The 139,873-nt window shown below is 43.0% G+C and overlaps 7 protein-coding genes and 1 pseudogene across 17 annotated transcripts; 4 read left to right on the top strand and 4 right to left on the bottom strand.

Annotated features, from left to right (window-relative positions):
- Positions 1 to 16,105: 16,105 nt before the first annotated feature.
- On the top strand, positions 16,106 to 29,195 carry LOC135552714 (F-box only protein 46-like). Of its 5 annotated transcripts, none has more exons than XM_064984510.1 (4): positions 16,106 to 16,530; positions 22,019 to 22,262; positions 22,391 to 22,650; positions 25,846 to 29,195. In XM_064984510.1, the coding sequence occupies exon 4, from the start codon at positions 25,962 to 25,964 to the stop codon at positions 27,957 to 27,959; it is 1,998 nt and encodes a 665-aa protein (XP_064840582.1). In that variant the 5' UTR covers positions 16,106 to 16,530; positions 22,019 to 22,262; positions 22,391 to 22,650; positions 25,846 to 25,961; the 3' UTR covers positions 27,960 to 29,195. The 5 variants fall into 5 exon arrangements, 4 of the variants coding, with proteins under 4 accessions (XP_064840582.1, XP_064840584.1, XP_064840583.1 ...); XM_064984512.1 differs by having other exon boundaries at positions 22,391 to 22,602; XM_064984511.1 differs by lacking the exon at positions 22,019 to 22,262.
- Positions 29,196 to 29,608: 413 nt separating this feature from the next.
- Positions 29,609 to 37,912, bottom strand: LOC135552716 (sodium/glucose cotransporter 2-like). 6 transcript variants are annotated; one of them, XM_064984513.1, is made up of 15 exons: positions 37,802 to 37,912; positions 37,514 to 37,585; positions 37,022 to 37,126; positions 36,818 to 36,877; positions 36,618 to 36,722; positions 36,128 to 36,233; positions 34,460 to 34,540; positions 32,346 to 32,575; positions 31,946 to 32,081; positions 31,629 to 31,736; positions 31,369 to 31,519; positions 31,051 to 31,219; positions 30,514 to 30,729; positions 30,193 to 30,328; positions 29,609 to 29,993 (listed from the first exon to the last, which is right to left on the bottom strand). In XM_064984513.1, the coding sequence occupies exons 1-15, from the start codon at positions 37,910 to 37,912 to the stop codon at positions 29,776 to 29,778; spliced, it is 2,004 nt and encodes a 667-aa protein (XP_064840585.1). In that variant the 3' UTR covers positions 29,609 to 29,775. The 6 variants fall into 6 exon arrangements, with proteins under 6 accessions (XP_064840585.1, XP_064840591.1, XP_064840590.1 ...); XM_064984519.1 differs by lacking the exon at positions 37,802 to 37,912 and having other exon boundaries at positions 29,609 to 30,003; positions 30,254 to 30,328; XM_064984518.1 differs by lacking the exon at positions 37,802 to 37,912 and having other exon boundaries at positions 30,241 to 30,328.
- Positions 37,913 to 38,590: 678 nt separating this feature from the next.
- Positions 38,591 to 42,868, bottom strand: LOC135552717 (kelch-like protein 12). Its single transcript, XM_064984520.1, has 5 exons — positions 42,411 to 42,868; positions 41,994 to 42,147; positions 41,811 to 41,889; positions 41,389 to 41,616; positions 38,591 to 41,214 (listed from the first exon to the last, which is right to left on the bottom strand). The coding sequence occupies exons 2-5, from the start codon at positions 42,145 to 42,147 to the stop codon at positions 39,738 to 39,740; spliced, it is 1,938 nt and encodes a 645-aa protein (XP_064840592.1). The 5' UTR covers positions 42,411 to 42,868; the 3' UTR covers positions 38,591 to 39,737.
- Positions 42,869 to 43,117: 249 nt separating this feature from the next.
- On the top strand, positions 43,118 to 47,665 carry LOC135551508 (serine--tRNA ligase, mitochondrial-like; annotated as a pseudogene).
- Positions 47,666 to 52,011: 4,346 nt separating this feature from the next.
- LOC135552718 (golgin subfamily A member 6-like protein 22) lies at positions 52,012 to 65,978 on the top strand. The gene is made up of 6 exons (XM_064984521.1): positions 52,012 to 52,652; positions 61,464 to 61,504; positions 61,695 to 61,770; positions 62,103 to 62,162; positions 62,586 to 63,589; positions 63,752 to 65,978. Exons 1-6 carry the CDS (start codon positions 52,607 to 52,609, stop codon positions 63,821 to 63,823), a joined length of 1,299 nt encoding a protein of 432 aa, XP_064840593.1. The 5' UTR covers positions 52,012 to 52,606; the 3' UTR covers positions 63,824 to 65,978.
- A 1,650-nt stretch (positions 65,979 to 67,628) lies between these two features.
- LOC135552719 (inositol-tetrakisphosphate 1-kinase-like) lies at positions 67,629 to 71,688 on the bottom strand. Of its 2 annotated transcripts, XM_064984522.1 has the most exons (10): positions 71,539 to 71,688; positions 71,355 to 71,379; positions 69,940 to 70,062; positions 69,736 to 69,853; positions 69,543 to 69,641; positions 69,179 to 69,219; positions 68,788 to 68,953; positions 68,578 to 68,645; positions 68,082 to 68,244; positions 67,629 to 67,893 (listed from the first exon to the last, which is right to left on the bottom strand). In XM_064984522.1, exons 1-10 carry the CDS (start codon positions 71,619 to 71,621, stop codon positions 67,763 to 67,765), a joined length of 1,017 nt encoding a protein of 338 aa, XP_064840594.1. In that variant the 5' UTR covers positions 71,622 to 71,688; the 3' UTR covers positions 67,629 to 67,762. The 2 variants fall into 2 exon arrangements, with proteins under 2 accessions (XP_064840594.1, XP_064840595.1); XM_064984523.1 differs by lacking the exon at positions 68,082 to 68,244.
- A 1,661-nt stretch (positions 71,689 to 73,349) lies between these two features.
- On the top strand, positions 73,350 to 77,485 carry LOC135552720 (proteasome subunit alpha type-6-like). The gene is made up of 7 exons (XM_064984524.1): positions 73,350 to 73,672; positions 74,095 to 74,189; positions 74,500 to 74,581; positions 75,134 to 75,289; positions 76,418 to 76,596; positions 76,704 to 76,798; positions 76,993 to 77,485. The coding sequence occupies exons 1-7, from the start codon at positions 73,597 to 73,599 to the stop codon at positions 77,048 to 77,050; spliced, it is 741 nt and encodes a 246-aa protein (XP_064840596.1). The 5' UTR covers positions 73,350 to 73,596; the 3' UTR covers positions 77,051 to 77,485.
- A 40,093-nt stretch (positions 77,486 to 117,578) lies between these two features.
- Positions 117,579 to 119,818, bottom strand: LOC135551509 (homeobox protein otx5-like). The gene is made up of 3 exons (XM_064982716.1): positions 119,722 to 119,818; positions 118,374 to 118,525; positions 117,579 to 118,208 (listed from the first exon to the last, which is right to left on the bottom strand). Exons 1-3 carry the CDS (start codon positions 119,816 to 119,818, stop codon positions 117,579 to 117,581), a joined length of 879 nt encoding a protein of 292 aa, XP_064838788.1.
- Positions 119,819 to 139,873: the final 20,055 nt, after the last annotated feature.

Genomic DNA, 139,873 nt, shown 5'->3' on the forward strand with positions numbered 1-139,873 from the left:
GCTTTGACTGCCTGCTACAAGCCTGGCATGCCCCACCCGCTATGCTCCTCTGATGCTTACATTGGGCCATGTTTGTGCAATGAAAACACAAAACCACCGATACTTTTGTTTAGAATATGTATGCAAACTCTGTACACGGTGGTGTGGTGACCATAAAGCCATTTGAAAACCGAAAAGTATTTAAAGATGCACTATGCAGAAATCACTCCACCATTTCCTGGTTACTAAAATTCTAATAGTTTGCTTAATTTCCATTTGTGACAAAACAAGCAAGTGTAGAGAATCATTGTACCATCTAAACTGCTGTGAAATATATTTATAACCCAAAATATATGAACTAGTGTACAAAACCAAAAGTAAAATAAGCAAGAACAAAATAACGAGAAGCATAGCGCACATAGAACAGATCTACCGCTTCTAAGACTTGCTTTCAATGAGTGACAGATCTATAACACACATTTCTGAGAATTTGGTCAGGTCGCCCCAAAAAGTTACATATTGCAGCTTTAATGAGAATAATTTATTTTGCAACTGTAACTACATGTGGAAGGTCTGGGAGCATGTATTTTTAATGTACACATGACACAGTAAGATGGTAATTACACAATAATAGCTAGCCATAAGAATACATTTACTACAAATAAGATAAATAAATAGTTTAAAGTTCAGTTAATGTGCCTGATTCCCAAGTGTGTGTGTGAGATTATGCATGGGGCCCAACACTCAGCAGTTCCATCTGGTCATCTGCTGGACTGTATCAGCTGCTCTTTTATTTATTTTACCTTTATTTAACTAGGCAAGTCAGTTAAGAAACAAATTCTTTTTTTCAATGACGGCCTAGGAACAGTGGGTTAACTGCCTGTTCAGGGGTAGAACGACAGATTTGTACCTTGTCAGCTTGGGGATTTGAACTTGCAACCTTTCGGTTACTAGTCCAACGCTCTAACCACTAGGCTACCCTGCCGCTCTGAGCTCCTTATACACACAAACATGTGCTACCATTTGCATGCATGGCCATCATGCATTTGAAGAGGCAGTATAAAGTGGCAGTATAAAATCTTGGCACACAAGTTTCTTACAATTTTTATTATAAATCACTTAAAAGCATTAGTATTTTGTCAAATCTCAAGCAATGATAAAATCCCCAAATACATTTACAGGACTTATAACAATCGTCTACTCTTTGTACACAGTACGTCAACTTGCCCACTTTATTGCAAAATACAAATGTCATCCGTCAATGGATTCCGTTTTGTTGAGAGAATGTTCACACATTGTTTAGACCAGTGGAAAACAAAGTTGCATTGTTGATGGTTTCTTTCAAACTGTAAATACAGTGGGAGGAAAGTTGTTCGCCAGTCATAAATCATATACGATGCAAAGCGAGACCTGCACTTTAAGGACTGTTTGGAGTTCAATGGGCTTTCTAAAAAGCTCAGAGATGCAGAAAATGTTGGGCTACTGATATACATTGGACACATTGAGGGTTCCTTTCTTTTTACTTCATTTGTAGATGTAGTAATAATACTGTGTGCGAGAGCGAGACACTATTCTGAGCCTGACTACACTGATGCGGGAGGTAACCACCACATATTTGGATACTTCTCCTTGTAGAGTTGCCTTATAATAAATAATAGAAACCGTCCTGACCAAATACTGAACAGAAATTTGAAGGAGTTCTCTGTCAGGCCTTAGGCCTGTACATGCTTAATGGTAGAATCAGAGGGGACTCTTTAGGCCAGTTTACTTACTGTCCCACTTGTCTTGGGACAAGTGTAGTCGATTATGCCATCACTGACATCGACCCCTCCATTAGTGCATTCACTGTCAGACCACAGACACCATTGCCAGATCAACGTGTTTCTAAAGAAATTAACCAGCAATACTCATACATTTTTGTTTGTTTTTTAAAACAGACCAAAAAAACTCTACAACATGAACCAATCGTACAGCTGGGCTCCAAACAGTGCAGAGAGATTCATTGAACCGTTGAACTCAAATTAAATTAACATCTATACAGCTCTTCAATAACTCACAATACCAAAACAATAGAGAAGGTGTCAATTCGGCTACTCAATACACCAATTGCATAGTCCACAATGCAGCTGCAAAAGCAAATGAGAAAACCAAAGAAATGCAACATCAGAAAACAAAATGTTTCTGAAAAATGGTTTGATAACAAATGTAAAAACAATTAGAAAACACCAAAGACAAATGTCAAATGAAAAACAAGTATCAAAACAATCCAGAGCTATGCCATGAATACTTCTAAAATTCTGAAAACCAAATAAAAACACTGAAACGCAAGAAGATGAATTATACCAATAAGACACTTGATGAAATTTAAAACAAATTGACCAAAATCAGTTCTGGGACATTTAGAACAATTTAAGCACAACAAAGCTTAAACTTTTCAACATAGTACAAACTTCTGGCTGCTTTCCTGAAGTCTGGAGCCAGGGGCTCATCTCCCCTATTCACAAAAGTGGAGACAAATCAGACCCCAATAATTACAGGGGAATTTGTGTACAGCAACTTGGGAAAGGTTCTGTAGCATTTTGAATTCAAGAATTTCTTCTAGAAACAAAATATAATAAGTAAATGTCAAATTGGCTTTCTCCCCAACCATCACACTACTGACCATACACTAATAAACACATCCAGCCCCCCCCCCAAAAAAAAAATATGGTAAGGTGTATGACTTAATGAAATGTATGTACACAGAAGTGTTCAATAAAAATAATTAATAAATATTTTCATAACCCAGAGGTGTGAGACAAGGCTGCAGTTTGAGTCTTTTCAACATTTGAGCCTTTTCAACATTTATATAAGTGAATTAGACCATTCTCCAGCCCCAGGACACACTATACTATTTGACAGAGGTAAAATACCTGCTATGTGCTAAGGATTTTGTTCTTCAATCGCCAACCAAAGAAGGTCTTCAACAGAACCTTAACATTCTAGAGCAATATTGCCATAATTGGGCCCTCGTAGTAAATAAAATGTAAAAAACAAAAATGATTTTCCAGAAAGAAAAATAATGTCAGACACAAATATAAATTCACCCTGAACACCATCATGATTGAACGCACACAAAAAACATACTCACACCTTGGTCTGACCATATCTGCATCAGGAAACTTTAATATGGCAGTGAATGCACTCAAAGAAAAAGACTGCAGAGCATTGTATGCAATAAAAGTGAAATTTTTCTAAATCAACATCCCAATTAGAATTTGGACTAAAATATTTGACAGCGTAATCTTATCAATAGGCTCTTTGTGGAAGCAAGGTTGGGACCACTCAATAAACTGGACTTTAAAATGTGGGACAAACATCCAATTTATGCCCTACATGCAGAATTCTGTCAGAAAAATTCTACAATTCAAAAGAAATACCAACCAATGCATGTAGGTGTCATGAAAACTCAGGGAGGAAAATGTGTAGATTCACGGCAGGTGATTATTTAGTCTTCGCAGGAATCATGGTCGCATGCAGTGGTCATACACATGTAGGCAAACAGGCAGGTAAATCAAAACTAGGACTGGAGGCTATAACTGGATCTCACAAACAATCTAGGACAAGGCTTAGTAGAATCAAAACAAACAATACCTCACAAAGGCACAAACTGAATGAACTGGACTAAATAAGGAGCTGATGAGACCAGGTGAGTAACCTACACAGGCGATATCAATAAATAGAATGAAAGACAGGGCTACGTTCAAGAACACACAGAAACAGGGCTACGTTCAAGAACACAAAGAAACTACAGAACCTTACAGTAGGGCAAATTTGGCAGCTTTCCAGTGGTAATGAAAATACACAAAAGATCATAAATATTTTGGCTACATCTAATTTCAAGTCCAAATTCAAGTCTCCAATCTAAAGCACTTCAAACCCAAGAGCTGAGCCCAGAAACGAGCCCTTTGTCAGCTGGTGTTGGACCTCACCAACCAAGCTGACACCAGTACTGCTCCAAAGAATGAATTCCAATAAACTAAATCATGAACCAATCAAGGACTCACTTTACAACATTGGAAAACAAAACAAAATCCCAAAGCCGTATAAATTGCTATTTAGCCCTAAACAGAGAATATGAATTGTCTGATTATCTCTACACTGTCAGAAATACGAAGCAGAGACAGATCCTTACCAAGTACAGGCTGAGTGACCACCAATTGGCAATAGAAACCGGCAGACATACAAAGACATGGCTACCCAAAGAAGAGTGTGTATGTAGTCCCTGCACATCAGGGGAGGTAGAAACAAAGATGTACTTTCTCCTTTACTGTGATAAATATTCCTCACCAAGAGTTTCACTATTTACAGAAATTACTAAATTTATTCCAAATTTTAACTTACTAAATCCAGAGAAAAAACAAAAATAGAATAATAACACCTGCATAGTAAACAATAACTTAAGTATTGTTATTACTATTATTCCAAATAGTAGTAGTATGGGTAAGTAACGGATGTGAAACGGCTAGCTTAGTTAGCGGTGCGCACTAAATAGCGTTTCAATCGGTGACGTCACTTGCTCTGAGACCTTGAAGTAGTAGTTCCCCTTGCTCTGCAAGGGCCGCGGCTTTTGTGGAGCGATGGGTAACGATGCTTCGAGGGTGACTGTTGTTGATGTGTGTAGAGGGTCCCTGGTTTGCGCCCGGATATGGGCGAGGGAACAGTTTAAAGTTATACTGTTACAGGTAGTAGGGGTGATGGTAGTGATAGCAGTTTAGTGACGGTAGTAGTAGTAGTACTGATGTAACGGTGAGGATGACAGTTAGGCATAGTTTCATTTTCCATGTTTGGCCATTTATATATTTCTACTATAGACTATTAACACTTTATTGTTGTTATTTTGTCTTATTATTACTACCATTCTGTCACGATCGTCGAGGAGACCAAGGCGCAGCATGGTAAGCATACATACTTCTTTAATTAAAGAAACACTGAACAAACAAAATGAACCGTGACGCTAATATGGCTAGTGCAGACAGGCAACTAAACATAGACTATGAACCCACAAACTATCCAAGGAATATGGCTACCTAAATATGGTTCCCAATCAGAGACAACAATAAACAGCTACCTCTGATCGAGAACCAATCTAGGTAACCACAGACATATAAACACCTAGACTTACAAAGTCCCCATGACATACAAAAACCCCTAGACAATGAAAAAACTAAACAAACCACCCTCATCACACCCTGTATTTTATTACAATGTATATTGTATACATTGTTGCTTTGGCAATATTGACGCAATGTTTTTCAGGCCAATAAAGCAGTTTGAATTTGAATTTGAGAGAGGAAAACAGGCTATGTTCACACTGGCCACAAAATGAGGTGGAAAGTGAACTGCACTTCCTAACCTCCTGCCCAATGTATGACCATATTAGAGACACATTTCCCTCATTGCACAGACCCACAAAGAATTCCAAAACAAATCCAATTTTGTTAAACTCCCATATCTATTGGGTGACATACGGCTATACTCGGCCTTGTCTCAGGATGGTAAGTTGGTGGTCGAAGATGTCCCTCTAGTGGTGTGGGGGCTGCGCTTTGGCAAAGTGGGTGGGGTTATATCCTGCCTGTTTGGCCCTGTCCGGGGGTATCATCGGATGGGGCCACAGTGTCTCCTGACCCCTCCTGTCTCAGCCTCCAGTATTTATGCTGCAGTAGTTTATGTGTCGGGGGGCTAGGGTCAGTCTGTTATATCTGGAGTACTTCTCCTGTCTTATCCGGTGTCCTGTGTGAATTTAAGTATGCTCTCTCTAATTCTCTCTTTCTCTCTTACTTTCTTTCTCTCGGAGGACCTGAGCCCTAGGACCATGCCTCAGGACTACCTGGCATGATGACTCCTTGCTGTCCCCAGTCCACCTGGCCGTGCTGCTGCTCCAGTTTCAACTGTCCTGCCTGCGGCTATGGAACCCTGACCTGTTCACCGGACAGCGATGTCTTTGAAAACATCCATACGGTTAGCATCTCAACCATTAAGGAGCTACGGTACCAGTATGTACAGGTAAAACATATATCTATGTAACTACTTTACAGCAACATTTTATAGTGATACATAGTACAGTAAGCATAAACTGCACACTTTTCCATTGCTGTGGAAGGAACATGCAATATATGTACATTTTATGTCTCACAACTTTGTATACGTAGATGAGGCTGGCTTCAACCTGACCAAATGCAGAAGGCGGGGTCGGAATATCATCGGTCACAGAGCTACTGTGGATTTGCCAGGCCAACGGGGAGGAAATATCACCATGTGTGCTGCTATTTCGGAGCATGGTGTCCTAACCCATATCCCCCTTATAGGACCATACAACACCCAGCATCTACTCAACTTTTTAGAGACCCTCTACAGGGCTCTCATCCATAATGATGAGAGGGGTCTGTTTAGAGAGGATTTGCCAAAGTATGTGGTCATTTGTGATAATGTGAGTTTCCATCGATCAAACATCATAAGGCAATGGTTTGTGACCCACCCTAGGATGCTCATAGAATTCCTCCCACCTTATTCACCATTCCTTAACCCAATTGAGGAGTTATTTTCAGCATGGAGGTGGAAGGTGTATGATCGTCAGCCACACACACAGATGACCCTGCTGGCTGCAATGGATGCAGCATGTGAGGACATCACAGTAGACGCCTGCAGACGATGGATAAGGCATTCCAAAAGATTCTTTCCACGTTGCATTGGAAGGGAAAATATCCGGTGTGATGTGGATGAGAATATGTGGGCCGACAGACAGGAACGTCTAGATGTGTAGAGACAGCACAACAGTGCTGCGGGCAAAGTTGTGCTTTAGGGGTGGTTTCCTGTGTTTCTTTCTAATTTAGTTTTTTTTCCTTTGTGCCCCTTGGGTTGTCCAGTCTCTTTCAATCAATAACCTACATACAGTAATATGTAAATAGTACTGGTGAAATATGCCATAAAAGTGCAGCCTTGTGCATTTTCAATACAGTAACTGTCATCCAAACTGTAGCCTAAGTTTACATAAGGTAATACTGTCAAAGTACACAGTTACATTGACAACATGCCTAAACATTTTGACGACCTTGTTCGTGAACAATGACTTATCATTCTGATGACACTGACATGATCATTGGCATGAATATTTACTTTTGAGAGATATACTAAGGATTTTTAGTGACTGACTAGCTTTAGAAACATATATATTGTATATTGCAGTTTGTACAAATTGTTCTGAGAAATGCACTTATTATTTTGCACATGTTAGGGATGATGTGAAAAATGCACCAACGCGACTGAGAAAAACTGTAATAAATGGAAAGCACAATGTTCAGGGCCATACAAATTGTCCATTGTACAGTATACAGCCTACAATGCACTGTACTCCAGTATCCGTTCTCAGACTTTCTCCTTCCCTCCTTCAACAACCTGTTTGCTCTCTGAACTGGCTTATATTGGTTGTGTCGCATCATTTGAAACAGGTTAAATCAATTTTGAGTGGTTGTGTTCAATCAATGACATATGTTCTCTATTTGTATTTGATTGTTGCCACTTCTGTTTACCAGTATGGATGACATGTGCATTAGAGTGCAGAATGTGTTTTGAGAATGAGAATGTGTTTAGAGTTTTGCTGAAAAGTCTCAGTGAGATCTGCAAATTGTGTTTTACCATGTGAAATGGTTTAAGGTATTGACAACAGACTGTGTTTTACCATGTGAAATGGTTTAAGGTATTGACAACAGACTGTGTTTTACCATGTGAAGTGGTTTAAGGTATTGACAACAGACTGCATAATAAGCAAAATGAGTCCAGGCAACTGGGAACTTTGTTCAGCCAATGGGTTTTAGTGTTTTAGCAATTGAGAAAAAACTGTAATACGATATTTGAAACGTGTCTATTCCTTTGAAGCTTGTGCGTATAATGTTTACTGTTCATTTTTTATTGTTTATTTTACTTTTGTTTATTATCTATTTCACTTGCTTTGGCAATGTAAACATACAGTATGTTCCCCATGCACAGAGAGAGAGAGAGAGAGAGAGAGTGTCTGCTATACAAATTGAAAGAAAGTGGTGTTGGTGGAAAAACATACGACATTCTTCCCACAGGGCCGTGGGGATGAGACAGGGATGCAACTTAAGCCCCACCATCTTCAACATATATATCAACGAATTGGCGAGGGCACTAGAAAAGTCTGCAGCACCCGGTCTCACCCTACTAGAATCTGAAGTCAAATGTCTACTGTTTGCTGATGATCTGGTGTTTCAGTCACCAACCAAGGAGGGCCTACAGCAGCACCTAGATCTTCTGCACAGATTCTGCCAGACCTGGACCCTGACAGTAAATCTCAGTAAGACCAAAAAAATTGTGTTCCAAAAAAGGTCCAGTCGCCAGGACCACAAATACAAGTTCCATCTAGACACCGTTGCACTAGAGCACACAAACACTACACATACCTTGGCCTAAATATCAGCTCCACAGGTACAGTGGGGCAAAAAAGTATTTAGTCAGCCACCAATTGTGCAAGTTCTCCCACTTAAAAAGATGAGAGAGGCCTGTACTTTTTATCATAGGTACACTTCAACTATGACAGACAAAATGAGAGAAAAAAATCCAGAAAATCACATTGTAGGATTTTTAATGAATTTATTTGCAAACACCTGTCCACAACCTCAAACAGTCACACTCCAAACTCCACTATGGCCAAGACCAAAGAGCTGTCAAAGGACACCAGAAACAACATTGTAGACCTGCACCAGGCTGGGAAGACTGAATCTGCAATAGGTAAGCAGCTTGGTTTGAAGAAATCAACTGTGGGAGCAATTATTAGGAAATGGAAGACATACAAGACCACTGATAATCTCCCTTGATCTGGGGCTCCACGCAAGATCTCACCCCGTGGGGTCAAAATGATCCCAAGAACGGTGAGCAAAAATCCCAGAACCACACGGGGGGGGGGGCTGGGACCAAAGTTACAAAGCCTACCATCAGTAACACACTACGCCGCCAGGGGCTCAAATCCTGCAGTGTCAGACATGTCACCCTGCTTAAGCCAGTACATGTCCAGGCCCGTATGAAGTTTGCTAGAGAGCATATGGTCAGATGTCATATGGTCAGATGAAACCAAAATATAACTTTTTGGTGAAAACTCAACTCGCCGTGTTTGGAGGACAAAGAATGCTGAGTTGCATCCAAAGAACACCATATCTACTGTGAAGCATGGGGATGGAAACATGATGCTTGGGGCTGTTTTTCTGCAAAGGGACCAGGACGACGGATCCGTGTAAAGGAAACAATGAATGGGCCATGTATCGTGAGATTTTGAGTGAAAACCTCCTTCTATCAGGGCATTGAAGATGAAACATGGCTGGGTCTTTCAGCATGACAATGATCCCAAACACACCACCCGGGCAACGAAGGAGTGGCTTCGTAAGAAGCATTTCAAGGTCCTGGAGTGGCCTCGCCAGTCTCCAGATCTCAAGCCCATAGAAAATCTTTGGAGGGAGTTGAAAGTCTGTGTTGCCCAATTACAGCCCCAAAACATCACTGCTCTAGAGGAGATCTGCATGGAGGAATGGGCCAAAATACCAGCAACAGTGTGTGAAAACCTTGTGAAGACTTGACCTCTGTCATTGCCAACAAAGGGTATATAACAAAGTATTGAGATAAACTTTTGTTATTGATCAAAAACTTATTTTCCACCATAATTTGCAAATAAATTCATAAAAAAATCCTACAATGTGATTTCTGGATTTAATTTCTTCTCATTTTGTCTGTCATAGTTGAAGTGTACCTATGGTGAAAGTTACAGGCCTCTCTCATATTTTTACGTGGGAGAACTTGCACAATTGGTGGCTGACTAAATACTTTTTTGCCCCACTGTAACTTCCACAAACCTGTGAACGATCTGAGAGACAAGGCAAGAAGGGCATTCTATGTCATCAAAAGGAACATAAAATTCAACATACCAATTTGGATCTGTCTAAAAATACTTGAATCAGTTATAGAATCCATTGCCCTTTATGGTTGTGAGGTCTGGGGTCCGTTCACTAACCAAGAATTCACAAAATGGGACAATCACCAAATTGAGACTGCATGCAGAATTCTGCAAAAACATCCTCCGTGTACAACGTAGAACACCAAATAATGCAGAGAAGAATTAGGCCGATAACCGCGAATTATCAAAATCCAGAAAAGACCCGTTAGATTCTACAACCACCTAAATTTTTTTTTTTTTACTGGGCAAGTCAGTTAAGAATACATTCTTATTTTCAATGACAGCCCAGGAAAAGTGAGTTAACTGCCTGTTCAGGGGTAGAACAACAGATTCATACATTTTCAGCTCAGGGGTTTGAGCTTGCAACCTTCTGGTTACTAGTCCAACACTCTAACCACTAGGCTACCATGCTGCCCCCATAAAAGGCAAACTAGAATGCTATTTGGCCCTAAACAGAGAGTACACAGTGGCAGAATACCTGACAACTGTGACTGATCCAAACTTAAGGAAAGCTTTGTCATTGTACAGACTCAGTGAGCAAAGCCCTGCTATTGAGAAGGCTGCCGTAGGCAGACCTGGCCCTCAAGAGAAGACAGGCTATGTGCACACTGCCCACAAAATGAGATGAAAACTGAGCTGCACTTCCTAACCTCCTGCCCAATGTATGACCATATTAGAGACACATATTTCCCTCAGATTACACAGATCCACAAAGAATTTGAAAACAAATCCGATTTTGATAAACTCCCATATCTACATTTACATTACATTTAAGTCATTTAGCAGACGCTCTTATCCAGAGCGACTTACAAATTGGTGAATTCACCTTCTGACATCAGTGGAACAGCCACTTTACAATAGTGCATCTAAATCATTTAAGGGGGGGGGTGAGAAGGATTGCTTTATCCTATCCTAGGTATTCCTTGAAGAGGTGGGGTTTCAGGTGTCTCCGGAAGGTGGTGATTGACTCCGCTGTCCTGGCGTCGTGAGGGAGTTTGTTCCACCATTGGGGGGCCAGAGCAGCGAACAGTTTTGACTGGGCTGAGCGGGAACTGTACTTCCTCAGTGGTAGGGAGGCGAGCAGGCCAGAGGTGGATGAACGCAGTGCCCTTGTTTGGGTGTAGGGCCTGATCAGAGCCTGGAGGTACTGCGGTGCTGTTCCCCTCACAGCTCCGTAGGCAAGCACCATGGTCTTGTAGCGGATGCGAGCTTCAACTGGAAGCCAGTGGAGAGAGCGGAGGAGCGGGGTGACGTGAGAGAACTTGGGAAGGTTGAACACCAGACGGGCTGCGGCGTTCTGGATGAGTTGTAGGGTTTAATGGCACAGGCAGGGAGCCCAGCCAACAGCGAGTTGCAGTAATCCAGACGGGAGATGACAAGTGCCTGGATTAGGACCTGCGCCGCTTCCTGTGTGAGGCAGGGTCGTACTCTGCGGATGTTGTAGAGCATGAACCTACAGGAACGGGCCACCGCCTTGATGTTAGTTGAGAACGACAGGGTGTTGTCCAGGATCACGCCAAGGTTCTTAGCGCTCTGGGAGGAGGACACAATGGAGTTGTCAACCGTGATGGCGAGATCATGGAACGGGCAGTCCTTCTCCGGGAGGAAGAGCAGCTCCGTCTTGCCGAGGTTCAGCTTGAGGTGGTGATCCGTCATCCACACTGATATGTCTGCCAGACATGCAGAGATCCGGGGTGAAATACCACAGTGTGCCATCACAGCAGCAAGATTTGTGACCGGTTGCCACAATAAATGGCCAACAAGTGAAGAACAAACACCATCATTTCACTTCATTACAGTACAACGGTTTGATTTGTTTGATCGTAGCTAGCCAGCTACATAGCCGTCTTTGTATCTAAGACAATTGTGTAGTCTAGAGCGATTTTCTAGGTTAGCTGGCCAGCTATTGTCGTTCTTTTAACGTAGCTAGCCAGCTAGCCCCCGAATAGCAGCACTGTAGTAACTATTACAGTACAACGGTTTGTTTTGTTTGATCGTAGCTAGCTAGCTACATAGCCGTCTTTGCATCTAAGACAATTGTGTAGCCTAGAGCGATTTTCTAGGTTAGCTGGCCAGCTATTGTCGTTCTTTTAACGTAGCTAGCCAGCTAGCCCCCGAATAGCAGCACTGTAGTAACTATTACAGTACAACGGTTTGTTTTGTTTGATCGTAGCTAGCTAGCTACATAGTTGTCTTTGTATCTAAGACAATCGTGTAGCCTAGAGCGATTTTCTAGGTTAGCTAGCCAGCTATTGTCGTTCTTTTAAGGTAACGTAACGCAATCAACCTGCTAGCTAGCCAGCTAGCCCCCGAATAGCAGCACTGTAGAAACTATTACACTCGACGGAACGACTTGATTAGTGTAGTGTCAACATCGCAGCCACTACCAGCTAGCCTACTCCAGCAGTACTGTATCATTTCAATCATTTTTAGTCAATAAGATTCTTGCTACGTAAGCTTAACTTTCTGAACATTCGAGACGTGTAGTCCACTTGTCATTCCAATCTCCTTTGCATTAGCGTAGCCTCTTCTGTACCCTGTCAACTATGTGTCTATCTATCCCTGTTCTCTCCTCTCTGCACAGACCATACAAACGCTCCACACCGCGTGGCCGCGGCCACCCTAATCTGGTGGTCCCAGCGCGCACGACCCACGTGGAGTTCCTGGTCTCCGGTAGCCTCTGGAACTGCCGATCTGCGGCCAACAAGGCAGAGTTCATCTCAGCCTATGCCTCCCTCCAGTCCCTCGACTTCCTGGCACTGACAGAAACATGGATCACCACAGATAACACTGCTACTCCTTCTGCTCTCTCTTCGTCCGCCCACGTGTTCTCGCACACCCCGAGAGCTTCTGGTCAGCGGGGTGGTGGCACCGGGATCCTCATCTCTCCCAAGTGGTCATTCTCTCTCTCTCCCCTCACCCATCTATCTATCGCCTCCTTTGAATTCCATGCTGTCACAGTTACCAGCCCTTTCAAGCTTAACATCCTTATCATTTATCGCCCTCCAGGTTCCTCGGAGAGTTCATCAATGAGCTTGATGCCTTGATAAGCTCCTTTCCTGAGGACGGCTCACCTCTCACAGTCCTGGGCGACTTTAACCTCCCCACGTCTACCTTTGACTCATTCCTCTCTGCCTCCTTCTTTCCACTCCTCTCCTCTTTTGACCTCACCCTCTCACCTTCCCCCTACTCACAAGGCAGGCAATACGCTCGACCTCATCTTTACTAGATGCTGTTCTTCCACTAACCTCATTGCAACTCCCCTCCAAGTCTCCGACCACTATCTTGTATCCTTTTCCCTCTCGCTCTCATCCAACACTTCCCACACTGCCCCTACTCGGATGGTATCGCGCCGTCCCAACCTTCGCTCTCTCTCCCCTGCTACTCTCTCCTCTTCCATCCTATCATCTCTTCCCTCTGCTCATACCTTCTCCAACCTTTCTCCTGATTCTGCCTCCTCAACCCTCCTCTCTTCCCTTTCTGCATCCTTTGACTCTCTATGTCCCCTATCCTCCAGGCCGGCTCGGTCCTCCCCTCCCGCTCCGTGGCTCGATGACTCATTGCGAGCTCACAGAACAGAGCTCCGGGCAGCCGAGCGGAAATGGAGGAAAACTCGCCTCCCTGCGGACCTGGCATCCTTTCACTCCCTCCTCTCTACATTTTCCTCCTCTGTCTCTGCTGCTAAAGCCACTTTCTACCACTCTAAATTCCAAGCATCTGCCTCTAACCCTAGGAAGCTCTTTGCCACCTTCTCCTCCCTCCTGAATCCTCCTCCCCCTCCCCCCCTCCTCCCTCTCTGCAGATGACTTCGTCAACCATTTTGAAAAGAAGGTCGACGACATCCGATCCTCGTTTGCTAAGTCAAACGACACCGCTGGTTCTGCTCACACTGCCCTACCCTGTGCTCTGACCTCTTTCTCCCCTCTCTCTCCAGATGAAATCTCGCTTCTTGTGACGGCCGGCCGCCCAACAACCTGCCCGCTTGACCCTATCCCCTCCTCTCTTCTCCAGACCATTTCCGGGGACCTTCTCCCTTACCTCACCTCGCTCATCAACTCATCCCTGACCGCTGGCTACGTCCCTTCCGTCTTCAAGAGAGCGAGAGTTGCACCCCTTCTGAAAAAACCTACACTCGATCCCTCCGATGTCAACAACTACAGACCAGTATCCCTTCTTTCTTTTCTCTCCAAAACTCTTGAACGTGCCGTCCTTGGCCAGCTCTCCCGCTATCTCTCTCAGAATGACCTTCTTGATCCAAATCAGTCAGGTTTCAAGACTAGTCATTCAACTGAGACTGCTCTTCTCTGTATCACGGAGGCGCTCCGCACTGCTAAAGCTAACTCTCTCTCCTCTGCTCTCATCCTTCTAGACCTATCGGCTGCCTTCGATACTGTGAACCATCAGATCCTCCTCTCCACCCTCTCCGAGTTGGGCATCTCCGGCGCGGCCCACGCTTGGATTGCGTCCTACCTGACAGGTCGCTCCTACCAGGTGGCGTGGCGAGAATCTGTCTCCTCGCCACGCGCTCTCACCACTGGTGTCCCCCAGGGCTCTGTTCTAGGCCCTCTCCTATTCTCGCTATACACCAAGTCACTTGGCTCTGTCATAACCTCACATGGTCTCTCCTATCATTGCTATGCAGACGACACACAATTAATCTTCTCCTTTCCCCTTCTGATGACCAGGTGGCGAATCGCATCTCTGCATGTCTGGCAGACATATCAGTGTGGATGACAGATCACCACCTCAAGCTGAACCTCGGCAAGACGGAGCTGCTCTTCCTCCCGGGGAAGGACTGCCTGTTCCATGATCTCGCCATCACGGTTGACAACTCCATTGTGTCCTCCTCCCAGAGCGCTAAGAACCTTGGCGTGATCCTGGACAACACCCTGTCGTTCTCAACCAACATCATGGCGGTGGCCCGTTCCTGTAGGTTCATGCTCTACAACATCCGCAGAGTACGACCCTGCCTCACACAGGAAGCGGCGCAGGTCCTAATCCAGGCACTTGTCATCTCCCGTCTGGATTACTGCAACTCGCTGTTGGCTGGGCTCCCTGCCTGTGCCATTAAACCCCTACAACTCATCCAGAACGCCGCAGCCCGTCTGGTGTTCAACCTTCCCAAGTTCTCTCACGTCACCCCGCTCCTCCGCTCTCTCCACTGGCTTCCAGTTGAAGCTCGCATCCGCTACAAGACCATGGTGCTTGCCTACGGAGCTGTGAGGGGAACGGCACCGCAGTACCTCCAGGCTCTGATCAGGCCCTACACCCAAGCAAGGGCACTGCGTTCATCCACCTCTGGCCTGCTCGCCTCCCTACCATTGAGGAAGTACAGTTCCCGCTCAGCCCAGTCAAAACTGTTCGCTGCTCTGGCCCCCCAATGGTGGAACAAACTCCCTCACGACGCCAGGACAGCGGAGTCAATCACCACCTTCCGGAGACACCTGAAACCCCACCTCTTCAAGGAATACCTAGGATAGGATAAGTAATCCTTCTCACCACCCCCCCCTTAATGATTTAGATGCACTATTGTAAAGTGGCTGTTCCACTGGATGTCAGAAGGTGAATTCACCAATTTGTAAGTCGCTCTGGATAAGAGCGTCTGCTAAATGACTTAAATGTAAATGTAAAATTGTAAATACAACCCATATTTATGCTTATTTATTTTCCCTTTTGTACTTTAATCATTTGTACATCGTTGTAACACTGTACATAATATGACATTTGTAATGTTTTATTGTCTTTTTGAACTTCTGTGAGTGTAATGTTTACTGTTCATTTTATTGTTTATTTCACTTTTGTATATTATGTACTTCACTTGCTTTGGCAATGTTCACATATTGTAATGACCCTTGGTATATAAGTGCAGATATCGATTCTGCCGCTTGAGCATGCTTTTGGGGCACAGTCGATAGCACGCTGGACTTCGGGCTAGAAGGTCGAGGGTTCGAGGCCTGCTCCCTGCCTGCTTCATTACAATATGTTTCCCATGCCAATAAAGCCCCTTGAATTGAACTGAATTGAGAGAGATGCGGAGGAGTGAGACCTAAGAAGGGGGGTGAGTGGGGGCATATATGCCATATATGGGCACACCATCGACTCTGCCTTGCTATTGGCTGTGGGCCTTGTGCAGCTGCCTGTCAACAAGATGGCCTTCCTCTCCACCGATGTTCCGACTCCGATTATTTTGGTTGTTCAGAGAACATACCGTAAAGGTCAGCCTGTGTCAGCTCTGAAAAGGTAGCCAGATGAACGAGGAAGAGTGTGAAACAGGATCAGTATAGATAGGTAGTGTACAATTGAAAAACGGACAGTAGGCTTCGATATTAACATTAGGTTGATTTGGAAAGTACTCTGCAGCCAGATAGCTAGCTAATTTACGTGGACAAGTAAAAGATAACCCGAGTCACCTGCACCCCTATTCTTGCTCAATCTGATTCATCGGTCGATTGTTGAGAGGAAAACAGGCCTACGACCGTCGGGGGGGGGGGCTTGCTAGTAACGTTACTGTCATCAGCACTGTTGCAGGTCAAGTGCTTGCGGATCTACAGGTAAGATGACGGAAACATGAATTACTTCACTTTAGCGAAGCTTAGCTGTATTTACATTCGGGTCAAAGCTAGTCAACGTCGTTAGCCAGCAACACACAATATGGGTTCCATTGCAATTTTGTTTGGCTAGTCAGCACACAACGTTACACCCCTTAATGCAGTTGTCTAACTCGTTTTATTTTCGTCAAAGACGATCTGTTGGTGCCTATCAGTTAGCCGCGCCTCGGCGAGTGTTCGTAACATCAATGTAACAACGAGATTGTTGTTGGCCTTTTGGGCTATAACGCGCTAGCTAATTTAGCCGAGTTAGATAGCCAGCCAACGTTAACTTTTTAACGTTAAGCTAAACTAGCAGCTAAGAAATGAAGTTGGTTAGCTAACATGAGTGTTTAACGTTACCTCTTTGGCCTGCACATCATATAGTTGCTAGTTAGCATAAGTGATTATCAGATAACTAACCTAACGTAAGCACACATTACTTAGCTAGTAAACCAACTTGGTTTATTAATATGGACCTCGGGGGTGAACTTAGTTAACGTTACTGTAGTTGTAAGAATAGTTCAACCACACAGGCTGGATTTCTGTTTCGTCCTGTTCCGAGCTAGATTGCGCAATTCTTGTAAAATTATGACATTTTTGCACATTTCAACTGACCATTTGATCAGCGTTAGACAACTGAATGAACACCAATGAGCATGTGAATAATTAGTCCTTGGCTAATCATGGTTACCCATGCTGACCACCTGTAAGTTACAACCTAATGGAAATGTGCCTTTCAATTCTGAAGGCGCTTTGTTTATAGCTAGAGTCACCTGTACTTCCTCAGTGCAGTAACGTTTCTATGTCTATTTTGTTTTTTTCAGCTTCTTGATTTAGCATTGGCTAGGTGACCACGTTTTCCAAACACTGTTAAATATCTACTCTGAATTAAGATTCAATGAAACAATGAGGTGTCAGCTATGACACCTTGATATATTTTGGTTATTGAAAAATATATTTTGGTTATTAAACTACAGTATGTGAAGTTGATTTAGAATTGCGGTAACAGAATTTCATCATAGGTCCCTGATCTGTACTACACTTAAATGCATGGATCATTATGGATATTAAGGTGTTGTATCCTAAATAGGCACACAAATGTAGAAATATGCATATTTGGGTATTATTCTACACACTGGCTATTTTAATGAGACCAAATTTGGTTGGACTGGGCCAAATCTGAACCAGTCACTGATGTCTGTTTCCACATTTGCCCTCAGAACAGCCTCAATTCGTCAGGGCATGGACTCGACAAGGTGTCAAGTGTTCCACATGGATGCTGGCCAATGTTTCCCACAGTTGGCTGGATGATCTTTGAGTGGTGGACAATTCTTGATGCACGCAGGGAACTGTTGAGTTTGAAAAACCCAGCAGCGTTGCAGTTCTTGACACAAACCTGTGCGCCTGGCACATACTTCCATAGCCCGTTCAAAGGCATTTAAATATTATAGTAGTTCAGCACAGTACATTAGTGTACTCTAGTGTGGTTTACTGTGTACTGAACTGAACTCTATTCTACTCTGCTGTACTGAAGTATACTGTACTCAACTTTTTGTGTTGTGCTCTGAAAAACTTGTGAAACCTAGTCTGGACCAAATCTGAACCAATCATGGATGTCTATTTGTGCAAATAAAAAAAAGGCCGGTCTGGACTGGACCAAAAATGATTAATCTGTGGGCGTTAATCTTTTATCAAAGACGAAATAAGTAATCAAACTACAGCATGAGCACCTTTGTTGTTGGTGAGCTGGTATATGTTATTCAACTGAGAACTAGGCCTATACATCTTTATTTTGGTACTTTAGAATCAGAAGTATGGGAATAGTGGGGCATTGAAATGGAAAGCCTTTGGCATGAAGACGCCAAAAATATTCAATAGTTAAGTTCCAGGGAACATCCATTGATGATCCTGCTTGGTTCAGCCTAAAATCCTCTCAGAATAGCCTGTGTATCAGTTTTGTACTGACAGGGTTTGTATTCCAATGTTTATAGATAAACAACAATTCACAATTTTGGCAACCACTGTCCTGGCCCTTACAACCAACACTATTTGAGTAAGGGGGTGGATGATGAACTCTTTTGGTTGAAGCCAAATGGTGGAAAGAAAAAACAGATGAGCTATAGTTTAAAAGGAGTGCATCGATATCCATTGCAGTTCAATGCAGTTCTGTTCACTACCAGAGAAGCACAGCTGACAGACAGACAAAACACTTCTATAGCCAGCTTGTCTGCCTGACCTTCTCTTGACGAAGGCACTCTGGGTTCATTTTATCGGGGATGGGTGGAGTCCATTGTTCTTGTAGACGAGCATCATCAGCCTCACCTGCTGCCCGGGCTACTGCTGTATTGTCCCTGCAGGCGCAGCCAAGGCGAGCGCCATTTATCACCTCCCTGCATTGTCCACCATTCCCAAAGCCTCTGAGAGGGAGTATAGAGGTGAATGAGGGGCCTGTCTGAATTATCTGAGGACAGCCTGGAATTGGAAGAAGAGAAATTTGTTTTTTTTGTTTGAAAGGTCCTTCCCTGTTTACTGTGTCTAAGTTGTCTTTTCAATATGACATTTTCTCTGTAATAGGAATGGTGTAGTGCTGAACATTCCTTCAATGCCTGAGACTATTCTAACAGTGGTATTTTAGTGGGCACAATGTTTTCAAATGCTCCAGATAGAAACTCAAGTTTTAGAATTTACATTTTATTCTGTGGCTGTCATGTGACCAATTGACAACTGTTTTGTTTCTATACATTCCCTGGTTAATCTGGAGCATTGTGTTATGATGTTGAGCCTGCTGAATATCCTCTGGATTGTTTGAGCGAGGTCATGATGGAGGAATGAATCCTCCTGCATTGGTGTGTGTAGTTCAGAGGTCAGACAACTTGGGGAGCCAGTGAGAGACGAGCCTCTGGCGCGGCACTCAGCGATTTCTGTACTGCTGCTGGGCATGGACAGGATTTGGTGGATTATGCAAAAAGATTAAAACCAGCCTTAATTTGCAGGAATTGTTTAAAATGAGAAACGAAAACGGCATTATCATTGCAGAGGTTTTATCATCTGTCGGAATGAATTCTTCATGGATACAGTTTGTCGGCAACATCTGGGCCATGTTTTGGCCCGTGGATATCATTCGAATACAATGAAGGGACTTCTCGTCTCATGTCCTCATATTTTATGTGGACTTTCTCATAAATTCAGGCTACTCATTACCTGACATTAAGCCAGTATAGATGTCTTTAAACATCTTGTATATGATGGGTCTCCTTGCAGAGTTCAGCTTTGTTTAACACCTGGTATGGAGACAAGTGCAAAATAGCTAGCCTATAGGCTACTGGGCCAGTCATTAGTACTGCATACTGCATGCCGTCTATTACCATCGTAGCATTTTACTATCACCTGTTCATCGGCCACCTTATTTCCTAATTAAATTACAGGGTAAGCCGTCGAATAGCCTATTAATTGACAACGAAGACTACAGCATGGATTAAAGCTACTGACTCCAGCCTCTGGAAGACTGGTAGTGGACTCTTCCCCCGCCCTCTTCCATCTTTCCATCTTCTGAAGCACTGTTGGCTGGCTGGCTCTGAATAATAGATACTGGTCAATGGAGGGAATCTGACTAGAGCCATTCAATCATGCACTGGCTGTCACTCACTGCCTCTCTCTCACTGCTTCAGGAAGTGCCTGTTTTAGTCACAAAGATGGACTGACGCTCACTGTCCCTGTTACGCCATCCAATCTTTTTATCGGTGGGTGGTGGCCCAGGGATGTACTTCATACAGGGAGTAATCTGCAGGCTCTTAGCTGGAGCTGTGTGATTATAAAGCCCTTAACCAGCCCAGGAGTAGTTCTGGCCTCTGATACACACACACAAACAGCCTGGGTAGCAGACTAGTCAGACATTCCTATTCAGCTGAAGGTACACATTTCATATTATCATGCTTACAACTGGCGACAAGTATAGATAGGCTAGATATCAGCCTACGTTTTCCTGGTATGAGTCGCCAAACTATAGTGTTATACTAGTGCTGTCTGTCTCAACTTGTTTGGGATCACAGGATGGAAAGAGTGGGGCTTGTTCAGTCTTTTTACTATGTTTTTTTTATATACAGTTGAAGTTGGAAGTTTACATACACCTTAGCCAAATACATTTAAACTGTTTTTTTTTTGGTGTTTTTTTTACAATTTCTGTCATTTAATCCTAGTAAAAATTCCCTTTCTTGGGTCAGTTAGGATCACCACTTTATTTTAATAATGTGAAATGTCAGAATAATAGTGGAGAATTATTTCAGCTTTGATTTCTTTCATCACATTCCCTGTGGATCAGAAGTTTACATACACTCAATTAGTATTTGGTAGCATTGATTTTAAATGGTTTAACTTGGGTCAAACATTTCGAGTAGCCTTCCACAAGCTTCCCACAATAAGTTGGGTGAATATTGGACATCCTGACTGATGTCTTGTTGTTGCTTCAATATATCCACATAATTGTCCCTCCTCATGATGCCATCTATTTTGTGAAGTGCACCAGTCCCTCCTGCAGCAAAGCACCCCCACAACATGATGCTGCCACCCCCATGCTTCACGATTGGGATGGTGTTCTTTGGCTTGCGAGCCTCACTCTTTTTCTTCCAAACACAACAGTGGTCATTATGGCCAAACAGTTCTGTTTTTGTTTCATCAGATCAGAGGACATTTCTCCAAAAAGTACGATCTTTGTCCCCATGTGCAGTTGCAAACTGTAGTCTGGCTTTTTTATGGCGATTTTGGCTTCTTCCTTGCTGAGCAGCCTTTCAGGTTATGTTGATATAGGACTCGTCTTACTGTGGATATAGATACTTTTGTACCTGGTGCCTCCAGCATCTTCACAAGGTCCTTTTGCTTTTGTTCTGGGATTGATTTGCATTTTTCGCAGAAGTACGTTCATCTCTAGGAGACACAACGCGTCTCCTTCCTGAGCAGTATGACGGCTCATTGAACAAGCATGGGAAGTAGTGTTTAAACCCTTTACAATGAAGATATGTGACGTTATTTGGATTTTTACGAATTATCTTTGAAAGACAGGGTCCTGAAAAAGGGAAGTTTCTTTTGTGCGCCTATGCAAACTCAGCAAAAGAGGCCCATTATCATCAACCATCATTCCTGTGTTCCAATGGCACATTGTGTTAACTAATCCAAGTTTTTATAATTTTTAAAAAGGCAAATTGAACATTAGAAAACCATTTTGCAATTATGTTAGCACAGCTGAAAACTGTTGTTCTGTTTAAAGAAGCAATAAAACTGGCCTTTAGACTAGCATTTGTGGGTTCAATTACAGGCTCATAATGGCCAGAAACAAAGACCTTTCTTCTGAAACTCGTCAGTCTATTCTTGTTCTGAGAAATGAAGGCTATTCCATGTGAGAAATTGCCAAGAAACTGAAAATCTCTTACAACGTTGTGTACTACTCCCTTCACAGAACAACGCAAACTGCCTTCATTGTCTAATTGCTGCAAAGAAATCACTACTAAAGGACACCATTTAAGAAGAAGAGACTTGCTTGGGCCAAGAAACAGGAGCAATGGACATTAGACTGGTGGAAATTTGTCTTTTGGTCTGGAGTCCAAATTGAAGATTTCTGGTTCCAAACGCTGTGTCTTTGTGAGATGCGGTGAGGGTGAATGGATGATCTCTACATGTGATGGAGTGGCGGTGCTTTACTGGTGAAACTGTTGGTGGTTTATTTCAAATTCAAGGCACACTTAACCAGCATGGCTACCACAGCATTCTGCAGCGATACGCCATCCCATCTGGTTTGCACTTAGTCCCACTATCATTTGTTTTTCAACAGGACAATGACCCAACATACCTCCAGACTGTGTAAGGGCTATTTTACAAAGGAGAGTGATGGAGTGCAGCATCAGATGACCTGGCCTCCACAATTCCTCGACCTCCACAATTCCTCGACCTCAACTAAATTGAGATGGTTTAGGATGAGTGAAGAAAAGCAGCCAAGTGCTCAGCATATGTGGGAACTCCAAGACTGTTGGGAAAGCATTCCAGGTGAAGCTGGTTGAGAGAATGCCAAGAGTGTGCAAAGCTGTTATCAAGGCAAGGGGTGGCTATTTGAAGAATCTCAAATGTATATAATATTTTTGATTTGTTTAACACTTTCTTTAGTCACTACATGATTCCATATGTGTTATTCCATAGTTTTGATGTCTTTGCTATTATTCTACAATGATGAAAATAGTAAAAATAAAGAAATCTTGTGAGTAGGTGTTCTAAAACCTTTGAACGGTAGTCTGGAAATAAACAGTACCAGTCAATTTTTATGCGCTTCAGCACTCGGCGGTCCCGTTCTGTGAGCTTGTGTGGCCTACCACTTCGCGGCTGAGCCGTTGTTGCTCCTAGACGTTTCCATTTCCCAATAACAGCTCTCGCAAGGCAGATATTTTTTTGAAAAGGTGGCATCCTATGACGGTGCCACGTTGAAAGTCACTGAGCTCTTCATGAAGGCCCTGTGTACAGTGCCTTGCGAAAGTATTCGGCCCCCTTGAACTTTGCGACCTTTTGCCACATTTCAGGCTTCAAACATAAAGATATAAAACTGTATTTTTTTGTGAAGAATCAACAACAATTGGGACACAATCATGAAGTGGAACGACATTTATTGGATATTTCAAACTTTTTTTAACAAATCAAAAACTGGAAAATTGGGCGTGCAAAATTATTCAGCCCCCTTAAGTTAATACTTTGTAGCGCCACCTTTTGCTGCAATTACAGCTGTAAGTCACTTGGGGTATTCTCTATCAGTTTTGCACATCGAGAGACTGAAATTTTTTCCCATTCCTCCTTGCAAAACAGCTCGAGCTCAGTGAGGTTGGATGGAGAGCATTTGTGAACAGCAGTTTTCAGTTCTTTCCACAGATTCTCGATTGGATTCAGGTCTGGACTTTGACTTGGCCATTCTAACACCTGGATATGTTTATTTTTGAACCATTCCATTGTAGATTTTGCTTTATGTTTTGGATCATTGTCTTGTTGGAAGACAAATCTCCGTCCCAGTCTCAGGTCTTTTGCAGACTCCATTAGGTTTTCTTCCAGAATGGTCCTGTTTTTGGCTCCATCCATCTTCCCATCAATTTTAACCATCTTCCCTGTCCCTGCTGAAGAAAAGCAGGCCCAAACCATGATGCTGCCACCACCATGTTTGACAGTGGAGATGGTGTGTTCAGGGTGATGAGCTGTGTTGCTTTTACGCCAAACATAACGTTTTGCATTGTTGCCAAAAAGTTCAATTTTGGTTTCATCTGACCAGAGCACCTTCTTCCACATGTTTGGTGTGTCTCCCAGGTGGCTTGTGGCAAACTTTAAACAACACTTTTATGGATATCTTTAAGAAATGGCTTTCTTCTTGCCACTCTTCCATAAAGGCCAGATTTGTGCAATATACGACTGATTGTTGTCCTATGGACAGGGTCTCCCACCTCAGCTGTAGATTTCTGCAGTTCATCCAGAGTGATCATGGGCCTCTTGGCTGCATCTCTGATCAGTCTTCTCCTTGTATGAGCTGAAAGTTTAGAGGGACGGCCAGGTCTTGGTAGATTTGCAGTGGTCTGATACTCCTTCCATTTCAATATTATCGCTTGCACAGTGCTCCTTGGCATGTTTAAAGCTTGGGAAATTTTTTTGTATCCAAATCCGGCTTTAAACTTCTTCACAACAGTATCTCGGACCTGCCTGGTGTGTTCCTTGTTCTTCATGATGCTCTCTGCGCTTTTAACGGACCTCTGAGACTATCACAGTGCAGGTGCATTTATACGGAGACTTGATTACACACAGGTGGATTGTATTTATCATCATTAGTCATTTAGGTCAACATTGGATCATTCAGAGATCCTCACTGAACCTCTGGAGAGAGTTTGCTGCACTGAAAGTAAAGGGGCTGAATAATTTTGCACGCCCAATTTTTCAGTTGTTGATTTGTTAAAAAAGTTTGAAATATCCAATAAATGTCGTTCCACTTCATGATTGTGTCCCACTTGTTGTTGATTCTTCAGAAAAAAATACAGTTTTATATCTTTATGTTTGAAGCCTGAAATGTGGCAAAAGGTCGCAAAGTTCAAGGGGGCCGAATACTTTCGCAAGGCACTATGTGTAGACACCTCTACACATAGTGGATTTGGCCATTTCAGCCACACCCGTTGCTGATATAGACAAATATGTCACGTGCACTGTGACTTGGTTTCTGAACCGCCTAGAAGCTGATTTGCCTATCATTTGCTGTGCTCTAGCTGTAATGAATGGCTAGAAGGTGAAATTTGATCCAATGAGAGTCTCACACCCTTCCATAGCGGTTGCTTCTGAATCAGCATGTCTCACAAATATTTTTTCCATTTTTTTATACGTTTTTTTTTGACAGGGACGTCATACGGAGACTAGGGTGTATTTTACAGATGAGCCCTACATGCATCAGACACCATAAAATATACGAAATTACAAAACCATATTAACAACAGACACCATCAGGGGTCTAAATGTCTTGAAACAGTCTTGCGCCACTTGTTCCTCTTAAGCCCCCAGTGCCACATTTTTGGCATGGTAACATGTAATGGCACGGGAACCCTGCGTAAACGCTTTTCCTGCAGGCCGAGGCCAAGGTCCTTTACTCTCTCAACATCAACTCCGCTACTCTCCCCTTCTAAAAATAGGTTAGGCATATGCCTTCCTTGCTTCCTATTAGGCAGGTCCTCTTTGAAGCGTCAGGATGGGGATCCATTTTCCTCCCCTCATCCCCTCCTTTATATCTCCTTTCATCTGCCCCAGACAACACAAGGCCCTGAAATGGAAGCCTTTAATTAGATTGAAAACATTCAATGCGAGAGAATTTATATTACAGTGAGTGTATGTAATGACTAATTGAGTTTAGCTGTTGAGGCTGTCTGAAAGCATGAGTCTTCCTGACTTGTGCACTGTGACCTTTTGTTTCTGACCCGCCAAGAGGCTAGGAGCTGATTTGCCTGTCATTTGCTGTGCTCTTGCTGTATTGAATGGCTAGGAGTTGAAATAACCTTCCATAGTGGTGGCTTCTGAATCAGCATGTCACAATTAGATGAGGTCATTTTAGGGACTTAATACTAATGCAACATGTAGAATGCATGGGAAGAAATTCTCCCTCAAATTACATTTTTAGAAGATGTGTAATTAATAACATTTGATGAAATTTAGCCCCCGGCTAGATGACCTATGATGGTGAATATTGTAATACTGCTCCTGTAATAAAACTGCTCTCTCTCCCTTCAGATTGTATGCCCTCTTCCCGTGACGGTGCCTGCTGTCTCGCACAGAGAGAATGAGTAACGTGGTGCACAGCAGAGGCCCAGCCTAGACGCCGCCGAAATGCTTCCCTCCGGCCCGTGATGGACCGAGACACCTTCTCCCACATCCGACTGTGGTGCCCACGCCCCTTTGGCACCTACTCCCAGAACAAGCCCAGAGGTACAGGGGGCAGTGGGGCAGCCCCCTTCCTCTGCAAGGCTGACACTGCGGGGTGCACGTCGCTGGAGGTCGGGGGAAGCGTGGATGGCCAGGAGGAGGATGCCGGCTCCGAGAACAGTCCCCCAGACGCCGACCCGGCCTCGGCAATGCAGGCTCCCTCCACCCCTCCCGGCTCCACTCAGATGGAGGACGGGAGGGTGCTGCTGGACACCTGGTACGTCATCAAGCCGGGCAACACCAAGGAGAAGATTGCCTTCTTCGTGGCCCACCAGTTCAGTGGGGTGGGCCTGCCTCGACCCAGCGCCATAAAGGTGAAAGGGAACTGGGCCACGGACTGCACTAAGGCCAAGCGCAGGCGGCGCTGCTCCTCCTATGACCCCCCCGCCCGGACCCAAACCAATATTATTCCCGCCACCCCAGAAGCCTCCACCCCAGAGGCCATCCCGGGAGTGAGCGAGACTGACCTGCTGTCCGTTGCTGAGATGGTGGCCCTGGTAGAGCAGCGTACAGCCATGGCCTTGCAGGGCATGGTGACCCAGGGAAAGACTGCCACAGAACACCCTGAACACACGTTCCTGCAGGGCACAGTCTCCGACCCCAGCCCCATGGTGTTCCTGTCAGAGAGCCCTGACCCCCCACGCGGTGTCCTGGAGGAGGAGCAGCAGGAGTCGCGGCGTGTGGCTAAGGCCATAGCCCACTTTGAGTCCCAACATCAGCTCCTGGAGAACACACTGAGGCCCGTGTCGGGCCTGGACTCCCCCAGGGAGAGGGAGCGGAGCGGGGACTCTGGGCCCACCCACGGCCGAGGTGAAGTGAGGATTGCTTTCCGGGTATCCAGCCTAGATCCTGGCTCGCAGTCAGAGCCCGCAGGCCGGCCCCGCTGCATGTTCATGAGCTGTGGGGGAGGAGGGGGCCAGGCGGGGGCCCGGGCCAACGAGAAGATCACCTGTGATCTCTACCAGCTGGTCAGCCCCACGTCACGGGACCCCAGCCTCCTGCTGTCCGGCTCTCCAAAAGCTGACCCCCATGGGGAGAGCCATACAGACCGACCAGCCTCCAGCAGCCTGGACCCCAGCCAGGAGCTCGGCTCTGGGGAGAAGAAGTCTGTGGCCCGGGAGAGGGTGACTGGTTTCCACGTGGAGGTGGTTGTCACGGGTGCTGTAGACCAATGTGTGTTCTATGGCAAGGACAGCACAGAAAATGTGCAAGAGGAGACTGTGTGTTTCGCCATGCCCAGTGGGACCGACGGCTCAGAGGACCCCCCTCCAGGCCAGCTGTTCTTCCTGCAGCCCCAGAGAGGGTCTGACGAGGACAGTGGCACCGGCAGCAGCAATGGAATGTGCTCTTTGGACTGCACCAATAACAACAATCCTGCTGGGGATGCTGCTGACCGGCCGGACTCCCCCCTGGCCGGCGTGGAGGACTGCTCGGACCCCTCCCTGTGCCGTCTCTACCGCCACGTCTCTCACGACTTCCTGGAGATCCGCTTCCAGATCCAGCGGCTGCTGGAGCCTCGTCAGTACATGCTGCTACTGCCCGACCACATCATGGTCAACATCTTCAGCTACCTGCCCACCCGCTCGCTGGCCGCCCTCAAGTGCACCTGCTACGACTTCAAGGTTCTGATTGAGACGTACGGTGTACCCGCCACCGACTCGCGCTGGAACCAGGACCCGCTGTACCGCGACGACCCCTGCAAGCAGTGCAAGCGGCAGTACGAACGGGGCGACGTGTCTCTCTGCCGCTGGCACCCCAAACCTTACCACCACGACCTGCCTTATGGACGCTCCTATTGGATGTGCTGCCGGCGCACGGACAAGGACACACCAGGCTGCCGTGTGGGGCTGCATGACAACAACTGGGTACTGCAGCCCTGCGAGCTGGTGCAGACCCGCGCTAAGAGGGAGGACGGGAGGTAAAGGGGCCCTCCCCAGCACCCCTCTTACTCCCTCTAGACCCCTGGTGCTAAACTGAAGACCAGGGTTGGGGTTCTCTCCTGTGTTGTCAGCTCTCTCACTGCTCGTTATCACCTTGTTCTGAGTTCTTAGCAGTTGACTAGCTCCCTACTCGGATGTTAGTACATGTGAAAACTGGACTCATGATGAGTGGGCCCATACTGGTGATATGGTGCTGCATGGGGCCTGATGCTCAACGTTTCTGCCTATTGGTCAACTGACAGTCGTGTCCTAGCCATGCTGTCAAAGCTAGAGCTGACCCCAACTTTACTGACCAGAGGGCCAGCCACTGAAAGTTTAAAGGTCCAATGCAGCTGTTTTTATCTCAATATCAAATCATTTCTAGGTAACAATTAAGTACCTTATTGTAATTGTGTTCAATTAAACTGGTCAAAATGAAACAAATATAATCTTGGTAAAGAGCAATTTCTCAAGCAACAATTTGTGATAGGATTGTATGGGACTGGTCTGCTCGGGAGGGGAAAATTAGCTGTTATTGGCAGAGGTTTGGAACTCTTTCTTATTGGTCTATTAACAAATTTACTACCCGTTGTCACCGGGCAGGCCAAAATCCAACCCACCAAAATGGGCTGAAATTTCCGACTGTTTTTAAACCGCTCTTGCACTAAAAGGGCATTTTCACAATTGCACAATATAATTGCAACCGCATAGTGTGAAAATGTATGTAAAACACAGTCAAATCACATTTTTGACTGCACTGGGCCTTTAATGAATGAGACTAACAGTGTGGGGCAAGATAAGGCAATTTGATGTCACTTTATGAGTTTTGACTGCTTGTTATCAATTATTTTAGTTTTTTGGTGTGTGAGCGAACGTTTGCTGTTATTTCCTGTTTTTTTTAGGACTGTTCTCCCTCCACCTCTTATTTTTGAGCCCTTCCCCACTAACCCCCAGTCCCAACCTGCTAGTCGGCAGAGGGCAGTCTTTGCCAAAGCCGTCGTTTGCGTCAATGCGGGTGAAAAGAAACACGGACCATAGAGCTCTCTACACCAGCTTCCAGCCTTAACCACACTGGTCCTGCTCACAATCCCTAAATCTGCAAAACCTTGACAAATACAGTATAGAGAACTTTGTTCACTTGACCCCTCTGACTGGGCAGGGAAGACCACTGTAGGTTTCAGTTGTACAATGCTAATGGGAATGTGCTTCTCAAATAAACAGAAATGATTAAAACTGGAATTTGACCCTTGACATTTCCTTCTGCATGATGACCTGTGTTGGTAACATGTTTATTTTGATAGAGAAGTTGCTACAGGGTGTAAAACAGTCCTCAGGGGCCAGATTGTTGTTCCTCTTTTTCTGAATCTCTAGCAAACAGCTGATTTAATCAAATTGCATTCTAAACTGAATATCATGATTAGGTGATTATTGGAGTCAGGTGTGCTAGCTGGGGCAAAACTTACACCAAACAGGCCCCGGGGGACTGAAATTGCCCACCCCTGGTGTAGGGGTTATTGAACATGTATTGATTTACTTTTGCAAACCATTTGTCCTCCACATGACTCTAGTTGACGCTTGATATATGCAATGGCCACTAGAGGGGAGAGATGTGCTAATGTCCAGGTTTAGCACAGGAGTGTGGATTATTTGTTATACCCAATTTCATAATGATGATATTACAAGAAAGGGGCTACACAGAACTACTTTATTTTTCATGAATACATGTGTATGTGTGTCCATCTAATGACATACTAGATTCTGAATTAAACAAAGTGTGAGAATGACCTAAAGTGCACTTCATCAATGGTCACTAGCCCCCTCATGCATAGTAACCCCACAGGAAGACTGCCACGGCCATCATAACCAGGGCATTAGCATCAACAACATGCTTCCACAAGGGTTCCTCACTGATGTCAGGCAGCTCTTTGGATGCCTCAGTAACCTCCTCCTCTGTGAGCTCTGGGACCTGAGCGCCACTGACGCCACAGAACCAGCCAATGAGACGACAGATACCTGATTTGGGTTCTTCAGCATCCACTAACAAAGGAAATAAAACAAGATGATGGGCTTGTTAGACATTGCAGGTGCTTCAAGACAATCTACAAATCCCCTCGCATAACAAATAAACTAATCATAGATCAGTAAGTCCCAATTTACCCACAACGCATCATGGATTTGATCTGCACAACTGTAGTGGGGGGAGTTGACACCGAAGTGGAAGTATGTTCTCTCATACCTGGGCTGTCTTCAGACTTGTCTCTGCTTTTCTCCTCTGCCTCCCTGCGTGCTATCCTCCCCTTCACTTCCTGCTTCCAGTCAAGGTCATCCCTCTCTTCCTTGGAGTGGCGGAGGCTGAACACAAGACGGTGGAGCTAGGAGAAGAGCAGTTCTATCAGAAATCACTCACAGAGCATTACATGGGTAGATGCATACTACCATAGGTTTATTCATCTCTGAGTTTATAGTAAATTCCCCTTGCATTAATATCTAATGGATGCAGGCATTTGATAAAACAGAATGTTGAGGCACACTGTCTATTCTGCCTACGAGCACTCACATGTATGTCGTCTATGGCCGGTGTACAGTAGCTGACAAGCAGCACCAGGATGGAGGTGCAGAAGAAGAGCAGCACAGCGAAGTAGAGGTAATGGACCCCACACACCAGAGTGGGGCAGGCTGAGGGGAACAGGCAGCTGCCTGAGCCAAACCAAAACTCTGGCCCCATACGGCACAGCCCCATAGCTAGGCCCCCCATCAGGCCCCAAAAAGCCCCCTGAAAGAAATAAAAATGTAGTACCAAAGTAAACAGAAGGAAAAGTTCATCCAGTGGTATATGTCTGTATTCACAAAGAGTCTCAGTGTAAGAGTGCTGATGTAGAATCAGTTTGGCATTTCAGATCATAATGAATAAGGTTATATGAACGGGGGGGGGGGCCTGATCCTAGATTGGCAGTCCTACCTTGAGATGCCTTGTGAATACGGGCCCAGATGTCTCTCTCACATTCATAGGTTACATTGCCAATGCTTTCCCTATGTCTCAACTATGTCCTCTCACAACAATGTAACTAGAACACAACACACCCTCTGACCTCACCTGCTCATTGACCCTCTTCACAAACACAGCCAGGAAGAAGACTGAGGCGATAGGCGGGGCCAGGTAGCTGGTCACTGATTGGATGTAGTCAAACAGCTGACCGCTCTGGGCTGCCTGGACCACAGGGATCCAGCAGATACTGACGGCTACGATGACGAGGACCCACACTCTGAGAGGGAGAGATGGAGTCAGTGAGAGGCAGACATTTTATTGGAACATACGTTATATTGACCTACTCCAGCTAATGGTCTGGGACAGCTGAACTTGTCTACCTAAACCGATTTTTTCTATGGAAACCAAGTGAAAAAAGGCCCAGACCTGCCAACGACCATGAGCTCACTCTCTCTGGCCTGCGGTCTGAAGCGGGTCCAGATGTCCATGGTGAACAGGGTGCTGCTGCTGTTGAAGATGGAAGCCAGGGAGCTCATCAGGGCCGCCAGCATGACTGCCAGCATCAGGCCCCTCAGACCTGGGGGAGAGAGACAAATTGTGTGTGTAAAAAAAAAAAGAAATGTAATACGGTAAGAGTGTCACTCAGATCTGAGCGACTAGTTCAACAGAGGAAAGAGACTTCTCACCATTGGGCATGACAGAGACCACCAGTTTAGGGTAGGCGATGTTGGAGCAGCCCACCTCCGTCCCACACACCTGCTTACACACCTCTGGCACCACACAACCCACCTCATCTGTCAACAGAGAGAAGACAGGCTGTTACCATGGCGCCCATAATGACAGGAGGAAAAGAGAGGGAACACCACACATACATATTCAGGGTAAAAGAGGTGTAACAAACTGTCTTTTGCAGAGTCCTTTGCTGCGTGCTAGTTTCCCTGTTCATGAAACTCTCCACTCAACTCTGTGTCAATCCTATGATGGCATATTTTTGGGAACTCACTTGGGAAGAGCACGCGGCTGATCATTCCGGGGAACACCATAAGGAACATGGGGAGCAGTTTCAGGTATCCACACATGATGCAGCCCGCCTTAACATGAGTCAGACTGCGTGCCGCCAGGCAGCGCTGCACGATCACCTATACACACAGACATGGGGGAAGATACCAGATCAACTCAACCAACGATTTAATCTTCCCATCTGATTCCATGTTGTTTCACATCCATCAAATTTCAAGTATATCTCACCATAGCAACAGAATGAGCAGAGGGGACATCAGCATTATGTCAAATTAGATCCAGTCAGCAATGTGCAGTTTTGAATGGGTCATCTACACTAAATGCACTATAAAAATAAACCCACATATGAATTCCATTCACTGTGTTCCTATGAGCTTATTTACCTGGTCGGTGCACCAATACCAGCCACCTACGATGGCGATGCCAAAGAGGACCCCCGGCCAGGGTAGGTCCCCGGTCACGGGGTCCCTGAGCAGCTGGAAGGCGTCGTCTCGGGGGGTGAAGCACTGGGGGGAGATGTTGTAGCGCTGGGGCTCCAGGGACTGGTTCGCGGAGGGCAGCGCTAACTTGTACTTCTCCAGCAGAGCATTGTAGCCCCCCACCTCAAAAAAAGCTGAGGAAAAGGATGAGAAAGGAAGAGGGACACACACACACAATGTCACATAGGGAGCAGAGGTCAAGAGGAGTGGACTGGGAGGTCTATAGTGAGGCTGGGTCAAGGAAGTGGTTTACTAAAGGTGGGGATGGATGAGAGAGGGGGGATGGATGAGAGAGGGTGGTTGGATGAGAGAGGGGGGATGGATGAGAGAGGGGGGGTGGATGAGAGAGGGGGGGTGGATGAAGGAGTGACTGAGTGGTGCACTAACAGATTCACTAGACACGGCAGCTAATTGAACATAACCAGTTGAGTCATGAGTTAGAAACATTTATTAAAGTGTCACTTCACAATGATACAATAGATGACAATACAAAATACACATTTTAAAAGTCACATTGTGGACCACTGAAATAGTGTTTTGAGACACTAAATGCAGTCATAATCAAAACATGGCACAGTATTTCATTTGTAGGTACAGTACCCATAATACATGACATCATCTGTACATCATTAGTATCAGTTAGTACACGGTGCTTTCAGAAAGTATTCAGAACCTTTCCCCTTTTCCACATTTTGTAAAGTTACAGCCTTATTCTGAAATTAATTAAATTAAATATTTTCCTCATCAATCTGCACACAATACCCCATAATGACAAATCGAAAACATTTTTGCAAATGTATTAAATAAAACACAGAAATACCTTATTTACATAAGTATTCCGACCCTTTGCTACGAGACTCGAAATTAAGCTCAGGTGCATCCTGTTTCCATTGATCATCCTTGAGATGTGTCTACAACTTGACGAGTCCACCTGTGGTAAATTCAATTGATTGGACATAATTTGGAAAGGCACACACCGGTCTATATAATGTCTCACAGTTGACAGTCCATAAACCAAGCCATGTCGATGGAATTGTCCGTAGAGTTCCGAGACAGGATTGTGTCGAGGCACAGATCTGGGGAACTGTACTAAAACATTTTTGCAGCATTGAAGGTCCCCAAGAACCTGAGCCAATCCTCAGTAAAAGGCACATGACAGCTCGCTGTTTGCCAAAAGGCACCTAAAGGACTCTCAGACCATGAGAAACAAGATTCTCTGGTCTGATAAAGCCAAGGTTGAACTCTTTGGCCGGAATGCCAAGCATCATGTCTGGAGTAAACCTGGCACCATCCCTATGGTGAAGCATGGTGGTAACAGCATTATGCTGTGGGGATGTTTTTCAGCAGCAGGGACTGGGAGACTAGTCAGGATCGAGTGAAAGATGAACGAACAAAGTACAAACGGATCCTTGATGAAAACCTGTTCCAGAGCACTCAGGACCTCAGACTGGGGTGGAGGTTCAACTTCCAACAAGACAACAACCCTAAGCACACAGCCAAGACAACGCAAGAGTGGCTTTGGGACAGGTCTCGGACTGTCCAGCCAGAGCCCGGACTTGAACCTGATCGAACATCTCTGGAGAGACCTGAAAATAACTGTGCAGCGACGCTCCCCATCTAACCTCTTGGCTCGAGAGGATCTGCAGAGAAGAATGGGAGAAACTCCCCAAATACAGGTGTGCCAAGCTTGTAGCGTCATACCCAAGAAGACTGGAGGCTGTAATCACTGTCAAATGTGCTTCAACTGAGGAAAGGGTCTGAATACTTATGTAAATGGGGGGGGGGACTATTTAATCAATTTTAGAACAAGGCTGTAACATTACAAAAGGCTGTAAAGTCAAGGGTTCTGATACGTTCAGAATGCTCTGTATATTACACATGAATTCATAAACAAAAAGGACATTTAAGCACTGATAAAGAAACTTCTCCATTCCTTGTTACTCCGTCATGTGTTGAGTAACAAGTGGAGTCAACAAGATGGAATGTATGGCACTCTGGACACAGGACTCTGAACTTACCGAAACCTGTGAGGCTGAAGGCGCCAGCGATGATGACAAATGTCTGGACGGTGTCTGTGTACATCAGAGCAGCTAGGCCCCCTAGCGACACAGATTAATACGTTTGAAAGTTTCAATGTCTAGTACAGGGAAATGCCTTTCTTGACAACTCAAAACACAACAATGCAATGATCAATAACAATGTATTACTAGAAAGAAAAAACACAAGAAAGTAGAATAAGAAATATGAAATGAACAATAAAGTAAATAAGTAAGCATATGTTCCAATAACATCTTTACATGTACAGGGATACTGGAGTGATAGAGGTAGATGTGTATAGAGGTAAGGTGACTAGACAACAATAACCCAGTTAATGAACAAACCACTGAGGTCATCTAGGACAGTGTTTCCCAAACTCGGAGTTGGGAAACACTCCTCTAGGATACACACACACAATACAATGATTATATATTCACCTCTAGGTGACCCTACACCCTGTTTGGGTTGAGGGTAACAGACAAAATGCCTGAGGCCCTGTTTTTTTCCTATGGGTCATCTTTTCCAAACATGCCCTCTCTTTAATCGCCGACAGCCTTTTCTTCTCCTTTCATTCTCCACAAGTCCAATTCTCCCTTGGGCGTCCATTCATGTCTATCCTGTATCAATTCACTGTCAAGTGTCTAATCTACTTTAAGAGTTATCTGTGCTGCTTTGTATGTTCTTAAATGTAGATATATTTATCTATTTAAACAGTGACCCTTTTCTCTCCTTTCTTATTTCACAGACACTAGGTCAATGCTACTATTTTGGTGTCACCCCTATCTTGCTTATTTCCTGGCCCCCTTCTCCTCTCTGCTCTCAAACCTTCAAGGTCTCAGCAGTGCGGGGAGGGCTCCTCTGTCTGCCCTTTTTCCTATCTTTTTCCTATCTGTCTGTAGCTCTTTATTAACAAAGTGTCTCACTGTTTGGCCTTATCTTAACTCATGGATTTTTGGAAAAAAACATGTCTATGGTGGCAATTTCTAAAGTCCTTACATCGGTTGATTAAGGTTATCTTGATCCTATCAATGATCCTGAATCACCACAGATGTCATATATCCCTGTCCACTTTATACTATTTAAATAAAAATATTCTAGTATTCAAATGAAGCCAAAACGAATGCTAACCATATCATATGCTTTCTGTACTAATGAAATCTCTCCCTTCTAGAGTCCACTGTATTTTATCTAACAATAACATGGGTTAACCTTAAAACCAGTCACATCAATCATTTAATATATGTTGCATAGTGTGGAATACATTATTTACAGTAATTTACCATCCCTAAGAACTGCAACTTATTTCTTTTCACTAATCATTTTAATGCTTATATAATCACTATTTATCTGGGGCGGCAGGGTAGCCTAGTGATTAGAGCGTTGGACTAGTAACTGAAAGGTTACTAGTCCAAATCCCGAGCTGACGAGGTACAAATCTGTCATTCTGCCCCTGAACAGGCAGTTAACCCACTGTTCCTAGGCCATCATTGAAAATAAGAATTTGTTCTTAACTGACTTGCCTAGTTAAATAAAGGTTCTATCTCAATGTATTTTCCTGCCCTATTTGCTAAAATATGTCCTGTCCAAACCTCAATGTAATTTAATGTAATGAAAGCATTTTGTGCATAATTTGATCAAACAGATGTTACCTGTGACTGTGTACAGAGCTGTGATGGAGAGGAGGGCTATCACAGCCACATAGATGTTCCAGCCTAGAGCCTGCTGTATGAACACAGCCCCAGAGAACATGTCTACCTGGAGAGAGAGATGAGGAGACAGTCAGACTGGTCCACGGGTATGTTTATACCTCAATAAAACATACAGAACTCAGGAGTCTTAGCAATACCACAGATACAATCAATATTGAAGAAAATGTCATGATAAAGGACTGTGGGGGACGTTCATAGCATGTTACAAACTGTGCCCCATAGTGCTGTCCTAGACCAGGGCTCTCCAACCTTGTTCCTGGAGAGCCACCCTCCTTTGGGTTTTCGCTCCAACCCCAGTTGTAACTAACTTGATTCAGTTTATCAACCAGCTAATCATTAGAATCAGTTGTGCTAGATTAGGGTTGGAGCAAAAACATACAGGACGGTAGCTCTCCACGAACAGGGTTGGGGAGCCCTGTCCTAGACTCACAGAGATTTTGGTGAAGATGTAGAGGAACAGAGAAATGACGGAGAGGTACAGACTGATCCTGGTTCCCCCAAACCTCTTCTTCAGGTACTGAGGCATTGTAATAACCTAAGCAACGGGAAATGCAGACAATTCAGACAAATGGACACAAATCTCTGCAGTATGCCATGTTAGCTGGCATATAATGGTCTTGTGTAACTTACCCCCGCTGTGAGGTAAACGGGGACAAACAGCCAGCCCAATAGGAGCACGATAAACAAGGCCTGGGTAGAGAAAGAGGGCTCCAATTTCAGAAGAATCTCAATTTCCTGATCAGCACATATTACAAAGTATTGTCACTGTGTATTGTACTCAAAACTATGTAATAACATGTCATAACTTATTTTAAGGGGGCAAATTATACTTACATTCCACTCAAAACCCCCCACAGCAATTCCACTGGCTGCTCCGGTACCAGCAAGGCCCACAAAGTGACCACTACCAATATTACTGGCAAACAGTGATGCTCCAACCTAGAGAGAGAGAGAGAGAGAGAGAGAGAGAGAGAGAGAGAGAGAGAGAGAGAGAGAGAGAGAGAGAGACGGGGGAGAACTGTTCAAGGAGAAACACATCCTCATGATGTGGCATGTGACACTTTGCTTCTGGAAAATCTTATATCTTGAAAACTTGACATGCAACACATATTGGGACTGTGTCAACAGTGGACTAATTAAACAAATACCAAAATACAGTTTTTGAGTAGAATTGTCCTTGAACACACATACAGGCTGTAATGTATACAATGGGACTGGGCAAGACAGGAAAGGTGACTGGAAGCTAAAACTAGCTGAAGAAGAGACCCAAAGGGTTAGTTAAAATACAAGAGTTGTCAAAGGGGTTAAAGGTCAAGTTGAACTTACTGGCCACCATGTCATGGTCCGTCCTGCCAAAAAGTAGCCTCCCACAGTTCCACGGTTGGTCCGGAACATAGACTGGAAGACAGGACATTCACTGGATGTAAGCCCTAGGCAGTGGTTTACCTCATGACATACTCTACTGTATTGTACATGTCAATAAGTGGAATATGACCTATACAAATACCCAGTTTGACATAACATCATTATGATAAATTATACATGGAAAGAATCATGTATAACTTACAACTATGTAGGCTACAGACAGATATCCAGATAGGTGTAACTACTAACCCAGACGCCTACGCCAATGACCAGAATGAAGTAGCCGATTATGACCAAGATATCAGCTAGATTATTAATGGTCCTCGTCGCCGGTGTGGTCTCAGACGTGTGGTTCTCCATTTCTCAACAAAAATGAAGAACGGCGTCAACGGGCCTAATAATGTCAAACCAAAGGGTATCAGTCCAAGACTTGGAGGAAAGGATAATGATGATACGAGTGTCTATTAAATACTCCCTAACGTTCCATAAGAGAAATGCCAGGAAGGAGAGGAGAGAATGGTCAGAGTGGATGGTCAGTAAGACCTTTGGTCAACAGGAAAAGAGACTGACTCAAGGAGTTTATTAATGACAGTAATAATTAACGCAGGCCTCTTCACTTATACACATGGTTTAGTTCTAGTCCAACCTTCTATCGTAAACATGTCGAACAAACTTGATTTTCTCTTCCATGTGAAAATTGTTATATTGGTAACTTAATTCAATTGTTACAGGTGTTAACATTTCATTTACCGTGACCCAAAATGTGCCTAAAGCAAGAACAAAGACTACATCCGCTGTCATATTGGTCTCTGACCAAAGGCTACACCACTACAAAGACCCTGCTGTAAATGTGTTGAGCGAGACTACGAGATGTCTGCATGAGTGACTACGAGACCGTCCATTCTAAATGTGACTCGGGTTAATGATTTCTTCTCTTTTTAGTAACATACACAAAATGACAGAATGAAAAACGGACTGATGGACCTGTTGTCGTAGCCCAGAGAGGAACATTATAAAACAGAAGAATAATCCCAAAAATCTTAAGCAAATATGTCCTTTAATCATTTGATAGAATAACTGTCATCAAATTATCAATTTGTCTTTCAGTTCAAAAACATAAATCAGATTACATGTACGAGGTGATGTTTTTCTGAAGGGGTATGAGAAATTGGGGGGGGGGGGTCCCTTGTTGTTACATTGTTGTTACATACCATAATCCAACGTTCACTCCCCAACACATTTGCACTCTTCACACAGCTCTATGGAGCAAAGGGACGTGCTCAACTAAAATCCAAAATAAACTTGCCCGTCTAAAAACCAAAAGGTGTCAGGTATTCTGCAGGATCTGCCTGCTCGTGGTAAGTAAGTAACCCATATATCTGGAAATTAAATCTAATTATGTGGTCTGTAATCTGAACCAAAAAAAAAACAGAATTTTCAGAAATGAATTGTATTAAGACCTTAATATTTAAAAATCTAGCATGGATTACACAGTTGTTTGAGCGTGGAGACTTGGGTGCAAGTGATTACGAAACCACGCTATCCCGTCTGATGATAACACGATCTGATTGGAGGAGTGTTAGGGTGAATAGCGATGAAGAGAAACTGACCAAAAATAACAAGTGACTAAAATCTAGGTCACGTTTATTAGAGAAAAAAAAAGAAAAAAATTACAAAACATGTTGCAACGCAAACCAAAAATGAATGTATAGGTCATTGGACAAGTCCAGGTAGGTCAGCTAATTTTCTTCTGTTTGGTGCCTAATGAACATGGGGCCCTGGAATCAATGGATAGTGAAAGACTAAAGTTACACGAAAGTGGGATCCTTTGGTGAATTTCAGAAAGTTTGGGATAGAAAAGAAATAAAAAATGAAAACACCTCATCAAATTTCAATAAACAAATGTAAACCCTGCCAAACATTCACAACATAGGAATTTAACAGCTGCATAGGCCTATAAATTGGCAAAGGCTGAGGATGTGTGTTCAACAGGCAAACAATTTTCAAACCATTTAAATGCATTCAAATCATTTTTGAGGACTTGAGCATTTTTGTGGCATACGGTGGTTACATTCAGACGCGAGTCGCCCCCCTGTCTCAAGTGTTAAAAATTAATAACATTTCATTTCATTATTGAAACCCCATGAATGCTGGTCTTAGCCACAGCTCATTAGTCCTGCTGTGGCTAGTCATCATCAGGATTGCGGTCCTCCCGAGCCAGTCTCAGTCGGGACAGGATGTGTTTCTTGGGGAACTTGAGGGTGGTACAGCCGAACTGGCTGACTCCCCCCGTGTCTCCGGGTAGTTTCTCCCGTCTCTGGACCCAGCTGCGCCAGCCAGGCTTCCAACAGTACACACTGTCATAGAAACGGGAGCCATTCTCCCCGCCCAGCACGTATATCCTGCGTTTCCACCTGGCCACGCCCCCGGCAGCGATCCGCCTTGGCAGTCCCGGGAAAACCACCGGACTAGGTGCTCGGTCGCTCCCCCCGCTCCTCTCTGCCACCACCGCCCCCGTCACCTCCCGCTCCACCCCTGAGCCCCGGCCCTCCCTGAAGAACAGCACCCGCCCCGTGGCGTCCAGAGGTTCCAGATGGGTGTAGTTTCCATCTATAAACTTTGTGGCGTCCCTCATGTAGCCTCCGATGGCACAGACCCCTCCCCGCACCGCCACCCCTCCTGCCAGGCAGGTGGCGCCAGAGTCCAGTCCCACACGGGTCCATGAGTCAGTCAGGGTGTGATAGATTAGCACGCCAGCGTGCACCACAGCCCGGTTCTGCTCCAGCGTGGTGCCGCCCAGAAGGTAAATGCGGCCGCGCAGGGCAGCACAGGCAAAGGAGCGCAGCGGCAGGGGCAGACGGGGCCCGGGGCCCCACTGAAGAGTGGCCAGGTCCAGGATCTCACAGGAGTCCAGCATGGCTCCTCTGTTGCAGCCCCCCAGGGCGTAGAGTGACTCCCCACAGCCCAGCAGACCCAGCATGGCCCGGGGCTGCACCATGGGTGACCGCTCCTGCCAGCGATCCAACACAGAGTCATACTCATGGACCTCCGTGGACACCGTGCCCCCCCGCAGGATGCCCCCCGCTACGAACAGCCGCCCCCCGATGGCCGTGCAACCTGGGCACAGCAGAGAGCCCAGGGCAGCCAACTTCTCCCATTTCCCTGTACGTGGGTCGAAGCAGTCCACAGTGAAGTCCCTCTCGTTCAGCGACTCGTCCTCCCGCGGCTTCAGATCCACACACACAATCTTCTTCTCGAACATGCCTTCCCGGGGCCTCAGTGGGCCCCCCAGGCCCTCCCCGGCTGCCGCAGAGCCCAGCTCCTGGCTCAGCCGCCGGCTCTCCTCCAGGGACAGCAGCCCAGGGCGGAGGTGGTGGAGCAGGGCCGGCATGTGGCTGTAACGGTCCAGGGGCCGGTGCTCGGCCCAGCGGCGTGCCGCGTCGTACACCTCTGCCTCAGAGTCTACGCCCAGGCGGTCAGATCCCAGCAGGCTGCCCAGGGTACCTGGGTCCAACAGGAGGAAGTCCTTTTGGCGGGCCACGCGGGGGAAGTGCTGGGCCACCAGCCTCAGAGAGGCCCTCAGGAGCAGCTGGTCGTGGTGGGAGCGGGCCAGAGAGTACATGCCCAGGCAGTTGTCCACAGACAGGTGTTCAAACAGGAACCTACGGACACACACAGATGTTTGAGGATGGAAAACCAGACAATAAAAGATGGCTTTTAAAAATGCTATCAAAACTCTGTCAGTTACTGAACTGCACAGACTTAAGAGTATCAGCAGCATTCTGGACCGGGGAAAAGACAACGTATCTGTGTCAGGCAGCACTGACTATAGTTACCTAGAGCACAGGTCCTGCAGGGGCATTACTTGAAGCCGATTGGCCGCCACAAACAGGTCTTCGGCCGTGTCCAAGCAGAGTCCCGCCTCCCCAGTGTAGACGAACTGGATGACAGTCTCCATGACTGACGGCGTCACCTCCTCCAATCGGATCTCAGTGAGACGGGACTCCACCAACGGGCTAGTGAACATGGCACGGAAATACGGGCTGACGGCTGCCAAGAGGACTCTGAAGAGAGGCAGAAGCACGATTTCATTCACATAAGGTGAGATAGGGTGTAACTACAATGAACTGCAGGACACTGGAGTACTGAAACGGCAGCAGGCATCTGAATATGTGTCACATATTCCTTTGTGTGTAGCAACATGCACTGTCTGGATGTTTATAGTACACTAGAATTGAGAGAAGATCATTGACCCTACCTGTGACACATAAACCTCTTCCCCTCCACTAACAGAGTGACGTCACACAGCTGCTGAGCATCCAGTAGCTGCTTCAACCCTGACGGAGAGAAGAAGTAAAGAGTGAGGAGATAGAAAGAGACTTATATGATATAGGCAGCACATGAGTGATGCATTCATTTGGATGTTCCCATTCCACCGGACCATGTGTGACGTAGTCTCCTAAAGGAGTGGTGCTGTCGTCGGGAAAGTCCTCTTCTTCGGAGTCGCTGTCCGAGAGGGGCTCCCCGCCCCCACTGTCCCCATCCTGCCAGGGCTGTGGCCGCCAGGTGATCGTTCCTCCACGGACTGCACTCATCTGAAGATAGTCAAGCGTTGACATAATATACATGGGAATATCAGGACACTTTAACAACAAAAAACATTATTACTGTCTCAAGGAGCCAGATACACAAGATGGTGGCCAGTTATAATTATGATTTGATGTAGGTAGATCTTAATCTATTTATGAGTAATTAGCTCTCAAAGGCAACATTCCCAAGTCCTCTCTCTTATTGAGAAAATCAACAGGGTACATTCAGGAATAGTGACACAAAATGACAACAATGTTGTTGACTTTACCTTGATTAAAGGGAGACTACCCTACTTGGTGGTCCTGTCCTGGGCTCCGATTGTGTGTATGTCACCAGGGGCCTGACAGTTAGTAGCTTCACCTTTAAGCCCGATTGTCTGTAGTCAGTCAAGAAGGGAAGCTGACAGTTGCCATCCGTGTGTCCCACCCTCCGATCCGCCTGTCCTGGTCTGAATGAGTACGGCCTCCAGTGTGGGGTGCAGCACGGCTCATGGTTCTCAGAACCAGCTGCGGCTAGCTAACGTTAGTTAGCAACTGCTGAATGCAGCCAAAGCACCCCTTTCTGTCTTATCCGGGGAATCAGTAAATCATGGCAAGAAATACAAACAACTCAAACGCATTACAGTTGTTAAAAATATGAAAAACTGGTTGTATTGTCCCAGGACCTGCCTGACTATTGTCGGCCGCACAATTCACTTTCCCCCCTGTCCCAACTGCATTACCGCAATGCAATAGTTCAGCTAGTCTCATTGGCTAGCCTTTGAACCGGTGCACGGATGTGACGTTTTGTTTTGGACTCATTCGTGCACCTTATTTGATAACTAAAGCAAATTTAAGCGATATTTTGTTTTCTACTTTCTAAACAATACATTTGTTACAGATTTTGCTCATTTCATTTTCAGGTCCCGTCATTTCATTGGTTGTCTCATTTAGTTCCGCCTCTATTTACCAATCTACTTCCGCATTGAAACATGGCGACTTGCATTGGCATGGTTACCCGGCTTCGCACATAGAACGTCTTAAAACCGGTTTCAAGACGCTTTACAAGGCAGGGAACGAAAGTATGTACCTCCAGCCGCTCCACACATGAGATGCGAAGTAGTCTGTACGAACATGTCCGCGAGGAGAGTGACAAAGTCATTGCCAATGTGGAGACTCGGAAAGGGGATCTACGGGGAGAAGATGTCAGGGAGATTGTAAGCGTTTCTGTATATCCCATCTCACCACACCATGTTGAATACTGTAGATGCAGCCTAGTTACATGCGCTTTGCATGCTCTCTTGACCATCAAGTCATTGAAGTGTCTTTGATGTGCAAGAGAGATTGCCTCTGTGCCTTCATATGCTCTGTCTGTCATTTGCCTTGAAGTACATTCATATGAATACAGCCTCCCTGGATGTGGCAGTGTAGGCTACTGCATTTGTATCAAGCACATTGCCTGGTCTCTATAGGCCTACGTCAGTGGTGTGTTTCTGATGCAAGTGTGTGTTTGGCAGCAACTTAAGGTGGTGCTTGAGGAAATCTCACAGCTGGAGGAGCAGAAGAAAGTGAGTTCGGGCTCTTGTGGTCAGTTGATATATTGACAATGATGCCAATAACTGTGCCTCGAAACATTGTTTTCATGTTATGATGAGATATTATTTTGTGAGATTATTGTGATCAACATTTTCCTTCTCTTCACAGGATCAGAATAACAAGAAAGTCCTAGCTAATGTACTGTATGTTCTGTCTTGCCTGCTGTGACCTTATGGTATTTTCACTTAACATCAAGGCTGAATAGAAAGAATACCCTTGTGGAGTAAGTAAACCATTATCTTCTTCAGATTCCTGAGTTCAAGGAGGCTACGAAGGACGGTCGGGAGATCCGCCACCGGCTGAGCCAGCTTTACCCCCGAGAACACTATGACTGAGCCCTGAGGCTGCCCAACACCACACACCCCAATGTGGTGAGAATACACACATACACACACACACACACACACACACACACACACACACACACACGTGTGAGGAAAATATATGATTAGAGAATCATTCTGAGAGAGACCTTTGCGTGTAGACCTTTAACTATAGGGAGACATTTTTGAATACCAACATGCAGGACTATGTGAAATAAAATCATTAAAATGGTCATAAAAAAACAACAAATTGAAACAGCACTATATACATCATAACAACTGTAGCAGTGATGAATACATGTCTCCCTACTTTGAAAGCAAATCTGTTTTTTTTCCTTCTCTCTCATGGGTTTATACCAATGGTTGTGCCAGACATGCTGAAGGGGGCTGTATTTGTGAGTATCTGACTCTATCCTTCATTTACACTACAGTATGCACGGCAGACATGCATGCATAACAATATTCAAACTGGAAAAAGAGAGTGAAGCATTCAGAGATGTGTGTACCTAGTTTTGAGCCAGTTTTCACAAGTAACATTTCTCCAAACTGAGATGTTCTCTCTTTCTTTTTCTCTTTCCTTCTCTGGCTCTCTCTCAATCTTCCTCACTCATACATATAGGAGGGTTGTGAAATCCAGCCTCATGCCCACAGGTCTCAGGTGTACTCTCTGGACCCCACCTGCTTCCCCGACCTCAACCTGGCTGGCACGGGGGGGATGGGCGTAGCAGGTGAGGCCATGAGTTAGGCTGCGATGGGGAGGTTGTGGGGTAAGGCCACCTGTGTGGGTGGGAATGGACATGCCATGGAAAAACCAGAATGACAAGCAGCGATATACTAGTGTGCAGTTGTCGCTGTATCAACAAAGTTTCCTTTTCTCTTCTAGGTTATTTTATGGACCAACTGGAAGGACCTTCCTGTCATGTGAGGCACTTTTTGTGTATTAGGTTTGATTTGCTGACAACCCAGTGTAACATACAAGTGTATATGTGTTTTTATTAGAGATGAGTGGTCCGATTTTTCCATTGTAGGCCTGTGTGCAGTAGCCCATGTTACAGGGCTGAGACGGACACAGGCAGAGAGGCTTGGGGCCTTTACAGAGTACATCACTTCAACAAGGTAACGGGAAACAAAGCCAAATCTTTTAGAATCAACCAAGGACCAAGTCGTCCGCCGTATTTGATGCGTGGTGTTAAAGTAACCTTGTGTCCTCATCCTCTGCTTGTGTCTGTCCAGGTGGAGATGTTTGGTGTGACTGCAGATGAGACTGGGGAGGAGAGCTCTCAGATGCCGGAGGAGTTCCTGTCCCTGCAGAAGGAGATCTCCTCCCTGGATCTCCACTATAGGTCAGTGCTCCTCTCTGGCTCTCTGCATACACTCAATGTTGCTGGATAGATTCATAGCTTATGCTTTGAGTTGCACTGTACAGTGTATTTTGACATTTGTACACACCATAGCCATATATTTACATATACACTACCATTCAAAAGTTTGGGGTCACTTAGAAATGTTCTTGTTTTTGAATGAAAAGTCATTAAAAAAAATGCATCAAATTGATCAGAAATACAGTGTAGACATTGTTAATGTTGTAAATGACTGTTGTAGCTGGAAACGGCAGATTTTTCACATGTCCATTTTCAGAAAGGGACAGTGTGTGTGCCTTGTGCCTCGCAGCCCTGCCCGGGGATGGAGGTGATTTGAAAAGCCAAAGTACACTCCTTTTGAAATACATCGGACCGAACCAGCCCAATCGCATGCCACGCCCTGTCCCAAAGCCCAGATGACATCATGCACCAACACACTTACATCAACAGAACAACTGAAGCCTTTCCATCTACAGTTGAAGTCGGAGGTTTACATACACCTTAGCCAAATACATTTAAACTCAGTTTTTCACAGTTCCTGAAATTTAATCTTAGTAAAAATTGCCTGTTTTAGGTAAGTTAGGATCACCACTTTATTTTAAGAATGTGAAATGTCAGAATAATAGCAGAGAGAATGATTTATTTCAGCTTTTATTTCTTTCATCACATTCCCAGTGGGTCAGAAGTTGACATACTCTATTAGTATTTGGTAGCATTGCCTTTAAATTGTTTAACTTGGGTCAAACGTTTCAGGTAGCCTTCCACAAGCTTCCCACAATAAGTTGGGTGAATTTTGGCCCATTTCCTCCTAACAGAGCTGGTGTAACTGAGTCAGGTTTGTAGGCCTCCTTGCTCGCACACGCATTTTCAGTTCTGCCCACAAATGTTCTATAGGATTGAGGTCAGGGCTTTGTGATGGCCACTCCAATACCTTGACTTTGTCCTTAAACTCTTTTGCCACAACATTGGCAGAATGTTTAGGGTCATTGTCCATTTGGAAGACCCATTTGCGACCAAAGCTTTAACTTCCTGACTGATGTCTTGAGATGTTGCTTCAATATAGCCACATAATTTTCTTTCCTCATGGTGCCATCTATTTTGTGAAGGGCACCAGTCCCTCCTGCAGCAAAACACCCCCACAATATGATGCTGCCACCCCGTGCTTCACAGTTGGGATGGTGTTCTTCGGCTTGCTAGTGTGAGGATTTGTGTTTATGCTCTATAACCCGCTACCATATTACGTAAGATTGATTGTTTGAACAGCAGCTGCTTTGTCTGTGTGTGTCAAGAACTGAGCAACACAGTGTGACTGCTGTACGTTGCAAAACTGTAGATAACAGCTCAACAGCTGCTTTGTCTTTGTGTGTGTGTGTGTGTGTGTGTGTGTGTGTGTGTGTGTGTGTGACAAGAACTGAGCAACGTGGTGTGACTGCTGTATGTTGCAAAACTATAGATATGCGGGTACAGGGAGGGGAGGCTCATCACGAGGTTTAACTGACGTGGAGAAATCCTGAGTAACACAATGACAAGATAACAGGAACAAAGTAGTTGCAGCAACTAGAATGTGATACCAGAACAGTAAGAATCTATACATCGATGGAGGGAGGACTCCAAGAAGCACCAAGAGGTGGGGACCAGCCTAAAGGCCTACGATAGGCTGAGCAGGTCTAAACCACGCTCAGCCTCTGTGATAGACGTAGTTCCAACTCGTCTGTTGGCCTATCACAGTATAAGAACAGCTGTATACTTACTTCTAGTTAGTTCTCTGTTAACCCTGCGTGGTGACACATTGAACCCGTATATACGAAAATTGCATTTACCATTTATTGCTTACAGTTTTTTCCAACTGCTTACACACGTTTTCAAAACTGTCTCCTTTTTTTCAAATCTCTACACCCAATTTCCAAAACTGCACACACAAAATGCCTCACATCTCCTTCAAAATGTAACACTGCATTCAAAATGACAAGAATGAAGCATTTGCATCAAATGGCAAACACTGCTTTCATAATAGTACATTTTTGGATATACCATGTAAACACTGTTCTAAATCTAAAGCTCTTTGGTCTTTCATAGGCTTATATCTACATTTCAATACAATATTCTACAGCAAAAGTAATCTGCTGAGAGGGGTAACAAGTACACTGTAAACACCAATGCAATGTGGAAACAGAACATTTTTATTAGGCCAAACACTACTGTTGTATACAGTAGCATACAACAAAAGCATATGTAAACCAAAAGTATATTCTTTAGAATACAGTAAAGAACACAATTGTGTGTGTGGGGTCCCAGGGGGGCAGTCCAGGAATTGGTAGGGTGGCAGTCACCAGTGCTAAGCTACGCTTCATCTCTTCTCCGGCCTGGGTCTGGCCACAATACTTCGTCCACATCACAAGATACTTTGCTTGATGTTTGGCAAGAGAAAACGTATCTCCTAGCATGGCATATCCAACCTTGGACAGAGGCAACCTCTATGTCCCCACATGCGTCCTCCATTGCCTGGAGAAGCGGCATGCGGGCATAGGGTTGGTGATCATACACTTTCCAGCGCCAGGCTGAGAAGAATTCCTCTATGGGATTTAGAAAAGGTGAATATGGTGGTAGGTACAAAACTATGCAAAATTGTGGATGGATGGCAAACCAGTTTTGGACCAGAACAGCCCGGTGAAAACTAATATTGGCCCATAAAACCACAAATCTAGCAGGCTCCTGATCTGGATCAGGGACAAGCATTGTGTAAATTGCATCCAAAAAAGTGAGCATATTGTACGGACCCAGTGTGGCATTGTGATGGAGGACCCCGTTTTGAGTGATGGTAGCACATAGTTATATTACCCCCATGCTGTCCAGGGACATTGGTAATTGCCCTCTGTCCTATTACATTTCTTCCGCGGCACCTGGTTTTGGTGAGGTTGAAGCCAACCTCATCCGCATAAATAAATTCATGACGAATTACATGGGCATCCAGCTCCAATACTCTCTGTAAAAGACAAAAGGATATACAGATGAGTAAATATGGTATGTCTGAAGTACTGGAAGTAGTGTTGCATACAAACCTCTACGAAGTCATGTCGCATATTCTTGATTCTGTCAGAGTTTCTCTCAAATGGCACCTTGTGAAGTTGTTTCATCGTCACTCGGTGCCGTTGGAGGATGCGTTGTATGGTCGACATGCTGACAGCATTGATGTTGTTAAATATGGTGTCATTATTCAAGATATGCTCTCTTATCTCGCAAATCTCAATTACATTGTTGGCCAAAACCATATTTATAATTGCAGTCTCTTGTACATCTGTAAACAAGTGTCCTCGTCCTCCATGATGTCTTTGCCTTTCCACTCTACAGAATTCAAACACAGTATGTGTTCACCATAGGAACTGTAAGCAATGTACAACAAAATGTAGTACAGCATGATAACCAACCTCATTCATTCAATGCAGTGCAGTAAATGGATGGCTTAGAGTTACAAATGTTTATGCAATACTATGCAGTCATACGTATTTTACAGTACATTACTGTAATGCTAAAATAGTCATTAGATAGTTGCATACCTGTTCTCATTTCTGAAGGTTTGAATTATGGACGCCACTTTAAATCGACTCAAGTTGGGCTGGACTCTCAGTCCAGCCGCTCTCATGGTCAAACCGTGTTTGATCACATGATCAACAAGTGTTGTCCTAATCTCATCAGAGATGGCTCTCCTTCCTTCTCTGCCCTCGTCCTCTTCTTCCTCTTCCTGTCCCTCCTACTCCTCTTGTTCTCTGTCCATTGTTGGCATCCATTGTTCAAAACAGGTAATCTGACCTTTGACCTATTTATAGGCCTATACTACAGTAAAGCAGTGATTGGTTAGTGATCAGTTAAGCTATTAGTGTTTGCACATGTGAGGAGTGTGTGTGTGACCTGGTGAATAAGTGTAGCATTTTGATTGGTTGTGTTTGGAAAAGGAAAGCAAGTCACTCCCTGTTAGATTTTTGTGTTTTATGTAGAGAATTGTGTGTACTGTTTTGAAAAAAGTGTTTTATGCAATTGACAACTGAGTCAAAGGCTGAGAAATAGCTTATGGTTTTGGATATTTGTTGTGTAGTTTTGCACTTTGAGTGAGAGGTTTCAAAAATCGTGTGACATGAAAATATTTTGTGTGTAAGCAGTTGGAAAAAACTGTAATAAAAAGCAGACATAGAATAAAATCTGTAACTTAGTCTTCTACTTGTCCTGATACCAGACTCAATTGATGCAACACTAACACTAGCCTCCCCCTTTTTCCTCCAAACATAACAATGGTCATTATGGCCAAACAGTTCTATTTTCGTTTCAACAGACCAGAGGACATTTCTTTAAAAAGTACGATCTTTGTCCACATGTGCAGCTGCAAACTGTTGTCTGGCTTTTTTTATGGCAGTTTTGGAGCAGTGGCTTCTTCCTTGCTTAGCGGCCTTTCAGGTTATGTTGATATAGGACCTGTTTTACTGTGGATATAGATATTTTTGTACCTGTTTCCTCCAGCATCTTCACAAGGTCCTTTGCTGTTGTTTTGGAATTGATTTGCACTTTTCGCACCAAAGTACGTTCATCTCTAGGAGACAGAACACGTCTCCTTCCTGAGCGGTATGACAGCTGCATGGTGTTTATACTTGCGTACTATTGTTTGTACAGATGAACGTGGTAACTTCAGGCATTTGGAAATTGCTCCCAAGGATGAACCAGACTTGTGGAGGTCTACAATTTTTTATTTTCTGAAGTCTTGGCTGATTTCTTTTGATTTTCCCATGATGTCAAGCAAAGAGGCACTGAGTTTGACGGTAGGCCTTGAAATACATCCACGGGTCCACCTCCAATTGACTCAGGCTAATTGACATCATTCATCAGAAGCTTCTAAAGCCATGACATCATTTTCTGGAATTTTCCAAGCTGTTTAAAGGCACAGTCAACTTAGTGTATGTAAACTTCTGACCCACTGGAATTGTGATACAGTGAATGATAAGTGAAATAATCTGTCTGTAAACAATTGTTGGAAAAATTACTTGTGTCATGTACAAAGTAGATGTCCTAACCGACTTGCCAAAAATATAGTTTGTTAACAAGACATTTGTGGAGTGGTTGAAAAACGAGTTTTAATGACTCCAACCTAAGTGTATGTGAACTTCCGACTTCAACTGTACATCAAGAGAAGAACTGAAACCTTTGCATCTACAAGTTGACTTATTCTGTGTAGCTCTGCCTCTGCCATGTAAATATATTAACTCCATACTGTTTGTGAATGTGTGTCACGATGACACTATCATAAACTGTCCTGTTTTGGTCTGCAAAAGATTTAGACCTGGAACTACTTCTTTAAGAGGCTCCTCTGTCCTCCACTCGTTACCTGTATTAATGGCACCTGTTTGAACTTGTTATCAGTATAAAAGACACCTGTCCACAACCTCAAACAGTCACACTCCAAACTCCACTATGGCCAAGACCAAATAGCTGTCAAAGGACACCAGAAACAAAATTGTAGACCTGCACCAGGCTGGGAAGACTGAATCTGCAATAGGTAAGCAGCTTGGTTTGAAGAAATCAACTGTGGGAGCAATTATTAGGAAATGGAATACATACAAGACCACTGATAATCTCCCTCGATCTGGGTCTCCACGCAAGATCTCACCCCGTGGGGTCAAAATGATCACAAGAACGGTGAGCAAAAATCCCAGAACCACACGTTGGGACCTAGTGAATGACCCGCAGAGAGCTGGGACCGAAGTAACAAAGCCTACCATCAGTAACACACTACGCCGCCAGGGACTCAAATCCTGCAGTGCCAGACGTGTCCCCCTGCTTAAGCCAGTACATGTCCAGGCCCGTCTGAAGTTTGCTCGAGAGCATTTGGATGATCCAGAAGAAGATTGGGAGAATGTCATATGGTCAGATGAAACCAAAATATAACTTTTTGGTAAAAACTCAACACGTTGTGTTTGGAGGACAAAGAATGCTGAGTTGCATCCAAAGAACACCATACCTACTGTGAAGCATGGGGGTGGAAACATCATGCTTTGGGGCTGTTTTTCTGCAAAGGGACCAGGACGACTGATCCGTGTAAAGGAAAGAATGAATGGGGCCATGTATCGTGAGATTTTGAGTGAAAACCTCCTTCCATCAGCAAGGGCATTGAAGATGAAACGTGGCTGGGTCTTTCAGCATGTCAATGATCCCAAACACACCGTCGGACAACGAAGGAGTGGCTTCGTAAGAAGCATTTCAAGGTCCTGGAGTGGCCTAGCCAGTCTCCAGATCTCAAGCCCATAGAAAATCTTTGGAGGGAGTTGAACGTCTGTGTTGCCCAGCAACAGCCCCAAAACATCACTGCTCTAGAGGAGATCTGCATGGAGGAATGGGCCAAAATACCAGCAACAGTGTGTGAAAAACTTACAGAAAACGTTTGACCTCTGCCATTGCCAACAAAGGGTATATAACAAAGTATTGAGATAAACTTTTGTTATTGACCAAATACTTATTTTCCACCATAATTTGCAAATAAATTCATTAAAAATCCTACAATGTGATTTTCTGGAATTTTTTTCTCATTTTGTCTGTCATAGTTGAAGTGTACCTATGATGAAAATTACAGGCCTCTCATCTTTTTAAGTGGGAGAACTTGCACAATTGGTGGCTGACGAAATACTTTTTTGCCCCACTGTATAACGTGCCCCTCCAATAGCCAGAAAACACCGGCAAAGATGTGGACAAAATGCTGTGCCCATTAGACTGGGCATTACTTGTCATCAGCTCTAAATGTGTAATTAATTGTGCTAGACACTCCTATAACACATAATGGAAATGTACACTACTTGTCAAATGACATGTTTCAATCTCCGTTCCCCCTCTTTACATAAAGCATGCATGCCTACAGCATAGCGGGTGATGTGTTTTAATACAAACCTGCTGCTGAGGCATGAGAGCAGGGAATTGGCGTTACCTCCGGTCAGATGTGGTCAACTCAGCTTGGAGCGAGCAATCCTCTCGTTATCACCGCGTTAGTTGTTACGCGTTGACGGGGCATCACTCTCCCGACCTGTCCTCCTGCATTTACCTGGCCCTTTGAGCCAAGCATACGCGCCTATCAGCTCTTTAGCGGGTCCTTGCTCGCTCGACTTGAGAATCAGGTCGCGGTATTATTCTTTCAAGGTTATTTCCTTCTCTTTAAGGCCTTTGTATTCAGATCCTATGGGAGTTTTTATTTTCACGGCGTTGTTTTGGACCTTAAGTGGAGGTAAGGAAAATCAGGGTTTAATTTGTGAGGCTGCTGATCAATCAATGTATGAGCGTATCCAGTGTTAGATAACGCTCACGTTAGCCGAATCCATAGCCTGCCTGTTCTAACAGCCTTTTTAGTTATAGCTTTGCTTGGGACATTAGCCAGAACGTGTGATTGTGGGCTATTGATTGCAGTTAAGCGGAATGTTTATGTTATTTAGAGGATGTTTCCATGTTTTATAATATAGCTTATCAATAAAACGGAGGGGATAATGGATTGTGAGACAATTAAACCAAGAGGAGAAAAGTACAAAAAGGTCAATTGGTAGAATATATCTTAGCTTTTAAGATTTAGGATCAAGATAGACTTGTTACATAATTTGTTTAGAGCGCACCTTATCCAGTCCGTCACTAAATCTGTCCGTTAGCTATACATTTTCCCCGGGCAATGTGACTACATATTGATTGTTATTGAATACATGTGTATTGGAAATAGCCTTATGTAAGAATTACATCATAAATTAAGGGTATTTCTACATTAGCCAACCTAAAAGGAAATGATGTTGTCGTGCAAGACGCGATGAAAGCAGGGCACGTACGCTCCTGTAACTGTTAAACCTATTAATAATGCGCGCGGTGTTACAACCATGTCCTGTTTGAATATGCAAACATTGACCCCATCACCATAGTTTGATGTGACCAGTTTTGCATCGGTGTCGGGGCCTTTCGGGGAGTGTTTTGGGAGTAAAGATGTAATGTTGTGAGAAGGGGGGGGGGGCTGTACATGTATTATATAACAGTGTTGTATCAAAATATAACTGAGTTTAAGGGTAACGGTCTGTGTATAGTGAAATGTTTAGAGGCGTTAAGATCACCAATGTGCATGTGAACATAGACAGACCCCAGTCTCCTTGCCAATTGCCTTGTGAATAAAGGGGGTGAAGGGAGGTCTGCCAAGCCAATCAACATGGGATTGCAGCTTGAAAGGACCTGTGTCCCAGTTTAGGAGGAAGCATAACACGCGCTTTCTCCCACGCAACGTACAGCCCCTGTTGTTCGCACGTACCTTTGAATTAAGGCCTACCATTGACCTCCATTATCAATAACCTTAATGAGATCTGTAAGGGGATATGACTCAGTCGTTTAGCACTTGTGTAACATTCATTGGATGCCATGTGAGTCTGTTAACTAATAACATGGACATTTCCACTTCCTTGTTGAGGGAGGATTATTAAATCCTGTCCTGTTAGCTGCTTGGCATGTGACTGTCTTGGCCTTAAAAATAGACCCTGCTACTTTTAGGCAGAACAATTCAATTACTTTCCTTTTCTTTCCTGGCAGTGCTCAATCACCTCACTATGTGTGTGTTTTTGATTTGATTTATTAGGATCCCCATTAGCCGACGCCAATGGCGACAGTTAATCATACTGGGGTCCGACACTTAACGAAAAATACATCACAAACTTACAATACTTTACAATTTACATACATTTAAAAACATAAGCATGTAGTGTGTGTGTGTGCATCTATTAGTTACACGTACATGTCAGTACACACACACACACACACACACAAGTAGGTCACATGGGGGAGAGGCGTTTTGCCGGGAGGTGTTGCTTTAATTGTTTGTTGAAAGCAGGTTTGCTGTCCACTTGCGCTATAAGAGATGGAAGGGAGCTCCATGCACTCATGGCTCTGTATAATAAAAATCTAATCAAATCAAATGTTTTTTTGTCACATGCGCCGAATACAACAGGTAGACCTTACCGTGAAATGCTTACTTACAAGCCCTTAACCAACAATGCAGTTAAGAAAAGTAAGAGTTAAGTAAAATTATTTACTAAATAAACTAAAATTAAAAAATAAGAGACACAATAAAATAACTATAACGAGGCTATATACAATGGGTACCGGTATCAAGTCAATGTGCGGGGGTACAGGTTAGTCGAGGTAATTGAGGTAATATGTACATGTAGGTAGGGGTAGAGTGACTATGCATAGATAATAGATAACTGTTTCCTTGAATTTGTTCTGGACCTGGGGACAGTGAAAAGACCCCTGGTGGCATGTCTGGTAGGGTAAGTGTGTGTGTCAGTGCTGTTTGTAAGCTGACTATGCAAACAATTTGGAATTTCCAACACATGAATGTTTCTTATAAAAAAACAAGTGATGCAGTCGGTCTTTCCTCAACTCTTAGACAAGTGAGACTGGCATGCATGTTATTAATATTAGCCCTCTGATTACAATGAAGAGCAAGAAGTGATGCAGTCGGTCTTTCCTCAACTCTTAGACAAGTGAGACTGGCATGCATGTTATTAATATTAGCCCTCTGATTACAATGAAGAGCAAGAAGTGATGCAGTCGGTCTTTCCTCAACTCTTAGACAAGGGAGACTGGCATGCATGTTATTAATATTAGCCCTCTGATCACAATGAAGAGCAAGAAGTGATGCAGTCGGTCTTTCCTCAACTCTTAGCCAAGCGAGACTGGCATGCATGTTATTAATATTAGCCCTCTGATCACAATGAAGAGCAAGAAGTGATGCAGTCGGTCTTTCCTCAACTCTTAGACAAGTGAGACTGGCATGCATGTTATTAATATTAGCCCTCTGATTACAATGAAGAGCAAGAAGTGATGCAGTCGGTCTTTCCTCAACTCTTAGACAAGGGAGACTGGCATGCATGTTATTAATATTAGCCCTCTGATCACAATGAAGAGCAAGAAGTGATGCAGTCGGTCTTTCCTCAACTCTTAGCCAAGCGAGACTGGCATGCATGTTATTAATATTAGCCCTCTGATCACAATGAAGAGCAAGAAGTGCCGCTCTGTTCTGGACCAGCTTAACTAGGTTTTTCTTTGCAGCACTCGACCATATGACTGGACAATAATAAAGATAAGATAAAACTAGAGGCTGCAGGACTTGCTTTGTGGGTGTGGTGTCAAAAAAGCAGCACATTTCTTTATTATGGACAGATCTCTCCTCATCTTTACAACTTTTTAAACTATATGTTTTTACCATGATCATTTACAATCTAAGGTAATGCCAAGTAATGTAGTCTCCTCAACTTGTTCAAAAGCCACACCATTTATTACCAGATTCAGCTGAGGTCTTGTAATGGGTGTGTGTTGGTGGGAGGGAAGTCAGGCGCAGGAGAACGAACTTGGTATAAACGGAGTCCTTTAATAAGTGCTCACAAAACTCTGAAAACCAAAATAATAAAAGTGGGTACAAAACCCGTCGCACACCAAAATATAACTTGCCCATAACATACAATCTCCTACAAGGACATGAAGGGAAAAGGGTGGTTAAATACACAACATGTAATTGATGGGATTGGAACCAGGTGTGAAGCAAGACAAGACAAAACCAATGGAAAATGAAAATGGATCAGTGATGGCTCGAAGGTCGGTGACGTCGACCGCCGATCACCGCCCGAACAAGGAGAGGGACCGACTTCGGTGGAAATCGTGACGAGTCTAGAATTTAGGGAACGATTTTTACCAAATACAATGCTCTTTGTTTGAGAGATGTTCAGGACCAATTTATTACGGGCCACCAGGGGTCAAAGAAGATTACATTTCTTACGGTACGGGACACCAACGTGCGCGCATGTATTTTTTTTATACTACCAAAATGACAGGGCAGTCTACTCTGACACTGACAAACATATCAATGAAAACGATGTTGTCTGATCCATATAATCGCCCTACAAAAAGCGGAGTCACAAATACAATATGACGTTCATGTAACCTAGAGGAGGAAATTGTTCTCCAAAAACAAACAAAAGTGGCACTAAAAACACAGATTGGAGTCTTTTCATTCTCATCTCTTTACAGCGGTAGCCATTTGCTTTCCAAACAGTTTTTCAGCGATTATATTTTTCAATATTGCGATATATCTGGCTGGCCCTCTCTGCTTTTCACTGATAGTCGCAACTCAACAATCATCTATTTGATATTTGCAGGGCGCACTGCCCATATTGCAGGACTGTGGGCTATGTGATTTAAAACAATCCACAGCTTTCTTTTAAAGGAGCGAATGATCCTCTGTGGCCAAATCATGTTTTCTGGTGTAGTAGCCCTTGTTGAATGATTTTGATTTAATTCTGCATTGCTGATAAGGATATATAATTTTGGCTATGTAATTCTATTTACTCTAGGGGAAGCTTCCCCTAGCCTTATGGACGCATCGCCTATGCGTTTTAATGTGGCATAAAATCGACCAGTCATGATATTTAACAAAGGCACTCCTATCACTCCTGTAGGCTACCCACGCACATTCAGTATCCAAACCCCAACAGTGCACTGTGCACCTCCAATTTGATGAATGGAAAGAGACTGTTACAAAACACCTATATATTGTGTAATGAAATTCTGTGATTGTCCTTAGGCCTACACTTGTAGCCTGAATTGATGCATCCACTGTTGTCCACATGCATCTCTGTCTCGGCCACTCATCTCCGCCTTGAAAAATGTGCGTTCTCCTTAAACCCCAACACAATTTGGAGCGAATGCCACCCGGTTTCCAGTCAATTCACAAAGTTTATCATGCGGCTGACATGTAGTAATGTTAAATAATGGTGTAATAGCCTATATTTTGGGGGGGCATGTTGTATTAATTGTGATAGGCTCACGTTTTACCAGTAGGCATACCCCCACTACCATAACGGACCGCACCGCCTTACTTTTACCCCTGCTGGCCACCCATTCCAAATCTGACTTAAAGCCTCTGTTAATGGTTTCAGTGACTTCATTAGCTGTGGTTGCTGACATGTATATGGTTGAATCATCAGCCTACATGGACACACATGCTTTTTTAAATACCAGTGGCAGGTCATTGGTAAAAATAGAGAAGAGTTGAGGGCCTACAGTGTTGCCCTGCAGTACACCACACTTTACATGTTTGACATTAGAGAAGCGTCCATTAAAGAAAACCCTTTGAGTTCTATTATATAGATAGCTCTGAATCCACAGTATGGCAGAGGAGGGAAAGCCATAACACATACATTTTTTCAACAACAGGTTATCGTCAATAATACACTATATATGCAAAAGTATGTGGACACCCCTTCAAATTAGTGGATTCGGCTATTTCAGCCACACCTGTTGCTGACAGGTGTTTAAAATCGAGCACACAGCCATGCAATCTCCATAGACTAATTTTGTCAGTAGAATGGCCTTACTGAAGATGTCAGTGATGTTCGATCTGGCACCGTCATAGGATGCCACCTTTCCAACAATTCAATTAGTCAGATTTATGCCCTGCTAGAGCTACCCCGGTCACCTGTAAGTGCTGTTATTGTGAAGTGGGAATTTCTAGGAGCCACAATGGCTCAGGTCGTGAAGTGGTAAGCCACACAAGCTTACAGAATGGGACTACAGAGTGCTGAAGAGCGCAGCCCGTAAATATTGTCTGTCCTCGATTGCAACACTCACTACTGTGTTCCAAAGTGTCCCAATGCATAGTGCCAACTGTAAAGTTTGGTGGATGAGGAATAATGGAATATTTCATGGTTCAAGCTCGGCCCCTTAGTTCCAGTGAAGGGAAATCTTAACACTACAGCATACAATGACATTCTAGACGATTCTGAAATTCCAACTTTGTGGCAACAGTTTTGGGAAAGCCCTTTCCTGTTTCAGCATGACAATGCCCCTGTGCACAAAGCAAGGTCCATACAGAAATGCTTTGTCGAGATCGGTGTGGAAGAACTTGGTTGGCCTGCACAGAGCCCTGATCTCAACGCCATCGAACAACTTTGGGATGAATTGGAACACCGACTGCGAGCCAGGTCTAATTGCCCAACATCAGTGCCCAATCTCACTAATGCTCTTGTGGCTGAATGGAAGCAAGTGCTTGCAGCAATGTTCCAACATCTGGTGGAAAGCCTTCCTAGAAGAGTGGAGGTGGTTATAGCAGCAAAGGGGGTACCAACTCCATATTAATGCCCATGATTTTGTATTGAGTTGTTCGGCGAGCAGGTGTCCTCATACTCAAAGGCTTCACTGAAATCTAACATTACGCCTCCCACAAGCTTGGTATTATCAGTTTCTTTCAACCAATCATCAGTCATTTGTGTTAGTGCAGTACATGTTTGGTGCCCTTTCTAAGAATTCTGAAAGTCTGTCGTTAATTTCTTTACAGAGAAATAGCATTCTGTTTGGCCAAACACAATTTCTTCCAACAGTTTGCTAAGAGCTGGCAGCACAACCTGGTCTCAGAGCATTTCATATTATTCTGTATGTAAATCAGTGACACTCCATTTAGTATGATAAGTTACATTCGTATGCTATGTATTCATTTGTGTATGTCCATCTCCCATTTCATATGATATGTTATGAATTACAATTTGTATTATATGTTACGAATTCGCAAAATGTACAATATGTTATGAATTATCAAAACTTACAATATGTTATGACTTTGCAAAACATATGATATGTTACAAATTCTAGCTAGGTGGCTAATGTTATCTAGCTGGCTAATGTTAGCTAGGTTAGGGTTCAGGTTAGGGTTAAGTTTAAGAGTTAGGGTAAGGGTTGGGGAAAGGATTAGCTAAAAGGGTTAAGATTGGGGTTAGGGGAAGGGTTAGCTAAAATGCTAAATAGTTGCAAAGTAGCTAAAAAGTAGTAGGGTATTTGCTAATTAGCTAAATTGTTAAAGTTGTAGATGATGAGATTTGAACTCAAAACCAGCCACCCTACTTAAGGGTTAGCTTAAGGGTAACTATCTGTTTTATGTAACATCACGTATTATACTAATCTGAGTGTCCCAGATTTACGTTTACTATGTTACGTCGAGTCTATGAGACCAGGCTGGGCAGCACGCTGATAGGTCTGCTGTTTGAACCAGTAAAGTCGTTTTACCACTCTTGGGTAGTGGAATGAATTTGGCATCCCTCCAGGCCTGAGGACAAACACTTTCCTCAAGGCTCAGATTAAAGATATGACAGATAGGAGTGGCTATAGAGTCAGCTACCATCTTTAGTAGTTTTCCATCTATATAAGTGTTAAATGCCAGGAGGGTTGTCATAATTGAATCATAACAATAATTTTTCCTCCTCTCCCACATTAACTTTACAAAATACAAACTTGCAATGATTTTCTTTCATTATTTGTATTTTTATGAATGAATACGATGGCTCACAGTTCGCTGTAAGCATTTCCTGCATAAGTTGGCCCACTCTTCCAATTAACTAATCATTAAAATATTATAATTGGCAACATCAAATGGTTTCAGCCAGTCAGATGTGAAGCCAGACTTATTAGCCACTCCTTTTGCCCCAACTCTTTCAACCATACAGTTTTACAATTCCTCATCAATCCATGGAGCCTTAACAGTTCTAACAGTCAGTTTCTTAACAGGTTCATCAGTAATTGGAAGAAGAAATGTCATAAATTCATCAAGTGCAGCACCTGGATGCTCCTTATTAATCACATCAGACCAACAAATATGTTTAACATCATCCACATAAGAGTCACAGCAAAATCATTTGTATGATCTCATAAACAATATTTTAGGCCCAGCTTTTGGAACTTTGGCTTTCCTGGATATAGCCACTATACTGTGATCATTGCATCCAATGGGTACAGATACAGCTTTAGAACAAAGTTCTACAGTATTAGTAAAAATATGATCGATACATGTGGATGATCTTGTTCATGTAGTGTTTGTAAACACCCTGGTAGGTTGATTAATAACCTGAACCAGATTGCACACACTGGTTACAGTGAGAAGCTTCCTCTTGCTCTTGAGAGGACAGATTAATGAAAACCAGTCAATATTCAGGTCCCCAAGAAAGTAGACCTCTCTGTTTACATCACATACACTATCAAGCATTTCACACACATTATTTAGATACTGACTGTTAGCACTTGGTGGCCTATAGCAACACCCCAAAATAATAAGCTTTAGATGAAGGTGAACCTGTAACCACAACACTTAAATAACATTTGACATGAGATATTCTCTAAGCATTGCAGGGATATGGATCTGAATATATATATATACAGCAACACCTCCCCCATAAGCATTCCTGTCTCTTCTATAGATGTTATATCTTTATCTTGCTACTGCTGTTTCATCAAAGGAATTATTTGATTGAATCTCAGAAATGGCTAATGTATGATGTTATCTGATGTTAGCAAGTTATTGAATTCATGAACCTTATTTATTTTTAATGATGAATTTTTTGGAACTTTTTACCCCATTTTCTCCCCAACTGGTAGTTATAGTCTTGTCCTATCGCTGCAACTCCCGTATTGACACGGGAGAGGCGAAGGTCGAGAGCCATGCGTCCCCCGAAACACAACCCTGCCAAGACTCACTGCTTCTTGACACACTGTTCACTTAACACGGAAGCCAGCCACACCAATGTGTCAGAGGAAACACCGTACAACTGGCAACTGTGTCAGTAGGCATGCGCACGGCCCGCCACAGGAGTCGCTAGAGCGCGATGAGACAAGGACATCCCTGCCGGCCAAACCCTCCCCTAACCCAGACAACGCTGGTCCAATTGTGCGCCGCTTCATGGGTTTCTCAGTCGCGGCTAGCTGAGACACAGAATTGAACCCGGATCTGTAGTGACGCCTCAAGCACTGCGATGCAGTGCCTTAGACCGCTGCACCTCTTGGGAGGCCTCATGAACCTTATTTCTGAGGCTACATATGTTATCAGAGATAGACACAATGTGTAAAAGAGCAAACAAAGCAAGAGAAAAAAAACTAACATTCAGCAGAAACAATATACAATTATTTGGAAAGACTACATTTGTATCTCCCTCTCTACTCTCTCTCTAATCTCACTCTCTCTCTCTCTCTCTCTCTCTAGTGGGATGCCTGCCTCTATCCTCCTCTCTACAGGTTGGAAAGGTCAGAGACAAAGCATTTGTGTTATCTCTATGATGTTTATTTTGAGTGTATTATAACACTGCTAACATATTGTGTGTAATTGATATTGACACGGTAACTGATAATTGTGTGTGTGTGTGTGTGTGTGTGTGTGTGTGTGTGTGTGTGTGTGTGTGTGTGTGTGTGTGTGTGTGTGTGCTCGTGCCCTCAGGTTGCTGACTGTATTCAGGACTCCCTGAATAGTAATGGCGGTGTGCCACATCCTGGCTGTGACAAACTGAAAACTGGTGACAACTCCTATCTATTTCTCTTATCTGACATAACCTCCTTCAGCTGCACATATGCACTAGACCACACAGTGCACTTATTCAACTATATTCACTATAATTGTAATGCGTCAAAATTGAGATTTAGTTTATCATGGCAATGGAATCATGACACTGATTACTGTACGTGAGGAATACCCTTTATTTCATTATTTAATCAATATTTAATCAATCTTCCATTACAAATAGTCATGGCAACACCTGTCACTGAGGCGGATAGGTATGATTATGTCTCGTCTGAGAAGATGGACATGGTCAGTGTTGAGCAACCAGTGTTGTGTTCTGTTGTGCAGATGATGCTGTCCACAGGCACCAGGGTCTCCTGAGGGAGCTGCAGGAGCTGGCCCAGGAGGGTAAGTCTGACTACAGTTATTAGCTAATACTTTACCACTGAAGTACCCAGGGACAGACTGGGATCAGAAATTAGTCTGAGTATTTCTAACACACCTGTCATTTTTTTCTTTGAATTATAATTTGGCGCAAAACCCCCAAATTAGAAAGGCCCATTGACCTTCAAATGGACCAGTCCATCTCTGGAAGTAGCCCTGACAATGTTGTCATCATCACAGTAATATGGAATATCATAACATACTGACTTATTGAGAGAAACAGTCTAATTGTTGCAATATCTTTGCTATGCTATGTTGGTTTCAGAGTCAGGTAATTATACATGGAAATCAAGATAAAAATCTTCCTAAACATGTTTTGTTGAACTTGCTGTAATATGCTTTAAATTGTACAGTAACTAACCACCTCAATTTATTTTATTCTTACAGAGAGGGAAAGAGAGAGAGACTATGGGAGGGCGAAAAAGCTAAATGAGGAGAACCAGGCTGAGGGAGAGAGGGACAGAGAGAGGAGGGAGGAGGAGGAGCAGAATGATGACCAGAGGGAGACTGAGAAAGACGAACTGAGAGAGAAAGAGATGAAGGCAGAAGGGGTAGAGGAGGAGAAGGTGGAGATGAAGGACAGAACGAATGAGGAGATGAGAGAAGAGCCCAGACTGGAGGAGAAAAGGGGGGATGAGGAAGAGAATGCGAAGGAGCTGGAGGAGCTCTTCTCAAAGGAGCTAAGGAAGATAGGAGAGGAGGAAAAAGAGGACAGGGAGCTTGAGGAGCTGCTCAAGGAGCTGAAGAAGAAAAGGTATGAGTCGGTGAAGGAGAAAGAGCTCCATAGTGGGTCAGAAGCAGAGGAGGAGAGGAACAAGGATGAGGGGGAGGAGCAGAAAAAGGGAGAGAAAGAGCAGCTAGATATTCTTGAGATTGAAGAGAGGAAACGCAGCAAGGAGAGGAACAACAACGAGGTGGAGCTGATGGTGGAGAAAGAGAAGGTGGAGCGGGAGCTCAAGGAGCTGCTGGAGGAACAGGACAGCAAGAAGAACGTGGAGAAGGAGAAAGAGAGGGAGGAAAAACAGGAGGAACTAGCAGAGCTCCTCAAAAAGATGAAACGTGTGCAAGAGGAGGAGGAGGAGAGAAAAGAGGAGGGGAAGAGAGAAACTGCCGGGGATGAGGCGAAAGTGGACAATGAGCGAGAGAAGGAGGGAGAGATTCGCAAGGAATTGGAGAAGGTGAAAACGGGAGAGAGTGAGGAAGTTAAGGATCCTCAGCAGAAGAGAGTGATGGAGAAAGCAAGTGATGAGTCGACCCGTCAGTTTGAAAAGGAGAGGAACAGGAACGATGACGAAGAAGCAAATGAGGCAGATGAGGTTGAAAACAATGATTGGGAAGAGGAAGAGGAGGATGAGGATAAAAAGGAGGATGTTGAGCAGGATGAAGGAGAAGTAAGTGGGCGAGAGTCAACACGGCTGAGCTTGTAAAGCTGATACTGTAATTGCTAATTGACTATGTCTCCGTGTGTGTGTGTGTGTGTGTGTTAGTGTGTGTATGTGTGTGTGTGTGCACCTAACACACTTTCTGATCTGATCTGTTCTGTGTGCCTACAGGAGCTTCTGGAGATTGAGGCAGAGCTGCAAAAAGTGGCTGCAGAGCTTCGGGAGCTTCACAGGGGTCGTTAAATTCTAAATTACACACACACACACACACACACACACACACACACACACACACACACACACACACACACACACACACACACACACACACACACACACACACACACACACACACACACACAACACAAGACAGACAGATAACGACCCAGTGCAGCACTCTCTCTCATGCTATCACACACAGAAACAGACACAACTAACATACTTAGTAAAATAGTATAATCATAATGCTTTTGATGGGATGTAGTTCTGTAGGTAGTTGCATTTGAGTAAAAACAAACAAGTACACTTCTCCCCATCCCTGCATTCAGAGATTACAAGCTCTTTAGATGTGTCTTTCTGTGTGCTGCCATTATCAAAGATTGTTTAGTAGGCAAGATGTACAACCTTGCACATGTAAAGCTATCGTTAGTCTACATCTCATGATACAAGATCGTTAAGTGGGAAAGACATCTCCTTTACGGTATGTCTCGTGTATATATTTTGTGCAATAATTAAAAATCTATGTGTGAGATTTGTTATGGTCATTGAGACTGTTAATGTAAGCAATTAACTTACACTGTTATTACACTGTTATTACTGTTATTACAATTAACTTACACTGTTATTTATAATATTGACATATTGATTTCTGTGATTGATTTCCATGTGTATATGAACAAAAAGTGAGGATTGTGCTATCTGGCTAATGCACTGTTAATATCAGACTGTTAATTAAGAACTGGGGTGACACTCAGGGACAATCTCCATTGCATACTCCTCACGTATTCTCTCCTCACCTCCTTCTCAAAACCCATTGGAGGAGAAGGTCAGAGAGGAGAGCATCTGTCTTTCTCATCCAATGGGTTTTGAGATGGAGATGAGGACGTGAGGAGTATGCAATTGAGATCTTCCCTCAGAAAGAGACGGCGTGTGACCACGGAAACCTCTTCAGTATTGATGTACAGTGTGTCATGACATAATGTTCTATAATAAGAAGAGCATGATTGTTCCTGAAGTTTATTTTTTTTATTTTTGCAGTTCGGGTCACCAAGGTGGTCAAGAGTCATAGAAATAGAATGAATGGAAATGTCCGTTCTAGTAATTATATTTCTATGGCCAGGGTGGCACCCCAGCTCTTCTCCCAACTTTGCACTCCTATCTTAACCAGCCAAGGAAGTCTAGCGAGGGGAGTGACATCATTAAGACATCTCTGGTATGTGGTCCTAATAAACAATGACAGTTCTAAAACGTTTTTTTTTTTAAGTTGGCAAGATATTGATGTTCACCGACATCCTTTTTCATAGTTTGGGATCTCCACTGTTACGCAGCCATGTTTGAATAAAAAATATCAGGAAACAGTGCCCCCACATGTTAAATCAATATAAGTTGCATGGTTAATAACATGTGGAGGAATAACAATAACTGCAATACAAGAAGAAGAAGAGGAATATTAAGACAACTTATTCAAACCAATAAAGTTATAAAAATGTACATATTAAAGCAAAATATATGATGATGATTCTCTGTAAATGTACTTTATTATGTAATTTAAATGCATCATGAATTGACTTTTAAATGTAAACACTCCTTTTCTATCGAACATTGATTTACAATTATAAACTGGGTGGTTTGAGCCCTGAATGCTGATTGGCTGACAGCCATGGTATATCAGACCATATACAACAGGTATGACAAAATCTTTATTTTTACTGCTCAAATTACGTTGGTAACGTTTATAATAGCAATAAGGCACCTTGTGGTGTATGGCCAATATACTACGGGCTGTATCCAGGCGCTTTGGGTTGTGTCGTGCATAAGAATAGCCCTTAGCCATTGTATAATGGCCATATACCACACCGCTCAGGCCTTATTGCTTAATTATGTAACACTGGTAACTGTTGGGACGCATATAAAACACATCAACACCATGTAAGGAATCAAACAGGCTACTCACTACATGTTGTGAGATTTACTCAAGAATGTATACCATTTCAACATTTAGAAATATATTTACCAAATGTATTTCATCAGAAAAGGGTTGTGGATTGTAAGTGGGATGTAAAGGACCAATTAGTGGAGGTCAACATTTGTAATTGTACTGGCCCAATCAGAGTCCTGCATCTGTGCCTGCTGTGTCTTAAATGCTAAATGTCAATCAATAAAATCACAGTGTATGATATTTTTCAATCATTGTTACTTCTATAAGAGTAGTGGTTGGTTGTCTTCATTGACTGATCACAGTCTCTTATCTATTCATACAAAATTCTGACACCTACGGTGCCAGTCAAAAGTTTAGACACACCTACTCATTCAAGGGTTTTTCTTTATTCTTACTATTTTCTACATTGTATAATAATAGTGAAGACATCAAAACTATGAAATAACACATATGGAATCATGTAGTAACCAAAAAAGTGTTACATTTTAGATTCTTCAAAGTAGCCACCCTTTGCCTTGATGACAGCTTTGCACACTCTTGGCATTCTCTCAACCAGCTTCACCTGGAATGCTTTTCCAACAGTCTTGAAGGAGTTCCCACATATAATTAGCAATTGTTGGCTGCTTTTCCTTCACTCATCCCAAACCATCTCAAATGGGTTAAGGTTGAATGATTGTGGACGCCAGGTCATCTGATGCAACACTCCATCACTCTCCTTCTTGGTCAAATAGCCCTTATACAGCCTGGAGGTGTGTGCTGGGTCAAAACAAATTATAGTCCCACTAAGTGCAAACCAGATGTGGTGGTGTATCGCTGCAGAATGGTGTGGTAGTCATGCCGGTTAAGTGTGCCTTGAATTCTAAATAAATCACTGACAGTGTCACCAGCAAAGCACCATCACACCTCCTCCTCCATGCTTCACGGCGGGAACCACACATGCGGAGATCATCCGTTCACCTACTCTGCATCTCACAAAGACACAGTGTTGGAACCAAAAATCTCAAATTTGGACTCATCAGACCAACAGACAGATTTACAGCAGTCTTATGTCCATTGCTCGTGTTTCTTGGCCCAAGCAAGTCTCTTCTTATTATTGGTGTCCTTTAGTATTGGTTTCTTTGCAGCAATTCGACCACGAAGGCCTGATTCACGCAGTCTTCTCTGAACAGTTGATGTTGAGATGTGCCTGTTACTTGAACTCTGTGAAGTATTTATTTGGGCTGCAATTTCTGAGGCTGGTAACTCTAATGAACTTATCCTCTGCAGCAGAGGTTACTCTGGGTCTTACTTTTCTGTGGCGGTCCTGGTGAGAGCCAGTCTCATCATAGCGCTTGATGCCTATTGCGACTGCACTTGAAGAAACTTTCAAAGTTCTTGAAAATGTCCGTATTGACTGACCTTCATGTCTTAAAGTAATGATGGACTGTCATTTTCTCTTTGCTTATTTGTGCTGTTCTTGCCATAATATGGACTTGGTCTTTTATCAAATAGGGGTATCTTCTGTATACCACCCCTACCTTGTCACAACACAACTGATTGGCTCAAACGCATTAAGAAGGAAAGAAATTCCACAAATGTACTTTTGACAAGGCACACCTGTTAATTGAAATGCATTCCAGGTGACTACCTCATGAAGCTGGTTGAGAGAATGCCAAGAGTGTGCAAAGCTGTCATCAAGGCAAAGGGTGGCTACTTTAAAGAATTCAAATATAAAATATATTTTGATTTGTTACACACTTTTTTGATTACTACATGATTCCATATGTGTTATTTCATATTTTTGATGTCTTCACTAAAAAAGATAGAAAGAAAGAAAAACCCTTGAATGAGTAGTTGTGTCCAAACTTTTGACTGATACTGTATGTGTCTGCAAGGAGAGGTGACTCAGACCCATATTATGAGATTTATTTAAAGGCAACAGTTGTCGATTAGGTCTCCTACTTCCAGGAGCTTTCTGTACAGTATGTATCATAGAAGATGAGCCAGGTCAGGGTCAAGGGTCAATGGTGAACCCAGGTCAGAGTTCAGAGGTCAGCCTGGGGAGTCGAGGGAGCAGGAGGACATGTTGCCTGGGGTTCTTCCAGTTCTTGGTTGTCCAATACTGACTCAATGTGACTGAGGAGGGAGGAGAAGAACTGAGGCACTCCCTCATAGCCTGGAAGAGAGGGATGGAAAGATATGGTTGATGAGGGAGGGAGCTAGAAAGAGAACATGAAATTGAGTAAGAGTGAAAGAGTAACATGGAAGCAAATATAGCAGAATGAAGTGACTTTGAAGACTGTAAGTCGTTCTGGATAAGAGTGTCTGTTAATGACAAATGGAAATGAAGGATGGCCCAGTGACCTGGGAAGATGTTAATGTCGATGATAGTGAGGGTGTGTGTGTCGATGCTGACGATGACATCCACCCCGAACAGAGCCATGCCCAGCTCTGCCCTCAGCTCTCTTACTAGGGCCACCATGGCCTCACCACTGGGGGGAGGCAGGCTCGACACCTTCTCATCCAGCTGAGACACAACACCACAGGACAGATGATCAGTTCATCTGTTCAGGATCCCTATTCACAAAGTGTATCAGAGTAGGAGTGCTGATCTAGGATCAGGTCCCCCTGTCTATGTGATCGTTATGATCAACAACAAAAAAATATAAAATTAAAGATCTTAGCTCAGCACTACTACTTTGAGACACATTATGAATATGGGCCCTGGATAGTACAAGGCCAATTGCACACAGTGGGTCAAGTAGAACAGGGTAAAGGAGATTAAATTAAATTGTACAGGAATCAGTGCCAGTGAATCAAATTGAACAGAGTTGATTGTCCGAGTGGAGGTCGTACTAACTGCAGTGAGGTGGGAGCAGGACTCTGGCTTGGACACCTCGTGGCTGTTGAAGAAGATCGTCTTCCTCTCTGGAGTCACAAAACATGCCATAGACATTAGGAAGAAGTTATATTGCAACAGATGATTAAAAACAGTATAAGCATGAGAATGAGAAATATCGAGAGAGGGAGAAGAAGAGGGAGAAAGAGGTGAGGGTGTGTCCACACTAACCATAGGGTCCAGGGGGGAAGTTCTTCAGCGAGGGCCTCTCCACAGTGAAGTGGTCCTCTCCCACCACAAACACCTTGTGCAGCACGGCACCGTGGTTGACGAAGCTCTGCAGCACACAGGGAGGGCGGGCCTCTGACAGACCAGCCATGCTGAAGATCAGAGACATCTATGGTATGGTGAGAGAACAGGGACACTAAAGTCTGAAGAACTAGAGGGAGAGCCATGGGCTACGAAACACCAATACATTTCTATAGAGTTCACAGTGTCAACAAAGCAGCAAATCACTGAGCCACACAAAAAGACAGAACTGGTTTTATTTTATTGTTTATATATGGAATGTACGGGGAAATATGCAAAAAAAGACTCAATAGAAAGACAGGCAGTCTCTTACGTCATGGGAACAGGATCCATGAGCCACCCTGGTTTTACAGACTAAGAGGAAGAGGAATAGTGAGGTGTGAGGAGACACAATACAACACGCGATCTTATGGGACAGTTTCCCAGTCACAAGATCAGCCTAGTCCTAGACTAAAACTCACTTTCAATGGACAATCTTCATTGAACATGCTTCTTATTCCAAGACTAGGCTGAATCTGTATCCCGGGGAATCGGCCGTAAATGTCTTGTAAATTAGACCATAAAAGTTTGCCAAAAACTGAATCACCATAGTGATTCAGTGTGGAGCCTCTGTATATAATAATACGATTAATTAGGTTTATGTTTATGTGTTTGGTTGTAGACAGTCCCTCACTGACTCAGAGGGAAGCTGAGGCCCTTGCTCTCCACGTCCTGCTGGATGACTGACAGGTCACTGGTGCTGATCTCCAGGTAGGGAGGGCTGCTGATTCGCCATTCTACATGGGGGCGGGATCAGGAAGAGCATAAGGAGAGAGAGCGCTTGGCTTGGTAGATGTCTAGAGGAAGGACAGTGAGGCTACTATACTGTACCTCTCAGGGAGTTCTGAAGCTGGCTCATAATCCGATAGGAGGCGAAGCGATCCAGTAGCTGGCTCATTGCTGGAAGGGGGTCCAGGAGAACAGTATGGGGATGGGTGGACACATAACCCTAAAACAAAAACATATACTTTAGTATGATAAAATATGATGTTGTTATCACTGTTGAATCTAATTAAATGTGTAATTTTACCATACCTGGAAGTTGTCAAGGAGCTGTTGCGACTGGCTGTCATACTCTGCCTTGACAATGACATCAGAGAGCTTGTGTACAATGACCGCAAAAGGTCCTTGAGACTCCAATGGCTGACTGAGATCTATCTGTATCCGAAGAGAAAGGGAAGTGTGAATTAAATATCCTCTGCCTCAGGCACAACTTGATGTGTAGACATTCAAATGTAATGCTATGACATGCACTTGTGAGGCAAAAGCTATTGTTCCCCTCTGTTTGAGAGGACCTCCAAGCAGGTGACTGCAGGTGGCAGTGACAGAAACGACTGGCATGTCAGACATCTGAAACTGACAAGACAGAGACAGAGACAGACAGGGAGAGATGGAGTAAGTGAGTGTGTTAGAAAGAGAGAGCAAGAGAGAGAGGGGGGGTAGGGTGAGAGAGAGAGAGAGAGAGGGAGGGGGTAGGGTGAGAGAGAGAGAGAGAGAGAGAGAGAGAGGGGGTTAGGGTGAGAGAGAGAGAGAGAGAGGGGGAGGGGGTAGGATGAGAGAGAGAGAGAGGGGGGTAGGGAGAGAGAGAGAGAGAGAGGGGGGTAGGGAGAGAGAGAGAGAGAGAGAGAGAGAGAGGGAGAGGGAGAGGGAGAGGGAGAGGGAGAGGGAGAGGGAGGGGGTAGGGTGAGAGAGAGAGAGAGAGAGGGGGTAGGGAGAGAGAGAGAGAGAGAGAGAGAGAGAGAGAGAGAGAGAGAGAGAGAGAGAGAGAGGGGGGGGGAGAGAGAGAGAGAGAGAAAGGGAGAGGGAGAGGGAGGGGGGTAGGGTGAGAGAGAGAGAGAGAGAGAGAGAGAGAGAGAGAGAGAGAGAGAGAGAGAGAGAGAGAGGGAGAGGGGGGTAAGGTAATAAAAGTGCAAACAAAGGAATGACAGAAGGAACTTAGACAAACAAAGGAATGACAGAAGGAACTTAGACAAACAAAGGAATGACAGAAGAAACTTAGATAAACAAAGGAATGACGGAAGGAACTTAGATAAACAAAGGAATGACAGGAGGAACTTAGACAAACAAAGGAATGACAGAAGGAACTTAGACAAACAAAGGAATGACAGAAGGAACTTAGACAAATAAAGGAATGACAGAAGGAATTTAGATAAACAAAGGAATGACAGAGGGAACTTAGACAAACAAAGTAATGACAGAAGGAACTTAGACAAAGGAATACACTTTATTTTATGTGTGAATGTGTGTCTATGTGACACAAATTAACATACAAACAAAACCAGAACTTGTTCAACTGGCATAACTTGTTACCCAACTACACTATAAAGCAATTACCAATGTATTACTCACATGCCTACAGATTGTATTTTTACAACCTTATAATGACACTATTCTCATGTCTTCCATCACAAACCTGAGAACATAATGCAATGTAATGGAAAATGACTTACCTCAACCACCTCAACACTGTGGCTCCTGACCAGCGGGGATTCAATGTTGAGTGAAAATGTTAGGTGACAATTTATGACAGTTACACTGAGGAGAACGCATATGAGTAAGGCTGCAGGAGAAGCTCCATTTTAGCCTACAGTAGTATTATGTTTGCAATATCATAAATTCAAAGTTTAAACTTACGCACAAAGCTCAGCAAAAGCAACCAGATTAATTTGTCTCCGTTTCTTATCACTCAGACAGAAACCTACCCTGCGTCTAGACATTTGGGCAGAGGAGCAATGCCTCGCCTGGTTGTGCAAAGGGTATGCAATACTGATGACTTCGGGGCGTGTTTGTGAGAGAGAGAGAGAGAGAGAGAGAGAGAGAGAGAGAGAGAGAGAGAGAGAGAGAGAGAGAGAGAGAGAGAGAGAGCGACCTCTTCTTTACGAAATGGGAGTAGGCACAGGTTTTCATATACTGAAGGGCAGTGGTTCAGAAACTTTTAAGGAACTCTGTCAGCCATCAATTTACTCTTGAAAGTTGTAATAGTATAATCCACAAGGTGCAATTTATAAATTGGGTTGTGCACCATCAGTTTTCCTCTTGTCATGTCAGTCATTGCAGATCTTAGAGCTATTTAGTAAGTAGCTCTAAGATCTGTAAGTAATTCCCAGATCAGCTAGCCCGTGTCAGCTAACGTTTTTTAGCCCATATATTTTGCTGTAATGTTTAAGTCACATGAATACACATTACACATGGCAAAATATATAGAATTGCACGAAAATGTGCTTTATTAAAAGTTCAAAGTGTTTACTTCACCCCATCACAAAACATGTAAAATGGCAAGAAATAAACTTTAAACTTACAAAAGATTATCTCCATCAACAAGAGGGGTGTGAACAGTTTGTGTCATGAACAGTGGGGGTGTTCCCCAATGCTGGAAGAGGGACCAGAGTGAAAAAAGTTTGGGAACCATTGCTGTAGGGGGCCCTACCATAATTTGTTTAATAAGATACATGTTTTCTCATGATTTATTTTGCCAGTAGGCCTATATCCTTCCACAGACAACTTCCTTATTGCGATCAAATTATAATCAGCCTTACCAGTGTGCTGTTAACAATATTACCGTGAGCAACAATAGTACAATCGGTGGTCCGCCTTCAAAATAAAGGTTCCCAAATGAACCATGCAAACGGGTACAAATTGTACAATCATGCCACAACTGGACTAGATCATGCTAAACAAAGTTGAAATGTTGTTATAGAAATTCAACAAAATATAATAATTTGTTAATTTGTTGAAATCTGTTGAAATCGCAATATGGATATATTAGACTTTATAATTGCATTGGGGGCATACTTACATTGCAATGTACAGCCTTACCTAAGGATCTTTGGTTCAGCCTACTAAATGACACTCACAGAACATAACTATGTAGAGTGTACACAAATATTAGCATCATAGCTCTTATTGAATGAATTTAAAGGAAAATCCACAAAAAAAACTATATTTTGGTATTTGTTTCATTGGTCTATTGTTGATATAGTCCCAAACTGTTTTCCATGTCAGCAATCACGTTTTTAAGATATATCACTTTCAAAATTCAGAAATACAGCCGGTATGATGCATTGTGCATCTTATGATTCTGCGTTTTGCATCATATTGACTAGCATAGCTGTTCTGTGAATGTCACGGAGTAGGCTGAGGCCCCATTTCATGGACACAAGATCCATAGGTTAGGCTGTACATTGGAATGGAAGTATGCCCCCAATGCAATTCTGAAGTCTAATATATCCACAGTGCAATTTCAACCAAATGTTACATTTTTGTCAAATTAACTCATTATTATCTTTTGTTGAATTTGTATAGCAACATTCCAACCTTGTTTAGCAATTTAGTCCAATTGTGGCATGATTCTACTTTTGTTATCCGTTTGCTTTAGTTTCAATTATGGACTTTTATTTTGAAGGCAACCCGCCGAGTCCACTATTGTTGCTCACGCTAATGTTGTTCACAACACATATGTGCCAACCTTTCATGATTCTTTGAAAAAAGAAAGAGAAAGTAAAACTCCTGGAAGCTTTACAAAAGTCTTTATCGTCGTCTGCTCTCTATTGTAGAGTGATCTTCTTTTTTTGTACCACAAAAATAAAAATAAACTATGAGTATAGTCCTGTAAGGTTATTAGGCTACTGCAGAAAAGGTAACAGGTATCTCGCCGAAAGTTCACTTCTGGTGACCATCATTTGAAGCAAAGCAATGTCCCGTGGTTCGAATGCTGGATTTGACCGACACATCACGATTTTTTCTCCTGAGGGCCGCCTCTATCAAGTCGGTGAGATATTTTGCTTCATTCCTCCGGTTTTGCTTCATGCAGCGGATGACCTAGGCTAGTCTAGCCTCTGTATAGGTATCGTTCTGTAGCATCTCAAATGTAAGATATTCGCAATATGTTGCGCTGTATACGATGTTGAGCATCTCCATAGGCCAAAAGTGTAGTATATTGTGATTATAAACATAGAGTGATTGTGTATTTCACATAGAATATGTCGGGGGGGACGAATGTTTTAAATGTGCTTTTCTTGTCTGTGGTATTATTTGTTCGTCAATTAAGCGATCTACCAATGTTTGAGACTTTCCCAAGAGCACATTTAGAAGTATAGTATTCAAAAAGTCCCCTGTTTACCCCATGCAGCTTTTAAAAGTTAGCCTATATTTAAGAAGTATAATCTCATGTTCTCATGTGTTGCCCCTCAGAGTATGCCTTCAAAGCCATCGCGCAGGGTGGGTTGACATCACTGGGCGTGCGGGGGACAGACTGTGCTGTGGTGGTCACACAGAAGAAAGTGCCGGTAAGATATTCCGCGTCGGTCCTGAGCTACATCTCCATGGTACCAGGAGCTTCTTTCTTGGTTGTCTTTGTCTTCATCCAAATTAGAAAAAGAACGCCGATATCTGGCTTGAGAGAAAGAGTCAGTCATGAACAGTGAAGCATGACCGAGTGGTGTCTCGAGGGTTCCTGCTGATGGGACACACGCCATGGTTTTGTTAAAGCTTGTCCAAGGAAAGCTGGTATTGTGGAACCAACCCAATATTCCTAACAACAATGAGGTATCATCTATTATATGTATGTATATATGTGCCCCTGTCATTATAATACAGGACAAGCTGCTGGATTCTGCCACTCTGACCAACATGTACCCACTTACCCCACGCATTGGATGTGTGATGACAGGACACAATGGTGTGTATAACGGCACAGACGACATCTCACATCACACACACGCACACACACACACACACACACACACCACACGCACACACACATCACACACACGCACACACGCACGCACACATCACACACACGCACACACGCACGCACACATCACACACACGCACACACACCACACGCACACACACATCACACGCATGCACACATCACACACACACACACACACCACACGCACATCACACGCACGCGCACGCACGCACACACACACACACACACCACACATCACACACACGCACGCACACATCACACACACGCACACACACACACACCACACGCACACACACATCACACGCACGCACACACACACGCACACACACACACCACACGCACGCACACACACATCACACGCACACACACACACACACACCACACGCACACACACATCACACGCACACACACACGCACGCACACACACACACCACACGCACACACACATCACACACACGCACACACACACACACACATACACACTCACATTTACCCTCTCTTCCTCTCCCCCCTCAGCGGACAGTCGATCCCAGGTCCACAGGGCACGAGTGGAGGCCGCCGAATGGAAGTACAAGTTTGGCTATGACATCACAGCAGACATGTTGTGTCGGAGAATGGCGGACATCTCCCAGGTCTACACACAGAATGCTGAGATGAGACCTCTGGGATGCTGTGAGTGGTGTCGTCCCGTCACCCGGTCTCTCTTTCCTCTTCCTCTCCATTGATTCACCACACTAGAATTCCAAATGGTAGCGCATAGAATGACTCTTTCCACTTTGTTCTATTAAGGCACACTGGCTGATGGAGAATGATGATGTAGTATTTACAGCCACATCCATATATGATTTGGTTTTTACCTTGTGTCAAATTGAGACCTTTCTACAAAAAAAATATATAGAATTCTACAGTGTTCAGCAGTTATCAAACTATATACCTTAACTAGGCACTACATCATTTTAGTTCAGTAGTTATCCGTTTTGAGCAGTTTTCTAAGTAGTAGTTAATTTTATTATTAACAAAATACAAAAAAATCATGTAAAAAATAAAGTGAATATTACATTTTAAAATGCAGATACTTATACTGAACAAAAATATAAATGCAACATGCAACAATTCTACTATTTTACTGAGTTACAGTTCATATGAGGAAATCGGTCAATTAAAAATAAATGCATTTGGCCCTAATCTATGGATTTCAGCATGTCAATTGCACACTCCCTCAAAACTTGAGACATCTGTGGCAATGTGTAGTGTGACAAAACTGCACATTTTAGAGTGGCCTTTTATTGTCTCCAGCACAAGGTGCACTTATGTAATGAGCATACTGTTTAATTAGCTTCTTGATGTATCACATCTGTCAGGTGGATGGATTATCTTGGCAAAGGAGAAATGCTCACTAACAGGGATGTAAACCAAATTGTCCACAACATTTTTGAGAAATAAGCTTTTTGTGGGTATGGAACATTTCAGGGATCTTTAATTTCAGCTCACGAAACATGGGACCAACACTTTACATGTTGCATTTATATTTTTGTTCAGTAGATCAAATATGTATCCAAATTGAAAGAGTGATTTGGTGCAGTGAACAAAAAATGTGAATTTGTTTGCTGCACTCAGTTAACTGAAAATGTGCTTAGAGTTTTGAAACATGAGCCATTTTGATGATCTGTTTAGATTTTTGTGCTTAGAGTTGTGAAAATAGTATCAAAGTGATTGAAAAAAACAGTAAGTGCAGTAGGTGAGTCCTCACTCCCACACAGAGGACACAGACCCATAACCATCTCCTCCCCATATCTCCAGGTATGATCTTTGTGGCCATAGACCCCCAGCTTGGTCCCATGCTGTATAAGTGTGACCCGGCAGGCTACTTCTGTGGCTTTAGGGCCACTAGCGTAGGGGCCAAGCAGACAGAGGCTAACAGCTACCTGGAGAAGAAACTGAAGAAGAGGCCGGAGCTGTCATATGAGATGACTGTGGAGGTAGGCGGATGAATGCCCCTGGATAATCATGGAAACATCTGGCGAAAAGTGAAAATCTGTACAGTATTCAGTCTCTCTCTCTCTCTGTTGCTTTCCCTCTCCTATAGTTGGCCATCTCCTGTCTCTCTTCAATTCTGTCCATGGACTTCAAGCCCAGTGAAATTGAAGTGGGTGTGGTGACTAAGGAAAGCCCCAAGTTCAGGTACTATACTATCACAGTAACTGCATTTTGTCATCACTGTGCTTTTCCATATGCTCATATGGTAATGATCAAGGTTTTAGACGAGGGAACAACAGCCAAGTGATCAATATGCAATTCATCTATCCTTCTCTCTTTCTCTCTCCCCAAGCCTGTTTCTAACATCCACTCTCATCTTCTCATCTTCCCCCTCACAGGACACTGTCTGAGACAGAGATCGACACCCACCTGGTGGCCATTGCTGAGCGGGAGTAGAGGTGCAGCCATCCACATACAGTAGATCAGGGTGACTAACTAACCTAGTGGTTCAGTAATTGGACATTAATAATACTGCAGTAGATCTACTTCAGACTGCTGTTGCAGAAGGTCCCATCTTAAACAATACTAGGATATTTTTCTACTTTCCAGCTATTTACATCTGCACAGGTTGATTTTCACCTTCAGTCTGCATAGCTAAGCTCCTAGGACATACAGCCAGGCCGTAACTAGACTTCGGTTGTTGTTGGAATTGCTTGATCGTGTGGATCGTTTCATCCATCCTATTTATTGTCTGTATCTCATTGAACCTCATTGTTTATGACCACCAAATGGGTTTTAGCTACCTGTGACCAGAGCATTACTCATGTCATCTATCACCTGCTACAGAAACACTGTCTAACAGAATAAAACACCTCAAGTAAAACTAAAGAACACTAATATCCCTTTTTTATTCTGATATGCTTAGATGTTTTCTGTAGAATCACAAAAGATACAGTAGTGCTTAACCTTTTGTATTTATTTGATTCGACACATGTAACTGGAGTTCTGGGCCCATATTCACAACATGTCTTAGAGTAGTGGTGCTGGGGCCGTATCTACAAAGCGTCTCAGTAAAGGTCCTAGGAATCCTGTTAAAACGTGTTTTAACACACACAAAAAACTCCCAGCTCAGAGTAGGTTTTAGGATGATGTTATTAAGACACTGCTCAGACAATCTCTGAGCCAGGAGTAAAATCTGTTCATAAAGGTTTATCTCAGCTGGTAATCACAACAGTTTGAGGTACCACAAAGGAAAGATAGTGATGACGCTCATTGACATTGTTGCATATGATGGGGAATAACCGTTGGTGATGAGGCATCGCCAGCTGTGAACTCTATAGCATGTTTCAGACAACCATCAAATGTTGCAATGGTAAAACAATATATTTTTTGCCGGATGCGATCACTTTGCCTACTCTTCTACTCTTCTTGCCTAATAGCATCCATCTTCTTTTTTTTGGACTAATTCTGGTGGTTGTAAAAAGTGGAATTTTGATCATATTACTATTATATCAACACACTCGTCACTCCTGTTTAACAACTTCTAATCGCTTTGGCACAGTAGGCATTAAGTCACTTGCCGATAATGTTGCATAAAACGTTTGAAAGGTCTTCCATTTTCATCGAACACAATCAAAGTTAACGTAGGCCCTAGATGGCTTCAGTGGCCCAACTTATCGTCATGCCCAATTTAGGCATATTTTTAAACAATGTGATATTGCTCTTCAACGGGATAACCTGATTTAACTTGATGTAGGTTAATTAAATAATCAAAAGAAAAACTTGATTATTGATTAGCCTAGTGGTTCTAAGTATTTAGGGATATCATGTGAAATAATCCTCATGTGAAGTCATTGTCAAAAGTGCAAGAGATACAGTTCTGTTTATCCGTAGGTCTAGATTATTTATAGATTGATTATATAGAAATATCAAAACATTCTAACTACTCCAAAGCAATTGCATGTGGTGCCAGAAGCACTGACTCACTTCATTATTCTATTATCAAGAAACCTGCTGGTAACTTTTAACTGGTATCACGAGGTGTCCTAAATATCTGTAGACTAGGTGGGACTCTTATGACGAAAGAGGCTTCATGCATAGCTTATATTTTTACCCATAAGAGTAGGTGTAAAATGTCTCTATTCTCACCACTTACGACCAATTTTGTACTTGGAGACGCTTTGAGGATACATGTCCTGATCTAGGATCGATTTGTCTTTTTAAATCGTAATGAAAAAGAGAGGGGACCTGATCCCAGATCAGCTAACCCTATTCTGGGACACTATGGGCCCAGACATCAAACAATAATCCATGCACAAATGAGGGACACACACATTCTATTACAATTCTCCCACTGGCCATGACCTCACTTCTCTGTTCCACGCTTTCACATGAATCCCACTGTAGGAGGCTACACTTCAGTACTGGGCCAGTAGATGGTGCTATTGAGATAATGATCAGAGTTTCAGCAGGTATCAGTGAAATAGGAATTCAGTTCACATACAGTAGATAACCAGTGGATAGCGATGTTGCTTAACTTGTGATATCCTTCCCCTTGCGGCCTTGCTGCCACTTCAGCACAAGGCATGCACATGTGCCTCGTTGGTACTTCATATAGCCATGTTGATGTTTTTTTTGCCTGTTGATAATGCCATGGTACATTTATGTGTGCTTAATAATTTAGGTTTATTAATGGTAGAATATGATTCCCTATGTAGTGCACTGCTTTTGACCAGAGCCCTATAGGACCTGAGTGCACCGTATAGAGAGATATGGGTAGCATTTCGACATAGACCCTGTCTGATAAAAATGATTATTCCGTACAATATAGCACTACGACCCAAACATCATCACCGATCTCCCCCACTCTGACAGTGCAAATGCCATCCTCCATTGTAGATGAGTAACCCCCTTGGATAAAGCCAGCCTGAGCCATATTCATTACAGTGAAACATACAGACACAAACAAACATCGAATCAAAGACACCATTCTAATCCTGTTGTTTTGAATGGGCCTCACCGCCACAACACTGTCACAGCACGTGACACAACACTGGGCGCGTTCGTAAATTCACTCTTGCTATCTACTCCGGTTTCAGAGCACTCTCGTCTGAGTGTGCCAGAGCGCAGAATGACAGATAATAACAGAATTTACGAACGCTCAACACCTGTTGAATATGGTCAACACCCGTTGAATGTGGCCTGGTATCAGTCAACGTTGGCAAAAAAAGGCGTAATTAAATTGTTGCCAGCAGCACAGTTACAGTCACCAACGCTCTGTATAACATGAAAACAGCCGAACCAGCTCTGCTCGGGCGAGTAAAATGGTCAGAGTGGTTAGCTGTTCTCTCATTTGTGTCTTGAAGTAGCTAGCAAGCTAGCCAATGTTATCCAGTTAGCTTGGGTGCTTGACTGCTTTTGTGAGACCAGAACGCTCGGATCGACCCTACTCCTCGGCCAGAGCGTCCAGTGTGCGCACTAAACGCGCTGAGCAAAACGCGCTGAATTTAGGACAGTGACAACAGCTCTGAATTTACGAACGCCAAGAGCACACTCGGAGAGCACTCAGGCACTCCAGATTTAATTTATGAAAACACACTCTGTCAAAACTAAAGGGGAATAGTGCAATGAGTTAGTCAACCAATCCAGGGTAAATTCCATTTAAATTCAGGCAGTTCAGTAAGTAATCCTCCTTTTTATAGAGCACATTGGAATTGGAATTTCAGTTTACTTCCTGAATTAACTGAATTTAAATGAAAGTAAAGGCCTGTACAGTCTGAAACAATTGTACCATGCAAACTGGCTGGACTGTATTGGATTGTGGTGCTAAAAAGGACATGGGATGCTATTTATGACGTTTTATGGGCATTTAAGGCTGCAGGGTGCCACTGTTTATATTAGGCTACTGTAATCCAAAGGGAAAATGCAACAGGTGATGGGGCTGTTGTGTGAAAATAGGTTTTGGATTCATTGGGGAAAAGAATGCATTCAAATGAAATGTGTCTTCTGCATTTAACCCAACCCCTCTGAATCGGAGAGGTGCAGGGGCTGTCTTAATCGACAAACTGGGGAGCTGTGCCTTGCTCGAAGGCAGAACAGCACATTTCCCCACCTTTCCTGTTTGGGGATTTGAACCAGCAACCCTTCTGTTACAACACTCTTAACCACCTGGCCATGTGTTGCACTGTATTTATCTGGGCATGTCCAGGCAGACTGGTAGTAACTGCAGCCAGCTGTAGTACAGTAGATTACATCTACACAGATCATCATGGCTAACTCACCTGAGCACCCTCACATCAAAACCCAGATCATTTACACTACAGTACATCTCAGGCCTTTACTCAGCTTACTACAGTAACAGCACACCAACACACTACAGCCTATGTCTAAAGTAGAGTACATGAAGTATACCATTCATTAAAACACTTGTGTGAAACTTTGTACGTGGCAGATTACAGTAAACTTGTAATATTCGCTCGATTATATTCTTACAGAAAAAAATCAAACTTCATAATAATTTAGTTATAAAATCAAGCTGGAGGATTAGGGACTGTATCCTTTTCATTTTTACATTTTAGTTTATTATCTTATCCAGAGTTATTAGTGTTAAGTGCTTTGCTCTAGGGCACATCTGCAGGTTTTTCACCTAGTCGACTCATGGATTCGAACCAGTGACCTCTCATCTACTTGCCAAATGCTATTAAATTCACCAGTATCTGCAGCAGGTGTGTGCACACTGTGTGTGTGTGTGTGTGTCTGGCAGCATTGTGTGGTCTCTGTCAACCTAGTGGGTCCAAAACAGGACGCTGCATGTGTGTGTTTGTGTTCACCTTCCCCAAGGTTTGCATAGTGCCGCTCCATCTGTGCCACTCTGGGGATTATAGCCCCATCCGTCTGTCTGCCTCTCAAAGTGCTGACGGACAGACCCCAGATTAGCAGAGCACTGCCTCCACCAGCAGCAGAACGGGTTGGGGGAGTGAGGGACCAGGGAGAGAGAGGAGGGGAGGAGATACAGTGAGATTATCAGAGCAGTGCCTCCACCAGCAGCAGAACGGGTTGGGGGAGTGAGGGACCAGGGAGAGAGAGGAGGGGAGGAGACACAGTGAGATTATCAGAGCAGTGCCAGAGACGGTGGGGGCGGGGGGGGCAGATTAGAGCAGCACAAGGAGGCATGGAGAGATTAGTACGGCATAGTGCACAAAGAGATGAGGGGGGTAGGTGGGCCAGGAGATTAACCTTGTTCAGCCACGAGCAACAGCACAACCTGGCCCCACAACAACTATGGTCGTGACCAAACGGCATCCTATTCCCTATATAGTGTACTACTTTTGAACAGGGTCGATAGGCCTCTGGTCAAAAGTAGTTCAATATACAGGTTGCCATTTGGGAAGCATACTGATTCTGGAGTCTACATTATACTGCATATATTATTAACCCATCATACTTTGACTGACCTTAGTCTTACCTAGAGTCAATGATAGTATAGTTCAGAGAGTATTGACATATACACTAAAATGTCACACACTCAAGTAATACTGAAATGCTACTGGTAAGGTTATACTGAAATGTAACCGGTTGGGGCGAAAGAGAAATTATCATTCAATGTATTCTGAGATTTTAGGATTCTACTGCATGCTACGATATAGACTGCAGTAAACTTAAACACAACAGTCCAGTTTATGGGAAACATGCTGACACAACAACCCTATTGACACAACAACCCTATTGGAAGTATGTGTTATAGTCTTGTGTTGGACGCCTTAGACTAACCCTACTACAACTACAACTACTACTACAACTCCTACAACTACTATCACTATCACTACTACTACTACTACTTCTATTACAACTACTACTATCACTACTATTACTACTACTACTACTACTATCACTACTACTACTACTACCACTACTACTACTATTACTACTCCTACTACAACTACTACTACTATTACAACTACTACAACTACTACTACTACTACTACTTGTCACGCCCTGGTCGAAGTATATTGTGTTTGTCTTCTTTTATTTGGTCAGGCCAGGGTGTGACATGGGTTTATTGTGGTGTGTTTTGTCTTGGGGTTTTGTTAGGTTTTGGGTTTGTGGCTTAGTGGGGTTATCTAGCATAGTCTATGGCTGTCTGGAGTGGTTCTCAATCAGAGGCAGGTGTTTATCGTTGTCTCTGATTGGGAACCATATTTAGGCAGCCATATTCTTTGAGTGTTTCGTGGGTGATTGTTCCTGTCTCTGTGTTTGTTGTCACCAGATAGGCTGTATAGGTTTTCACGTTCCGTTTGTTGTTTTTGTATTGTTCGTTTTCATCGTCATTAAACATGTCTCAAAAATACCACGCTGCATTTTGGTCTGCTTCTCTTCCACCAGACGAAAGCCGTTGCACTACTGCTATTACAACGACTACTACTATTCCTACTACTATTACAACTACTACTACTATTCCTACTACTATTACAACTACTACTATTGCAACTACTACTACTATTACTACTACTACTACTACTACTACTACTACTACTACTACTATTACAACAACTACTACTATTCCTACTACTATTACAACTACTACAACTACTACTACTATTCCAACTACTACTACTATTCCTTCTACTATTACAATTACTACTATTCCTTCTACTATTACAATTACTCTGCTACTACTACTACTACTATTTATATTACTTTTACTACTATTACTACTACTACTACTACTACTACTATTCCTACTACTACTATTACAACTACTACTACTACTACTATTACAACTACTACTACTACAACTATTCCTACTACTACAACTACTACTCTTACTACTACTTCTATTACTACTACTACTACAACTCCTCCTACTACTACTATCACTCCTACTACAACTATTACTACTACTACTACTACCAATCAGGTAGGCTCCCCTCACAACTTCCAATTTAAAAATAGACGTGTGTGTATGTGCGCGTGTGTGTGTTAGTGCGTGTGTGTGTGTGCGCACAAATACACTGTCAACATTGTTATTGCGGGTTTGATTGAATATGGTCATCAGCCGTGCTGGAATATGACGACAGTAACAGAGTTATTGTTCAGGACTCTCACACTGGCCCTCACACTGGCTCCCGGACCATGTGTTCCTCAGGTCTCACTGTTCCAGTAGTATGCCAGGCCAAAGGGGAGGGAGTGGGTTGGGCACGTGCCAGAGGATTCAGTTGGCTCCACGTCACTGTGTCATTGACTTCACGACTCTAGGCCTCCCCCAACTGACTGCTGTTGTTATAGCACCTAAATACAACATGGCCCTCATGGGTCTAATAGTATTGACAGCCCATTGTTTGTGACTAGTTTTATAACATGAGAATGTGTTTGAGGTGCAAACACCACTGTAGTCTGAATTTGCTCTATTCAATCATATTGTCTCGGCAACTGTTTTTCTCTTTTATAATGGCTTGACTAGTCAGTCATCTCATGCCATTCAAAGTGCCAATTTAACAGTAAGTCGTTACTGAACATTTCTCCATTTGTGATCGGGCATGTGGTAAAAAAGTATCAAAAGGCCTATACAGGACAAGCTTAGTATAGTTGGTAACTATCTTTGTGTATTCTGACAACATTTTCCTATAGTTGAAATTAACCCAAAAAAGGACGGGCAAACTGGTATTGGTAGGGTTGTGCTTAATGAAGAGTCTGTAAAGTATTATTTTTGTTGTTCTAGAGCTGTATAAATGGAGAACACTGGTTCTGAATACCGTGTCTGTACTTGTTTGTCTAACCCTGACAGTTGTCTTTATTATCGAAAATCAACAGACACAGACACAATGAGTCTCATGGAATCATTGGAGTCATCGTGAATAAACATGTTGACTGGAAGTTCCAAAAGGTCCTCTCTGATATTTTGAAACTTTAGGGAAATACACCCCCCCCCCCCGCCTCGCCATCTGTGATTGGTCACCGCGTCCCGGCAGCAGAGATTAAGACATGTTTCCCCACTTCACCTCCCCTGTTCCCCACGCCAGCGTCACATGACCCATTACATCACTGGATTGAGGTCAGCGCTGGATTAGGATGCTGGGAGAGTGGTGGAATTACTGAAAGTGATGGAGAAATGGAGGGAGGAGGGGGGGTTCAGAGGGTAGAGAGAGAGGGGCATTAAGAAGAAAGAGGGGCATCGGGAAGAAGGGCAAAGGGGAGAGAAACAAGAGTCCAGAAAATGTACAGTAGAGAGCTTAACGTAAAATGGGGGATTGTACAAAGCGTGCAACTTAAATTCCATTTCCATACTTTTGTTGAAGTGCAGTTTGTGTTGGCATGCAGTTGACCTCTGTTAGAGTTCTAACAATAATTAATTGTCAGCGGATAGATAATGACTGAGATAATGGTGTTCTAACGACGACATAAGTGAGGAGGAAGGATACGTGACCCACAGGAATGGGGTCACAGTCAAAGGATTTGTTGACTGTTGTGGAGATCACTCCACTGTGTCTCTATTTGTCTATTCTGTTCCTCTGTTGACCACTCTCATGTATTCATTGTATAACTTTGTTTTTGTTTATCAAACTATATGGGCAGACACCTCCGCCTGTTTGTAGCACTGTTCTCTCCCCTCCCTCTCCATTCCACCCTCCATTTCTCAGGAGATTATGTCTGGAGACTTGTTATTGATGGTCGATGATGATAACAGTCAGTGATAGCAGCTTCCTAACACCTAATCCCAGCAGCCCACTGCACCCCTGCACCCCCCCCGCTTCTCCTTCACCCAAATCCAGACAGATGTTTTGAAAGAGCTGCAAAATCTGGACCCCTTACAAATCAGCTGTGCTAGACAATCTGGACCCTCTCTTCCTAAAAAATATAACTCCTATTACTAGTCTGTTCAACCTCTCTTTTGTATCGTCTGAGATTCCTAAAGATTGGAAAGTGACTGCGGTCATTCACCTCTTCAAAGGGGGAGACACTCTATACCCAAACTGTTTCAGACCTATATCCATCCTGCCCTGCCTTTCTAAAGTCTCCGAAAGCCAAGTGAACAAACAGATCACCGACCATTTCGAATCCCACTGTACCTTCTCCGCTATGCAATCTGGTTTCCGAGCTGGTCACGGTTGCACCTCAGCCACGCTCAAGGTCCTAAAAGATATCATAACTGCCATCAATAAAAGACAGTACTGTGCAGCCGTCTTCATCGACCTGGCCAAGGCTTTCGACTCTGTCAATCACCGTATACTTAACGGCAGACTCAACAGCATTGGTTTCTCTAATGACTGCCTCGCCTAGTTCACTCACTACTTCTCAGATAGAGTTCAGTGTGTCAAATCAGAGGGCCTGTTGTCCGGACCTCTGGCAGTCTCTATGGGGGTGCCACAGGATTCAATTCTCGGGCTGACTCTTTTCTCTATATATATCAATGATGTCGCTCTTGCTGCGGGTGATTCTTTGATCCACCTGCAGACGACACCATTCTGTACACTTCTGGCCCTTCTTTGGACACAAACGAGCTTCAACGCCATGCAACACTCCTTCCGTGGCCTCCAACTGCTCTTAAATGCTAGTTAAACTAAATGCATGCTCTTTAACCTATCGCTGCCCCCACCTGCCCGCCCGACTAGCATCACTACTCTGGACGGTTCTGACTTAGAATATGTGGACAACTATAAATACCTAGGTGTCTGGCTAATCTGTAAACTCTCCTTCCAGACTCACATTAAGCATCTCCAATCCAAAATCAAATCTAGAATCGGCTTCCTATTTCGCAACAAAGCCTCCTTCACTTATGCTGCCAAACATAACCTCATAAAACTGACTAATCTACCGATCCTTGACTTCGACAATGTAATTTACAGAACAGCCTCCAACACACTATTCAGCAAATTGGATGTAGTCTATCACAGTGCCATCTGTTTTGTCACCAAAGCCCCATATACCACCCACCACTGCGACCTGTATGCTCTCGTTGGCTGGTCCTCGCTACATATTCGTTGCCAAACCCACCTACCTACCTACCTACCTACCTACCTACCTACCTACCTACCTACCTACCTACCTCGTCCCCATATTTGTTTTTGTTTTTCTGCTCTTTTGCACACCAGTATTTCCACTTGCACATCCTCATCTGCACATATATCACTCCAGTGTAAATTGCTAAATTGTAATTACTTTGCCACTATTGGCCTGTTTATTGCCTTACCTCCTTACTTCATTTGCACACACTGTATACAGATTTTTCTATTGTGTTGTTTTTGTCCCACTGCTTTGCTTTATCTTGGCCAGGTCGCACTTGTAAATGAGAACTTCTCAACTGGCCTACCTGGTTCAACAAAGGTGAAATATATATGCTTTAATTCACTAGTACATACAGTACTATATCAACACGCATTGGGAGATAACAACAGCCACAGGTTCATACCAGCAGTCTATAACAACGAGACACATGTTCATACCAGCAGTCTATAACAACTATACACATGTTCATACCAGCAGTCTATAACAACTAGACACATGTTCATACCAGCAGTCTATAACAACTAGACACATGTTCATACCAGCAGTCTATAACAACTAGACACATGTTCATACCAGCAGTCTATAACAAATAGACACAGGTTCATATCAGCAGTCTATAACAACTCGACACATGTTCATACCAGCAGTCTATAACAACTATACACATGTACATACCAGCAGTATATAACAACTAGACACATGCTCATACCAGCAGTCTATAACAAATAGACACAGGTTCATATCAGCAGTCTATAACAACTCGACACATGTTCATACCAGCAGTCTATAACAACTAGACACATGTTCATACCAGCAGTCTATAACAACTAGACACATGTTCATACCAGCAGTCTATAACAACGAGACACATGTTCATACCAGCAGTCTATAACAACGAGACACATGTTCATACCAGCAGTCTATAACAACTAGACACATGTTCATACCAGCAGTCTATAACAACTAGACACATGTTCATACCAGCAGTCTATAACAACTAGACACAGGTTCATATTAGCAGTCTATAACAACTAGACACATGTTCATACCAGCAGTCTATAACAACTAGACACATGTTCATATTAGCAGTCTATAACAACTAGACACATGTTCATACCAGCAGTCTATAACAACTAGACACATGTTCATACCAGCAGTCTATAACAACTAGACACAGGTTCATATTAGCAGTCTATAACAACTAGACACATGTTCATACCAGCAGTCTATAACAACTAGACACAGGTTCATACCAGCAGTCTATAACAACTAGACACATGTTCATACCAGCAGTCTATAACAACTAGACACATGTTCATACCAGCAGTCTATAACAAATAGACACAGGTTCATATCAGCAGTCTATAACAACTCGACACATGTTCATACCAGCAGTCTATAATAACTAGACACAGGTTCATACCAGCAGTCTATAACAACTAGACACATGTTCATACCAGCAGTCTATAACAACTAGACACATGCTCATACCAGCAGTCTATAACAACTAGGCACATGTTCATACCAGCAGTCTATAACAACTAGACACATGTTCATACCAGCAGTCTATGACAAATAGACACATGTTCATACCAGCAGTCTATAACAACTAGACACATGTTCATACCAGCAGTCTATAACAACTAGACACATGTTCATACCAGCAGTCTATAACAACGAGACACATGTTCATACCAGCAGTCTATAACAACGAGACACATGTTCATACCAGCAGTCTATAACAACTAGACACATGTTCATACCAGCAGTCTATAACAACTAGACACATGTTCATACCAGCAGTCTATAACAACTAGACACAGGTTCATATTAGCAGTCTATAACAACTAGACACATGTTCATACCAGCAGTCTATAACAACTAGACACATGTTCATATTAGCAGTCTATAACAACTAGACACATGTTCATACCAGCAGTCTATAACAACTAGACACATGTTCATACCAGCAGTCTATAACAACTAGACACATGTTCATACCAGCAGTCTATAACAACTAGACACATGTTCATACCAGCAGTCTATAACAAATAGACACAGGTTCATATCAGCAGTCTATAACAACTCGACACATGTTCATACCAGCAGTCTATAACAATTATACACATGTACATACCAGCAGTATATAACAACTAGACACATGCTCATACCAGCAGTCTATAACAAATAGACACAGGTTCATATCAGCAGTCTATAACAACTCGACACATGTTCATACCAGCAGTCTATAACAACTAGACACATGTTCATACCAGCAGTCTATAACAACTAGACACATGTTCATACCAGCAGTCTATAACAACGAGACACATGTTCATACCAGCAGTCTATAACAACGAGACACATGTTCATACCAGCAGTCTATAACAACTAGACACATGTTCATACCAGCAGTCTATAACAACTAGACACATGTTCATACCAGCAGTCTATAACAACTAGACACAGGTTCATATTAGCAGTCTATAACAACTAGACACATGTTCATACCAGCAGTCTATAACAACTAGACACATGTTCATATTAGCAGTCTATAACAACTAGACACATGTTCATACCAGCAGTCTATAACAACTAGACACATGTTCATACCAGCAGTCTATAACAACTAGACACAGGTTCATATTAGCAGTCTATAACAACTAGACACATGTTCATACCAGCAGTCTATAACAACTAGACACAGGTTCATACCAGCAGTCTATAACAACTAGACACATGTTCATACCAGCAGTCTATAACAACTAGACACATGTTCATACCAGCAGTCTATAACAAATAGACACAGGTTCATATCAGCAGTCTATAACAACTCGACACATGTTCATACCAGCAGTCTATAATAACTAGACACAGGTTCATACCAGCAGTCTATAACAACTAGACACATGTTCATACCAGCAGTCTATAACAACTAGACACATGCTCATACCAGCAGTCTATAACAACTAGGCACATGTTCATACCAGCAGTCTATAACAACTAGACACATGTTCATACCAGCAGTCTATGACAAATAGACACATGTTCATACCAGCAGTCTATAACAACTAGACACATGTTCATACCAGCAGTCTATAACAACTAGACACATGTTCATACCAGCAGTCTATAACAACGAGACACATGTTCATACCAGCAGTCTATAACAACGAGACACATGTTCATACCAGCAGTCTATAACAACTAGACACATGTTCATACCAGCAGTCTATAACAACTAGACACATGTTCATACCAGCAGTCTATAACAACTAGACACAGGTTCATATTAGCAGTCTATAACAACTAGACACATGTTCATACCAGCAGTCTATAACAACTAGACACATGTTCATATTAGCAGTCTATAACAACTAGACACATGTTCATACCAGCAGTCTATAACAACTAGACACATGTTCATACCAGCAGTCTATAACAACTAGACACAGGTTCATATTAGCAGTCTATAACAACTAGACACATGTTCATACCAGCAGTCTATAACAACTAGACACAGGTTCATACCAGCAGTCTATAACAACTAGACACATGTTCATACCAGCAGTCTATAACAACTAGACACATGTTCATACCAGCAGTCTATAACAAATAGACACAGGTTCATATCAGCAGTCTATAACAACTCGACACATGTTCATACCAGCAGTCTATAATAACTAGACACAGGTTCATACCAGCAGTCTATAACAACTAGACACATGTTCATACCAGCAGTCTATAACAACTAGACACATGCTCATACCAGCAGTCTATAACAACTAGGCACATGTTCATACCAGCAGTCTATAACAACTAGACACATGTTCATACCAGCAGTCTATGACAAATAGACACATGTTCATACCAGCAGTCTATAACAACTAGACACATGTTCATACCAGCAGTCTATAATAACTAGACACATGTTCATACCAGCAGTCTACAACAACTAGATACATGTTCATACCAGCAGTCTATAACAAATAGACACATGTTCATACCAGCAGTCTATGACAAATAGACACATGTTCATACCAGCAGTCTATAACAACTAGACACATGTTCATACCAGCAGTCTATAACAACTAGACACATGTTCATACCAGCAGTCTATAACAACTATACACATGTTCATACCAGCAGTCTATAACAACTAGACACATGTTCATACCAGCAGTCTATAACAACTAGACACATGTTCATACCAGCAGTCTATAACAAATAGACACAGGTTCATATCAGCAGTCTATAACAACTCGACACATGTTCATACCAGCAGTCTATAACAACTATACACATGTACATACCAGCAGTATATAACAACTAGACACATGCTCATACCAGCAGTCTATAACAAATAGACACATGTTCATACCAGCAGTCTATAACAACTCGACACATGTTCATACCAGCAGTCTATAACAACGAGACACATGTTCATACCAGCAGTCTATAACAACGAGACACATGTTCATACCAGCAGTCTATAACAACTAGACACATGTTCATACCAGCAGTCTATGACAAATAGACACATGTTCATACCAGCAGTCTATAACAACTAGACACATGTTCATACCAGCAGTCTATAACAACTATACACATGTTCATACCAGCAGTCTATAACAACTATACACATGTTCATACCAGCAGTCTATAACAACTAGACACATGTTCATACCAGCAGTCTATAACAACTAGACACATGTTCATACCAGCAGTCTATAACAAATAGACACAGGTTCATATCAGCAGTCTATAACAACTCGACACATGTTCATACCAGCAGTCTATAACAACTATACACATGTACATACCAGCAGTATATAACAACTAGACACATGCTCATACCAGCAGTCTATAACAAATAGACACATGTTCATACCAGCAGTCTATAACAACTAGACACATGTTCATACCAGCAGTCTATAACAACGAGACACATGTTCATACCAGCAGTCTATAACAACGAGACACATGTTCATACCAGCAGTCTATAACAACTAGACACATGTTCATACCAGCAGTCTATAACAACTAGACACATGTTCATACCAGCAGTCTATAACAACTAGACACAGGTTCATATTAGCAGTCTATAACAACTAGACACATGTTCATACCAGCAGTCTATAACAACTAGACACATGTTCATATTAGCAGTCTATAACAACTAGACACATGTTCATACCAGCAGTCTATAACAACTAGACACATGTTCATACCAGCAGTCTATAACAACTAGACACAGGTTCATATTAGCAGTCTATAACAACTAGACACATGTTCATACCAGCAGTCTATAACAACTAGACACAGGTTCATACCAGCAGTCTATAACAACTAGACACATGTTCATACCAGCAGTCTATAACAACTAGACACATGTTCATACCAGCAGTCTATAACAAATAGACACAGGTTCATATCAGCAGTCTATAACAACTCGACACATGTTCATACCAGCAGTCTATAATAACTAGACACAGGTTCATACCAGCAGTCTATAACAACTAGACACATGTTCATACCAGCAGTCTATAACAACTAGACACATGCTCATACCAGCAGTCTATAACAACTAGGCACATGTTCATACCAGCAGTCTATAACAACTAGACACATGTTCATACCAGCAGTCTATGACAAATAGACACATGTTCATACCAGCAGTCTATAACAACTAGACACATGTTCATACCAGCAGTCTATAATAACTAGACACATGTTCATACCAGCAGTCTACAACAACTAGATACATGTTCATACCAGCAGTCTATAACAAATAGACACATGTTCATACCAGCAGTCTATGACAAATAGACACATGTTCATACCAGCAGTCTATAACAACTAGACACATGTTCATACCAGCAGTCTATAACAACTAGACACATGTTCATACCAGCAGTCTATAACAACTATACACATGTTCATACCAGCAGTCTATAACAACTAGACACATGTTCATACCAGCAGTCTATAACAACTAGACACATGTTCATACCAGCAGTCTATAACAAATAGACACAGGTTCATATCAGCAGTCTATAACAACTCGACACATGTTCATACCAGCAGTCTATAACAACTATACACATGTACATACCAGCAGTATATAACAACTAGACACATGCTCATACCAGCAGTCTATAACAAATAGACACAGGTTCATATCAGCAGTCTATAACAACTCGACACATGTTCATACCAGCAGTCTATAACAACTAGACACATGTTCATACCAGCAGTCTATAACAACTAGACACATGTTCATACCAGCAGTCTATAACAACTAGACACATGTTCATACCAGCAGTCTATAACAACGAGACACATGTTCATACCAGCAGTCTATAACAACGAGACACATGTTCATACCAGCAGTCTATAACAACTAGACACATGTTCATACCAGCAGTCTATAACAACTAGACACATGTTCATACCAGCAGTCTATAACAACTAGACACAGGTTCATACCAGCAGTCTCTTACAACGAGACACAGGTTCATACCAGCAGTCTCTTACAACGAGACACATGTTCATACCAGCAGTCTATAACAACTAGACACATGTTCATACCAGCAGTCTATAACAACTAGACACATGTTCATACCAGCAGTCTATAACAACTAGACACATGTTCATACCAGCAGTCTATAACAACTAGACACATGTTCATACCAGCAGTCTATAACAAATAGACACAGGTTCATATCAGCAGTCTATAACAACGAGACACATGTTCATACCAGCAGTCTATAACAACTAGACACAGGTTCATATTAGCAGTCTATAACAACTAGACACATGTTCATACCAGCAGTCTATAACAACTAGACACATGTTCATATTAGCAGTCTATAACAACTAGACACATGTTCATACCAGCAGTCTATAACAACTAGACACATGTTCATACCAGCAGTCTATAACAACTAGACACAGGTTCATATTAGCAGTCTATAACAACTAGACACATGTTCATACCAGCAGTCTATAACAACTAGACACAGGTTCATATTAGCAGTCTATAACAACTAGACACATGTTCATACCAGCAGTCTATAACAACTAGACACATGTTCATACCAGCAGTCTATAACAACTCGACACATGTTCATACCAGCAGTCTATAATAACTAGACACAGGTTCATACCAGCAGTCTATAACAACTAGACACATGTTCATACCAGCAGTCTATAACAACTAGACACATGCTCATACCAGCAGTCTATAACAACTAGGCACATGTTCATACCAGCAGTCTATAACAACTAGACACATGTTCATACCAGCAGTCTATGACAAATAGACACATGTTCATACCAGCAGTCTATAACAACTAGACACATGTTCATACCAGCAGTCTATAACAACTAGACACATGTTCATACCAGCAGTCTATAACAACGAGACACATGTTCATACCAGCAGTCTATAACAACGAGACACATGTTCATACCAGCAGTCTATAACAACTAGACACATGTTCATACCAGCAGTCTATAACAACTAGACACATGTTCATACCAGCAGTCTATAACAACTAGACACAGGTTCATATTAGCAGTCTATAACAACTAGACACATGTTCATACCAGCAGTCTATAACAACTAGACACATGTTCATATTAGCAGTCTATAACAACTAGACACATGTTCATACCAGCAGTCTATAACAACTAGACACATGTTCATACCAGCAGTCTATAACAACTAGACACATGTTCATACCAGCAGTCTATAACAACTAGACACATGTTCATACCAGCAGTCTATAACAAATAGACACAGGTTCATATCAGCAGTCTATAACAACTCGACACATGTTCATACCAGCAGTCTATAACAACTAGACACAGGTTCATATTAGCAGTCTATAACAACTAGACACATGTTCATACCAGCAGTCTATAACAACTAGACACATGTTCATATTAGCAGTCTATAACAACTAGACACATGTTCATACCAGCAGTCTATAACAACTAGACACATGTTCATACCAGCAGTCTATAACAACTAGACACAGGTTCATATTAGCAGTCTATAACAACTAGACACATGTTCATACCAGCAGTCTATAACAACTAGACACAGGTTCATACCAGCAGTCTATAACAACTAGACACATGTTCATACCAGCAGTCTATAACAACTAGACACATGTTCATACCAGCAGTCTATAACAAATAGACACAGGTTCATATCAGCAGTCTATAACAACTCGACACATGTTCATACCAGCAGTCTATAATAACTAGACACAGGTTCATACCAGCAGTCTATAACAACTAGACACATGTTCATACCAGCAGTCTATAACAACTAGACACATGCTCATACCAGCAGTCTATAACAACTAGGCACATGTTCATACCAGCAGTCTATAACAACTAGACACATGTTCATACCAGCAGTCTATGACAAATAGACACATGTTCATACCAGCAGTCTATAACAACTAGACACATGTTCATACCAGCAGTCTATAACAACTAGACACATGTTCATACCAGCAGTCTATAACAACGAGACACATGTTCATACCAGCAGTCTATAACAACGAGACACATGTTCATACCAGCAGTCTATAACAACGAGACACATGTTCATACCAGCAGTCTATAACAACTAGACACATGTTCATACCAGCAGTCTATAACAACTAGACACAGGTTCATATTAGCAGTCTATAACAACTAGACACATGTTCATACCAGCAGTCTATAACAACTAGACACATGTTCATATTAGCAGTCTATAACAACTAGACACATGTTCATACCAGCAGTCTATAACAACTAGACACATGTTCATACCAGCAGTCTATAACAACTAGACACAGGTTCATATTAGCAGTCTATAACAACTAGACACATGTTCATACCAGCAGTCTATAACAACTAGACACAGGTTCATACCAGCAGTCTATAACAACTAGACACATGTTCATACCAGCAGTCTATAACAACTAGACACATGTTCATACCAGCAGTCTATAACAAATAGACACAGGTTCATATCAGCAGTCTATAACAACTCGACACATGTTCATACCAGCAGTCTATAATAACTAGACACAGGTTCATACCAGCAGTCTATAACAACTAGACACATGTTCATACCAGCAGTCTATAACAACTAGACACATGCTCATACCAGCAGTCTATAACAACTAGGCACATGTTCATACCAGCAGTCTATAACAACTAGACACATGTTCATACCAGCAGTCTATGACAAATAGACACATGTTCATACCAGCAGTCTATAACAACTAGACACATGTTCATACCAGCAGTCTATAACAACTATACACATGTTCATACCAGCAGTCTATAACAACTATACACATGTTCATACCAGCAGTCTATAACAACTAGACACATGTTCATACCAGCAGTCTATAACAACTAGACACATGTTCATACCAGCAGTCTATAACAAATAGACACAGGTTCATATCAGCAGTCTATAACAACTCGACACATGTTCATACCAGCAGTCTATAACAACTATACACATGTACATACCAGCAGTATATAACAACTAGACACATGCTCATACCAGCAGCCTATAACAAATAGACACATGTTCATACCAGCAGTCTATAACAACTCGACACATGTTCATACCAGCAGTCTATAACAACGAGACACATGTTCATACCAGCAGTCTATAACAACGAGACACATGTTCATACCAGCAGTCTATAACAACTAGACACATGTTCATACCAGCAGTCTATGACAAATAGACACATGTTCATACCAGCAGTCTATAACAACTAGACACATGTTCATACCAGCAGTCTATAACAACTATACACATGTTCATACCAGCAGTCTATAACAACTATACACATGTTCATACCAGCAGTCTATAACAACTAGACACATGTTCATACCAGCAGTCTATAACAACTAGACACATGTTCATACCAGCAGTCTATAACAAATAGACACAGGTTCATATCAGCAGTCTATAACAACTCGACACATGTTCATACCAGCAGTCTATAACAACTATACACATGTACATACCAGCAGTATATAACAACTAGACACATGCTCATACCAGCAGTCTATAACAAATAGACACATGTTCATACCAGCAGTCTATAACAACTAGACACATGTTCATACCAGCAGTCTATAACAACGAGACACATGTTCATACCAGCAGTCTATAACAACGAGACACATGTTCATACCAGCAGTCTATAACAACTAGACACATGTTCATACCAGCAGTCTATAACAACTAGACACATGTTCATACCAGCAGTCTATAACAACTAGACACAGGTTCATATTAGCAGTCTATAACAACTAGACACATGTTCATACCAGCAGTCTATAACAACTAGACACATGTTCATATTAGCAGTCTATAACAACTAGACACATGTTCATACCAGCAGTCTATAACAACTAGACACATGTTCATACCAGCAGTCTATAACAACTAGACACAGGTTCATATTAGCAGTCTATAACAACTAGACACATGTTCATACCAGCAGTCTATAACAACTAGACACAGGTTCATACCAGCAGTCTATAACAACTAGACACATGTTCATACCAGCAGTCTATAACAACTAGACACATGTTCATACCAGCAGTCTATAACAAATAGACACAGGTTCATATCAGCAGTCTATAACAACTCGACACATGTTCATACCAGCAGTCTATAATAACTAGACACAGGTTCATACCAGCAGTCTATAACAACTAGACACATGTTCATACCAGCAGTCTATAACAACTAGACACATGCTCATACCAGCAGTCTATAACAACTAGGCACATGTTCATACCAGCAGTCTATAACAACTAGACACATGTTCATACCAGCAGTCTATGACAAATAGACACATGTTCATACCAGCAGTCTATAACAACTAGACACATGTTCATACCAGCAGTCTATAATAACTAGACACATGTTCATACCAGCAGTCTACAACAACTAGATACATGTTCATACCAGCAGTCTATAACAAATAGACACATGTTCATACCAGCAGTCTATGACAAATAGACACATGTTCATACCAGCAGTCTATAACAACTAGACACATGTTCATACCAGCAGTCTATAACAACTAGACACATGTTCATACCAGCAGTCTATAACAACTATACACATGTTCATACCAGCAGTCTATAACAACTAGACACATGTTCATACCAGCAGTCTATAACAACTAGACACATGTTCATACCAGCAGTCTATAACAAATAGACACAGGTTCATATCAGCAGTCTATAACAACTCGACACATGTTCATACCAGCAGTCTATAACAACTATACACATGTACATACCAGCAGTATATAACAACTAGACACATGCTCATACCAGCAGTCTATAACAAATAGACACAGGTTCATATCAGCAGTCTATAACAACTCGACACATGTTCATACCAGCAGTCTATAACAACTAGACACATGTTCATACCAGCAGTCTATAACAACTAGACACATGTTCATACCAGCAGTCTATAACAACTAGACACATGTTCATACCAGCAGTCTATAACAACGAGACACATGTTCATACCAGCAGTCTATAACAACGAGACACATGTTCATACCAGCAGTCTATAACAACTAGACACATGTTCATACCAGCAGTCTATAACAACTAGACACATGTTCATACCAGCAGTCTATAACAACTAGACACAGGTTCATACCAGCAGTCTCTTACAACGAGACACAGGTTCATACCAGCAGTCTCTTACAACGAGACACATGTTCATACCAGCAGTCTATAACAACTAGACACATGTTCATACCAGCAGTCTATAACAACTAGACACATGTTCATACCAGCAGTCTATAACAACTAGACACATGTTCATACCAGCAGTCTATAACAACTAGACACATGTTCATACCAGCAGTCTATAACAAATAGACACAGGTTCATATCAGCAGTCTATAACAACGAGACACATGTTCATACCAGCAGTCTATAACAACTAGACACAGGTTCATATTAGCAGTCTATAACAACTAGACACATGTTCATACCAGCAGTCTATAACAACTAGACACATGTTCATATTAGCAGTCTATAACAACTAGACACATGTTCATACCAGCAGTCTATAACAACTAGACACATGTTCATACCAGCAGTCTATAACAACTAGACACAGGTTCATATTAGCAGTCTATAACAACTAGACACATGTTCATACCAGCAGTCTATAACAACTAGACACAGGTTCATATTAGCAGTCTATAACAACTAGACACATGTTCATACCAGCAGTCTATAACAACTAGACACATGTTCATACCAGCAGTCTATAACAACTAGACACATGTTCATACCAGCAGTCTATAACAACTAGACACAGGTTCATATTAGCAGTCTATAACAACTAGACACATGTTCATACCAGCAGTCTATAACAACTAGACACATGTTCATACCAGCAGTCTATAACAACTAGACACAGGTTCATATTAGCAGTCTATAACAACTAGACACATGTTCATACCAGCAGTCTATAACAACTAGACACAGGTTCATATTAGCAGTCTATAACAACTAGACACATGTTCATACCAGCAGTCTATAACAACTAGACACAGGTTCATATTAGCAGTCTATAACAACTAGACACATGTTCATACCAGCAGTCTATAACAACTAGACACAGGTTCATACCAGCAGTCTATAACAACTAGACACATGTTCATACCAGCAGTCTATAACAACTAGACACATGTTCATACCAGCAGTCTATAACAAATAGACACAGGTTCATATCAGCAGTCTATAACAACTCGACACATGTTCATACCAGCAGTCTATAATAACTAGACACAGGTTCATACCAGCAGTCTATAACAACTAGACACATGTTCATACCAGCAGTCTATAACAACTAGACACATGCTCATACCAGCAGTCTATAACAACTAGGCACATGTTCATACCAGCAGTCTATAACAACTAGACACATGTTCATACCAGCAGTCTATGACAAATAGACACATGTTCATACCAGCAGTCTATAACAACTAGACACATGTTCATACCAGCAGTCTATAATAACTAGACACATGTTCATACCAGCAGTCTACAACAACTAGATACATGTTCATACCAGCAGTCTATAACAAATAGACACATGTTCATACCAGCAGTCTATGACAAATAGACACATGTTCATACCAGCAGTCTATAACAACTAGACACATGTTCATACCAGCAGTCTATAACAACTAGACACATGTTCATACCAGCAGTCTATAACAACTATACACATGTTCATACCAGCAGTCTATAACAACTAGACACATGTTCATACCAGCAGTCTATAACAACTAGACACATGTTCATACCAGCAGTCTATAACAAATAGACACAGGTTCATATCAGCAGTCTATAACAACTCGACACATGTTCATACCAGCAGACTATAACAACTATACACATGTACATACCAGCAGTATATAACAACTAGACACATGCTCATACCAGCAGTCTATAACAAATAGACACATGTTCATACCAGCAGTCTATAACAACTCGACACATGTTCATACCAGCAGTCTATAACAACGAGACACATGTTCATACCAGCAGTCTATAACAACGAGACACATGTTCATACCAGCAGTCTATAACAACTAGACACATGTTCATACCAGCAGTCTATGACAAATAGACACATGTTCATACCAGCAGTCTATAACAACTAGACACATGTTCATACCAGCAGTCTATAACAACTATACACATGTTCATACCAGCAGTCTATAACAACTATACACATGTTCATACCAGCAGTCTATAACAACTAGACACATGTTCATACCAGCAGTCTATAACAACTAGACACATGTTCATACCAGCAGTCTATAACAAATAGACACAGGTTCATATCAGCAGTCTATAACAACTCGACACATGTTCATACCAGCAGTCTATAACAACTATACACATGTACATACCAGCAGTATATAACAACTAGACACATGCTCATACCAGCAGTCTATAACAAATAGACACATGTTCATACCAGCAGTCTATAACAACTAGACACATGTTCATACCAGCAGTCTATAACAACGAGACACATGTTCATACCAGCAGTCTATAACAACGAGACACATGTTCATACCAGCAGTCTATAACAACTAGACACATGTTCATACCAGCAGTCTATAACAACTAGACACATGTTCATACCAGCAGTCTATAACAACTAGACACAGGTTCATATTAGCAGTCTATAACAACTAGACACATGTTCATACCAGCAGTCTATAACAACTAGACACATGTTCATATTAGCAGTCTATAACAACTAGACACATGTTCATACCAGCAGTCTATAACAACTAGACACATGTTCATACCAGCAGTCTATAACAACTAGACACAGGTTCATATTAGCAGTCTATAACAACTAGACACATGTTCATACCAGCAGTCTATAACAACTAGACACAGGTTCATACCAGCAGTCTATAACAACTAGACACATGTTCATACCAGCAGTCTATAACAACTAGACACATGTTCATACCAGCAGTCTATAACAAATAGACACAGGTTCATATCAGCAGTCTATAACAACTCGACACATGTTCATACCAGCAGTCTATAATAACTAGACACAGGTTCATACCAGCAGTCTATAACAACTAGACACATGTTCATACCAGCAGTCTATAACAACTAGACACATGCTCATACCAGCAGTCTATAACAACTAGGCACATGTTCATACCAGCAGTCTATAACAACTAGACACATGTTCATACCAGCAGTCTATGACAAATAGACACATGTTCATACCAGCAGTCTATAACAACTAGACACATGTTCATACCAGCAGTCTATAATAACTAGACACATGTTCATACCAGCAGTCTACAACAACTAGATACATGTTCATACCAGCAGTCTATGACAAATAGACACATGTTCATACCAGCAGTCTATGACAAATAGACACATGTTCATACCAGCAGTCTATGACAACTAGACACATGTTCATACCAGCAGTCTATAACAACTAGACACATGTTCATACCAGCAGTCTATAACAACTATACACATGTTCATACCAGCAGTCTATAACAACTAGGCACATGTTCATACCAGCAGTCTATAACAACTAGACACATGTTCATACCAGCAGTCTATGACAAATAGACACATGTTCATACCAGCAGTCTATAACAACTAGACACATGTTCATACCAGCAGTCTATAATAACTAGACACATGTTCATACCAGCAGTCTACAACAACTAGATACATGTTCATACCAGCAGTCTATAACAAATAGACACATGTTCATACCAGCAGTCTATGACAAATAGACACATGTTCATACCAGCAGTCTATAACAACTAGACACATGTTCATACCAGCAGTCTATAACAACTAGACACATGTTCATACCAGCAGTCTATAACAACTATACACATGTTCATACCAGCAGTCTATAACAACTAGACACATGTTCATATTAGCAGTCTATAACAACTAGACACATGTTCATACCAGCAGTCTATAACAACTAGACACATGTTCATACCAGCAGTCTATAACAACTAGACACAGGTTCATATTAGCAGTCTATAACAACTAGACACATGTTCATACCAGCAGTCTATAACAACTAGACACAGGTTCATATTAGCAGTCTATAACAACTAGACACAGGTTCATATCAGCAGTCTATAACAACTCGACACATGTTCATACCAGCAGTCTATAACAACTAGACACATGTTCATACCAGCAGTCTATAACAACGAGACACATGTTCATACCAGCAGTCTATAACAACGAGACACATGTTCATACCAGCAGTCTATAACAACGAGACACATGTTCATACCAGCAGTCTATAACAACTAGACACATGTTCATACCAGCAGTCTATAACAACTAGACACATGTTCATACCAGCAGTCTATAACAACTAGACACAGGTTCATACCAGCAGTCTATAACAACGAGACACAGGTTCATACCAGCAGTCTCTTACAACGAGACACATGTTCATACCAGCAGTCTATAACAACTAGACACATGTTCATACCAGCAGTCTATAACAACTAGACACAGGTTCATATCAGCAGTCTATAACAACTCGACACATGTTCATACCAGCAGTCTATAATAACTAGACACAGGTTCATACCAGCAGTCTATAACAACTAGACACATGCTCATACCAGCAGTCTATGACAACTAGACACATGTTCATACCAGCAGTCTATAACAACTAGACACATGTTCATACCAGCAGCCTATAACAACTAGACACAGGTTCATACCAGCAGCCTATAACAACTAGACACAGGTTCATACCAGCAGTCTATAACAACTAGACACAGGTTCATACCAGCAGTCTATAACAACTCGACACATGTTCATACCAGCAGTCTATAACAACTAGACACATGTTCATACCAGCAGTCTATAACAACTAGACACATGTTCATACCAGCAGTCTATAACAAATAGACACAGGTTCATATCAGCAGTCTATAACAACTCGACACATGTTCATACCAGCAGTCTATAATAACTAGACACAGGTTCATACCAGCAGTCTATAACAAATAGACACATGTTCATACCAGCAGTCTATAACAACTAGACACAGGTTCATACCAGCAGTCTATAACAACTAGACACAGGTTCATACCAGCAGTCTATAACAACTAGACACAGGTTCATACCAGCAGTCTATAACAACTAGACACAGGTTCATACCAGCAGTCTATAACAACTAGACACAGGTTCATACCAGCAGTCTATAACAACTAGACACAGGTTCATACCAGCAGTCTATAACAACTAGACACAGGTTCATACCAGCAGTCTATGACAAATAGACACATGTTCATACCAGCAGTCTATGACAAATAGACACAGGTTCATACCAGCAGTCTATAACAAATAGACACATGTTCATACCAGCAGTCTATAACAACTAGACACAGGTTCATACCAGCAGTATATAACAACTAGACACAGGTTCATACCAGCAGTCTATAACAACTAGACACAGGTTCATACCAGCAGTCTATAACAAATAGACACAGGTTCATACCAGCAGTCTATAACAACTAGACACATGTTCATATTAGCAGTCTATAACAACTAGACACAGGTTCATATCAGCAGTCTATAACAACTAGACACAGGTTCATACCAGCAGTCTATAACAACTAGACACAGGTTCATACCTGCAGTCTATAACAAATAGACACAGGTTCATACCAGCAGTCTATAACAACTAGACACAGGTTCATACCAGCAGTCTAAATCTATAACAAAGACAGGTTCATAGCAGAAGTCGAAATCTATAACAAAGACAGGTTCATAACAGCAGTCTAAATCTATAACAAAGACAGGTTCATAACAGCAGTCTAAATCTATAACACAGACAGGTTCATAACAGCAGTCTAAATCTATAACAAATAGACAGGTTCATAGCAGAAGTCTAAATCTATAACAAAGACAGGTTCATAACAGCAGTCTAAATCTTTAACAAAGACACGTTCACAACAGCAGCCTAAATCTATAACAAAGACAGGTTCATAACAGCAGCCGAAATCTATAACAAAGACAGGTTCATAACAGCAGCCGAAATCTATAACAAAGACAGGTTCATAACAGCAGTCTAAATCTATAACAAAGACAGGTTCATAACAGAAGCCACTAACTGCGGTATGTTGTTAGACATACCATTTAGGTGAGGTAGAAATCCTAAATTGGCTATGACTAGTTACTGTCAGGACCCGGTTACGAACCTGGGTCTCCGGAGTGAGAAACAGTCACTTAACCAACTGAGCCACGAATAGTCAGCAGAACCCAGAAGATGAGGCAGACACAGCAGTACTTAAGACGGTGTATTTAATAAAGTAAAAAAAGGAGAAGTCCTTCAATACAAAAAATGGCAAATCCAAAAGGTGGTAGGAAAAGCACAAAAAAGCCTCAAGAGATACTCAAGAACAAAAACAGAATTCCACAAGAGCATCCACCGGAATCGACAAGAATACACAGAACACTAGGGCTGGGTGCTAACATACAAACACAGAGCACAGAACTGAGGGAAACTAAGGGTTTAAATACAATCAGGGGAAACGAGGCACAGGTGCAAATAATAATGGGGAACAAGGGAAAAAACATAAGGTCAAAAAGCACAATGGGGGCATCTAGTGACCAAAACCCGGAACAACCCTGGCCAAATCCTGACAAGTTACTGTATCCCAGTGAATTCCTCTGAGGCAGACTCTCCAGATGAGTCTGTGAGAGAATGGCACAGCAGGGCCTGGCAGGACTGGGACCTGCTACTGGAAGAAGTCACACTCCAAATACTGCCAGCATTGCCATGAAGACCCAGAAAACACTATACTGTATGAAAACATGATAGGGATGGAAAGTATTTTTCTGTAATTTTCAGATGTTCTGTCTAGTTTCCTTCATGTTTTTTTACGAAGACATTTTCTGTCCACTCTTGTTCCTATCTGTATGTAGGCCTTGTTCTCGTCCCTCATGTATGTACTACATGTCAAAGTTTAATTAAAGGTCCTTTTTCCCAGGATGCACTGGGCTTCGAGGGCAGCTGTCATGGGTAATGGTGGAACCAATTTGTCATCTGGAGAGAGAATGACAGTAATCCTGCCAACAGAGAGAAAGATGTCTGGAGAATAATGCACATGGAGATGGAGAAGAAAGGCTGGAGAGACAGTGACACCATAGAGAAGAGAGAAAGAGATAGGAGGAGGAAGAGAGAGAGAGAGACTGTAATCCTGTCTAATTCACTTAGTGAAGCGCTGAAGGGGCAAGACACTAAGAGGATTGGGACATTCTCTAAATTAGATCAGTAAAAATAACTAAGTGCAAGGAGAGGTGAGAACGAGTGTGGACATGTGGGCACATGGACACAAGACAGGGGAACAGGACAGGACAGAACAGGGGGACATGAAAGGACAGGGGAACAGGACGGGAGAGGGGGACTAAGGATGATACTGACAGACATCAGAGAATGGTGACCTAGTGCTCCTGTATGAGACTTCTCTCCAAGTCAGAGAAGGAACCAGAATCCCCTATTTAGTTCTACTTCAATTGAACCCTAATTCTAAGGCTGACCTACCCCCTTTCCCTCTCTCCTCCAACCCTGACTACGCCCGAATCAGACTTCTCTCATAAATAAATCTAATCCTGACAATAATCTCAGTCCAAGACATGGACAATAATCTTGGATCCAAACACTGACTATTACTCTTGATAATAACTAGGTGTTAAACTTTAAGCCCCAGTATTGACTTAGTATAATTATATAACATGATGGTCAGTCAAGTGTTGATCCAGTGATAGGCCTAACCATAAAACTGATCATATTACGGCACTAAATTCCACTGAGAATACTGTATTTACCCTTAAAACGGATTATGGAGTGAGTCATTCCTGTCCCGATTCTATTTGACATAAAATCATGACAATAATAATAACAGAACATTTTCATAAAAACAAGAATAACAATAACTTTATTTGTATAGCACTACTTAATACAAGTAACAAAGTGCTTCACGTCATAAAACAAAAGTACTTAACAAAGAAACAAAAACAAGAGGATGGAGAAATTTAAAAAAGAAGATGGCTAATTGAAATCGTACTGTACATTGAAATCAAACGTTAAATGCATCTTTATGAAAGTGTACCTTCACAGTGTGAAAAGAGGATGGAATGAACAGTATTCTCAGTGATAATGAATATGATTACATTCATACTGTAGTTCTATTACTCCTAAGATGTTGTCAACCTTGTCATATCAAACAACCAATATCAGAATTAGACACCATTTAAAGATTCAAATGGACATCCATAACATTGTTTGGTTGATTGAAGAGAAGTACAGTAAATAGCATATAGAGCTCGACGGGGATAGACATAAGCTATTTGTTAAGGGTGGTAATATTTAGATGTACGTTTACAACCAATAGCATATTAGGAATAGGCTTTGTGTCATAGAGAATACAGGCTTTTGGGGACTGTAAATGATCACGGATGGTATTTAAAACAAAGGCAGCCAAATTTTCTCCATCTTCTCTATCTCCAAAATAAACTTTCACTCTCAGCTTCTGTCTTCTTCCTCTTAAGTCTTATTTTGGACTTTATTTTTATTTATTTGTTATTTCCATGATTTTTATTTCTACTTTGCACATTCTTCCACTGCAAATCTACCATTCCAGTGTTTTACTTGCTATATTGTATTTACTTCGCCACCATGGCCTTTTTTTTGCCTTTACCTCCCTTATCTCACCTCTCCCCTCATATATATACTTATTTTTCTACTGAATTAATGACTGTATGTTTGTTTTACTCCATGTGTAACTCTGTGTTGTTGTATGTGTTGAACTGCTTTGCTTTATCTTGGCCAGGTCGCAATTGTAAATGAGAACTTGTTCTCAACTTGCCTACCTGGTTAAATAAAGGTGAAATAAAAAATAATTTTTTTTATAAAACAACTATTAAAACTTCACTTTCATGAGATGAACAAATTCAATGGTTTTTCCTCCTTTCCGTAAATTAATTCTGCACTCATAGAATTGGAATTGACTTTTAATTGGCTTGATTCACAAACAAAACATGTGGTATCCAGTATCCTTTAATTGTCTCCTTTCTGTTCACATAACCTCTCAGTTGTCTCACCCAACAATACACCATCTTCTAGTTCCATCCAACCTATCCCAGAGAGCAGTCTAGAACCCAGCCTAGAACCCAGTCTTGAACCAAGAGAACTCAAGCATGCCATCGCATTCTCACAAACAATGATACCCCCACTCAACACTTACGTGACGCCAATTCATCTCTGTGAAACTAGGCTTCTGACAGAACAGAGCATAATTGGGAAATGCTATTTTAATTTCCCTTCGCTCCCACACACACCTTCAAGCTCCGTCCAACCTATCCCAGAGAGCAGTCTAGAACCCAGAGCCAGAGAACCCAAGCGTCCTACATGCCATCATGTTCTCACAAACAATGGTCCACCCCAAGTAAACTCTTACGTGACGCCAATTCATCTCTGTGAAGCTATGCTTCGGAAAGAACAGAATTGGGAAATGTGATTTCTTTTTCATTTAGTTTTATTCCTCACAAACCACCCACCCCCCTCGTGCAGAATGTCGGGGCAGGGGGGTTGTTGGGATTAGGAATCGATTAAGAGGAAATTGGACTGTAGGGCTGGCTACGTCTCGCAGGGCCACTGGCCTGGCCGCAGGATGATTACAGTATTTACAGAACGTCCCGGTGGCCAGCTTGTTTGCCAGGGATTAGAGGCAAAGAAATGAATCATATTTTTAAGTCCCAAGTGTATCTGTCTCCTGCTCTGTCTCTGTGCTTTACTAGTCCATATGCTGCTCCCAGGGATTACCATGGGGGAGGTTCTGGTCCTCTCGTCTGTTTCCTCCATCGCTCTACTCCTCTTTCTCATCTCTTATCCATCTCCTTACTTTTCATCTCTCTTTCCTCTCCTGCCTTGTTTCTCATTTATCATATCCCTTTATCCCTCTCTCTATTCCTCCCTCTCCTATTTTTCTTTATCATCTCTCTGCTCCCTGACTATAGACGCGTAAATTAATAGAGGGGAAGTGTGTACCCTAGCGGTTAAGAGTTGGGCAAGTAACCAAAAGGTCACTGGTTCGAATCCCCAAGCTGCTACCGTGGAAAATATTCCGTTCTGCCCTTGGGGATGGCAATTAACTCTCAACAACAACTGCTCCGGTGATGTCGACAACGGCAGCCCCAAGCACCTCTCTGATTCAGAGGATGCATTCAGTTGTGCAACTGACTAGATATCTCCTTCCCTAATCTGCACTATTTTTGGGGTATCCTTACCATCTATGTCAGGGGTTCCCACATTCTTTTCACTCAGGCCCCCCTTCCAGCATTGGGTAACATCCCACACCCTCCTCCTGCGTGCATGCGTCATGTCTATTTCTATGGGAACAAGCACTGTCATGACACAAACTGTTCACACCCCTCTTGTCGGTGGAGAAGAACATTTGGCATGTTTAAAGTTTATTTCCTGCAATTCTACACATTTTGTCATGGAGTGTAGTGAGAATGTTGCCTTTTTAAAACATATTTTATGCTATTCTACACATATTGCCATGGCTAATGTGTGTTCATGTGATAGTTGAGTGACTCAAACATTACAACAAAATCTATTTGGCTAAAAAGCCTAGCTAAAAAAAACGTTAGCTGACACGGGCTAGTTGATCTGGATATTACTTACAAGTTATAAATAGCTCTAAGGTCTGCGATGACTGACATGACAAGAGGAAAACTGATGGTGCACAACTCAATTTAGAAATTGCACCTTGTGGATTCTATAATTACAACTTTCAAGAGTAAACTGAAGGCTGACTGAGTTCCTTAAAAAATATGATAATATATATACACAGTACCAGTTTGGACACACCTACTCATTCAAGGGTTTTTCTTAATTTTTTACTATTTTCTAATAGTGAAGACATCAAAACTATGAAATAACACATGGAATCATGTTGTAACCAAAAAAGTGTTAAACAAATCCAAATATATTTTATATTTGAGATTTTTCAAAGTAGCCACCCTTTGCCTTGATGGCAGCTTTGTACACTCTTGACATTCTGGCCTTAGCAAGTCTCTTCTTGGTGTCCTTTAGTAGTGGTTTCTTTGCAGCAATTCGACCAAGGGCTGATTCACACTGTCTCCTCTGAACAGTTGATGTTGAGATGTGTCTCTTACTTGAATGCTGTGAATCATTTATTTGGTCTGCAATCTGAGGTGTAGATAACTCTAAGGAATTTATCTTCTACAGCAGAGGGAACTCTGGGTCTTCCTTTCCTGTTGTGGTCCTCAATAGAGCCAGTTTCATCATAGCACTTGATGGTTTTTGTGATTGCACTTGAAGAAACTTTCAAAGTTCTTGAAAATTTCCGGATTGACTGAACCTCATCTCTTAAAGTAATGATGGACTGTTGTTTCTCTTTGCTTATTTGAGCTGTTCTTGCCACAGTAATGAACATGGTCTTTTACCAGATAGGGCTATCTTCTGTTTATCACCCCTACCTTGTCACAACACAACTGAATGGCTCAAATGCATTAAGAAGGGGTAAAATCCACAAATTAACTTTTAACGAGGCACACCTGTTAATTGAAATGCATTCCAGGTGACTACCTCATGAAGCTGGTTGAGAGAATGCCAAGCGTGTGCAAAGCTGTCATCAAGGCAAAGGATGGTTATTTGTATATATAATCTATGTAACTCTGTGGACATCGTGTTGAAATGCGAAGATCTACTGAGCAAGAATATTATTGACCAAGGAGATTTTCATCTGAACAGAGACGCTGTGCCATTACAGTCCTAAATCAAACTTTGACCCAAATATGTCAATGGGCTCATATTCAGAAATAGTCTTGAGTAAGAGAGCTGATTGAGGATTGGTTTGGTCTTTTAGATATTAATGAATAAGGTTATATGGACAGGAAGGACCCTGATCCTAGATCAGCACTCCTACTCTGAGATGCTTTGTGAATACGGTCCCACATATTTGTTTAACCTGCATTGGTCTTTTTACAACCTATTGTCCAGTGCACTTTTCATAACACAGGTCTAGCTGACCTTACTGACAAAACACATGGACATATATGTCAGCCATCCAAATCCCTACCTCTCTCATGTCTCTGCTTTGGGAGGTTCAACAATTGGCCCCCACAATCTTAGGCCTACTTCTAATTTGTTTCTACTCTGTTCTTTCTCCTCTCAACATCTCCCCTCTCAACCTTTTGCATGGATTAGAGTAGTGTCCCTGGACGTCACATTTCTATCCCACTCTGTGTATGTACGACAGATACTTTACCTCCTACTCTCTTTGCAGGGATACAACAGGATAACACATGTAAGAGTGGGAAAGTGATCTAGAAGAGGCCTGCAATCTTAATAGTTGCTTCATTCTTATTGGTTGGATGATTAACTTCTTATGGCTGCAGGGGCAGTATTGAGTAGCTTGGATGAAAGGTGCCCAGAGTAAACGGCCTGCTCCTCAGTCTCAGTTGCTAATATATGCATGTATTAGTAGTATTGGATAGAAAACACTTTGAAGTTTCTAAAACTGTTTCAATGATGTCTGTGAGTATAACAGAACTCATGGCAGGCAAAAACCTGAGAAGAAATCCAAACAGGAAGTGAGAAATCTGAGGTTGGTCGATTTTCAACCCAGGCCCTATTGAATTCACAGTGAGATATGAATGAAGTTGCACTTCCTAGGGCTTCCACTAGATGTCAACCATCTTTAGAAACTTGAATGAGTCTTCTACTGTGTTATGGGACTGAATAAGAGCTGAATGAGTCAGGTTACTGGCAGAGAGCCATTTCCTGGTCATGCGCATTCCACATGATATCGACCTGCGTTCCATTGCTCCTCTACACATGAAGGAATTCTCCGGTTGAAATGTTATTGAAGATTTGTGATAAAAAAAAAACATCCTAATGATTGATTCTATACTTAGTTTGAAATGTTTCTTCGACCTGTAATATAACTTTTTGAAGTTTTTGTCCGAAGTAATGCTCGACCTGCACGAGTGTTTGGATATGTATATCTAACGCGCTAACAAAAGTAGCTACTTGGACATAAATAACGGACATTATTGAACAAATCGAGCATTTATTGTGGAACTAGGATTCCTGGGAGTGCATTCTGATGAAGATCATCAAAGGTAAGGGAAAATTTATAATATGATTTGACTCCAACATGGCGGCTAATTTTATTATTTTTCTGAGCGCCGTCTCAGATTATTGCATGGTTTTGTCACGTCTAATCAAGGTGGGTGGAATCAGGCGCAGAGAGCAGATAGCTATATAAAGTTGAATTCTCCAGTGAACAAAATAAACAACGGTCAACCCAAATACACACAGGGTGAAATTATCCAACACAGGATAAAGACTAACCGGAGAATAAGAAACACAAAACACCGACAGACAAAATGAATGACAAAATAAACAATCCCGCACAAAACAAGGGCGGGACAACCTACATTAAATACAGACACTAATAAACTAAACAACACACAGGTGAAACCAATTAGACAAAACCAACAGATACACGAAAAAGGGATCGGTAGTGGCTAATAGGACGGTGACGACGACCGCCGAGCACCGCCGAACGGGCAGGAGAGCCAACTTCGGCGTAAGTCGTGACAGGTTTGCTTTTTCCGTAAGGTTTTTAAAAAATCTGACACAGCGGTTGCATTAAGGAGAGGTATATCTATAATTATATGTGTATAACTTGTATTATCATCTACATTTATGATGAGTATTTCTGTTGAATCGATGTTGCTATGCAAAATCACTGGTTGTTTTTGGAACTAGTGAACATAACTCGCCAATGTAAATTCTGTTTTTTTAAATAAAAATATAAACTTTATCAAACAAAACATACATGTATTGTTTAACATGAAGTCCTATGAGTGTCATCTGATGAAGATCATCGAAGGTTAGTGAATAATTTTATCTCTATTTGTGCTTTTTGTGACTCCTATCTTTGGCTGGGAAAATGGCTGTGTTTATTCTGTGGCTTGGTGGTGACCTAACATAATCGTTTGTGGTGCTTTCGCTGTAAACCATATTTGAAATTGGACACTGTGGTGGGATTAACAACAAGATTACATTTAAAACGGTATACAATACATGTATGTTTGGGGAATTTTAATTATGAGATTTCTGTTGTTTTGAATTTGGCGCCCTGCCCTTTACTGGCTGTTGTCATATCGATCCTGTTAATGGGATTGCAGCCATAAGAAGTTTTAAGTGCCGCTAAAGTGTACATGTCACGCCCTGACCATAGAGAGCTGTTTATTCTCTGTGTTGGTTGGGGCGTGACAGTAACTAGGGGGCGTTATCTAGGTGATTATTGATCTATGTTGGCCTGGTATGGTTCCCAATCAGAGACAGCTGTTTATTGTTGTCTCTGATTGGGGATCATATTTAGGCAGCCATTTTCCCATTGTGCTTAGTGGGATCTTGTCTAGGTATAGTTGCCAGTGAGCATTATATCAGCTTCACGTTTCGTTTGTGCTCTTTATTGTTTTTGTTCTTTGAGTTTTTCTCTTCCTAATTAAAAGGATGGAAACATACCACGCTGCATCTTGGTCCACTCCTTATAATGATCGTGACAGAAGATCCCACCACAAACGGACCAAGCAGCATGGCCCGGAGGAGCAGACATCCTGGACATGGGAGGATATCTTGGATGGAAAGGATCACCTTCCATGGGAGCAGACGGAGGCAGCGAGGGAGGAACAATGACGACACCGGGGTTCGCGGCCACGACGGAAGCCCGAGAGGCAGCCTAAAAACATTTTTTGGGGAGGGGCACATGGGGTGGTTGGTGGAGCCAGGTTTCAGACCAGAGCCAACTCCCCGCACTCGCTTTAAGGGGCGTGTGACCATTCAGGCACCATGTTATGCGGTGCTACGCACTGTGTCTCTAGTGCGCATTCACAGCCCAGTGCACTCGGTGCCAGCTCTCCGCACTTTCCTTGGGAAACTGAGCATCCAGCCAGGATGGGTTGTGCTGACTCAGCGCTCCTGGTCTCCAGTATGCCTCCTCGGACCAGGATATCCTGCGCCAGATCTACGCACTGTGTTTCCAGTGTGCCTTCACAGCCCAGTGCGTCCTGTATCAGCGCCCCGCACTTGCCAGACTAAAGTGAGCATCCAGCCAGGACTGGTTGTGCCAGCTCTACGCTCTAGACCTCTAGTGCGCCTCCACAGTCCAGTAGGTCCTGTGCCTCCTCCCCGCACTCGCCCTGAGGTGCGTGTCATCAGCACGGTGCCACCTGTACCTGTCGCATGCATCAGGCCTCCAGTGCGCCTCCACAGTCCAGTACATCCTGTACCTCCTCCCCGCACTCGCCCTGAGGTGTGTGTCATCAGCCCGGTGCCACCTGTACCAGTCCCACGCATCAGGTCTCCAGTGCGCCTCCACAGTCCAGAGCTTCCGGTGACAGTTCCCAGTCCAGAGCTTCCAGTGACAGTTCCCAGTCCAGAGCTTCCGGCGACAGTTCCCAGTCCAGAGCTTCCGGTGACGTTTCACGGTCCGGAACCTTCAACGACGGTCCAAAGTCCGGAACCTCCTGAGACCGTCCACAGTCCAGAACCTCCTGAGACGGTCCACAGTCCGGAACCTCCTGAGACCGTCCACAGTCCGGAACCTACTGAGACCGTCCACAGTCCGGAACCTCCTGAGACCGTCCACAGTCCGGAACCTCCTGAGACGGTCCACAGTCCGGAACCTCCTGAGACGGTCCACAGTCCGGAACCTCCTGAGACGGTCCACAGTCCGGAACCTCCTGAGACGGTCCACAGTCCGGAACCTCCTGAGACCGTCCACAGTCCGGAACCTCCTGAGACGGTCCACAGTCCGGAACCTCCTGAGACCGTCCACAGTCCGGAACCCCCTGAGACGGTCCACGGTCCGGAACCTCCTGAGACGGTCCACAGTCCGGAACCTCCTGAGACGGTCCACAGTCCGGAACCTCCTGAGACGGTCCACAGTCCGGAACCTCCTGAGACGGTCCACAGTCTGGAGCCTCTAGCGAAGGTCCCCTGCGAGGGTTCCCGGTCCGGAGTCCCCTGCGACGAACCACGGTCCGGAGTCCCCGGCGACGATCTATGGTCCGGAGTCCCCGGCGATGATCCACGGTCCAGTTCCTCCGGCGACGATACACAGTCCGGAGCATCCGGCGACAATCCCCGCACCAGAGCCACCACGGTCGGGTACTGTCACGCCCTGACCTTAGAGAGCTGTTAATTCTCAGGGTTGGTTGGGGCGTGACAGTACCTAGGGTGGGTTAACTAGGTGATTATTGATCTATGTTGGCCTGGTATGGTTCCCAATCAGAGACAGCTGTTTATCGTTGTCTCTGATTGGGGATCATATTTAGGCAGCCATTTTCCCATTGTGCTTTGTGGGATCTTGTCTAGGTATAGTTGCCAGTGAGCATTATATCAGCGTCACATTTCGTTTGCGCGCTTTATTGTTTTTGTTCTTTGAGTTTTTCTCTTCCTAATTAAAAGGATGGAAACATACCACGCTGCATCGTGGTCCACTCCTAATAATGATCGTCACAGTACAATGTGGTTGGCATGCTGCTGTTCATTGCACACTGATAGGATTGTGTTCTTACTTTGTTTGGGCACATTTTTATACACGTGGTTATTATGTGAGCATTTATGTACCCGTTTTAAAAGAGGAACGTTGCATATTTTATTTGTGTGTCAACAGAGTGAATTCCTTTTTTCAGCATGTGAACTGGATGCAATCAGTGTGTAGGGATAATCTTTGATTCCACTGGAGTCTTTGATTAAATGTTATTTTCTTAGCTGAAAGCAATTTTTCTTTTAGACAATGAAGTTATGCTACCTCTAGTAGTAGTACTGTATCCATCCGTCTTTTAGCCTGTTGTGAAGCTCAATGTATTGGAATATGACCATAAAACACAAAGACCCCACAGACTTTCTTCAGTTGTTTAATGTCTTAAAACTACATATCTGTCCCATGTAGAGTTGGGGAAACACACAAGAGGTATGTCTGATATACTAAAGAGGGTGAGTCATTCGTATCAGGACACAAAAAAAGCATATATTAGAATGCAAATATTTAAAGTATACAATCAAGAACTATACACAGTATTATATCCTATGACCACTAACTGTATTGGATAAAGCCCTGAGTTTGAAAAACGCTGTTCAGAAAAGACAAGACCAGAAAACTGAAATTAAAAAAAATATATATTGCTAGTCTTGTAAAAATTAGGAGTGAAGTTGCGTGGTGTGTCTGTGTAACACATTGTTGGTGCCAGACATGATTGCATTTTCAAGTAAAGTTTAATATTTACAAAAAGAACAAAATAAACAGAATAATAGCAATATTCATAAGAGCTGTGGAATTAATAATAATTATAATTATATTAATAATGATAATATTAACGTCAAACAAATTACCACAATTGTACTTCAAAGGACGCACAAATTTAAAGAAACATATGTTATAGTCTAATACAAAAGAAAATGAAACTATACATCAACACAAAATGGTACCCCTCGCTCCTTTACAGGTAACAACTGAGAGAAGCTCCGTGCTTTCTGTGCAAGGGTAGCGCAGTCATGGCCAGACCCTTCCCTTTCTACTGTTGAGTCTTCTCTCCTGCAAATATCTCATTGTAACAGTATATTCGGCAACAGGGTTTGTTAAGTCATTAAGGGAAAATGTTGTATTTAAGTGCCGTAATCATCATAGTCGTCCACCCTCCCCCAACAAACACAGAGTTGGACAGAAACGCAAAGGCTACACCTTGGTCATCCTTGCAGATCCCAGAATGCCTTGTGCCCAGATGTGATTCATTCCATGATGGGTGCTTAAAGACAAGAGGTCTGTTACTAACCCTATAGCCCTAACCCTGCCCCTCTTTCTTACCCCCTTACCCCCCTTCACTCTAACACACTGTCTGCCGAGGGTCCCCTCCCTTCAAAGCTACTGGGGGAAAAGGATACAACAATAGCCTATGGTCTCCACTTCACAGTACCAAAGGTTATCCTTGCTTTACCCATCCCCTCTTGCTTATTGAGAAACACATGCACGTCTGTGTGTCTGTCTGTGTGTCTGCCTGTGTGTCTGTTTGGCTCCAGGATCTCTGTTCACCAAATATGAAAAGCAGCTTCATAACAAAAATAAACCATAAAACAAATGACAGAGAGAAAAAGAAAACAACCTTGTCCCCATTGGAGTCAGTCTTCACCTATGGCTGGAACTTCCTCTGTTTGTTCAATATCAAATTCAAGGCAGAGTCATTTTCTTCATTACAATGTACACAACTTTAAATTGTTCTGAAGTAATGACAAAAATACCCACTGGATCAAATTTGGTCAAAAGTCAAGGCCAGCCCACCCATCTTGGGGATTGAATTCCACTTTTCCTTTATAATTCTCAGTTACCATTAAGCACAACAAGACCACTAAAGGAGTGACAGATCTTGTTCAGAAATCAACTTGGGGTTGACTATCAGCTACCTGAACGATGGGATCCATTGCAACCAATATTTGAATCTTCTTTTTTCTATGTTCTTCTCTTTCTAAATCAATTGTTCATTCTTTCCATCAAATGTATACTCCATTCATCCTTCAGGTTGCAATCTCTGTTCATTTGGTCCACAAAACCCTGATTATGGAATACAAGAATGGACCTTTGTCAATGATGCAGTTTTTTTCTAAATGTAATCATCAAATTATAAATGTATTAAATTTCATTCTACAGATATTGCTTTCAATAGTGTGGTATGTAGTCCTTTTTAATAAAATCGGTTTTCAATTTTAGTATCTCAAGTGTCTCTTTACATGTTGATTTGTTTGTCATCAATTCTATATGACTATCTTTATTACTTTAATGTACCATTGATTGTGCATTCTCACATTGATAATGCTGTGTTGATTGTGCATTCTCACATTGATAATGCTGTGTTGATTGTGCATTCTCACATTGATAATGCTGTGTTGATTGTGCATTCTCACATTGATAATGCTGTGTTGATTGTTCATTCTCACATTGATAATGCTGTGTTGATTGGATATAATAGATTTGACAATATTGATTGGATATAATAGATTGATTGGATTGATTGGATATAAGAGATTTGATGTGATCAGTGATTTCTTGTCACCTTCCCAACAATCACAAAGTCCAACATCACATTGCTTCCACATTGCTTTCCATAACACAAGAAATAATGACATATTACTCAGTCAATGAGTTCATGGACTGAAATGATTAGTTGACCATCTATGTGTCCAAGTCTTTAACACTGAATGGAATGGGAGCTTCTCCTGGCTGGTCCCTTCCTTACCTCCTCCCCCCTACAAGACCTGGAACTTCCAGGAGTTCTGGTCTTTGTAGTCCAGGCAGTCAGCTGCGTTGAAGTTGAGTTTCCAGGAGGCAGCTTGGTCCTTGTAGTCCAGGCAGTCGACGGCCCCGAAGCCCAGCGAGGCGGCTGTGTAGCCCTGTGAGGACAGAGAGGGGGACTGGCTTAGATGTCCACCCATAGAGGTGATGGGGCTGAGGGCGCCCCCTGTGGCGGAGAGCTGTGAGTGCATGGGGGACAGGTAGGAGCTGCAGTCCAGGCCAGTGAAGTAAGAGGATGAGCCTGCGTAGCTCTGGGTGTAGGCCGGGGCCTGGGTGTAGGTCATGGGGTAGGCAGAGGAGCGCTGCATGCAGGGCGTGGTGGAGGCTGACAGGGGGTCTGGCAGCGGGGAGATGGAGGCAGGGCTCCAAATGGACACGGTCGCGTTGGCACTGCTGGAGCTGGGGGTGATGGCAGTGCCAAGGGGAAGGGGTGCTGGACTGTAGGACCCGTTGGTGTTGGCACTGGCCTCAGAGTTGGCCTCCCGGGCTGGAGAGGCCTTCTTCTTAGGTGGACGAGGTTTAGACTGGCCCGTGCTCTGCTGTGCCTGCTGGCGGCATTTAGCACGACGGTTCTTGAACCATACCTGTGGAGGAGCACGTGGTGAGTTCTCAGACAACTCAGCTCCCATTCTGGCCAAACAATCACTGACGTTTTGTAAATTGACAATTGAACCACTTTCATTTTTGCAAGATCATTTAAACAATTCTAGTGGGCATTTATGCATGAGAGTATATAGCATGTTTATTACCTGTACACGAGACTCTGGTAGGTTGATCTTAAGGGCCACTTCTTCTCTCATGAATATGTCGGGGTAGCGCGTCTTAGAAAACAGTGCCTCCAGGATGTCCAACTGCGCGCGCGTAAACGTGGTCCTTTCCCGACGCTGCTTTCTGGGGATGTCTAAAATACACACACACGCACACAAATATTATTTTTCTTATATTTCGTTTCATCATATATTTGTTTTTGTGAACCTTTTCCCCCTTGGCCATTGCTTTCAAATGGAACACGAGAAAAAGAGAAAGGAACAAATGAACTGTAATTCACTTGTTTGGTGTTTGGTCAAATTGCCAAGTTAAATAAAAGTCTAAATTAAATAAGTCTCATTTAGAATTTAATTCGTGTATATTCGTGTAATATAATTGTACTAGTAAGTAGTTACACTGAGGCATAAATTATGTTCTCTACGAAAATATATATTGTATATTCAAGGGTGCTTTGTTTCCAATGTTCTAGAAAATAAATATATGGCTCTGGCCTTCACATGTAATATCGTGGATAATTCAGCCAGAAGTCGTTTCGTTTGTTACATAATTAGATAAACAACAATACAGTTCAAAATCTAGTTGTTTTAACATTGGTCAAAAAATGTTTCGTTCCCTTTATGTAAAAAAAAGGTGTTATTTAATGTTCGAGTGTTTTATTAACTTTAATTAGAATATTTAACATTATCCATTGATTCAGATATGCATTGTGGCTTTATAAAACATAAACAAATACTAAATAAAATACATTTGATAAAGGGAACGAAATGTATCTTGATAAAACATGTATCTTTTCACAGGAAGTTAGGTCTTAGTGAATTAGACTGGTGATCATAACGCTTGGCCCTGGATCAATCATTGAACAAAAAAACACACATTTTCACACAAATAGTTGTTAGGCCTACCACTTACACATCAAGTAAATAGGTCATCTCATTTTAAAGCTATCATTTTACTCCTAGGCCCTTCAAACAAGGTACTATGGACGTTCCCCATATCTTTAAAAAGATAAACAAACATGGAGTTTTTTTGTATGTGCGCAAAAGGCATTTCCATTTGAAACAACGATGACCGTCGAAATTTGCTATCAGCTAAGAATAAAATATGGAGATATATTATGCACAATTCGCTGTCATAAATCTAACAATAAGAACGAAAACAACATAATGGGGGTTCGTTGTGCACCGATCCTTTTACGCACTCGTTGCGCATGGATAGGTTAGCAGTACCGCTTGGAATTCCGGCTGGATTCTCCCCGTTTTTCCATCATATAAAGTGCAATTGTTGAGACAAACATTTCTAAAACATGAAAAAGTTGAAAATATGACTTACTTGGGTATCCGACGGCAGAGTGTAGTAGATCCATGCCCGGGCCAGACAGAGTTAACCCGTTCACGGCGTAATGAGGCTGCTTAATGTAGGACATCATGCCTGTGCCGGCTTTAAAACGCTCCCTCACCCTCTCTCTCTCTTACACTCAGGCCGGGGGCCGGGTCTTCTGCTATTCTCCAAGGGGTGTCTCTCTCTCTCTTCCCTCTCTCTCTCTCTCTCTCTCTCTCTCTCTCTCTCTCTATGTCCCTCCCTCTCTCTCTTTTTCTCTCAGTCACTTGTTTTTCTTTATATCTTTCGATCGGATTTTTGTTTTGTTTTCCTATTTTTATTGCTGACCCTGTCGCAGTATGTTGCCAACTTTTGAGGCTACAGTAGCACCTGTGTCCGCCGGTAGAGTGCAGGTGCAGGGCGCCGGTACTCCTTGTCTGCTGCCTTCACACCTATTGATCAAACTGTTTCAAGGCACGGCTATTCAATTGGTATTGTGGTGCCGGTGTATTTCACTTACAAAGTAACCTGAAAGCAATAATTAAACACACTAACCAATGGTATGATCACAGTTTTAAGTGTGATAAACCTTTCAATCCACGTGCGCTTTCGAAGTGCTCATCGGCGTCAAGAAGTGACTGTATGCTTCCTTATTCTTCACTTGTCAGATCTAGCGTTCCCTCGACTGAGCTCGAGCCTGTTGAAGTCTGTTGAAGCAAAGAGGATCAAGTCGTGCCTCCGGTGAGTGGCGATAAGCTTGGGTGAGAACGCGGAACTGAGCGAACCAAGAAAGAAGTTGGCTAATTAGAGTGAAGTTCTTGCACGGAGTAGACTCTGACCCCTCCCTCTCTCTTGTCTCTATCTCTCTCTCTCTCCCTGTCCTGACACACACAGGCTTTGCACTTTGTTGGATTTGATTGTCTTTCTTTTCTCCGCACACCATGCACATTCATCCTGTGATATAAAACAACAGTTTGATATGTGTAGGCTCAAGAACAACAGGTGGACACAAATCATATTGAACACTGGCGAGACAAACTGATTTACGCTGTTATTTTTCGAATCTTCTTAAAAGAGGAAACATTGGTATAACAATGTTGAATAAAAACGTACAGTAACTGCACAGTTTACCAATCCACTTAACCAAAACAAATAGAATGTTACACTCATTCATGACAGTTAAATTGTACAATTAAATAGATGTGCAACTCATAATTTCTGAGTAGCCAATGCGTTTTGTGTGTTATGAGAGTCCGTTTTGAATTGTTAAAGACAAAAGGACAAGCTAGCAACTCTGTTCAAGTCATTTTCCTGGAGACGAAGAGGACCTTTGGGAGTTGAACAGCAGTGCTGCACTGTCAGGGAAAGCTTGATAGCCATCAAAGAGTACATCTGTATCGAATCTCTTGTCTTGTTTGGAGAGAGCAGATTTAATACATTTTACACCGCTTTTAAAATACAGAAATAATTGGGCGATGTAGTCTGAGTGAGGAAGTTCAAGGGATAGAAGGGAATGGGGGTGGGGCGGGTGTACCAGCAGGATTAAAACTACACAAAGGCCGCGTTGTTCTCTACTAAAACCCCTACTGATCCCCAACATACTCCCTCTTTTATATTCATCTTTCTGTAGTAATAATAATAACAATAATAATAGTTAGAATTATGATGATAATAATAATAATAATAATGGTATGATGTTATTTGTTATAATATTATAATTAACAGGGATAACAGTGCATCTTATTATTGTCTATCAAAATAGTAACATGGAAACAACTGTATGGTCATGAATGTGCGTTAAAGCTATGTTTTATAGTCTCTTGGGGCATTTCATTCCAAATAAGTGGATGAGTTATTGCAGACAAACTTTGCAGAAGTCTATTTAAATTGAACTCGTTCGCCCATGCCCCTCTGCGCTTTTAATTATACATATATGGTTTGATAGATAGTATCGTCTGTTATGGTGTAAAACAATGTTTTGTGCAGCATTAAGATTGGCTAAAGCATGATAATAAAGCGCAATGCCACGTGTTGTTTAGTTGGGACTGAGAACATTGAGTTGCTGTAGGTTACTATGTCCAGTGTTTTTATTCGTTGCAGAAATCTACCCAGGAGATCCAAATGGCCTGTCGAAAGTTTTGCTGGTGCATTTCTTTAAATGCGACGAGTTGTTGTCCATCCTGCGATTGTTGGCCTGTGCCTCATCCTATCCCTGTGGCCAGACAATTTCACAGTGTCCAAAGCCGATTCTCTGCTCTTGTTAATTGAATCGGATTTCTTATAGTTTAAAATCCACACAGACCCATGTACTGCCGAAACTGTATAAGGGGTTTATCTGAATCTGTAAAGCCACGGCGGAGATATAAAGAGAGAGAGACTATACCCGCATGTTGAACATTTTAAATCTCAAATAAACGTCTTTACCTGCGGCATCTGCCGGTGCGCACAGCGTGAGTATGTGTGTTGTTTTAACCGTCCAATTTTGGAATATTTGTTTCAAGAGGCCACATCACCTGCTCAACTAGGCTATCAGGTATGGTTTTGGTCTTTTCATTTTTAAATAGATAAAATCGAAAGCTGGCGATCGAAATAGCCTATTATTTGTAAATATGACAAGAAGCACAACAGTCGATGGTTCAAGACTTCAAAACTACGTGTGAGTACTTTCTGAGAAGCAAAACCAAGAGCGCGTGTCAGAGTAGGCCTACACGCGCACTTAGACATGCACCGGTTCGTTTGCCTGTCTAGTTCTCGCTCTCTTACCATTCCTTCAGTACAATTTTAGTAGGCCTATATGCTTTTATGCGTTGGGAGAAACAATTAACACTTACAAAACCTTTTAAAATATAGAATTTCACATAAATGATGTACGTTTTTCCACGCATTTCCTGATTGTATATTCTTTAACCATGATCAAACCATTAGCCTATCCAAAGACAACCAAATTATATCCATAAAATGATTACTTTTGTTTAGGTATATTTCCATGCCCAACATTGAAAATTGCAAACTTTAACTTTAACAAAATATTCATATACACAGAACGCTAAGCGTCCTTTTTTCCGAATTATTATTTTTTTGGTTTATTGTTTTGTTGCATAAAATGCTAAATGTACCAAATTGATTTATCGAATTTATTCGATAAAACGGAAAGACACACTCTCGTTAATGGTGTTTGTGTTTGACCTACACTAGCCTATTTCTTCATTCTTTTTTGTACTAAAATTGTGTTTAAAACGGAGGACATTCTAAATACCAAACAAATATAGCCCTCAAATTGTGCATGACGAACCACTGCATTTTGAGACATTTGATAGTAGCCTATCATTATTATATTTCTAGTCTTCCAGAAAATTGTAAACCGGTAACAATTTAATTTCTGAAAGTATTGCTGTTAAATAACTTATTATTGCTATTGTTCTTTTGTGCTGTTAATAACAACCATAATAATTGTTGTGGATGGATGTTTAAATAGGTGTTTGTACTGGGAAGTGCAATTACTATTACAATGGTTGCACTAGGACCCAGGGCAGATACAAATTCAGGACACAACCACCACATAAGAGGCTTACCATATCTAATCTATACACACACACACACACACGCACACGCACACGCACACGCACACGCACACGCACACGCACACGCACACGCACACGCACACGCACACACACACACACACACACACACACACACACACACACACACACACACACACACACACACACACACACACACCACTTAGAAACATCATATTTTTTAAATGGGCACGCAATTGGTCTCAGAGGCATACATAACAACTGCAGTATTTTGATTTAATGTTCATCGTCTCCAAACTATTTTATTCCCCATTTGACCCCGACTTCTCTCCAGCTTTGTCAGAAGACTGCAGCCATATGTTGCATGATTGCTCTTGTCCAATTTCATTACCAAATATGCACGCTCTTTCACTGTACAATTTGTCCAAAACATGCACTCTGTTTGCTGTCTGATTACAAAGACAAGGGGTAAAATGCAAACACGTTACTTTCCAAAACAATACACATTACAGTAAACAATGTCTAAATGACCCGTAGTAATGCACCAGACACGTAGTAATGCACCAGACACGTAGTAATGCACCAGACACATAGTAATGCACCAGACATGTAGTGATGCACCAGACACATAGTAATGCACCAGACACGTAGTAATGCATCAGACATGTAGTAATGCACCAGACACATAGTAATGCATCAGACACGTAGTAATGCACCAGACATGTAGTAATGCACCAGACACGTAGTAATGCACCAGACACATAGTAATGCACCAGACACGTAGTAATGCACCAGACACGTAGTAATGCACCAGACACATAGTAATGCACCAGACACGTAGTAATGCACCAGACACATAGTAATGCACCAGACATGTAGTGATGCACCAGACACTTAGTAATGCACCAGACACATATTAATGCACCAGACACGTAGTAATGCACCAGACACATAGTAATGCACCAGACACATAGTAATGCACCAGACATGTAGTAATGCACCAGACACGTAGTAATGCACCAGACACATAGTAATGCACCAGACACGTAGTAATGCACCAGACACGTAGTAATGCACCAGACACATATTAATGCACCAGACACGTAGTAATGCACCAGACACGTAGTAATGCACCAGACACATATTAATGCACCAGACACGTAGTAATGCACCAGACACATAGTAATGCACCAGACACGTAGTAATGCACCAGACACATAGTAATGCACCAGACACATAGTAATGCACCAGACATGTAGTAATGCACCAGACACGTAGTAATGCACCAGACACATAGTAATGCACCAGACACGTAGTAATGCACCAGACACGTAGTAATGCACCAGACACATATTAATGCACCAGACACGTAGTAATGCACCAGACACATAGTAATGCACCAGACACGTAGTAATGCACCAGACACGTAGTAATGCACCAGACACGTAGTCATGCACCAGACACATAGTCATGCACCAGACACGTAGTAATGCACCAGACACGTAGTAATGCACCAGACACATAGTAATGCACCAGACACGTAGTAATGCACCAGACATGTAGTAATGCACCAGACACGTAGTAATGCACTAGACACATAGTAATGCACCAGACACATAATAATGCACCAGACATGTAGTAATGCACCAGACATGTAGTAATGCAGCAGACACGTAGTAATCAGCCTATACGTGTATTGATGTATTTACTGGGGTCAAACATTAGTTTGTGGAACCAGTCTCCCCTCTTGGTGTCTTCAGTTGTAAAAAAATCAGAGGCCTGTCGATATTCAGGGACCCACTGAAAAAACTGTCATGAATGTAAGGATGTGATTTATTAGTGAGGGATATTCATGTCTATTTAACATCAAGGCCATGTTAAGACAATGTAACCTTTGTTGGTTGCATACACAATTTGAGTGTACTTATGGGAGTGTGTGAAACCTTGTATGGACAGGGCCTATGGTCATGGCTGACAGTGCTATGGCTCTCAGGGAATGTATGTATGTATGTATGTGTGTGTGTGTGTGTGTGTGTGTGTGTGTGTGTGTGTGTGTGTGTGTGTGTGTGTGTGTGTGTGTGTGTGTGTGTGTGTGTGTGTGTGTGTGTGAGAGAGAGAGAGAGGGGGAGAGAGAGAGAGAGGGAGAGAGAGAGAGGGAGATTGTGTAAGCACAGAAAAGAGGAGATTACCCACTGATCACCAGTTTAAGAGGTCACCGATGTAGAGCGTTGGTTATGGGTTGCATCAAGCATGGGCCAAAAAAGACAAACCAAAACACAACAACCCCCTCCTCCAAAACCCCTGAAACCTCACCAGTGTTACTGTGCAGCTGCTAGAGCCCTGACTTCATGGAATTTGTTCGATACACACAGTGGGACACCAACACGCTCACACACGCACAGAGTTCAGCCGATTTATCATAATATGCTTTATCTGAAAAGTAAGTATCTTACCTCGGGATAAAGGGAGGATAGTGGGGCTTGTAGTCAGATTGGCAGAGGAAGGGAGAGGATGGAGGGAGCGAGTCGGCTGGTCCAAAGGGAGAACATGAAGGACCTGTTTGGAACAGATTATGACTGATAAGATACAGCGACCCATACGCCAACACAATGGGGAAGTGTTGTACCCAGGAACCTAGGTCTCTACGGCACTGGGAGATATGATTGACAGATGGACCTGGAAGGACCACCACCGTACATAGATGAATGAACAGGTAACCCCCGAGGAGGAGGGTCGGGTGTTTGGACCCCACTGAGGGCCTTTTCTATAGTTGGAAGGAAAAAGAATGGTGGGATTCCTGATGAAGGAGTGTAGAGAACGAGAGGAAGTAGAGAGAGAGAGGAAGGGAGGGGCATAGTGGGAGGGGCGTGGGGTAGGACCTGTCCACAGAGACATTATAAGGGGCATAGCTAAAGGCTTTTTACAGGTGTGTGTTTGGCCAACAAAGTAGGTTTGAGTGGGTTGAACCCTTTTGCTGTGCTATGTTTTACATTTGGATTCAAATAGGTTTCTGTATGTGTCTTGCGTGATTGTTTTTTTGTATGTGATTGTCCTTGTGTGTAAATCTTGAAAGCACTGGCATTTCCATTGAATTGTAAAGGGTTAATAGTGAAGGGTTAACATCCATGTCAGTGGTTGTCATGGTATCAAGGTCAGGCTGTGTTAAGACTTAAATTAAACTGATGTAGGGATTACGCTGTGTAAATAAGCCAGACAGTGACAGTAGTGGGTTTTTGTGCACAGATACACTGGACTGTACGATACATTAGGAACGCCTTCCTAATATTGAGTTGCACCCTTTTTGCCCTCAGAACAGCATCAATTAGTCAGGGAATGGACTCTACAAGGTGTTGAAATCGTTCCACAGGGATGCTGGCCCATGTTGACTCTGATGCTTCACTCAGTTGTGTCAAGTTGTCTGTATGTCCTTTGGGTGGTGGACCATTCTGGATACACAATGGAAACTGTTGAGAGTAAAAAACCCAGCAGTGTTGAATCTTTTGTCTTTCTCATTCACCTGAATGGCACATACACGATCCATGTCTCAATTGTCTCTAGGCTTAATTAAAAAATCTTTCTTTAACCTGTTTTCTCCCCTTCATCTACACTGATTGAAGGGGATTTAACAAGTGACATCAATAAGGGATCATAGCTTTAACCTGGATTCACCTGGTCAGTCTGTGTCATGGAAAGAGCAGGTGTTCTTAATATTTTGTACACTCAGTATTTGTCTTCACTTTATCGTCACTTTGGGTATGGTATGTAAAGTATACAGTGGGGCAAAAAGTATTTAGTCAGCCACCAATTGTGCAAGTTCTCCCACTTAAAAAGATGAGAGAAGCCTGTAATTTTTTATCATAGGTAGGGTAGCCTAGTGGTTCGAGCGTTGAACTAGTAACTGGAAGATTGCAAGTTCCAACCTCAGAGCTGACAAGGTACAAATCTGTCGTTCTGCCCCTGAACAGGCAGTTGACCCATTGTTCCTAGGCCGTCATTGAAAATAAGAATTTGTTCTTAACTGACTTGCCTAGTTAAATAAAGGTCAAAATTAAATACAGTACAGGTCTGGTGCTGCTCATCAATATATTTACTATTCTAAATCTGGACTTTGGTTATGCTTCTAATCAGTCCTGCAAAACTCTGAGAATGTCTGATAAGCTGTATATCAATACGACACATGCTGGGAAAGAGGTAATGAAATAATGCTTTCAAAGTTTTCATGTTTGCATGCATTCATGGCTAGAATATGTTCTCTTTATATTTTTTTGCAAGGGTTTTGTTGTTGATTGTATTATCCATATTCCTAGCTTATTAAAGTTAGTATTGTAGCGATATTGTTATGTACTTGAGTGAAGACCCAAAAGCGGTTTTAACAGAAAACAGAGTTCTTTAATGAAAAACAGGAATGGCATAAATCCTCTTCCAACGTAGTCAAAGGAACAAAAAGAACGTTAGTATAATGCAGGATGCACCTGCCAGGCGGACTCCGACAGGATAGGACAAGGTGGAAGCAAACGGGACGACAGCTTGCTTCTGGCATCAAAAACACAAACAAGAATCAGACACTGAAAGTAGCAGGAACAGAGAGAGAAATAGAGACCTAATCAGAGGGGGAAGAGAGAACAGGTGGGAAGGAGTGAATGAGCTAGTTAGGGGAGATGTAGAACAGCTGAAGAATGAGAGACAGAGAAGGTAACCTAAAAAGACCAGCAGAGAGAGACAGAGTGAAGAGAAAGGACAGGAACAGACATAACAAGACATGACAGTACCCCCCCACTCACCGAGCGCCTCCTGGCGCACTCGAGGAGGAAACCTGGCGGCAACGGAGGAAATCATCGATCAGCGAACGGTCCAGCACGTCCCGAGAGGGAACCCAACTCCTCTCCTCAGGACCGTACCCCTCCCAATCCACTAGGTACTGATGACCACGACCCCGAGGGCGCATGTCCAAAATCTTACGAACCCTGTAGATGGGTGCGCCCTCGACAAGGATGGGGGGGGGGGGGCCACGAGCGGGGGCGCGAAGAACGGGCTTAACACAGGAGACATGGAAGACCGGGTGAACGCGACGAAGATAGCGGGAGAAGAAGTCGCACTGCGACAGGATTAATGACCTGAGAAATACGGAACGGACCAATGAACCGCGGGGCCAACTTGCGAGAAGCTGTCTTAAGGGAAAGGTTCTGAGTGGAGAGCCATACTCTCTGACCGCAACAATATCTAGGACTCTTGGTCCTACGCTTATTAGCGGCCCTCACAGTCTGCGCCCTATTACGGCAAAGTGCCGACCTGACCCCCTTCCAGGTGCGCTCGCAACGCTGGACAAAAGCCTGAGCGGAGGGGACGCAGGACTCGGCGAGCTGAGATGAGAACAGCGGAGGCTGGTACCCGAGGCTACTCTGAAAAGGGGATAGACCGGTAGCAGACGAGGGAAGCGAGTTGTGGGCGTACTCTGCCCAGGGAGCTGTTCTGACCAAGACGCAGGGTTACGAAAAGAAAGACTGCGTAAAATGCGACCAACAGTCTGATTGGCCCGTTCGGCTTGACCGTTAGACTGGGGATGAAAGCCGGACGAGAGACTGACGGAAGCCCCAATCAAACGGCAAAACTCCCTCCAAAATTGAGACGTGAACTGCGGGCCTCTGTCGGAAACGACGTCAGACGGAAGGCCATGAATTCGGAAAACATTCTCGATAATGATCTGAGCCGTCTCCTTAGCAGAAGGGAGCTTATCGAGAGGAATGAAATGAGCCGCCTTAGAGAATCTATCGACAACCGTAAGAATAACTGTCTTCCCCGCTGATGAAGGCAGTCCGGTGATAAAATCTAAAGCGATGTGAGACCACGGTCGAGAGGGAATGGGAAGCGGTCTGAGACGGCCGGCAGGAGGAGAGTTCCCAGATTTAGTCTGCGCGCAGACCGAACAAGCGGCGACAAATCGACGCGCGTCACGTTCCCGAGTGGGCCACCAGAAACGCTGGCGAATGGAAGCGAGCGTACCCCGAACGCCGGGGTGGCCGGCTAACTTGGCAGAGTGGGCCCACAGAAGAACGGCCGGACGAGTAGGAACGGGAACGAACAGAAGGTTCCTAGGACAAGCTCGCGGCGACGGAGTGTGAGCGAGTGCTTGCTTTACCTGCCTCTCAATTCCCCAGACAGTCAACCCGACAACACGCCCCTCAGGGAGAATCCCTCGGGGTCGGTGGAGACCTCAGAAGAACTGAAGAGACGAGATAAAGCATCAGGCTTGGTGTTTTTGAGCCCGGACGATAAGAAATAACAAACTCGAAACGAGCGAAAAACAGAGCCCAACGAGCCTGACGCGCATTAAGTCGTTTGGCTGAACGGATGTACTCAAGGTTCCTATGGTCAGTCCAAACGACAAAAGGAACGGTCCCCCTCCAACCACTGTCGCCATTCGCCTAGGGCTAAGCGGATGGCGAGCAGTTCGCGATTACCAACATCATAGTTACGTTCTGACGGCGATAAGCGATGAGAGAAAAACGCGCAAGGATGGACCTTGCCGTCAGAGAGAGAGCGCTGAGAAAGAATGGCTCCCACGCCCACCTCTGACGCGTCAACCTCAACAACAAACTGACTAGAGATGTCAGGTGTAACAAGAATAGGTGCGGATGTAAAACGATTCTTAAGAAGATCAAAAGCTCCCTGGGCGGAAACGGACCACTTAAAGCACGTCTTAACAGAAGTAAGGGCTGTGAGGGGAGCTGCCACCTGACCGAAATTACGGATGAAACGACGATAGAAATTAGCGAAGCCCAGAAAGCGCTGCAGCTCGACGCGTGACTTAGGAACGGGCCAATCAATGACAGCCTGGACCTTAGCGGGATCCATCTTAATGCCCTCAGCGGAAATAACGGAACCGAGAAAAGGGACAGAGGCGGCATGAAAAGTGCACTTCTCAGCCTTCACATAAAGACAGTTCTCCAAAAGGCGCTGGAGGACGCGTCGCACGTGCTGAACATGAATCGAGAGAGACGGTGAAAAAATCAGGATATCGTCCATGTAAACGAAAACAAAAATGTTCAGCATGTCTCTCAGGACGTCGTTAACTAGTGCCTGAAAGACAGCTGGAGCGTTAACGAGGCCGAAAGGAAGAACCCGGTATTCAAAGTGCCCTAACGGAGTGTTAAACGCCGTCTTCCACTCGTCCCCCTCCCTGATGCGCACGAGATGGTAGGCGTTACGAAGGTCCAATTTGGTGAAAAACCTGGCTCCCTGCAGGATCTCGAAGGCTGAAGACATAAGAGGAAGCGGATAACGATTCTTAACTGTTATGTCATTCAGCCCTCGATAATCCACGCATGGGCGCAGGGACCCGTCCTTCTTCTGAACAAAAAAAAACCCCGCTCCGGCGGGAGAGGAGGAGGAGACTATGGTACCGGCGTCGAGCGAAACCGACAAATAATCCTCGAGAGCCTTACGTTCGGGAGCCGACAGAGAGTATAATCTACCCCGGGGGAGTAGTTCCCGGAAGGAGATCAATACTACAGTCATACGACCGGTGTGGAGGGAGAGAAGTGGCCTTGGAACGACTGAACACCGTGCGCAGATCGTGATACTCCTCCGGCACCCCTGTCAAATCGCCAGGCTCCTCCTGTGAAGAAGAGACAGAGGAAACAGGAGGGATAGCAGACATTAAACAGGTCACATGACAAGAAACATTCCAGGATAGGATAGTATTACTAGACCAATTAATAGAAGGGTTATGGCGCACTAGCCAGGGATGACCCAAAACAACAGGTGTAAAAGGTGAACGAAAAATTAAAAAAGAAATGGTTTCGCTATGATTACCAGAGACAGTGAGGGTTAAAGGCAGCGTCTCACGCTGAATCTTGGGGAGAGAACTACCATCTAAAGCGAACAAGGCCGTGGGCTCCCCTAACTGTCTGAGAGGAATGTCATGTTCCCGAGCCCAGGTCTCGTCCATAAAACAGCCCTCCGCCCCAGAGTCTATCAAGGCACTGCAGGAAGCAGATGAACCGGGCCAGCGGAGATGGACCGGAAAGGTAGTGCGTGATCCAGAAGGAGAGGCCTGAGTAGTTGCGCTCACCAGTAGCCCTCCTCTTACTGATGAGCTCTGGCTTTTACTGGACATGAGGTGACACAAAATGACCAGCGGAGCCGCAGTAGAGACAGAGGCGATTGGTGATTCTCCGTTCCTTCTCCTTGGCCGAGATGCGGATACCCCCAGCTGCATAGGCTCAGCATCCGAGCCGGCGGAGGAGGGTGGCAGTGATGCGGCAGGTGGCAGTGATGTGGAGAGGGGAGCAACGGAGAACGCGAGCTCCTTTCCACGAGCTCGGCGACGAAGATCAAACCGTCGCTCTATGCGAATAGCGAGAGCTATTAAGGAGTCCAGACTGGAAGGAACCTCCCGGGAGAGGATCTCATCCTTAACCTCGACGAGGAGACCCTCCAGAAAACGAGCGAGCAAAGCCGGCTCGTTCCAGTCACTAGAGGCAGCGAGAGTGCGAAACTCAATAGAATAATCCGTTATGGATCGATTCCCCTGACATAGGGAAGACAGGGCCCTGGAAGCCTCCTCCCCAAAAACAGAACGGTCAAAAACCCGTATCATCTCCTCCTTAAAGTCCTGATACTGGTTAATACACTCAGCCCTCGCCTCCCAGATTGCCGTGCCCCACTCACGCGCCCGTCCGGTAAGGAGAGAAATGACGTAGGCGATGCGGGCTGCGCTCCTGGAGTAAGTGTTGGGCTGGAGAGAGAACGCCACATCACACTGAGTGAGGAATGAGCGGCACTCAGTGGGCTCCCCAGAGTAACACGGCGGGTTGTTGATCCTGGGCTCCGGAGACTCGGAAACCCTGGAAGTGGGCGGTGGATCGAGGTGGAGTTGGTGAACCTGTCTTGTGAGGTCGGAGACTTGGACGGCCAGGGTTTCAACGGCATGTCGAGCAGCAGACAATTCCTCCTCGTGTCTGCCTAGCATCGCTCCCTGGATCTCGACGGCGGAGTGAAAAGGGTCCGGAGCCGCTGGGTCCATTCTTGGTCTGATTCTTCTGTTATGTACTTGAGTGAAGACCCAAAAGCGGTTTTAACAGAAAACAGAGTTCTTTAATGAAAAACAGGAATGGCATAAATCCTCTTCCAACGTAGTCAAAGGAACAAAAAGAACGTTAGTATAATGCAGGATGCACCTGCCAGGCGGACTCCGACAGGATAGGACAAGGTGGAAGCAAACGGGACGACAGCTTGCTTCTGGCATCAAAAACACAAACAAGAATCAGACACTGAAAGTAGCAGGAACAGAGAGAGAAATAGAGACCTAATCAGAGGGGGAAGAGAGAACAGGTGGGAAGGAGTGAATGAGCTAGTTAGGGGAGATGTAGAACAGCTGAAGAATGAGAGACAGAGAAGGTAACCTAAAAAGACCAGCAGAGAGAGACAGAGTGAAGAGAAAGGACAGGAACAGACATAACAAGACATGACAGATATTGGACATTGAAGGAGACACACTGAATGCAATATGTCATACAAGTGTTGCAGTGTTAATACACAGTCCTCAGCCAGGATTTGTGGCTCAGTCAATGTCTATTGAATCTCAGTGTGTGTGCAACAATACTCACAGTCTGGGTGCTGTCTTAATCAATGACACTACTCTGTGAAACACACACACACACACACACACTCACGGCGTGTGCTGCTGACTGCGTCTGACGGCATACGGGGAGATTCCTAATCCTGTGCAGACGGCAGCAGGTGGGGTCTGGGACCCGGTGTGTCAGCAGGGCAGGCAGCAGTTTAACTGTGCTAATGGCCGGCGTTTAGAGTAGACACCCTGTCTTGCCCTGGACCACACTGTCCTGTCTGGGGATTACATAGGTTAACACCTGATATGCTGCTTATTCCTTCAACGTACACCGGGCCTTCACTCTGGCATATAGTCCCTGTTTCAAATGAGCTTTTCGATTATCTTTTGATAAAATCCACTACATTTCAACCTATGCTGCTATGTCACATAGCATGGGTGTACTTATTAGTAGCAATACTTTTATCATATATGCATAATCTGTCATATTACTTTGTGACATCCTCCCTGAATTTCTAATAATTTGCACCAGTTTTTTTTTCCCTCACAATTTCAAGAAATAAGAGCTGCAAAGTTGACCAAGTCTGTCTCCCATTTCATTCCTCCTTGGAGTAGGGGACAATATGTATTTGTATTTGTACTGTACATCTATTTAGAGAGGGCATTATGTGGTGGACAGGGCTAGAGTTAAGATACTGTATCTGCAGTAAGACTAAGGCATAATATAAGGCATAATATAGGCATAATATAAGAGAAGCATGACATAAAGTGTGTGAAGATGGCTGGGGGGTGGTCCAGAGGGGTGCCATGCCCCCGGTCCTTAAATTGGAAAATTTTGCATTTTTCAAACACCTGAAACAGCTTTTTTTCCTGCAATCTAGAGCCATAATCATGATTTTTAATTAGCTATCTGTATCCTCCTGACTCGTGGTATTTTTTTTAAAGAAACAAACTATCTGGGGCCTCCCGGGTGGTGCAGTGGACGCTGTACCACCAGAGACTCTGGGTACAAGCCCAGGCTCTGTCGCAGCCTGCCGCGACTGGGAGGTCCATGGGGTGACGCACAATTTGCCTAGCAACGTCTGAGTTAGGGAGGGTTTGGCCAGTAGGGATATCCTTGTCTCATCGCGCACTAGCGACTCCTGTGGCGGGTGTGTTGTGTTTCTGAGGACGCATGGCTGTCAACCTTCGTCTCTCCCGAGCCCGTATGAGTTGAGTTGTAGCGATGAGACAAGATAGTAACTACTAACAATTGGATACCATAAAATTTGGGAGAAAAAAGGGGGTAAAATAAAAATAAAAAAACGAACTATGCTTCTCTGTTAAAATCTGGGTAAAATATTCAGTACATTTAGTTATTGCTTATAAGTTCTACCAACCTTGCCAGCTAAGCTAGTTAGACAAGCTAGCGAGTATTTATTGCCTGAAATGGCTTCTTGGTAGCTTGTTATGAGGTTGGGAGATTGGGAACCTATCTGGGCTAGCTAAACCCACCTTGATAAACAATTGCTAGGTGGCTAGCTAGCAGTATTACAGAGAAATATTAACTAAAATAAAGCAAAAAATATATATGTGCACTACCGGTCAAAAGTTTTAGAACACCTACTCATTCAAGGGTTTTTGTTTATTTGTACTATTTTCTACATTGTAGAATAATAGTGAAGACATCAAAACTATTAAATAACACATATGGAATCATGTAGTAACCAAAAAAGTGTTAAACAAATCAAAATATATTTTATATTTGAGATTCTTCAAATAGCCACCATTTGCCTTGATGACAGCTTTGCACACTCTTGGCATACTCTCAACCAGCTTCACCTGGAATGCTATTCCAACAGTCTTGAATGAGTTCCCACATATGATGAGCACTTGTTGGCTGCTTTTCCTTCACCATTTCAATATGGTTGAGGTCGGGGGAGTGTGGAGGCCAGGTAATCGGATGCAGCACTCCATCACTCTCCTTCTTGGTAAAATAGCCCTTACACAGCCTGGAGGTGTGTTGGGTCATTGTCTTTTTGAAAAACAAATTATAGTCCCACTAAGCCAAAACCAGATGGGTTGGCATATCGCTGCAGAATGGTGTGGTAGCCATGCTGATTAAGTGTGCCTTGAAATCTGAATAAATCACAGACAGTGTCACCAAGAAAGCACCTCCACAGCATAACACCTCCTCCTCCACACTTTACGGTGGGAACACACATGCAGAGATCATCCGTTCACCCACACCGCATCTCACAAAGACACAGCGGTTGGAACCAAAAATCTCCAAATTGGACTCCAGACCAAAGGACAAATTTCCACCGGTATAAGGTCCATCGCTTGTGTTTCTTGGCCCAAGCAAGTCTCTTCTTATTATTGGTGTCCTTTAGTAGTGGTTTCTTTGCAGCAATTCCACCCTGAAGGCCTGATTCACACAGTCTCCTCTGAACAGTTGAACTCATTGAAGCATTTATTTGGGCTGCAATTTTCTGAGGCTGGTAACTCTAATGAACTTATCCTCTGCAGCAGAGGTAACTCTGGGTCTTCAATTCATGTGGCAGTCCTCATGAGAGCCAGTTCCATCATAGCGCTTGATGGTTTTTGCAACTGCACTAGAAGAAATTTTAAAAGTTCTTGAAATTATCCGTATTGACAGACTTTCATGTCTTAAAGTATTGATGGACTGTCATTTCTCTTTGCTATTTTGAGATGTTCTTGCCATAATATGGACTTAGTCTTTTACCAAATAGGGCTAGCTTCTGTATAACCCCCCTACCTTGTCACAACACAACTGATTGGCTCAAACACATTAAGAAGGAAAGAAATTCCAAAAATTAACCTTTAAGAAGACACACCTGTTAATTTAAAATGGATTCCAGGTGACTGCCTCATGAAGCTGGTTGAGAGAATTCCTAGAGTGTGCAAAGCTGTCATCAAGGCAAAAGGTGGCTATTTGAAGAATATATTTAGATTTGTTTACCACTTCTTTGATTACTACATGACTCTGTATGTGTTATTTCATAGTTTTAATGGCTTCACTATTATTCTACGATGTAGAAAATACACATATCAGCTTTATTGTTTGTGCTGGGGCACATTGGCAGTGTATGTGTGTGTGGGGGTGTGCTGTGTGGGGGTTGAGTGGGGTAAGGGGGGTGTACAGTGGCTTGGGGACCCTCCCCGGCCCATATGGCAGCAGACAGCAGTAGTAATCAAGGAAGTGGAGCAACAGGCCTGAGCTCTTATAATCCCTAGCCACACTCTGACACGTGCCATGCTGACGCATACACCACCTGGCAGGCACACAAACAAACTTGGATGCATGTGCACGCACAGACGCATGCACACACACATACACACGCACGCACGCAAACATGCACATCATGTATACACTCAAATACAGTGCTTTCAGAAAGTATTCAGACCCCTTGACCTTTTCCACATTTTGTTACGTTCCAGCTTTATTCTAAAATGTATTCAATAATTTTCCCCCTCATCAATCTACACACAATACCCCATAATGACAAAGCAATATATATATATATATATATATATATATATATATATATATATCACATTTACATAAGAATTCAGACCCTTTACTCAGTACTTTGTTGAAGCACCTTTGGCAGCGATTACAGCCTCGGTATGATGCTACAAGCTTGGCACATCTGTATTTGGGGAGATTCTCACATTATTCTCTGCAGATCCTCTCAAGCCCTGTCAGGTTGGATGGGGAGTGTCGCTGCACAGCTATTTTCAGGTCTCTCCAGAGATGTTCGATCAGGTTCAAGTCCAGGCTCTGGCTTGGCCACTCAAGGACATTCAGAGACTTGTACCAAAGCCACTCCTGCGTTTTCTTGGCTGTGGGTCGTTGTCCTGTTGGAAGGTGAACCTTTGCCCCAGTCAGAGGTCCTGAGCACTCTGGAGTAGGTTTTCATCAAGGTTTTCATCTCTGTACTTTGCCCCGTTCATCTTTTCCTCAATCATGACTAGTCTCCCAGTCCCTGCCGCTGAAAAACATCCCCACAGCATGATGTTGCCACCACCATGTTTCACGATAGGAATGGTGCCAGCTTTCCTCCAGACATGACGCTTGGCATTCAGGCCAAAGAGTTCAATCTTGCTTTCATCAGACCAGAGAATCTTGTTTCTCATGGTCTCAGAGTCATTAGGTGCCTTTTGGCAAACTCCAAGTGGGCTGTCATGTGCCTTTTACTGAGGAGTGGCTTCCGTCTGGCCACTCTACCATAAAGGCCTGATTGGTGGAGTGTTGCAGAGATGGTTGACCTTCTGGAAGGTTCTCCTATCTCCACAGAGGAACTCTGGAGCTCTGTCAGAGTGACCATCGGGTTCTTGGTCACCTCCCTGACCAAGGCCCGTCTTCCCCGATTGCTTAGTTTGGCCGGGCGGCCAGCTCTTGAGTCTTGGTGGTTCCAAACTTCTTCCATTTAAGAATGATGGAGACCACTGTATTCTTGAGGATCTTCAATGCTGCAGACATTTTTTTGATACCCTTCCCCAGATCTGTGCCTCGACCTAATTATTTTTCTCTGAGCTCTACAGACAATTCCTTCAACCTCATGTCCAATCAATTGAATTTACGACAGGTGGACTCCAATCAAGTTGTAGAAACATCTCAAGGATGATCAATGGAAAAAGGATGCACCTGAGCTCAATTTCGAGCCTCATAGCACAGGGTCTGAATACTTATATGAATAAGGTATTTCTGTTTTTATTTTTATTTTTAATACATTTGCAAAAATGTCTAAAAACCTGTTTTCACTTTGTCATTATGGGGTATTGTGCGTTGATTGCTGAGGATTTTTATTTATTTAATCCATTTTAGAATAAAGCTGTAACGTAACAAAATGTGGAAAAAGTCAAGGGGTCTGAGTACTTTACCAAGGCACTGTATGTAAACATACAGATGCACACAAAGAAGAGAAGAGCGCCACACCATTGACATACAAAACATCTACAAACACATAGTCACAAAATGCTATTTTCCTGCATTGTAGTAGACACTCTAATCCAAAGTGATTTACAGGAGCAATTAGGGTTAAGTGCCTTGGTCAAGGAAACATCAAGAGTTTTCCCCCGTTAATGAGCTCAGGGATTTGAACCAGCAACCTTTCCTTTGCTGGCCCAACACTCTAAGTTGCTAGGCTACCTGTCATCTTTCAATGACACAACACTCATGTTATTTTCCAACTGCATACTACAATGCTTGCCTTACCTACACAGGTACTAGAGTACACACTGTCACAACAAGCACAACAAGCACAATAAACATTGGCACACACATTACTGCTTGTTTATTGGTAGCAAAAGCATCAGCTACTCTTTATAGGGTCCACAAAAACATGACAAGTAACAGAACAATGGTTCGCTGATAGACAAGGAGAGTCACACAAATTTCAAATACAATGATATACAAAGAACACAACTAAAAAATGATGCACGCACCAAGGGAGTCATGCATGCGCCTTGTGAAACGCTGTCACTCACACTTATAGACGTGCAGGAACTTCCACAGCCCAGCTGTCTCACTGTATATTGTAAATACACACATCTACCCTCATTTAGCGCACAAATAAATCACATTATTATAGGGCCACATTTGTGCATACATTTACATACCTTTAACACACATTTTCAGTTTACCACAAAAGCACCTTGTTAACCCACCAAACCTGACATTGCCCACACGCGGACACACACTCAGACAGACACACACAAACCCCTTTGCGGTGACGCACAAGGACACACTCTCACAATGGTCCTCTTATTGTTAATTGGCTGTTTAATCCTGTGGAATGTCTCTAATTAGTACACTCTGGCGGGTGAGGATCTGACTCAATCTGCTGCGTTACAATAGACTGGCTGTAATGGGGATCTCAGACCACACTCTCTCAAGCACACGGTCAAACAAACTCCCATGCCCCAACACACACACACACACACACGTAGCAAAATCTGTAGAAAATCTGTAGACTGTCATTGAAGTCATTGATACTCATGATTTTATTTTCCAATCCGGTTTCCCCTACGAGGTCAGTTTGGGGTGTCAGTGACAATAATACTATGCATTTATATTGAAGAGCAAATAGAGCATCTAGGACTCAGTTGATTCCTCGGCATTTGAAGAAAAATCTAATACATATGATAAATGACAAACAGATCATCATTAGCTACAGTACACCATTCAATAGAACACACACTCTCTATGTCTCAGTCCCTCAGACGTACATCAGAAGCCATTATCTGGCAACAAGTCATGTTATTGGATGTCTTGCTAACTGTTGGCAAACAGAACCTTGAGCTCACTTTACTGAATCTCCATGGTAGACCTAAGCCCAGCCCGGTAATAGAGTCACAGGTTGACTTTGTCGTCACTAGACTAGGCCTCAGTGCATGAGCAATGAACCTGTTACTGTTTGCTAGATTGTGCTGTGTACACCGCAGCGTCCTTTATAGCTATCCCACTAAGGTCATGCGTTGCTGCGCTTGCAATGGGGTGTGAACAGTAAAAAAACAACTCTATAATATGGCTGGGTTCCATTCAGCCTTGCTCTGATAAAACATTTCCTGATGAGGATAACAGCACCACCAAAGAAGATCGAGCGAATGATGCCTTCCAGGGCCAAGTTTGTTCACTGGTTAAAGTGCAAGACTGTGGGCATGCTGGAAGCAGACACAGTCAGCACTGGGCCTAGTGATAGGTGTCATGCTGAGTAGAACGTGTGTAAGTCTGAACAGTGACAAAGAGGTGGCTGTACCAGGAGCTGAAGGGCCAGAATAAGAGTGAGGTGAAATATAGATACACAGGTTAAATGATGCAGATGAGTAGTAGAGAGGAATATTGAGAGGAAGGAATGAGACAGAAATTAAGGGAGAAGAGGTCAGACAAGAGGGGGGGGTTGGACATGTCGGGTGGTGGTGGGGGGGTTGAAGGAAGACCGGGGAGGGCAGCATCACTGCTGACACACTGCTGCGGTCCAAATCCCAGCTTAGCGTGTCTAAAACAGGCCCGGGAAATAAGGCTGCGAGGCCCCTAATGCTGAGACCG

This window comes from Oncorhynchus masou, chromosome 13 (genome assembly GCF_036934945.1).
Source record: "Oncorhynchus masou masou isolate Uvic2021 chromosome 13, UVic_Omas_1.1, whole genome shotgun sequence".
NCBI lineage: Eukaryota > Metazoa > Chordata > Actinopteri > Salmoniformes > Salmonidae > Oncorhynchus > Oncorhynchus masou.

Excerpts from the sequence above, each read along its gene's own strand:
- LOC135552714 (XM_064984510.1), top strand. The coding sequence starts at position 25,962 with ATGGACCGAGACACCTTCTCCCACATCCGACTGTGGTGCCCACGCCCC.
- LOC135552716 (XM_064984513.1), bottom strand. The coding sequence starts at position 37,912 with ATGGAGAACCACACGTCTGAGACCACACCGGCGACGAGGACCATTAAT. Across the intron at positions 34,541-36,127 it reads AGCTCTGTACACAGTCACAG|GGGGCCTAGCTGCTCTGATG; the intron begins GTAACATCTGTT and ends CTGTGTCGCTAG. Across the intron at positions 30,730-31,050 it reads TGAAGAGGGTCAATGAGCAG|GGGGCTTTTTGGGGCCTGAT; the intron begins GTGAGGTCAGAG and ends TATTTCTTTCAG.
- LOC135552717 (XM_064984520.1), bottom strand. The coding sequence starts at position 42,147 with ATGAGTGCAGTCCGTGGAGGAACGATCACCTGGCGGCCACAGCCCTGG. Across the intron at positions 41,890-41,993 it reads AGGAGACTACGTCACACATG|GGTTGAAGCAGCTACTGGAT; the intron begins GTCCGGTGGAAT and ends TCTCTCCGTCAG. Across the intron at positions 41,215-41,388 it reads CTGCAGGACCTGTGCTCTAG|GTTCCTGTTTGAACACCTGT; the intron begins GTAACTATAGTC and ends GTGTGTCCGTAG.
- LOC135552718 (XM_064984521.1), top strand. The coding sequence starts at position 52,607 with ATGGGAGTTTTTATTTTCACGGCGTTGTTTTGGACCTTAAGTGGAG. Across the intron at positions 52,653-61,463 it reads GTTTTGGACCTTAAGTGGAG|TGGGATGCCTGCCTCTATCC; the intron begins GTAAGGAAAATC and ends CTCTCTCTCTAG. Across the intron at positions 61,505-61,694 it reads CCTCTCTACAGGTTGGAAAG|GTTGCTGACTGTATTCAGGA; the intron begins GTCAGAGACAAA and ends TCGTGCCCTCAG.
- LOC135552719 (XM_064984522.1), bottom strand. The coding sequence starts at position 71,621 with ATGTCTAGACGCAGGGTAGGTTTCTGTCTGAGTGATAAGAAACGGAGA. Across the intron at positions 71,380-71,538 it reads GCTTTTGCTGAGCTTTGTGC|GAGCCACAGTGTTGAGGTGG; the intron begins GTAAGTTTAAAC and ends CCCGCTGGTCAG. Across the intron at positions 67,894-68,081 it reads CGACATTAACATCTTCCCAG|GCTATGAGGGAGTGCCTCAG; the intron begins GTCACTGGGCCA and ends CCTCTCTTCCAG.
- LOC135552720 (XM_064984524.1), top strand. The coding sequence starts at position 73,597 with ATGTCCCGTGGTTCGAATGCTGGATTTGACCGACACATCACGATTTTT. Across the intron at positions 74,190-74,499 it reads TCACACAGAAGAAAGTGCCG|GACAAGCTGCTGGATTCTGC; the intron begins GTAAGATATTCC and ends ATTATAATACAG. Across the intron at positions 74,582-75,133 it reads TGTGATGACAGGACACAATG|CGGACAGTCGATCCCAGGTC; the intron begins GTGTGTATAACG and ends CTCCCCCCTCAG.
- LOC135551509 (XM_064982716.1), bottom strand. The coding sequence starts at position 119,818 with ATGATGTCCTACATTAAGCAGCCTCATTACGCCGTGAACGGGTTAACT. Across the intron at positions 118,526-119,721 it reads CTCTGCCGTCGGATACCCAA|ACATCCCCAGAAAGCAGCGT; the intron begins GTAAGTCATATT and ends TGTGTATTTTAG. Across the intron at positions 118,209-118,373 it reads TACCAGAGTCTCGTGTACAG|GTATGGTTCAAGAACCGTCG; the intron begins GTAATAAACATG and ends GCTCCTCCACAG.